The 121,896-nt window shown below is 44.8% G+C and overlaps 4 protein-coding genes and 2 long non-coding RNA genes across 8 annotated transcripts; 4 read left to right on the top strand and 2 right to left on the bottom strand.

Annotated features, from left to right (window-relative positions):
• Positions 1-333: 333 nt before the first annotated feature.
• Positions 334-19,652, bottom strand: PIGA (phosphatidylinositol glycan anchor biosynthesis class A). 2 transcript variants are annotated; one of them, XM_081010960.1, is made up of 7 exons: positions 19,513-19,652; positions 10,806-11,586; positions 8,855-8,987; positions 6,615-6,747; positions 2,820-3,026; positions 1,782-2,041; positions 334-1,166 (listed from the first exon to the last, which is right to left on the bottom strand). In XM_081010960.1, the coding sequence occupies exons 2-6, from the start codon at positions 11,521-11,523 to the stop codon at positions 1,784-1,786; spliced, it is 1,449 nt and encodes a 482-aa protein (XP_080867086.1). In that variant the 5' UTR covers positions 11,524-11,586; positions 19,513-19,652; the 3' UTR covers positions 334-1,166; positions 1,782-1,783. The 2 variants fall into 2 exon arrangements, with proteins under 2 accessions (XP_080867086.1, XP_080867085.1); XM_081010959.1 differs by having other exon boundaries at positions 334-2,041.
• Positions 19,318-22,429, top strand: LOC308479520 (uncharacterized protein; the record flags this gene model as incomplete). Its single annotated transcript, XM_081010229.1, has 3 exons — positions 19,318-19,368; positions 19,451-20,367; positions 20,894-22,429. 3 exons carry the CDS (start codon positions 19,318-19,320, stop codon positions 21,240-21,242), a joined length of 1,317 nt encoding a protein of 438 aa, XP_080866355.1. The 3' UTR covers positions 21,243-22,429.
• Positions 22,430-23,517: 1,088 nt separating this feature from the next.
• Positions 23,518-26,903, bottom strand: GLRX5 (glutaredoxin 5). The gene is made up of 2 exons (XM_081010965.1): positions 26,567-26,903; positions 23,518-23,947 (listed from the first exon to the last, which is right to left on the bottom strand). The coding sequence occupies exons 1-2, from the start codon at positions 26,886-26,888 to the stop codon at positions 23,769-23,771; spliced, it is 501 nt and encodes a 166-aa protein (XP_080867091.1). The 5' UTR covers positions 26,889-26,903; the 3' UTR covers positions 23,518-23,768.
• Positions 26,904-27,398: 495 nt separating this feature from the next.
• Positions 27,399-43,228, top strand: LOC308479929. The gene is made up of 3 exons (XR_013987898.1): positions 27,399-27,640; positions 41,341-41,503; positions 42,379-43,228. It is a non-coding gene; the product is annotated as an uncharacterized lncRNA (long non-coding RNA).
• LOC308479933 lies at positions 27,725-35,695 on the top strand. Its single transcript, XR_013987903.1, has 2 exons — positions 27,725-28,165; positions 35,522-35,695. It is a non-coding gene; the product is annotated as an uncharacterized lncRNA (long non-coding RNA).
• A 10,011-nt stretch (positions 43,229-53,239) lies between the features above and the next one.
• Positions 53,240-76,583, top strand: PDIA4 (protein disulfide isomerase family A member 4). Of its 2 annotated transcripts, none has more exons than XM_081010957.1 (10): positions 53,240-53,563; positions 56,581-56,758; positions 58,201-58,406; positions 59,805-59,943; positions 61,110-61,315; positions 62,736-62,894; positions 72,210-72,361; positions 73,040-73,196; positions 74,372-74,605; positions 75,852-76,583. In XM_081010957.1, exons 1-10 carry the CDS (start codon positions 53,260-53,262, stop codon positions 76,265-76,267), a joined length of 2,151 nt encoding a protein of 716 aa, XP_080867083.1. In that variant the 5' UTR covers positions 53,240-53,259; the 3' UTR covers positions 76,268-76,583. The 2 variants fall into 2 exon arrangements, with proteins under 2 accessions (XP_080867083.1, XP_080867084.1); XM_081010958.1 differs by lacking the exon at positions 53,240-53,563 and adding an exon at positions 53,746-53,887.
• Positions 76,584-121,896: the final 45,313 nt, after the last annotated feature.

Below are 121,896 nucleotides of genomic sequence, written 5' to 3'. Positions count from 1 at the left end.
GCAGTTCAAAAGCATACCAGTGCAAGTAGATAAATAGGTACCGCTGCGGCATTTCCATGCACTCTGGCTTCCATCACGGTGTTCCGTTGCACCAACCTAGCAGTTTAGTCCTGCTGGCCACATGACCTGGAAAGCTGTCTGTGGACAAACGCCAGCTCCCTCAGCCTGAAAGCGAGATGTGTGTCGTACCCCATAGTCACCTTTGACTGGACTTAACCGTCCAGGGGTCTTTTACCTTTTATTCCCCAATAAGGTTGCACAGGAACGTAGCTTTAAGCTGAAGAAGGTGGCAGAAAAGACGCATGGACAATAAATAGGATCTTAAAATTAATTAATTAATTAATTAATTAATTAAAAACCTCAGCACTTGTACCTTACAACATCCATACAGTCCCCCCCTCCAGAAGCACATATCCAGCACATGCAGTAATCATTATTCATACATGATCTCTTAATTTTGCATTCATACTTTCACAACCAAGAAAAAGAGCCACCCTTAAAAATACTAAGCAACTAGGTTCTAACCTGATTTGCATTTTACTCATATTCAGTCCCTGTGGGGACTTCTTCCAGTGGTGTCTGCCTGCTACCCTTAAAGTAGGAGACAGCTAGGAGCCACAGTGAGACAAATTAAACACCAAGACCCCAAAGCACAGAGAACAGTGTTGATTGTCATATCAATATTGTAATGGGATGTTAAAAATAACAAAATAGCCAAAACATAGGGACAGTTCAGATAAACTGGGAAGCCAGGTGCATGATGAAGAAATTGGAAGGTTCCAATTCTACTTTAAAGCAAACCACAGTTCCCTGTAATTAATGAATTTAGGGAACAAGGGTTTATTTCTGCCATATTTTATAATCCTATGCAAACGGATTTGGGAGTAAACCATTTGGATTTCTCAGAGCTGGATAGAATTGCACTAGTTAACAAACCAGGATCTGAAACCATGGTTGATCCTGGTTTATTTCAACAAACTATGGTTTGAATAACTCAGAATAACAATCCCCCAGGTTTATCCATAAAGGGGAACCATAGGTTTTGGGTTGTTGTTGCTTTTTTTACATAAAAGCAGAAACTTCCAACCTTCTCCTTGTTGCACCCTGGAGATAGGGAGGCTCTCTTGGGCTTATCCGTGCAGCATGAAAGCAGTTTCCAGATGTGTCTGAACAAAACCATAAAAAGTAAATTGTAACACCAGCAAGAAGCAACTTCTTCCAAAGAACACATTTTAAAATGTATATTCAGGAAAGCATGCAAAAAATTAAAATATGCTTATTTTCATACTGTTCATTAGTGCCCAAGAAACCTAAAGAAAGATTCAGTCCAATCTTCTCTATGGGACCTGTGTCTCACATTGGTGTCTGACCCTTAAAAAGCACACCTGACATCTAGAGTTACAATTTTGATCTCCACTTGGTTTGCGCTGGAACAGAAGGTTCATCTTTAAGGCTTGGGGGAAGGTAAGGATATTAAAAATAGGGAAAGCAGTAAAATTCCACCTATTCACCCAAGTCTTTCTTTCAGTAATTGCCACAATGAGATTCTCCATATTTAGACAAAATCATTCAGGTTGAAAGAAATGTGATCAGCTATTGTGGCAGGTCTTGGCAAGCATAACTATCCTAAGCCATTTTAGACTATCCTAATCTGAGGTAGAACATCTTCTTTCCAAAGATCAAGAAAAATTGTCCAGTAATTTATAAAAACATTGCTTGGCAAATGTAAATCTAACAGACAATGCTGGACCATAGGAGAATGCAGTCCTGTTTGTTAGCACCTTTAACAGAACGAAGTCTTCTCTTTTTTGTTTTTATTGGGGAAATACTGTCGAGTCCATGCCCCGTTTTCTCCTGTAGCATTTATTGCAACATCAATAAGGTAATCTGGTGTCAGCCACCTCAAGAGGATCAGGAAAAGAAAGCTGAGCACAGCAAAAAGAGCAAAAATGCAGCCGGTCACTGGGCCACAGTGAGAGATTAGTCTGTCAAGTCGTTTGCCCATTGGTAATACAGTTTCACCTGCCACTCTGTCATACACCTAAGAAAGAAAGGGGGGGGGGGGAATACATGAGGGTTGTCTGCAATGTTTAGATTGCATCATCTAATAGGCAAGACATCTGCTTATAAGGCTGATTATATTCTAAGTCCAATACAGGGTGTACTTCTGCACATGCACAAGCACTTGTGGGGCTTAGGAGAGATCTCAGAAAGAGGTCCATAGGTAGCAGCTCTCTCTCAGCAGCAGGTCCACAGACTGTTTTGCAAAGGGAGGCTCTTGATTCTCAATAACATTGCATCTAGGGGAGGTGGAGAATTTACTCATCTGACTAGGGTTGCTCCAGTACAGAGTACAATGTATGTGAAGGTTTCTGGTGGAAATAAGTTAGGAGTATCTAGTAAAGACTGTTAGTTAGAAGGATTTCCACACCAACAAGCTAAATAGTGAAACAACTAGGAGATGTTATGCAAGGGCCCAAGTGAAGGCAATTTTAATGAAGCTTGCAAATTATGCTACCAGCACAAGGAATTTGAGAACTTATTTCTGTTACGTAATATCACAACAAAGTATGACATAAAAACAACATATTTGTACAGCTGCTCACCCTCCACTCTGAAAAATACTCAAGCCTCCCTGCTGAACCTTTGACCCTTCAGATGCTGCTGGGCTGCTATTGCCACCATCCCTGACCACTGAGCACGCTTTTGGGGGCTGATGGGCATTGCAACACCTGGAGGGCCACAGGTTCCCCCCACACACACACTAAAACAAAGACCAGGAAAATATAATGGGTCTCAGAATATGGAAGTGTACCTACTTTTTCAGTTCTCTTTGCAACATCCTTCCAAGTATAGAAAGTTTTAACGTTGTTGTGTATTATTTCTGAAGACAGAAGCGATCCTGACTTCAGTTGACGAATTGCCTTTTCCAAACCATTACAGAGAGATTTCACGGAAGGTTCACATAAGATTATAAAATTATCTGGCAGCACCTCAGGAATCCCACCAACCCTTGTACTCACCACCTAAAATAGCAGGAAAATTTATATTATACTTATCAGGCAATTTAGGTTTCAAAAATACTATATCAATAATACAACACAGTAATGAATGTTTCACCTCCAAATGATCAGCTGTAAATGTATAAATAAATGTGTTGTCTTGCCCTTCCATCTAGGTGGCATAAATGGCCTTCTCAGCTTCTATCTCAACTTTTATCCTTATAGCAACACTGTGAGGTAAATCAGATGAAGAGTATATGAATGGCCCAAAATTACACAGAGAGACTCATGACTGTGGAAACTCCTCAAGAAAGGAGACACTTTCATTCAGCGCCATTTCTCTCTCCTTTGACCCCCCGCCCCTTTGTCAAAACAGGTCACTTCTTGCCCAAACACCCTCCACCAGTACTAATATCTTACAAATCCATTAGACAAGCTGTTTTAATTTTGCTCTTTTGTATTAGATTGAAGGTGGCGTTTTGACATTATAAATCCATATTTTTATTTTTGCTATCAGCTTCCTTCAGTCTTTTTGAGGATAGACTGGATGTGGGACTTCCAGGAGAAAAGCTGGCTGGCTAGTCATTGACTGCTGACACTACAACAAGATAATTATGCTGTGATTAACAATAGGCAAAACATAAACCTTTGTTATTACTCTCTACCTTTGAAGATAGGGAGATTAAAGGACCACAAGCTTAATGGAAGTCAACCGTGTGATGCAGCAGCATCAACAGATGTATAACGTCCTGATCAAGGGAAGTCGTAATCCCACTCTACTCTGCCTTCGTCTGCCTTGGAATACATTATCCAATTCTGGGTGCCACAATTGAAGGATGTCGACAAGCTGAAACATGTGCAGAGGAGGGCAACCAAGATGACCAAGGGTCTGGAAACCAAGACTTATGAGGAATGGTTGAGGGAATTGGGCATGTTTAGCTTGGAAAAGAGGAGACTGAGAGGGGATATGATAGCCATCATCAAATATCTCAAAGGCCGTCACATGGAAGATGGAGCAAGCTTGTTTTCCCAATGGCTCCAAGTTACAGGAAAGGAGATTTCAACTAAACAGTGCTGACAGTAAGGGCTGTTCAACAATGGGATGGTCTCCCTCAGGAGGTGATAGACTCTCCTTCCTGGGAGGTTTTTAAGCAGAGGTTGGATGGCCATGTGTTATGGATGCTTTAGCTAAGATTCCTACATTGCAAAGGGTTGGACTAGATGAAGTTTTTGGATGGAGGGAACGTGTTGGGAACAAGGAATCACCATTGTGCCTGCATAATAGCCCTGAAGGTTAGTCCTTGGGACATCAGGTCAGCTAAAGCTCCCTTCTTTTAATTACTTCTGAGACTGGGATGAATTACGACGGACGTGAATCTATCCACCACTTAATTTTCACCTAGAACACAAATGGACTGCTGGCGTAAGATGAGACATTACCTAACAGCCAGAAAAATAAAATAAAAAATATCTTAATTATTTGTGATTAAGAAAGATTATAAACGGATAAGGGTGCTTAATAATCTTTATTTTATATTACTTTTAATGCTCTGTCCTTTTTGTGAAGCACTACAAAAGTGAAAATAATTTCTTTAGCATAAGAAAGGAATGCAATTCTCTATTAAAGAGATGAAAGTCATCTTTATTTCTCTTTTTTCTCTCTTTCTTTTTATTTTTTATTACCTTTATTTCCTGCTTTCTCTACTCTGGATTAATGAAGGTATGCACAAAAGGTGTTGGATGGATGCGTGAGAGGCAGGGAAGATCTCCCAAGTGGGAGCTGGGAGGGTCCCCCACCTTCTGTGGGGGACAAGAGCTAAGCTGCACCTCTGAAAGATGGCTTTCTATCCCCCCCCCTTTATGCTTCTTCTTTTCTTCTTTTCTTTTTAATTATTTGGATTAGCTGTTTTTTAATTGTAGTGTATGCTGAAAAGTATACACACACACACAGAGTGCTTTTTTCTTTAAAAATGTTTAGGGGTACTCTCATTTTCATAGAATCATAGAATCATAGAGTTGGAAGAGACCACAAGGGCCATCGAGTCCAACCCCCTGCCAAGCAGGAAACACCATCAGAGCACTCCTGACATATGGTTGTCAAGCCTCTGCTTAAAGACCTCCAAAGAAGGAGACTCCACCACACTCCTTGGCAGCAAATTCCACTGTCAAACAGCTCTTACTGTCAGGACTTTTGACTCAAGAAAATCACCATTCTATAGTTCAAATTGGGAAAAACAAATGGACAAAAGTACAAAATTCACAAAATGTTTAGGTGTATGCGTACCCCTGCATACCCCCAGAAAAAAAGCACTCTGTGTGTGTGTGTGTAAAGGTTGGATGTAAATAAATCAAGCAAATGAAGTTGAATTAATCAAATGAAGTAATCAGTGTACTTTATGACCTCTTAAGCCAATTTTATATGAACATACGTGAAAATATTAAATAGAGTAGAAAAGGCCAGCACAGCAGAATCCTCAAAACTGAGCAGCACAACAGATATGCATAGCAGTTCCTAGAGGCTACATTTTTTATGTCTTCCTGCAATAGCCAGAAGGGGCGGTTTATCAATCACCTGGCAGGACACAATACATAGCTGGTGGATCATAAATTGAGATCTATATGACAAAGGTGGAAATGCACCTTTCAGGGTTCATCATCCCACTGGAGCTGTGAGCAGTCACACCCCGGAGAAACAGAGAGAGGGCTTCTCCCAAAGTTCTGCAGGGCTGAAGGATACCAAAGAGTCCAGAGACCTCAGACTCCAGCCTCCCTGCCGCTTCAGAGAGATGCAAGGAGGAGAAACCAAACTCCTTCCCTTTCTGTAGAAGCACCATCTCAACAACTTGCAGCAGGCAGAACCAATGAATAGATGAGCTGGATTGCTCCTCACCCATTCCTTGGTCTATGCCAGCCAAACATTACTAGAATAAAAAGAGCCAGTTAGGAATCTATAATTCCTCCTGTTCAGTTTCAGCAGTGCTTGCGACTTGCACTCTTTTCTGCCTAGCTTAATCTAGCAGCCACGTCAGAAAACATGGAAGTCTGTAATTACTTGAGAACATTCAGAGACTCAAAATGATTTTTTTAATTTAATCCAAACAGTGAGTGATCTTCTTCCAAATGAACCAAAATAAAATTTGATTTAATTCAATCTTTTACCTCAACATTTTCATTTTATATTGTTTTTCTTTCTCCTATATTGCTAAACTGTAGAATAATCTCTCCTTCACTAGATACACAATGTGGCAATCTAATGTTTAAAGCTGTCAATGAATTTTTTTAAGGATAATGATTGAGTCTTCAGTTGTCCAAATGCTGCTTTCTGAATCAAAGATGAGAATAAGACAAATAATCAAGGTTCAAACACACCTTGCATTCCTGAAATATGCAAGCCAGTTATGTTAAAATTCTACATAATGAATACAGAGAACTGACAATCAAGTTGTAAGTCTCATGCAAACTGATTCTTCATTTCCAAAGAACTTGTAGTTATAAGTGTAGACACTTCTGTCAGATATGTTATTCAAAAGTCTGCTTGTTAATGCGTAGTTGTATATTATGTTATTAAGAAAATGTCCCACTAGTCTCTCTAAACAAGGAAACTGTTTTTACCTGTAAACCACAACTGGCAGCTTCCACAATTGCCATGCAAAATGCTTCGGTGAGAGAAGTGTTGAGAAAAATGTGTCCCTGAACCAAGACATTTCTAACATCCTGATGTTCTAAAGCTCCCAGGAGACGGACTCTGCATGCAATTAGAGAAAACAAGTTTTTTAAAGGTAATATTTGCAAAAGTCTTCATAACCATGTGTATGATCACAGTAAGCACTTGTCAATATCACTAATTTTGTGGCTTATGAACTTTCTTAGCTATTTACACTACTGACACTGATGGGCTGGACTGCATATCAAAACAAACTCCACAATGCTTTTAAATGGCATTGGTTCACACATTCAGATACAATCCATAACGGGCATAATTCAGCCAACATTTAATGACACCACATAGAGAAAACTTTGTGATGGGTATCCATTATGATAACCTCCAAAATGGATTACTGTCATGTACTGTGAGGCTGACTTTTAAAATGGTGCAGACAGTTTAGCAGGCCCAAAACAGAGCAATGCAGTTATCTGCACTAGTTTCCATGTCATTTCTGGGCCTGATTTTAAGTCCTGGCATTAATTTTTAAAGCCCTAAACATATTGGAGCCAGGTTACTTAGAGGATTGCTCTTTGCCAATACAGTCAAACCTCGGTTGTCGAACATAATCTATTCCAGAAGCTCGTTCGGCTTCCAAAATGTTCGAAAACTAAGGCGCAGCTTCCGATTGGTTCCAAGAGTTTTCTGCATTCAGCGGAAGCCGCATCGAAAACGCTCAAAAACCATTCGGGAGCGGAAATGGTTTGGGAGCTGAAACATTCCAAAATGAAGCTGTTCAGGAACAGAGGTTTGACCATATATACATTTTTCCTTTTCCACTTTCACTCGCCTAAAGAGATGGGCAACTAGCTGCCGTTTTATTCATTTAATTTTTTATTTTATTAAATTTGTACCCTGCCTTTCCTCCTAAAGGAGCAATTATGCTTATGGAACACTCTTCCCCAGGGACTCAGGAACACTCTTCCCCAACATTAAGACTTTTGTGCCAAGTAAAGAGCTGACTTTTGATAAAGTCCCTCACCAAAGGCTCACGGGGTAAGAGGAGAAGTCCTCTTGCAGATCAGTATTTCGTTAAGAAACAGGAAGCAGACTGTAGAATTAAAAGGACAGTTCTTTCAAAAGAGTGATGTAGAAAATGGGAGTTCACCAAGGATCAGTGTTATGACATTTGCTTTTTAACTTGCTCATAAAATGATCAAGGGCTAGGAATGAGCAGGGAGGTAGCCAAATTTGCTAATGATACCAAGTTGTTCAAGCTGAACAAAACAAAAAGGGACTGTGAAGAGCTCCAGAAGGATTTCTCCAAACTGGGTGAATGGACAGTAAAATGGCAAAAAAAAAATAAAAAAAAAATCCAAACTTCACATACAGTCAAACCTCGGTTGTCAAACGTAATCCATTCTGGAAGCCCGTTTGGTTTCCAAAATGTTCGACAACTGAGGCATGGCTTCTGATTGGCTGCAAGACCCTCTTGCACTCAAGCAGAAGCCGTGTTGGGTGTTCGGCTTCCGAAAAACATTCAAAAACCCGAACTTTTACTTCTGGGTTTTTGGCTTTTGAGAGCTGAAATGTTCCAAAATGGGGGTGTTTGGGAGCCGAAGTTTGACTGTATATGCTAATGTAATCTGGACTGGTGGTGAATGACTAGGAACAAGACTTTGGGGCTATAGTGGCTAGTTCAGTGAAGAAGCTCAATGTGGACCAACAAGGAATAGAAGAAATACAAGTATCTTAAGAAAGTAACTGGACATCTTATTTAAACTGAGCAAGAAAGCAATCTTGAAAAGATTTTGAAGAACTGAATACTGATTGACCATCAAGCACCTTCCAGATTACAAATTTACATATTTGGGGGGATTATCCACAGCGGATTATCAGACTGCTGTGCCATCCCCCACCCCCATGTGCACTGAGCTGCATACATGGAAAAGAGTGACTCACCTAAACGAATTTTGTAAGTTTATAATATGCCAGAATTGAGAGCACTCTTCCAAAACAAGAATGTTCCAGAAAAATCACAGCACGCTACCAAGTGCTGCTCAGTATCTGGCAGGATGGTGGAAATTATATGCAAATTTCATTAGCCATATGCACCTCCCCCTTGCAACCTTCCTCCCAATGCTCACCCAATTCTTCCTTTGACCCTTCAGTCACCACAACAGTATTAAAACAAGAGCAAGGCAAGTACCTGTCATGCAGCTGGTATCTTTCCCGTACCTCTTCTAATACAATTCTTTTTGGTCCTTCTCCTCCAACTAAGAAATGTAAATCTGGATACTTCTGACAAAGTTCAGGAATTATACCACTAAGCAAATCTATACCTGAAGACATAATATTTAGAGGCAGTTGGTATTTCAGATTTGTTACTTATCTACCTGACAAAGCATTCCATCATACGTCAGCATCAAAAGAAAATGACAAAAAAACTGTGTTAATAAAATTGCAAATAAAAAACTATAGTGTACTGTACTGGATTCCTTGATTTTTTACTGTGACCAGATTTAGAGTTTATTTCTGAAGCTTACAAATTTACTTCAACTCTATCTTACTCCATAAAAATTTCATTACTGCTGCGAGATCTCAGTGGTACCTGATTTTAGAAATCTGCTACACTACAAGCAAAGCTTTGTGCAAAAGCTGCTTTTTGGGAAGTAGACAACAATCATATGTCCTACCCACAGAAGCAGGGAGGATTAATGGAGAATATATAGGGCAGAACAAAACTTAAGAGAAAGAGAAGATAGTGTCTTGAACAATTACTTTCTTCTAGCAGTTGCACTAGAAAACCTGTTTCCTCAAAAGTAAGTCCTCCTGGGTTCAGAAGAACTTACTCCCATGTAACACAAGACTGGAAGCCGTGAGGTTGCATGGCTACTGTCAGGAACAGCAGGGAATAAAGCCCACTAACAGAGAAAAGGTAGCAGGGATGGATTCTCTACTAGTATCTAAACTACTAGCCCAGAGGCAACAGTCCAAAAGGAAAATGCACTAGATATTGTGTAGGTGGATTACCAACATGCCTTGTACTGGTGAATGGAAGGTAGCACACTGCACTTTCACAATCATTCCCCCTAAATTAATTGCAGTCATATCCTGCCTTTCCTCCAAGGAGCTGTGCATGGCTTTCCCTTGCCTCATTTTATACTACGAAAAGCCCCGTGAAACAGTACAGGCTGAGAGATGACGTGACTCAGGGTCATGCTGAGCTTCACGGCAGAGCAAGAACTTCAGCACTGGCTCCCCAATCTTAGTGTGACACTTACACAACAGCAAATTTTTTAAAGGCAAAACATTGTGCCAGTCAGTATTTTTCTTCTAAAAAAAAAAAAAATGGTGCCGGTACAGCGTATCCCTGAGCATCCCAGAAAAAAAACCATTGGTGCCAGTGCTGAAGATAAAAATGTCTGCTAGAAAGAGTTAATGGGCCAATGCCTTTTTTGCTCTTTGCTCTGAATTTGTTGTCTATCCTAGGTTTTTGGTTTAGGCACCCCTATATCTCACAACATTCCTTTTTATTTTATGTATTTGCATGTTTGGAGGAACAGAACAAACTGTATGCATTATGACCGTTCTTCTAGGCCCTCTACCTGCAACAACAATAGCCCTTGCTCAGGTCATCATGATCCTATGATATCACAGCAGTCTCACCTGTAGTTTCACTTGTTAAAACTGGCAGCCCCACGCAGTTCCTGCCAAGCAGCATGTGAATCCACATGCAACTGCATGCGGTCTGCCACAGATCTAAACAGGATTTTATACTTGCCAGGTCTTAAAATATTTAGGTGCCAGGCAGAAACTTTCCTCTATAACCAGGTCTTTGGCCTTTAACTATCTGTGACCTTTTAGAAGTGGGTGGGATGCTTTTAATGTATTTCTCTATTCTCTTTGTTTCAATGCATCTGTGTGGGATTTATTGTCTTTTTGTTTGGCTGTAAGTCACTTTGGGCTTCCCTGGGTAAGATAAAACAACTGACAAATTTAGTAAATAATAAAATAATAATAAAACCAGCCATAATATCATGCAGCAAAACTTACGTAAATTTAAAAGGTAGATACAAACAGAAAGGCAATTTCTGATCAACTCTATAGCATTAGAAAGAAGCCACATTAAGTGCCACGTATATTTTGGATCTCATTACCTTTTCTATATACAAGCCTGCTGACAACAACAACAGTTATTGTGCTTTTGTTCCTTCTAGATACATCTGGAGTGAAGTCAGTAGGATCAACGGCATTGGGAATGACAGAAACTATTTCAGGATTCAGTGCTGCTCTCAGCACAGTATTTTCCTTGCTAGTGTAAGAAACACATATTATGTGGTTTGTATCACATAGCGATACAGTCAAGAGTTTGTTTGTAAGCACCGAACTAACATCAGCAAATCCAAAAAGGGAATGGTCTGTAAAAACTGTCCGTAGTTGCATTGTCTTGGCATGGAACAGGGCATCATGAGCCATAGCAGAAAATGAACTATGGGCATGGACAATGGTGACTCTTTCACGTACAAATATATACCTGAGCAGAGGCAGGCTATGGAAGAGAGTTGTTGCAGTAGACTGGTTGTACATAACTCTTAATGGCAAATAATAGACTTTCAGTCCATTGGTGAGGTAACGAATGCCTTTACGGTCTTCATAAGCATGAGTGACAATGATAACTTTGTGTCCTCTTTCAATTAGGCACTGTGACAATTGGTAGATGTGGCTTTCCACTCCTCCCATGTTTGGATAAAAAAAGTCGGACACCATGCAAATACTATGAATTTTACTTGAACATGATGGAGATTTATGACAGTTCACCGTGGAAGAAGACAAGGGGGATAGGAACTGCATGTGATTTCCTCTTTGACCTGCCATAGTAGTTTAGCAATCAGTCTGAAAAGTAGACATTCAACATGAAGAAAAGGCTCCATCCATTTCCTAAAAGAGCAAAGAAAAAAATACACATTACACATCAAGGCTAAAAAAAAACCTCACCACTTACAGAGGTCTTCATTGTACAGCACAATACTATGCATGCTTCTGTCAGAAATAAACCACATTCTGTTCAATAGCATTTATTCTTGTCCCTAGTAAGTGTGTTCAGGATTGCAGTGACTTTGGGGGAAGCCATTATCATGCAATTTATCTGCGTCCCGCCCAGCGTTCAAAATTAACCAGTCGTCAGTTGCTTTTTGCAACTCAGGAGTGAGTGCCCCCCTTGCGACCGTTGAGATTTCCAGTCACGTGGTTTGCAACCGAAATCTCCTGTGGCTGGGTGAGAGCAGTGTCACTAACTGAAGTGTACCCTTTCCACTTGCTCCTTTTGATGTGCTGAGGAAGAGAAAACCCTTTCATTGTTGTACAAAGCTCTTTCACAGTTAAATGGATTGTTTTTCTCTTGCGAGGGATGGGTGTTACTGTCCCATACATGCCTAAACTTAAGTCCCACTGTGGGGAGACTTCCGGTCAGCGCCATTAGCGAACGGAGGATTCCCTTTGTTACGGAGGGAATCGGCTCCGCGAAAATCGGGTCCTGAGCGCTGCGGCGGAGCGGGGACCCCCAGAAATCGCAGGCGGTGAAGCCTGCAAACGTGGAGACTCGGTGGGCACCCTTCAGCGCCCCCCCAACTCGCGAGGAAGCCTTTTTTTTTTTTGGAGGCTTCGGAGCGGAACGGGGGAGAGGCGCGGTGCTGTGAGTTGACTGCTGCTTTCGCGGAGCGAAGCCGTGTTGCCGTTGCTAGAGAGCGCTGATTTCTTTCCTGGAATATTCGGATTAAAGGACTACCCGTGAGTAGGTGGAATTGGACTTAAAAGATTGCGAATTGGATTTAATTCTTAAAAGGAAAAAAGACTGTGAATTGGAACGAAAATAAGGACTGAATTGGCTACCGCGGCGGGAGGTATATACAGGAAGTCCGCTTCCCGTCTTGTAGATAGTGTAAAGCATAGAGACTTTGAGCTAAAACGTTGAAATTTAACTTGAAAAGAGCTGTTTTCCGACCTGAGAATTCTTTCTGAATCTACCCTTCTGAAAGTAGGTAAGGAAGGGGTTTGCTTTTGGACGGTGCAAAGTTGTTTAAAGAAAAGGGGAACAATCTGCCAGTGAGACGTCTTAGCTGTCAAAAGCTGTCAAAAGAGATCTGCTGATAGTAAGGTGGATACATTGTGGCCAGTTTCGTTGGGAAAAATAACTGGAAGGCAACTTATTTGGAACTGTGTTTTTTCCTCTGAATACAGTTTGTTGGGTTTCTTTGCTACTTTAAAAGGGAAAGTGATTGCTCTGGACTGTTGTAACAGTGTCCACCTAGGGGGACTTTTTGAAATTGCAACAAAGGAATTTTCCACTGGTAAACAGGAACAGCACATCTGAGAGTGTCCTTGGTTCTCACATTGTTATGGCAGATGGCAGAGAGAAATTAGACGCGTCAGTTTTGAGGTCTGGGAAAGCTTGGGGGCATCGAAGGCAATCATCTGCTGGCTTGCCTACGACAGCAACACAAGCTATGTCCAGTGGAATGGCAGAAGAAGTTCTAGCCAGCGCTCTGGCCAGGATTAATGAAACTTTATTACAACTTAGTACAAAGGTTGATGAGACGAATAAAAAGGTTGAAGAAACGAATAAGAAAGTTGATACTGCAAATAAAAAAATTGACTTAAATACAGAAACATTAGATAACTTGGGGGGAAAGGTGAACAGCAACACAGAATCCATTCAGAGACTATTGCAGGAGTCGAAGTCGACACAGGAAAAAACTGCCGCTGTGGAATTTAAAGTAGAGCAGCTGGAAACTGAGAAGGTACCTGGCCTACAGAAGGAAATTGCAGATCACAAGTTGACGCTGTCTATGATTGAACTGAGAGAGAAACAGACCAATCTAAGAATTAGAGCTATTCCTGAGCTGGAGACGGGCACCTTGATAGATTTTCTGACACAAGAATTTGCAGAATTTTGGAAATCGGATTTGAAACAAGAAGATTTCAAGATTGTGAGGGCCTTTAGATTGGGAAAAGGAGGAAAAAAGATTAAAATAAGGGATTGCTTGATTACCCTCCGATCTAAAGAAGAGAGGGACAAAATTCTGGGTTTGCATTACGAGAAACCTTTGACAATTCTGCAATCAAAAGTGGAAATTTTTAAAGACATACCGAAACATCTTTTGGATTTAAGACAAGACTTTGGAGACTTGGTGGCCCTGTTGAGAAAAAGTAAGATCCTTTTCAGGTGGGAATTCCCTCAAGGCCTATCTTTTAGTTTCAAAGGAAGAAAGATAAAGATAAGATCAGTGGAGGAAAAAAATAAGTTCCTGAGTACATACGAAGAAGATCTACAGAAAGGACTGGGAAAAGAGCCTGCCGTACTGGATAAGAGTCTACAAAAAAAAGGGAAATCAACGCCACCGACAGATATAGACAAACTTTTGGGAGCTGCTGGGGGAGAAGGAGAGTAAGTACAATATGACACTGCAAGTATTAAGCTGGAACATTAATGGTTTGAACTCCCGGGAAAAACGGGGGAGAGTATTTCATATACTAAAAAAAGAACATTTGGATTTGATTTGTTTACAAGAAACGCATGTGACAAGGCTACATCGGAAAATTTTGATCAATAAAAGACTAGGAGAAGAATTTATCTCATCAGACAATGTGAAAAAAAGAGGAGTAGTACTCTATGCAAAGGAAAGCCTGTCACCAAAATTTTTATTTAAAGACGACCAAGGAAGATTTATTGCAATTGAAATTCAGCTTCACGGTCAGAAGTTTTTGACATTAGGTATTTATGCGCCAAATGAGGGAAAATCAGAATTTTTTTAAAAATTGCATGAAATCCTATTGGACTATCTGGATTACAATATAATTTTGATGGGAGATATGAATGGAGTAGTGTCCACAAACATGGATAAAGCCCAAAGACAAACGGTGACGAAAGATGGCAGACTACCAAAGACATTTTTTGAAATGACTGATAATATGGACCTTGTAGATATTTGGAGAATAAAGAACCCCTTGGAAAGAGAAGGAACCTTCTTCTCTGAAGCTAAAATGACATGGACAAGAATAGACCAAATTTGGATAACTAGGGGACTGGCCCCGAAGATAAAAAAAGCGGTAATTTGTCCTAAAACCTGCTCTGATCACAACCCAGTAAAGATGGAAATGGCATTAACGCCAATTGGAGCTTTTAGATGGAGGATGAATGACTCCTTGCTTAGGAATGAGGAAATCATCAAAAAGGCCCAGAAAAACTTGAGAGACTACTTTGAGATAAACATGAACACTACGACCGAGAAAAGAGTGATTTGGGATGCAAGCAAAGCAGTGATGAGAGGGTTCTTGATACAACAAAATGCAATTAGGAAAAGAGTTCAAAATGAGAAGAGGGGAAAAATCTTGGAGAAAATAAAGGATGGAGAAAAGAGACTGAGGGCAAAACCGAATTCACAGGAGATTTTAAAAGAGATAAAGTTACATCAAGTACAATATATGAAACTGACGAATCAGGAAATAGAATGGAAGATCAAACAGATGAGACAAAGGACATTTGAATCAGCGAATAAGTGTGGGAAATTGTTGGCATGGCAAATGAAAAAAAGACAAAAGCTTAATACTATTACGAACTTGGTAGTAGAAGGAAAGAGTATACAGAACAATGTGGATATTAGAATGTGTTTTCAGAAGTACTTTAAACAGTTATACACGCAGGAGACTCAGAAAGAAATAGACATTGATCGGTTTTTGAGAACAAATGGATTACAAAAAATCTCTCAAGAGAGTAAATCGATGCTAAACTCTACAATATCTGATCAAGAGGTGGAAGGAGCCATTCAGGACATGAAATTGGGCAAATCTCCAGGGCCAGATGGTCTGACTGCAAAGTATTATAAATCTTTGAAAGAATGGTTAATGCAGCCTTTGAAAGAAGTTTGCAATGAAATATTAGGGGGGGGGGAAGGCACCCGAGTCGTGGAAAGAAGCTTATATTACACTTATACCGAAAACAGAAGCGGAAAAGACACAGCTTAAGAACTACCGTCCCATATCCCTACTTAATGTGGATTACAAAATTTTTGCAGAAATTATGGCTAAAAGATTAAAAAACATATTGGTGAAAGAAATCCATAAGGACCAAGCGGGCTTTCTCCCGGGGAGGCATTTGTCAGATAATACGAGGAATATTATTAACATTTTAGAAAAACTACAAGTTAATATTAATACTAAAGCAGTTCTAATATTTGTGGATGCGGAGAAAGCCTTTGATAATATTTCTTGGAGTTTTATGAAGAAAAATTTACAGGGAATGGGGGTAGGCCAAAGTTTTGAAAACGGTATAGGTGCAATTTATTTGGAACAAAAAGCTAAGTTGATCGTAAATAATGTAGTTACAGAAGAGTTTAAGATTGAGAAAGGAACAAGACAGGGTTGCCCAATCTCCCCATTGCTTTTTATATCGGTCCTGGAGGTCCTGCTTAATATGATCAGGAAAGACCAATTGGTTAAAGGTATACAACTCGGAGCTAAACAGTATAAACTGAAAGCTTTTGCTGATGATTTGGTTTTGACACTACAGGAGCCAGAATCCAGCACAAAAAGAGTATTGCAATTAATCCAAGAATTTGGTCAAGTAGCAGGATTTAAATTGAATAAGGTGAAAACTAAGGTGTTAGAGAAAAATCTTACAGAGATTGAGAAAGAGAGGTTTCAGAAGGAGTCAGGATTAACATTGGTCAAGAAAGTGAAATATCTAGGGGTTCACATGACTGCTAAAAATGTGAATTTATTTAAAGATAATTATGAAAAATGTTGGATAGAAGTGAAGAAGGATTTGGAAATATGGTCAAAATTGAAGTTATCATTGTTGGGCCGAATTGCTGCGATAAAGATGAATGTATTGCCTAGGATGTTGTTTTTGTTTCAAACATTGCAGATTTTGGACAAGATGGACTGTTTCAAGAAATGGCAGAGAGATATTTCGAGATTTGTCTGGCAGGGCAAGAAGCCAAGAATAAAATTTAAGATTTTAACTGATGCTAAAGAAAGAGGTGGATTTGCCCTGCCAGACCTTAAACTTTATTATGAATCAGCCACATTTTGCTGGCTGAAAGATTGGCTGCTTCTTGAAAACACGGACATTTTGGACTTAGAAGGTTTTGACAATGTCTTTGGATGGCATGCATATTTATGGTATGACAAGGTTAAAGCACATAAGGCCTTTAAGAACCATATTGTCAGGAAAGCATTGTTTAATGTCTGGGTGAGATATAAGGATTTGTTGGAAAGTAAAACACCAAGGTGGCTGTCACCAATGGAGGCTAAGGCTCTGAAAAAAACTAATATGGAGACAAATTGGCCAAAATATTGTGAAATTTTAGAACAAGATGGAGATAAACTAAAGCTGCAGAGTTTTGACAAATTAAAAACTAAAGTTCGAGACTGGCTTCATTACTATCAAATAAGGGAGGCTTATAATTTAGATAAAAAGATTGGTTTCCAGGAGGAAAAATCAAAATTGGAAACAGAACTGTTAGATCCTAAAACTAAGAATTTATCAAGAATGTATAACTTGCTGTTGAAATGGAATACACAGGATGAAACGGTTAAATCTGTTATGATTAAGTGGGCACAAGATTTTGGACATAATATTATGTTTGCTGACTGGGAACAGTTATGGACCACAGGTATGAAATTTACGGCTTGTAATGCCTTAAGAGAAAATATAATGAAAATGATTTACAGGTGGTACTTAACCCCAGTCAAGCTAGCAAAAATCTATCATTTGCCAGACAGTAAATGTTGGAAATGTAAAGAGACGGAGGGTACATTTTTTCACCTTTGGTGGACATGCCCAAGGATTAAGGCTTTCTGGGAAATGATATATAATGAACTGAAAAAGGTATTTAAATATACCTTTCTGAAGAAACCAGAGGCCTTTCTTCTGGGCATGGTCGGCCAATTGGTGCGAAGGGAGGATAGAACTTTTTTTATGTATGCTACAACAGCAGCAAGAATACTCATCGGGAAGTACTGGAAGACACAAGAATTGCCCACCCGAGAAGAATGGCAGATGAAAGTGATGGACTACATGGAGCTGGCTGAGATGACCGGCAGAATTTGAGACCAGGGAGAAGGGTCGATGGAAGAAGATTGGAAAAAATTCAAAATATATCTTCAAAAGTATTGCAATATAAAAGAATGTTAGAAGGAGGTTGGAAAAAGAATATTAGGTCGTTTCGGTAGATACGATATAATGGAATAAGCAAAGATGAGTTGATGAATTTGATGAAATAGAGGAGGTTTAATTATATTACTTTAATTTTAAAATACGTAAATGAAAATAAGATTAGAGGGATTTGCTGGAAATACAATTTGAACTAGAATACAAAATTGGGAGGTGAGAGGAGGTCAATGGAAATAAGTAAAGGGAAAAGGATATGTAAAGGTTTAACCTGCTTTTGTTTTATTTTTAACTTAATACATTTTTATATTTTTTGTTAAGTTTTCTTTTTTATTCTATCTTATTGTTCTTTTTACTTGTTTATTTTTTGCTCTGTTATGGTCAAAGATTTCTTTGTACTCTGTATGGCTTTTCTTTTTTTCTGTGATTTTAAATTTGGAATAAATATTATTTAAAAATAAATAAATAAACTTAAGTCCCACTGTGCTTGTTCACTGTACGACCTGTACCCTCCAAGTACCACAAAAAGGACCACATAAATTCTCTATGCAAAGTTTTTTTTTACAAATTTATGAAGATAAAGGTTTCAGTAAGCTACCTGCTCTAATTGCGTAAAAGAGGTTTGGTTTTTACTTTTGCTGGAATGAAACTGCTTTGCAACTTAGAATCATAAAATTGTAGAGTTGGAAATGACCCCAAGTCATCTAGGCCATGCATAGTCAACCTTTTTATACCTACCGCCCACTAATGCATCTTTCTTGATGGTAAAATTTCCTTACCACCCACCAGTGCTTGATGGAACAACCCCTGATCTAGACCAACCCCCTGCAATGCAGGAATCCCAACTAAAGCATCCATAACGAACAGCCATCCGACCTCTGTTTTAAAACCTCCAGTGAAGGAGACTTGATTGATTCTTTCTTTCAAAATAACTTGTCTTTTGTGCACAGCATTTATTCCATCTTTAGCTAAATCCCCCATCTTATCCTCATTTGGTTTAGTAATTGTCTAAAAAAAAGTGCCTGTATGTATTGTTGTGGTGACTGAAACCTAGGTTGAGGGTGCCATTTCTCCTAGCTTTTCTGAATTATTATTATTATTCATTTATATCCCGCCCATCGTGCCGGGTTTCCCCAGCTACTCTGGGCAGAACTCAATAGAATATTAAAAACTTCAACCATTTACAACTTCGCTATACAGGGCTGCCTTCAGATGTCTTCTAAAAGTCAGGTAGCTGTTTATTTCCTCGACATCTGAGGGGAGGCTGCTCCACAGGGCGGGCGCCACTACTGAGGCGGCTCTCTGCCTGGCTCCCTGTAACCTCACTAACACTGGTGCTGCCCCTGGGAGCTGCATTTCTGCAAGACTTTGGACTACAGCACCAGGAAAGCCAAGCTCAGCACAGGGATGCTCCAAGGGCACGAGGCTCTTCGGATCCCCGCAGGCACCGGAGCGGGAGCATTTCAGAGAAACGGGGCCTCATGGGATGACTATTCCTTATGACACCTGCCCAAGGCGACCCAAGGAGGCTTCCAGGCGACCAACAGCAGGCAAAGCCCCGGGGAGGGAGGCGGCCCACTCCTGAGAGGCTGACGGGCAAGAGCGGCGCCTCGAGTCCCCTCGTGGGAGAAGGGGCGCGGGGGGGGGGGGGGAGGCCTCTCGGCGGCGGAGGCCCCGCGGGGCCTGAGGCTCACCTGGCGCCCGCGCGAGCGAGGGACTGGAGCGGCGCTTCTCCCGGCGCCCGGCTGCTCCTTCGGCCGCCGCTCCTCGGGGACCCTCGCGGCGGGAGGCGGCTCTTGCCCTTTTCGGAGCAACAGCAGGCGCCGAGACCCACGCACCGCTTTGCCCACACGCCGCCTTCGGAGCACGAGAGAAAGCGTCCAATGGAAGGGCAGCGCCCAGAGCACGTGGTGCAACGAAAGCCAATGCGGGCGCTCGCGGCGATTTCTCGAGGAAGCGACGCTGGACTGCGCGTTGACGTCTCCTCCGGCGCCTCCCTCCCTCCCGCTCCGCCTCCCTAGGAGGGCCTCGAGGAGACGCCTCCGAGCAGGCCGCCGTTTGTCTGCCTGCCTGCCTGCCTGCCTTCACGTGGCCGCTTCCCAACCTCCCGCCCTCGCCCCTCCTGCGGGGCCTCAGAGGGGCCTTGGACTACAACTCCCATCAGCCCTGACGCCTGCCCTGCTTGCTGAGAGCAGCAGGGGGCAGGTCCTGCCCAGCCGCCCCGCAGCCCAAGCGCCCTCTGCAGGCAGATGGCCAGAGCCAAGCAGGCGGCTGCTGGCAGGGCTGAGGCTGGCAGGCTCACCATCAAGTGGCACCAGCACCCGCGTGCCCCTCCAGCCTGAGGCCGCGCAGCAAGCCGAGTCTCCGTGCTCTTTCACCCCGTGGGGGCGTCTCCCAGGCCCGCTTGCTGGGTGGCACCAGCGGCGCATGCCTGCTTGTGCCTTCCATGCTGATGTTCAGTGTGATCCTGGTGTCAAGCGTCCTGCTCCTGATGATCTAGAAGGGCATTCTGGCAGAGGTGGAACCCCCACTGCTGCACCCTTTCTGAGGTGAGTTCCAGGTGTGGTAAACAAAATCTGCCCTTTTTCCCCTATGGGGTATCCAAGAGCCCGTATAGAGTCCTTACATGGGTTCCCTATTGGTAGGAGAAAATAACAGAGGCCAACCAGAGAATATTGAGAAGCAACGCATCTAGTGAGCCTGATCTTTATTGATCTTTAAATTCCCTGCCCTGGAACTCAAGACCACCCCTCCATACATACATCACAGAAGGAGTGTAACCCAAGACCATCCCCCACAAACATACCTACATCACAGAAAAGGTGGTCCACAACAGAAATTTGAATGTTGTTTTTCCTGTCTGCCAGGTTATCTGATAATGCCTTATCTGATTGCCTTTCCTGGTAGTCTGTCACCCTTTGAAATGGTGATTACTCAATTCCTGAGACAATGGGAGGGCTCCCTGACCGCCTCCCTCCTTGCAGAAAAAACATTTGGTCAGCTTGGGAGTCAAAATGGTTTCAGGTCAGTCTTCCTGTGTTGATCTATATGACCTTAAATTTTATTATTACACAGGCTAGGCGTGGTGGCAGCGCCAGGGTGGAGGACATGGCTGTGCAGGTTCTGCGTGACATCTGCAACCAGACCATCCGTTCTGCGTGCGGTCAAGCAGATGCACCTCGCATGTGGGAGCTCTCGGCAGCAACGGATGGCACTCAAGCACCTCCTGGTGAATGACAAGCACTGCTTCCTGTACTGCTACGTGTCCAAGGTGGCATGCTCCAACTGGAAGCACATTCTCAAGGTGCTGGGCGGCACCCTGGGGAACGTGAATGCAAAGCATAAGCTCTCCCATCATATTGGACTTGAAACCGAACTTATGGGTGATGTTGCACAAGTGCAGACTAGACAGCATCATTTTTAGTCTTGGGTGCCTTGGGTTAGCAAAGCCAACTTTGTCTAACATATTTCCATTCACTTTATTATCGTCTACATCTCTGTCAGTGCTGGAGTATGTGTTCCTACATATCAGGAATGAGGGAACACTTTTCCTCACAGACAAGCTTCTGGGAGTCACATGTCTGCAATGGGTGGGGAGAGAATGAAAAGTACACAGAGAAGTAGAAGTGACATGACTCCAACATGTCACTTTCTCAATGCCCTCCAGCCTTCATGCTCCTTAATATTGTTGATAAGTCCTATTAAATTCTGAGAAGACATGGTTAGGATTGTGCTGTTAAAACTGTTCCTTATATGTTTTCAGAGCTTTCCATCATACTGCTGGCTTTAAAAAATATCAAGAAATCAGTGAAGAGACAGGATTTTAAAATTCATGTTCTAGGCCCTTTACCTCAAAAGGAAACTTGAAATAATCACAGATCAATAATAGACAAATATCTCAGATTATTTACTTGTATCCAATGGTACAAACTGCTCGCCTATTTAAAAATAGTGAGGGCCCTTATTTTACTACTACTGTAGCTGCACAAAACAATGTGTAAGCTTTCAATGAATATATTTTTGTGCCTAGAAACAGAAGCATTAAGGGAGTTTGATATATGGAGTGTTTGTTTTTTTAAAAAATCAACAAATATTATGCTGTCTACATTTTTCAGTCCAACATGAAACAGATTTATTTCCTCATTCAACTGGATAGAAAATATATTTCAGTGAAGCACAAATCACTGCAGATTTGAAAAAACACATGTCCATGCATAACTTTACAAAATATTTCAGAATGTTAAACACCCAATTATTGGTTCCAAGGCTGTATCCCAAGGGGTTTGTGCACTTATATAAAAATGGACACTAGCAATAAACTATGTAAGTGATACCAAAACTGCACATTTTGCATTTGGAGCCACAAAATTAAGTTTATATATATTAAAGCACTGATTATAGACTTTATATTAATTGAGGCAGTCTTTTGGGCAGAGGTAGAAGTTACTTCCTGGCTTTTAATCCAAACTTCTGGCTTTCCCCCCAAACCCATTTATTGACTTTGGAAACAGTAATCATGACTACTGTGGTATTTGTTTTCAAGCTAAGAATTTACTGCACTCTTAATATGTGTCCCTAAATATAGGCTGATTAGGTTCCTAAACTCTACACTTCCTTCATTTTTCACTGAGAAGCAAAGGAAACTCACACTATGCCTAGAACACAATTTGCAAATTATGAAGATGATCCAAGGATGCTTCCAGATGCACAGTTCCTAGACCTACCCAATCACTGCTTTACATAGTGTTAGTTATGAGCAGACTTGCAATAGATTTTCCACACTGCAGGGAATATTGTGCCTTTTCCACATAAACACTCCACTAAGCTATGTTCACACTCACACCAGTGCAGAAGAGTACAATTCACATCCAGGCAACTGTTCATTAATAATTCCTCAATGGGATTTTTTAAAGCAGTTTCAATGCATTATAGTGCTTTTTAAAGAGCAACTGTCTTATTACTTAGATGCCCTTTAAGGAACTTTTAAAAACAACCCTGCTTTTTATTCAACAACCCTAGCAACGGGAGAAGAAACAAACAGTAGCAGCAATGACCTTCTTTCAAATATTTACTCAGAAGGAAATCCCACTGAGTTTAAATGGAGTTTATTCCTGTTGTTAGCATTGTTGGGATTCAGGGGCATATGTGTTGGGATAAATCTTTGTAAGTTTCTGCTGGTGAAAGAAGAGTAGTCAGGTAACAAATGACCTTGAACTTGCCTAATTCAACCTATGCCTGATGTAAATCCCAAAGCAGTCACTTTAAATTTATTTGATTACTTCTTCAAATTGTTTCCTTCTCTCTCATCAGGTGCTTCAGGAAATAGTTACTTATTGCCGCACACCATTCTTAAATGCTTGTCTTTTACTTTCCTTATTGTTTATTTTTAATCTGTTAAATTTCACCACAGTGCATTAGCACCAATTTAAAAATTGCCACTACACATCTCAAAATGGAAGAGAAGTGCTAGGCCATCTGCACCTGTGGAACTAGCATTGTTCTTTCTTCTTTTAAAGTCAGACTTTATGCAGCATGGGGAAATATGAAATAACCACAGTGAAAGCACAGCAAAAACTTAATGATACTGTAAAGTGAGTAAATAAGAGTAACAGTTCTGGAGTATAAACAGCTAGTATGGAAACACCCCAGAAAAAGAAGTTCCACTTTTTGGTGACTCAAGCAAAATGAACACAAAATCATTAAAAATAGAAGTGAACTACTTATTTACTTTGATTGTAAAACATTTGATTTACAGAGCTATGCTTAAAAAAAATTCAAGACAGAATAGCCACATATCAGTCTATTGTACAGTAGAGTGGGTAACATAATGCTTAATGATAAAACCTCATTGTTAGTTCAAAAAGTTGCCTTTCTGAGCTAAATTGCATAAGGCTTTTCTGGTACCAAATTGTCAAAAGTTGTCTTTGTCAAAGTCATAGCAGTCACTTGCTTATTTTTTTCCGTGGTTGTTATCTGAATCCAGAAGTGCAGAGCGAATTCCTAATTTCTTAAGCTCCTCCACTAGGTCCCCGCTTTGATGCATCTGAAGTAGTATATCACAGCCCCCTACAAATTCGCCATTCAGGAAGACCTGGGGAATAGTAGGCCAGTTGGAATAGTTTTTGATTCCTGAATCAAAACAGAAAGACAAATTAAACCAAATACATTAGACAACTTGTAACAGTGTTTTTGAACTGGCAAGGCAGTTAAGACTATACTGGAGAAAAGAAAGGAAGCACACAACCCATAGCCTTTTAGCAAATCTTATTGGCTTTAAGTCTGTATCACCTTCTCTCTTCTCCTCCTCGACTTGGGGCAGGGGACCTGTCCTTTTGCTACTGTGTAAAACACAATTTAAGCTGACAAAACTGACTAATTAAAGACCTGAGGTTTCCAAGCATGGAATTATGGAATAGAATCAGTTCATTCAAATTTAAAAAAATGCTGCAGAGCCAATTATTTCAGATTAGAGACAGAAGTACCAAGGAGAAACACAAAACTATACAAGGGCATTTTGGAGCCCGGCAAGTGGAAAGCAGTAGTATATTGTTTAAGCTATATGGGGAACAGAGCAGCATTTCATTCCAACAACCCCATAGATTAAGCTTGTCCATTGCAATTTGAAATGGGGTTTCCCCACAATCAAATCCAGTACTGTACTTTAGCTACTTACAGAAAACTAGTGTGGTGCTGTAAACAGATAGAATCATAGAGTTGGAAGGGATCCTAAGGGTCATCTAGTCCAGCCCCCTGCACACATAACCCCCTGTACACACAGCAAGTTTCCAAGATTGGTGTTAGGGTACGGAGGATCCAGGATAATCTCATAACATTTGAGAAACACTGGCCTGAGGAATCATCAGTTCAGTTTGATTAATTCCCACAATTTAAAAAAATTGCTATCTAGATTTTTAAAAAAATATTACAATAGAGGCAACAACCATTTTGTGTGTGGGTTATGTTCCTGACCCCTGCGCACATCAGTGGAGTGTGCATCAGCCCACTCTGCCCCCCAGTCCACCCTCTTTTCTGCTGCATATTAATTAGGCGTGTATAAATCAATCACTGCCTGCAAAACACATGTTGCAGTTTATCCTTCCTCCAAAACGTAGAGACCCTGGTTCCAGATTCTATCCAGCCACTTTCCCCCAAAGCAAAAGATTCTGCTCTCACTGCCCCATTTTTCAATTGTCTCTCTATATTCCATGGCTACTTAGCATGTTGAAACAGCACTGCATTCTTATCTTTACTATTACATTTATATCCCACATTTCCTTTCAAGGAGCTCAAGGTAAAGCACATCATTCACCTCCACATTTTATTTTCACAACCAACCTGTGAGGAAGGTTCAGCCAAGCCTGATTCACACAAGGTCACCTTCATGATTGAGTAGAAATGTGAAACCTGGTCTCCCAGGTCCTAGGCTAACACTCAAAACACTGCATTGGCTCTTGTTTCCTCCGTTAAAACTTTTCGTCTTGCAACTCATTCAATATTCAAATTCTAGCCCTGATCCCTGGCCAACAGATTCACAGAAACTACATGAAGACTTTCCTAATGCATGAAACAGAAACTTTTGAACAAAGATATAGCACTTCTTGGACCTAACCTTAAATGTATTTGCATATTTAAAAAAAAGGATATTTTACTGCTTTTCAACACCTATTTGCTCTGTTTGGCAAATACAAATTCTTTATCTCTGTCCAAATTATTTATCTATTCCCGACAGACATTTGGAGTTGAGGGAGTGGTGCAAGCTCTTGTGTATATTCTAGAAGTGCTCTGAAAAATGATACAATCTCATAACTCTTTAGAAGCCAGGCAAAAACGTTCCTCTTCAACCAGGCCTTTGGGTGATTTATATTCTACAGCCTTTTAAATGTGTTTGTGGGAGGGGGTGTTATTGTTTTGCTTTGTTTTTAAGTATTTATTTTGTGCTTTTATCCTGTATTTTTATCTTCTGAACCACCCTGAGATCTTCGGATGAAGGGCAGTATATAAATTTAATAAATAATAAAATATTAAGAACAACTTATGCAAACCCCAAACTGGAAATCTCAATTTGGTCGCAGGGCCCTCCTGAGTTGCAAAAAGAGACTGGCGATCCTACAAGGATCATCCGAGCACTTGCACGGACATCTCCATCCAGCTCCCAAGTTGCGGGGAAGGCAGGACCAAAGAGCAACCGCTTCCCCTCACATTACTCGAGAGCAGGAAAGGCCGGTGGAGAGAAGCGCTGGAGGCTACGGCAGCCTGGATGGGTCCGTGTGTACACGCAACACTTTACACAGCCTTTCGGGAAACATCAGATTGAAGGGGAGAGGGGAGGGTTGTGCTCCTCTGCCGAAAGAGGCTCAGGGCGCCTGCAGGCAGTGGCACCCAGCAGCACCCACTTTCCCCGTTCTTCTCCTTGGGAAAGACTGGGCGAGGGGTGGCGGGGAGCGAGAACTGGACCCCACGCCGGGCCGCAGTCGTAACCCGCAGCCACGCTTCCCACCCGCCAGGCCACGGCACAGAAACTTAATGAGGAAGACTCCGTGGAACCACAGCAGGCCCTTCTAAGGAAAGAGGGGCGGGGGAGGGGACCCACTGCTCAGGCCTTGGCAAATGCAGGCGGGCAGCAGCAGCAACGAGGTTTCCCGGCCGCCCCGCAAGCCCGCCTCAGCCCGCCTTCCTCTCAAGAGGGGCAGCGCAGGCCGCCTCGCGGGGTGTCGCGGGCGCAGAGGCCCCTCCGCCGAGCCCGCCTACCTTGGCGCAGGCCGGGGTCCTGCAGGACGTCGTAGGCGCGATAGTCGCTGACGCCGTGCAGGCGCAGGATCTGCACCACCGCGTTGCTGAAGCCGCACTGGGGCTGCGCGGGGCTGCCCTTCATGAACACCACCACCGGGTGAGCGCGCACCAGGCGCCCCACCGCCTCCTTCGACCCGGCGGCCGAAGCGACGTCCTCGCCGCCCTCCGCTCCGCCGCCTCCGGGGCCGGCCTGGCTCAGCGGCCGCGCCAAGAGTGTCGTGGGCCGCGCGCCGCGCCACCGCCGCAGGGCTGCGGGCAGCCGGCAGAAGGACCCGCTCATGGCTGCGGGCTCGCCGGAGGCTCCCTCAGGCGACCTCGCGGCCTAGCCAAAGGGACGCAGGCCACGGTTCCACTTCTGTCACTCACGCTCAGGCTACCAATAATGTTTAAGCGGGGCTGCCTGCGCTTCCTTAGCCCCGCCCCGTACGCGCCGCGACGGAAAGGCATTCCTGTCAGTCGAACTCAAGCTACCAATGACTATTGAGGCCAGGCCGGCCGGCCGCTTCCTATTCGTCCCCAGTGGCCAATCGTACCGCACGGGGTCCTTTGAATAAAATCTCTCCTGCGGTAGAGGAGCTGTTGCTGCCTCCTACGATTGCGCAAAGGAAGTACCGCGACGCGCTGTGCTGTGATTGATGGGGCTTTCTGTCACTTTCCCATGGGAGGCGGGGAAAGTTGGAGTCTTGAAGAAACGAGATTTGCGGCGGCGGCACTTCCGCTTCCGGCGTGGTGGTGGTGTGTTTGTTTTCTGTTTTCCGGCCTCCGAAGCTAAAGGGCTTCAAGGCTAAGCGTCTAGCCGCCTCAGACCCGCCGCCCGCCCGATCCGGCCCCTCGGCGGTTCTCGGGAAGAGCACAGAGAAGAGCAGCCCCGCCCGCGTCCGTCGCATCCTCCGCGGGATCCGCCTCGCTTAGCCCTTTGCCGGGCGAAGAGGCCTGGGGTCCGTCCGAACCCCTCCGCCCCACCCATTGGAAGTCCCAGCAGCCCGAGGTCGGCCGAGATGGGGCTTGTGGGACCAAGGAGACAGCAAGAAGGTATTTGTGCAGCGCTTTCTGTTTAAGGCGCTTCCCGCCCGTCATCCAACCCCGTATTCCTCTACGGCAGCCCACAAGGTTCGTAGGGACACCAGGAGCTGCCTGCTACCGACTCAGACCTTTGGTCCTTTCACCTTCCTCAGTCTGCAAAAAATGTTAGGAATCAAAGGGTAGTAAATGTGCAGAAATAACTACGCTCATTTCCTACTTACTGGCGATCTGTATTCTAGGGGCAGCCTCAAGGAATTATAAGCTCCTTATAAATGTAACTATCGGCCCTGCATGAGCATTAAAATTTGGGGGTAAAGATGAATGACTATATAGTATGTGGGACTGCTTGGGGACTCGCCCTCCTTCAAAAACTCAGCGAAAATCCAAGAGGTGACATGGAAGGCAATTTTTGGGTGGTGGTGTGCCCATTAGACTTTATCAGAGTGACCCATCTTTGTCTCTGATATGATGGATGGGATGTGGGGAAACGTTTGTCTTTCATATGTGGTGGTGTTGCAGATAAATCGAACACTTGTAGATCCAGGTTTTCACCACGCTTGCTGACATCACAGGTTAATCTCTCCATCCAGAACCAGGTCTTGCTTTACTGTCATATGAACCCCTTGGTACAATTCAACAGCATGTGCTTAATTTGCTCTTTGTCAGAAGTGTGTAGTGCTTTCTGAACATCTAAGGTAAAGGTAAGGTAAACCATTAGGTTCAGTCGTAACCGACTCAGGAGTTGTGGCGCTCATCTCGCTTTATTGGCTAAGGGAGCCGGCGTACAGCTTCCGGGTCATGTGGCCAGCATGACTAAGCTGCTTCTGGCGAACCAGAGCAGCACACGTGTCAGGGGTTCAGGAGCAGAGGCAAGGGCAAGGGAGGAAACAGAGAGCGAGGGAGAGGAGGCAGAAGAAAAGATGAGTGATGACGACGACCCGAGATCTCCGAGTCTTTCCAGTGAATCAGAAGATTCACAGAAAGGAGCACCAGTGGCCAGGGCAAGGGGGGAGCCTAGGGGGACACCCCAGGAAGATAGAGCCAGAGGGGACTCAGAGGGGAGCAGTTGGAAATCAGGACCAGCGTCACCGCCAGAGAGCAGGGAGGAGGAAGGGCGCCAGGGATCAAGCGCTGGCAGCTCACAACAGGGGGGAGGGCACGAGTCAGGAGTGGCCACACCTCCATCGGGGAGCGAAGAAACGGTCAGACGGAAGGTGGAAGGTTGGGCGCGCGTGCCAAGTTCAAATGCACAGGAAGGTGGCGCAGTAGGCAGCCCGGAAAGGGAGCCAGGTCCTAAAGCCCGCCGAAAGGAGGGAGAAGAGTCAGGGGGGTCAGCGTCAGAGGAATCCCGGAAGGAAGAGACCCCGGGGGGCAGAGGGACCCAGAGAAGAACAGTCAGGCGGAAAAGGTGGAGCAAGGCTAGGATATTAAGTTGGTGTACAAGGGGCGGAGACTCAGATGGAGCTTCGCCGATCTAACCATGAGACGTAGAGTTGCACGCAGCAGCTTGAGAATGGAAACTGTAACTCAATAAAGACTTTTATTTAATGATCGCTGGCTAGCGTGATCCTCTGTGAGCTAGGATCTGGAAGCAGCTCTGACAGTAAGATCCATCTCCAGATTGTGGGCATCTACGTCCTCGCGGAGAGGAGAGAAAGCGGGTGCCTACTAGCGAGCTCACGAACGGCAGACAACATGACGGCCGAACAGCAGATAGTGGAACTCAGGGAAGCAGTGACACGACTGAATGCCGAGGCTCTTGCATCCAGGAAGAGAGAGGAGGACGCAGCTGCCGCCTACAGGGATCTCCAGGTCAGGTTGGAAGTGCTTACGAAGCAAGGGCAACTGACACCCAAACCGGAGGGGATTGGGTTGGGGAGACGAACAGGCGGTCTGGTCTCTCACTTCGATGGGAATTTGCAACAGTACCCCAACTTTAGAGCAGATGTAATGTGTGCACTGCAAATGCTGAACAAAGACTTTAGAGATGAGCAAGAGAAGGTGGGATTCATCATGTCCCATTTGCATGGAGATGCTAAAGCATGGCTGCGCAATTTGTGGAGAGATAAGGATCCGGCGCTCCAAAATGCGGATGCCTTTATTAAAGCGATGGATGGGTGCTTTTTATCAAGCATTGACGTGGATCTTGCTCGGCAGGAGATACATGGACTGAAGCAAGGGAGGGCCAGCGTAAGGCAGTACCATGCCCGCTTTTTCGCTTTGGTCAGTGCCCTGGAATGGGACAGAGATTCGGCTCCTGTAAGAGACCTGTTTTGGGAGGGATTGCACGGCTCGGTTAAAGATGAAATTGCGAGGGGGGAGAGACCCTGGACCACGCAGGAGATCGTTCAGAGGGCGCTGGCGGTGGGGGTGCGGCTGGAAGGACGTCCGTGGAGCAGGGACGAAGGGCGTGGAGGGCGCGAACCAGCCAGGGGCTCCTCCTTCCTTCCCAGAGAAGCAGCGCGTGCGCAATCCACGCCTCCGCCAGGAGGAGGAGCGGAACCTATGGAGGTTGGAGGTGCAAGGGCTCAGTCAGCAGCCAGAGCCCTAGCACCGGCAGCAGTGAAAGCGAAGCCTCCTAGAGGGAACAGGAAGTGTTACATCTGCGATGATCCACAGCATATGGCGAAAGAGTGTCCCCAGAGGCTCCACAAGCACACTGCAGCCTCAGCAAGGGTAACTGCAGCAACGCAGCAAGGACAACCACAGCAGGGAAACGAAGGAGTCTGGTTGGAAGAAGAGGCACTGGGGCCCAGCCAGACGTGTCAGTGAAGCAGTCCCCAGAGATTTTACAGCCCATGGACCCCCTCCCGCCCAAACCGGTAGTGAGGCTCACCGCGTCGCTCCAGCTGCCCAATGGAATCACCATGGACGTGCCAATCACCATTGACTCCGGAAGCAATGCGGACTTTATAGGGCAGGACTTTGTCGACCGGCACGCTATACAGTTGCTGCCTGCCACGCTGCCCCTGCAGGTTGTCACGGTGGATGGCAGGGAGCTGCTAGGGGGGCAAGTGGTGAAGCAGACGCCACCAATGGTGATGCGACTTGGGAATCACAGGGAAATCATCAGCTTCAATGTCACTCAACTATCGGACACGCCCATTGTATTGGGCATGAGTTGGCTGGACAAGCACAGCCCGACGCTGGCTTGGTACCAGAGGCAGCTGACCTTCGGCTCTTCCTTTTGCGCTGAACACTGCATCGTGCCCAGGCAGGAAGGAGGGGAAGAGGAGTCACAGCTGCAGCTAGGCACGCTGCAAGCGGTTCCCCACAAGTACGCAGAATTTTTGGAGGTTTTCTGCGAGAAAGAGGCAGACAGGCTACCCCCCCACAGACCATATGACTGCAAAATTGACCTGCTGCCGGGGGCGGCGCTGCCCAAAGGGAAGCTGTATTCCATGTCTGAGGACGAACTGCAGGAACTCAAAGAGTTCATAGATCATAATTTGGAGCGCGGTTTCATCCGAGAGTCCAAGGCAGCGGGGGGCAGTCCGGTATTCTTTGTTAAGAAGCGGGACACGCCCCAAAAAAGACTTGTAGTGGACTTTCGCATCTTGAACAGTATGACCAAGCCATCGGACTTCCCCATGCCCCGAATCGACGACCTCCTCGCAAAGGTACGGAAGGGCAGAGTGTTCACCAAGTTGGACCTGCGAGGGGCATACAACCTCATTCGCATGCGGGAGGGAGATGAGTGGAAGACAGCCATGTTCACGCCCCTGGGCACCTACGAATATAGAGTTATGCCTTTTGGATTGCAAAATGGCTCCCACGTTTTTCAAGCTTTCATGCATCACGTGTTGGCGGGGCTCCTCTACAAGACGTGCGTCTGTTTCTTGGATGACATCCTGATCTTTTCGGAATCGCAGCAGGAGCATGACAGACACGTCAAGGAAGTGCTGAGCAGGCTACAGCAACATAGGCTTTACGCCAAGCTGGAGAAGTGCCAATTCGACGTGACCGAGGTGGATTTCCTGGGCTACAAGTTGTCTGATAAAGGGCTCGCCATGGACAGCGCCAAGGTCCGAGCAGTGTTGGATTGGAAAAGCCCACGCAACCGGAAGGAGGTCCAACGGTTTGTCGGCTTCGCGAACTTCTATCGCAAGTTTATCAAAGGCTTTGCGATGCAGACAGCGGCCATCACGGACACGCTCAGCTCCAAGAAAAAGAAGTTCATCTGGACAGAGCAGGCGGAGCAGTCCTTTCAGGCACTCAAGCGTCTCTTCGCGTCGGAAGAGCAGCTGCTTCATGTCAACCCCAGCAGGCCGATGAGGGTGGAGACAGACGCTTCGGACAGAGCCGTGGGAGCAGTCCTGCTGCAGAAAGACCCGCAGGGGGTTTGGAGGCCGGGAGCGTTTTACTCAAGGAAGCTCAGCAAGTCCGAACAGAACTACACCATCTGGGACAGGGAGTTGCTGGCCATTCATGCAGCGTTCAAAGCGTGGAGGCACTTCCTGATCGGCGCCAAGCACACGGTGCAGGTCTGCACGGACCACAAGAATCTAGAGCACTGGCGCACGGCACAGTTCCTGAACCAGAGGCAGATACGTTGGGCTGAGTTCTTTGCGAATTTCGACTTCCGAATAGAGTATGTCCCGGGGGACACCAACATCATGGCGGATGCTCTCTCCCGTAAGCCACAGTATCTGGAGGAGGCAACGCCAGCGGCCGCCATGCACATCTTCGCACCGACAGTGTGGGCGTGCGCGGCGGCAACAGTTGACCTGGATGCGGTGCGACGAGCGTTGCAGGATGACTCCTTCGCGCAAGCAAAGATGGCAGAGGTGCACAGGGGCACGGCAGCGACCGACGAGTTCCAGCTGCGAGATGGTTTGCTCATCCGTAAAGGGGCCATCTACGTGCCGGGAGACGAACTTCGCGCCAAGGTACTGCAGCAGCTGCACGACGCGCCCACTGCCGGGCACTTTGGCAAGGAGAAGACGGTGGAATTAGTAGCCAGAGACTTCTGGTGGCCCGGAATGAGAGGGGAAGTCGCGGACTACGTGGCGAGGTGTGACACCTGCCAGAGGTCCAAACCAGTGCACAGACCGCCGGCCGGACTGCTGGAACCGCTGCAAACTCCGTTCGAGCCATGGGAGAGAGTGGCCCTGGACTTTGTCACGGATCTGCCCAGCTCGAGGGGCAAGACGGCTGTGCTGGTGGTGGTGGATTTGTTCTCCAAGATGGCACATTTCATTCCGTGTGCGAAGGTGGCCACGGCGGAACAAACCGCCAAACTGTTCATAGACCACGTGTTCAAGGTTCACGGTCTGCCGCGGTCTATTCTGTCCGACCGAGGGCGACAGTTCATCTCAAACTTCTGGCAGAGGCTGATGGGCTTCCTGAACGTCAAGATCAACCTGGCGTCGGCTAGACACCCGCAGACCAACGGGCAAGCGGAGCGGGTCAATGCCATCATGCAGCAGTACCTGAGATGTTATGCGAATCAACAGCCTGCGACGTGGGTGGATTACCTGCCTCTCGCCGAGTTCGCCTACAACAACACGAAGCACGTGTCCACGGGGGTCACGCCGTTCTTCGCCAACAACGGGAGGCACCCTAGAACCTTCCCGGGACTGGAAAGAATGGGGGAGGGGGAGCCGCAGACAGCAGATGCGTTCGCGTCGGAGTTGCAGGAGGTCCACGATCAGCTGCGGCGGCACCTGGAGCTGGCTAAACACGCATACAAGGTACAAGCGGACAAACACAGAAGGGTTGGCGAAGAGATCCATGTGGGAGACTGGGTCTGGTTAGCAGCCCACGCAGTGCCGGCCAGGTCGTTGGCGAAGAAGAAACTAGGGCATAAACAACTGGGGCCCTACCAAGTCGACGAACAGGTCAACCCGGTGGCTTTCAGGCTGGCTCTTCCGGAGGGTTCCAGAATGCATCCGGTGTTCCACAGATCGGTGCTCACTCCCTACAAGGCACCTCACAGGTTTCAGGAACCAGGAACGGCACCGGGTCCGCTCCGAGAGAGAACCGGGCAAGGGGGAGTGGCACAGGAGGAGCGCATCAACGAAGTCACGGAGATTTTGGACTCCAGATGGGGGGAAGAGGGGGTAGAATACCTTCTCGCCAAGGAGGGCACCCCGGCCAGTGCCAACAGCTGGGTGCCGGGCTACGCTTTAGACGAACCTCTGCTCAAAGAAGAGTTTCATGCCCTCTTCCCACATAGGCCAATGCCAGCAGACTTTTTCGACGACTGGCTTTTCACGCCCACGCTTTCAGCCAGCACGTTCCGGGGGTTCGACTCGGACGAGGAACCGACACGAGACGCCCGTTCCCCGGAGGGGTCACCCTCGGGATCTGCTTCAGAACCCTCGTATTGGTGGGATGATCGACCAGAGGAGCAGTTCCGCAGAAGGTGGCTGGAGGGTCCAGGACGAGCAACGTCTCCAGAAGGCAACGAGGGAGAGACGGACATGGACGTTTTCGGGGACGACCCGGGTTTCGAGCACGGCGGCACAGAGATGGAAGCGGAGGTGACCGTCGTCAACGAGAGCAGGGAGGAAGAACCGGAAGACTTCGGATGGCGGCCCGCCACGGGAAGCGAACTGTATCCGACATTCGTCCCCCTGACACGGCAGCACCCAGATCCCGCACCGGAAGGAGGGGAGGGGGGAAGAGGGGGCTTCGAGGGGGGGATGGATGTCAGGGGTTCAGGAGCAGAGGCAAGGGCAAGGGAGGAAACAGAGAGCGAGGGAGAGGAGGCAGAAGAAAAGATGAGTGATGACGACGACCCGAGATCTCCGAGTCTTTCCAGTGAATCAGAAGATTCACAGAAAGGAGCACCAGTGGCCAGGGCAAGGGGGGAGCCTAGGGGGACACCCCAGGAAGATAGAGCCAGAGGGGACTCAGAGGGGAGCAGTTGGAAATCAGGACCAGCGTCACCGCCAGAGAGCAGGGAGGAGGAAGGGCGCCAGGGATCAAGCGCTGGCAGCTCACAACAGGGGGGAGGGCACGAGTCAGGAGTGGCCACACCTCCATCGGGGAGCGAAGAAACGGTCAGACGGAAGGTGGAAGGTTGGGCGCGCGTGCCAAGTTCAAATGCACAGGAAGGTGGCGCAGTAGGCAGCCCGGAAAGGGAGCCAGGTCCTAAAGCCCGCCGAAAGGAGGGAGAAGAGTCAGGGGGGTCAGCGTCAGCGTCAGAGGAATCCCGGAAGGAAGAGACCCCGGGGGGCAGAGGGACCCAGAGAAGAACAGTCAGGCGGAAAAGGTGGAGCAAGGCTAGGATATTAAGTTGGTGTACAAGGGGCGGAGACTCAGATGGAGCTTCGCCGATCTAACCATGAGACGTAGAGTTGCACGCAGCAGCTTGAGAATGGAAACTGTAACTCAATAAAGACTTTTATTTAATGATCGCTGGCTAGCGTGATCCTCTGTGAGCTAGGATCTGGAAGCAGCTCTGACAACACGGAAACGCTGTTTATCTTCCCGCCGGAGCAGTACCTATTTATCTACTTGTACTTTTTGGTGTGCTTTCGAACTGCTAGGTTGGCAGGAGCAGGGACCGAGCAATGGGAACTCACCCCGTCGCGGGGATTCGAACCACCGACCTTCTGATCGGCAAGCCCTAGGCTCTGTGGTTGAACCCACAGCGCCACCCATTTGCCATGCTAGGGTTGTTCAAAGTACCTACAGTATGGTACTCATTCTTATGCTTTGTAAATAAGCAGATGTAAATTTCTCCTCTGGTCACTTACGTTATCTCCCTGGAGAGGACTAATCTTCTCAAGAAATAACATGAGTTAAAACAGTGTGTTTACATATGTATGTACAGTGGTACCTCGGCCTACAGACGCTTCAGGTTACAGACTCCACTAACCCAGAAATAGTACCTCGGGTTAAGAACTTTGCTTCAGGATGAGAACAGAAATCGTGTGGCAGCGGGAGGCCCTGTTAGCTAAAGTGGTATCTCAGGTTAAGAACAGTTTGAGATTAAGAACAGAACGAATTAAGTTCGTAACCTGAGGTACCACTGTATGGGGTATTTTTTTATTTCCTGTGTGTATTTGACTGATAAACCAATAAAAATTACCTAACTGGTAATTAGTTTCAAACAGCCATTTTCCATTGAAGTTCCTTGCTCAAGAGATTACTACATCTAGGTCAATAATATAGTGATCTTCTCAGCTAAAAAGGTAAAGGTATCACTGACCGTTAGCTCCAGTCGCAGACGACTCTGGGGTTGTGCACTCATCTCGCTCTATAGGCCGAGGGAGCCGGCGTTTGTTCGCAGACAGCTTCTAGGTCATGTGGCCAGCATGACTATAAGCCACTTCTGGGGAACCAGAGCAGCGCATGGAAACGCCGTTTACCTTCCACCAGAGCAGTACCTATTTATCTACTTGCACTTGACGTACTTTTGAACTGCTAGGTGGGCAGGAGCTGGGACCGAACAACAGGAGCTCACCCTGTCGTGGGGATTCAAACTGCCAACCTTCCGATCAGCAAGCCCCAGGCTCAGTGGCTATTGACTATTATAGTTTGTCGTTGTCGTTGTTTGTGTTGCTCATGGATGCTCCATGACTGCTGGGAGGAGTACAGAGAGAAGAAATACCATGGTGTATTTGCAGCAGCGCAACCGGACGCCTTCATCTGCCCCAACTGTAACAAAACTTGTCTCTCCCACATCTGACCTTTAAAGCCCTAAACGGCCTCGGTCCACTATACCTGAAGGAGCGTCTCCACCCCCATCATTTTGCCCGGACACTGAGGTCCAGTGCCGAGGGCCTTCTGGCTGTTCCCTCCCTGTGAGAAGTGAGGTTACAGGGAACTCAGGCAGAGGGCCTTCTCGTTTGTGGAGCCCTCCCTGTGGAACTCCCTCCCATCTGATGTCAAATAGAAAAACAACTACCAGACTCTTAGAAGACATCTGAAGACAGCCCTGTTTAGGGAAGCTTTTAATGTTTAATAGACTATTGTATTTTAATATTCTGTTGGAAGCTGCCCAGAGGGGCTGGGGAAACCCAGCCAGATGGACGGGGTATAAATAATATATTATTATTAATATTATTACTATTATTATTATTACTTTTTTATATTATTATTATTATTATTATTGTCATCATCATCATCAGACCCTATAGTCACAGCAGACGCTGCAACCTTCCAACAGTTGACCTCACTCTCAAAGGCACACTCCTCCATTGTCTCCTGAGACAGATGGATGCCCACAACCTGTTGTTATTTGCATTGCGCATGCATAATGCCTTAAATTCAAATTAATCTCTGGCACTGATCAGTTTTGTAGAGCAATATTGGTCGCTAACATTCCACAGCCCCTTTGGTAAATGGAAACTCAAGAATTTGTTGCACCATGCACTCAGGTTATCTTTTCTCTTTGGCAGCCTGCAAGCCTTTTGGATTATATAATAAATCAGAGTTGGAAGGGACCCTAAGGATCATCTACTCCAACCCCCTGCAATGCAGGAATATGCAGCTATCCCACACAGAAATAAAACCTGCAAACCTTGGCATTATCAGCATCACACTTAAACCAACTGAGCTATCCAGGTGTTGCTTTTTCTTTTGTTTTTTTTATTGGGTTTTATAAACAAGAATATCGTTATACAAATAAGTATACCAAGTTTCCTCATGTCATTTGTATATCACAAAAAATAGCATACTCTTGACAGGTCTCTCCAGTGTCTGGCTATCATGTTTCTGGCTGCTGAGAGTAGGTGGGTTATGAGCTGTTTGTGGTATGAGTGGGCATTGTTATATTGGAAGATTTTTAGTAGGGCCAGTTCTGGGGTGACTTCTAATACTTGTTTAGTTATTTTGTATATTTCTTGTGTGACTACTGTCCAGAAGAGTTGGTTAATCTCATAGCCTATGTCATCCTCCCATTGTTTTTTGATTACGTCAAGGGGGTTTGTGGGGTTTTGGAGCAGTATTTTGTATATTGTGGATACCAGCCCTTTGCCATGTCCCTTTGTTGTTAGGAGGAGGTTTTTGAAGGTTGTCAAGGGCCTAGTTGCTGCTGATTTTACAATTGGGTTGCTTAGGAGGGCATGTAATTGGTGGTGTGTTAGCCAGGGCATCTGGGTATGCCCTAGTTTGTCTTTTATTTCTTGTGTTGATATGGATTTGTTGTTTTCGTAGAAGTCTGCTAGGAGGTATAAGCCTTTGGCCTGCCAGGTTTTTATCTGAAGGTTTTGTTCTGCGTGGTGGAATAGTGGGTGGTGTGCCAGGGGTATTAGTGGGGATGGGGTTGGGGACAATTTACCTACTTATTCTTTCCATGCTTTAAGCATGGTCTGTGTAAACCTGTTTAGTGTGGTGGGGATTTCCCTTATTTTGTTTGGGAGGAATGGGCATGCTGTGGTGGGGGTATTTTCAGTTGTGTCTCTCTCCAAGTGTACCCATTGTTTCATCTCGTCTTCTAGAATATATGGGATTATGTAGCATACTTGGTTGGCGGTGTAATATGATTCTATGTTGGGGATTCCCCATCTTCCTTCTGAGGAGGGGAAGTGCAGGTATTTGGGGCTTATTCTTGGTTTATTATGTGAGAATATAAATACCGTATTTTTTGCTCTATAAGACTCACTTTTTCCCTCCTAAAAAGTAAGGGGAAATGTGTGTGCGTCTTATGGAGCGAATGCAGGCTGCGCAGCTATCACAGAAGCCAGAACAGCAAGAGGGATTGCTGCTTTCACTGCTTTCACTCTTACTGTTCTGGCTTCTGAGATTCAGAATATTTTTTTTCTTGTTTTCCTCCTCCAAAAATTAGGTGCATCTTGTGGTCTGGTGAAAAATAGGGCACGTGTATTTTTTTCTGCCATTTGTGAAGTTGGGCTGGGGGAATTCAGATTAGGAGAGTTTGGAACAGGTAGGTTGATTTGGGAGGGTGATCATTTTGATCATGACTTTTGTCTGAGAGAATGAAGCTGGTATTGTTCCATCTCTTCAGGTCTTACTTGATTTGTCGCCACAAGGGGTTGTGGTTGTGGAGGTATAATTTGTTGAGGTTTCTGGTTATTTGTACCCCTAGGTATCTGAACTTGGTGCGGGAAAGTTTTATCTTGGTGATGTTTGTGAATTCTTTTTGGGTATGAGGGGGGTGTTGAAGCACATAGCCTCAGACTTTGCAAAGTTTACCTGTAGGCCTGACACTGTTGCAAATGTGTTGAGTTCCCTGATTATGGATGGGTAGGCAAACTAAGGCCCAGGTGCCATATCCGGCCCAATCCCCTTCTAAATCCGGCCCGTGGACGGTCCGGGAATCAGCATGTTTTTACGTGAGTAGAATGTGTCCTTTTATTTAAAATGCATCTCTGGGTTATTTGTGGGGCCTGCCTGGTGTTTTTACATGAGTAGAATGTGTGCTTTTATTTAAAATGCATCTCTGGGTTATTTGTGGGGCATAGGAATTTATTAATTCCCCCCCCCCTTCAAAACATAGTCTGGACTTCCGGGTTAGCGCCATCGGCGAATGGCGGAGTTCCTCCGACCGGAGGAACTGGCTCCGTGGAAACTGGGTCTTCCCGCCGCGGCGAAGGTGGGGACCCGCTAGAAATCCCAGGCGGAGGAAGCCTGGGAACGTGGGGTTCGGCAGGGCACCAGGAGCACCTCCCCTACTCACGGGGAACCCCATTTCGGGGTTCCGGAGTGAAGTGGGGTGAGCGGTGCGGTGCTGCGAACTGATTGCTACTTTCACGGAGTGAAGCCGCACAGCCATTGCCGGAGAGCGCTGACTTTTTCCTGTGGACAATTGGATTTAAAACAAGTACCCGTGAGTAGAAACGGAAAATTGGATCAAGAAATACCCTAATTTGGCACCGAAGCGGGAAGGTTCAAACAGGAAGTCCGCCTTCCGCTTTTTGTACATAGACTGAAGCAAAAACCTTGTAAGCTAAGTCTGGAAAGTCGTTAAAAAAGTCTAAATTTCCTTCATTTATAACCACTAAAACCCCCTTGGAAGCAGGAGAAAAGGGGGGGGGAATCTTTGTTTAAGCCTGCAGGAGAGGGAGTGAAGAAAGATAAGTTTCCACTGTCTCAAACCTGGGAACGGGGGGTCAGAGACAGAAATTGTTGGAGAGGTTCACTGACTGTGAATGGAATACTTTGACAGATAGCTAAAGAAGAGAAATAAACTGATTCCAATGTTGCCTTTTGCATTCTAAAGAAACAAAATATCTGAAAAATGAAAGTAATTTTCCTTTGTTGGACTTGCCTTAAAAAGATGGATACAAATAGAAATTGTCTCCTCTAGAGGGAGCTTGTTAAATTGTTGCTGCAGTCTATTTGAGGACTCTACAGCTGTGAGATTAAGATCGTGGGACCAGTCCTTTTGACCTTGAATAAAAATGAGCTGGGAGGAAGTTTTGGTGCTTGCTTTATGCAAAACAAGTGCTTTGTTGGAACAGATGCATGAGAAGATGGATCTGATGAATGAGAAAACGGATTTGATGACTGTTGTGGTCAATAACTGTGGACAAACAGGGAATATTGATACAGAAACCATTCAGGGACCAACTCGGGAACCTGTATTGATTGGGCAAGTGCAGAAGATAATGGAGGAGGTTGCGGTTGCACCTCAAATAATACAAATGGAGAGATCTGAGGCCCTGCAGGAGCATAAGCCGCTGTTTTTGAAGATTGAAGTTGGAGTGGGCCAGGGGGAGTCTGGAGCTGAGGAGGTTCTTAACTTCGGAGGGACTTTGAAATATGCTCTTAAATATTTTTTGGATTACATTGATGACTGTGGGGAGTGGGACTGTGGGGAATGGGCTGGTTTGATGAAGGGAGATGGAGATAATCTTGGGCTGGAACCTCCCAGAGACCTACTCCTCAATGAGAAAGGAAAGAAATTAAGAAAGAGACCAACAAAAGACAAGGAAAAGTGCAGGTATAAACAAGAAGAAGAAGATCTGCAGAAGGGACATGGAAGAGACTTAAGAGCCTCGGACATAAGATTACCGGGTTGATGGACGAGATGGAATGGACAGTAAGGACTGACATGACCCGAGACCAGGAAGAAGAGACGCTGGATGAAGATTGGAAGAAAATTTATAAAGAAAAATTTTTATTTAGGGAATTAGTCTAAAATTAATGAATACTAGGGAAAATGTTGGAATGAAACTATATGGCTTTAGTAGAAATGATATAAGGAGTTATGTATAATTCAGTATTAAGTTTCAAGCTCTAAGGTAGTTTATGGTAAGATAAGGTTAAATAAATTAAGGCAATTTGAATAACAGAATATGGGGAAAGATGGAAAGGATTTGTTGCGTTAATTAATAGGTTAAATTGTTAAGATAAATTATTCAATAAAAATTGAGAAAGATGGAAAGAATTTGCTGAAATAACTAATTAAACTAGAATACAAAAAGGGAGGTGTGAGGAGGTCAATGAAACAAGCAAATGGAAGTTAAAGATATGTAACATGGGATTTGTGTCTTTTTCTTTTTTTATCTTTTTGCTGTATTGTTGTATTGGTTTTTATGCTTTTTTCCCTTCTTTTTTATGTATTGTAGTGTTGTTTCCTATTTTTTCTTTTTTTCTGTAATTCTGAATTTTTAAATAAATATTATTTTTTAAAAAAACAAAATATAGTCTGGCCCCCACAAGGTCTGAGGGACAATGGACCGGCCCCCTGCTGAAAAAGTTTTCTGACCCCTGGTTTAGGGGGTCTGGTGTTGTGACCATTAGGTCTTCTGCAAAGAGCCCCAATTTATAGGTTCTGCCTTTTATTTCAGGTGTTGCTTTTGTGATTGAACAAAATTACCTCTTCACTGAGCATATCAATGGCTACATTTGACACTGACCTAGAATTCCTGCCTGAAACCAACTGCAATAAGCTGTCAGTGAGCTGACTCATTGGAATGGAAGTTAGTAAAGAATGGCCAAATTCTCAAAAAGGCAAGTATTTCCCATCTTAGTTAATATTAATGGAAATGTGTTCAATTGAATTTAATAGAACTGGGACATAATATGAAACTAGTCTGGGAAGATCAGTATTGCTGATCATTCCAATTGCTAAATGGAGCCTCCAGGACCAGACGTGGTATTATTTGGCATGCTAATTGCTAGGAGTGGGGAACAAAATTCAGAGAATGGCTGGTTCATATTCGCCTATGGGCTGTGCAGAAGCATATGGCTGTCTGCTGTTGAAAACCATCAGCACTGAACATTGTGTTTTGAATAAATTGTAGAAAGGTACCCATGTTGGCTGACCACAGAGAAAGCAACACTATTGTGCTTCTTTAAAGACTAGTGCATGTGTAGTTTAAACTTGTAGGCACGGGCCTCCTTCAGTAGCATTTGTGCGGGCTCCTACCAAAACATACCACAATCAATTTGTTGGTTTTGAAGGTATCACAAGACTCATTTGCATGGCATGCCAAGCTTATCCATTCATTGCAGTAAATCTGCAGCCCTGGAATTGCCCTTAGTTGCTCTTGTACTCTGGGCATATTGGCTTTGCAGAAAGAGTATCTGAGGAAGCCGAGGCAGGACTGTAAAAAGTAGCATCCGCTCCATGTGCAATGTTCCTCTGACATATGCAGTACTGTTGCCACGGAGATAATGATTGTCCTAGTGTCATTATCCATCTATCAACAGTAAGAGTGAATTTGCTGTATGATATTGTTCAGCAAATGGAGCATTTCTGCTGAACACTAAAAACTGCTACATATTTGAGTAGGTTCTCTAAAACCAATTGGAGCATTATATGTTTCATGTTCTGAAAATACCAAAATCACTAACAATTGCCCTTTGTACATTTTGCTTTTTAGGTTAAGTGACTCAAATCTTTCACTTCCAATCCAGACCTGAAAATTGTATGCCACAAATGCAACTGGTCAGGAACACTGTTAAAATTCTTAAATGTACTACAGCTCGTTGCCATTTCCTGCCTTGAAAATTCAGCACCACGGGGGCCGAGGTGTTCAGTGGGGACTTATTCTAAAGTGTGCAGAGGATGACAGTCTTAAAGTCTCTTGCTAGTGAGAGGGTGTGTGGTAGCTTTACAAACTCAACTACTCATAGATGCTGCATAAACTACAAAGCAGATTTATAAATAACTATGACAGGAGACCACATGGTCATATGTACTAAACACCAGCTTTTCTGTTTAGGCTGTGGGTGCCCAAGCTGTCTTCCCCCCTGCCAAATTTATCTCCCCCCTGCAAAGTTTGCTGAAAGGCAATAGGGTTTTTTTTGTTGTTCTTGTTTTTATTATGTATTTTTATGCTGTGAACCACCCTGAGATCTTCACATGAAGGGTGGTATGTATACAATCTATTTCTATGATGATGATGATGATGATGATGATGATAAGGACACATGTTGAAAGTCGCCATCCTGTGCCTTCCTCCTCATAAAGTCCAAATGCCTCAAGTTGTTTAGCAGGCTGAAAAGACTATGCTCTCCTGTGTGCAAAGTTGCACACACGTGAACTACACCATTGGCACATGGACCCCAACTGCCCCCCCACTGGACTGGATGTAGCCATTGGATGCAAAAAGTTTGCCTACTCTTGCTTTAGCTACTGGTTTATGCATTGTTCCAATTATAAGTTGACCAGTAACCTGATGACTGTGAGTAGTATTATCAAATTGAAAATAGAATTTTATTTGATCATAATCTGTATGCTACTTAATTGTAAAAACTACTACGTTGGGTTTACAGAGAATCTAAAATGTACACAAAAATGAACGCTAAAAGTCAAGTTTACTGTAAGTTTACCTTAAACTCAAAATATAAATAAAATAAGCAGTTTAAAATATACATCATAAAATAAAATTGCACATTAAAATACACACTAACTTTACATATTTGGATAGGTTCATCTAAACACATGTATTTAACTGGTGTTGAAAACAGTTATAGCAAAGGAACCTGATGAATGTAAATGGTATGAAAGTTCCAAATCGATTTCTACATTTCAGGTTCTGGCACCAGCTGTTTTATCCCTATCTACCATTTTAATTAGAGAACATATAGAAAACAGTGCTTTTATAATGCCTGTAACATGCACACTGTTATAGAATGCAAAGCAGGTCATTGCAGGGAGAGGGGGAGTGATGCCTCCTTCCACAAGTAGAGTTTTATGAAACGGCTGTACACAAAAATTATATAAAATTGACGCATCCACTGAAAATATATCTAAAGTAAGGTTGACTTCTTTTTAGAGTAGATTAAGTTTATACCCTGCTTTTCTGTTAAAATTGTCAAAGCAAGCTAACACTGAAAGCACAATATAAAAGCATTAGAAGTACTGTATTTTTCGCCCTATAGGACGCACTTTTTCCCCTCCAAAAATGAAGGGGAAATGTGTGTGCGTCCTATGGGGCGAATGCAGGTTCCTTGGCTTCAGCGATAGCAACGCAAAGCCTAGGAAGCCTGCGCTCCGGAGGCTTCGCGTTGCTTTCGCTGAAGCCAGAAGAGTCTGCTCTTTGAGGCTGGCGGTGGGGGAAAGCAGCGCTTCCTCCCATCGCCAGCCCCAGAGGATCGGGGGGCAGCGGGAAGGCACGCAACGCCTTCCCGCTACTCTCCGACCCAGTTTTGAGGCTGGTGGTGGGGGAAAGCAGCGCTTCCCCCCATCGCCAGCCCCACAAGCTGGGTCGAAAAGCCCGCAGGAGCCGTGCAGCCTTTAAAGAGCGCACGGCTTTTGCCTACTTTTCCCCAAGGAGGGAGAAGGGACTGACTGGCCGATTTGGTCCCTTCTCCCTCCTGTGGGCTTTTGCGGGAGATGGGGGAATTCCCCCACCTCCCGCAAAAGCCGCGCGCTCTTTAAAGGGGCTGTGCGGCTTCTGCTGGCTTTTCTACGAGGTGGGAGAATTCATCCACCTCATAGAAAAGCCCGCAGGAGCCATGCAGCCTTTAAAGAGCGCGCTGCTCTTGGGGGGGGGTTTCCCCGAGGAGGGAGAAGGGACTGACTGGCCGTTTCAGTCCCTTCTCCCTCCTGGTCGAAAAGCCTGCAGGAGTCGCGCGTGGCTCCTGTGGGCTTTTGCGGGAGGTGGGGGAATTCCGCCACCTCCCGCAAAAGCAGGAAGAAGGTCTTGGAGTAGCGCACAGGCTGCATGCAGCCTGTCCGCTGCTCCCAGAGCTGCGGGGGGGGGGGGATAATATTTTTCCTTGATTTCCCCCCTGAAAACTAGGTGTGCCCTATGGGCCGGAAAATACGGTACATATTTAGCATGACAGTATAAAGGATAATATTTTCCAGCTGCTGCTGCTCAATGTTGTTTCCAGAGCAGAATTTCTGGGGGTTGGACTTTGATCTCCAAAACACCATCCTCTTGGGAGCCATCTATGGTTTGTTTTTCTAATTTATATTAGAACCGGATAATGCAAGACACTGGAGAATGCCAAAAAATTATTACTACTACTATCTGAATGAGAAATATGAATATGCAGTCACAACTTATTTAAAAGGCAGAAGATAGTGCAAATTGTACTTAACATTTGTTTACATGCATTTTATATTTGGAAAACAAAAGCACATTTGCTACATTTGTTATCTTTTTATATTCAAACATTGTATATAATAGAAATGTAAGAATCATTGCATTGGAGGATTTGCATTGCCACATTGCAATCCTGGATTTGCATAAAGTCATGGCAGGGGAGGGTGGGAGCACTGAGACATAAAAAGGGGACATTTTAAACAATGGTAGAAGTCTAAGTAGAGCAAGCAGGGGTGACACTGAGGAGAGGAAGTGACTGTTTAAAATAAGTTACAGATAGGTAGCCGTGTTGGTCTGCCATAGTCAAAATAAAAAAAATCCTTCCAGTGGCACCTTTAAGACCAACTAAGTTAGCAGGCTCATCTCAGCTATCTGCCAATCTCCCATTCCCACCACCCTTCTGAGTAATACCCCTCCCCACCTTCTCACTATATAGAAGGATCTGGCAACTTCTGTTTCAGTGTATCTGAAGAAGTGTGCTTGCACACGAAAGCTCATACCAAGAACTAACTTAGTTGGTCTTAAAGGTGCTACTGGAAGGATTTTTTTTATTTTGTTTAAAATAAGGTTTGAGTACAACAAGATGGAAGTTAGGAATGTTAGCTTTTTGGAGTTAGCATCTGTGTTGAACCCATCTCTTTAATTTCTTGTTAGAACTTTTTTAAAATCCCTCAGTGTTCCACCATCCTTGCTTTACTCAAACCTTTACTGCTGTTTAAAACTGCCATTTCTCCTTTCAATGTTACTACATAATTTATGTGGAAATGGTTTAATTTGGTTGCATACTTTTTGATGTTTTATTTGTTTATGACCACTTTTGTTATGTTTGCAATTTATATTTTTTCATGTTGTAAGCCGCCTTAAACATGATTTGAACTAGGAAAAGGTGAAACAAATAAAATTATGTATGGCCATTACTGCTTTATTCAAACTTCTGCCATTGTTTAAAACAACCACTTTCCCCCTCTCACCGTACTACCCTTCTTGCTGTACTCAAACATCTCTCTCTGCCATTGCTCAACTGTCTTGTGTGAGATAAAGGATGCAGAGCCCGCAAATATTCCATAATACCTTCCCACAATGTATTTCACTTCTTGTACAATGTGGTGTGCTCAACATTAAGTGCAAGATTCAATGCAGTAATTTACAGCAGAAGAGATATTTTGTGAGCAGGCAAACCACCCACATGTGTGCAACACCCCCCAACTGATCTTAACTGAAGAAGCTAACTGGGAGGCTTGCTCTTAAGATTCCGTTCATCTTAAAGATGGAATAACATATCATGGGTGCATGCAAAGGGGGATGCAGAATAGGAGAGAAGCTAAGGTGTGGATATGGGGGTGATCTGTGCAAGTATTGTTGGCATCCAACTTGTCTCAAGAAACAATGAAGTGCATCTCTGGGGGTGAAGTCAAACCACTGTGTTAGCAGCATTGAAGTGAGCTCCCTGTGACACAAACCTGGACTGTATATGGAGGTTCTGTGCTGTCCAGACAAGACCCCACCCCTTCGCCTTGCTGATATGGTCCAAAGGAAAGCAGAGCAATACATTTGGCACCAGTTCAGCTGCAGGTGTTATCAGATGCGTATCATTTTCATCTAACCATTTTAGGGACTCCACTCCGGATTCGTGTAGGGTTTACTTCTGAGTCTTTACTTCTCCTGAAGATATCCCACAAGGCAGCGGAGGTTTAGGATCAATTTCCTTCTAGATGGGCTACCTTCCCAGGTGGACAAGCCCCATCTGCCCCTCACATACCTCAACAACACCTGCAGAAACTGCCTTCTTGATCGTTGGACCCCCTCTTGCTCTCATCCACTCAATCTGCTGGAGCCTGCCTTTCCATGCAGGAGAAGTCCCTAACTCGCCAAGGGTTTGAGACCCATTGGCCCCCCTCACCTGGTTTAGCTGGCCAGATAAATCCATTCGGGGGGGGCGTGGCTGCTATCGCATACTGACAGCTTCTAGGAGCCAAAGGTGAGAGCTGAGTGCATGATGGGGACCGAAGGTGGGCAAACTACCCCTGGAGGAACATGACGTGTCCACCAGCAGAGGTGCTACCCCTCTCCAAATACCCCCACTTATCTGTGTGAGTAAGAGGCATCAAAATAGGGGTGAAGATTAAAGCAGGGGCATAAAAGGGTCCACAGAGTAGAAGGGTATGGTGGCTTCATAATTAGAAGGAGAAAAGGATGCGGGAGGAGGAAGGTGCACGTTACCATGGGGTAGTTTTGTGTGCAAGGGGGTGTTGCACACAAGGCAGGTTCATCCACAGGTCAGAAGGAAAACTTGAAGTGCGATCAGCTTTTTAATTCAGAAAAGTCAAGGTGAATACATTGCTGAGACTTGTCTGGCCCCTCCTTCCCTTTCTAGTCCTCTTCCTCTGGACTCCTCCTAAGCAGCCATAAACTACGAGGAGGAGCCCCTCTGGGCTTCCTCTTCTGTGTCATCCGGGGAGGGGGGGGACATTATTGGGTGGTTAATGTGCACAACTCTTCCTCATCCAGCAAGGCCCTGACATTGGGGTGCACAAAAGGAAGGGGAGGAGGTGGCATGGGCATAAATGTTAAAAAGGGTGGAAAGCAGGTATGCAGAACAGAAGAGAGAAGTGTCTTCAGAAGTGGGGTTAGGAAGATGAAAGTGAGCTTAGTAGTTGTAAAGTGTAATGGTTGAGTGTTGATGTGGTTGGAGGATGGGTGGCGGCTAACAGATTGAGGCTGAATCCGGACAAGACAGAAGTACTGTTTTTGGGGGACAGGAAATGGGCAGGTGTGGAGGACTCCCTGATCCTGAATGGGATAACTGCCCCTGAAGGACCTGGCGCGCAGCCTGGGAGTCATTTTGGACTCGTAGCTGTCCATGGAGGTGCAGGTCAATTCTATGTCCAGGGCAGCTGTTTACCATCTAGTACGCAGGCTGAGACCCTACCTGCCCGCAGTCTGTCTCGCCATAGTAGTGCATGCTCTAGTTATCTGTCGCTTGGGTTACTGCAATGCGCTCTACGTGGGGCTACCTTTGAAGGTGACCCGGAAACTACAACTAATCCAGAATGCGGCAGCTAGACTGGTGACTGGGAGAGACCGCCAGTACCACAACACCGGTCTTGAAAGACCTACATTGGCTCCCAGTATGTTTCCAAGCACAATTCAAAGTGTTGGTGCTGACTTTTAAAACCCCAAACGGCCTCTGTCCAGTATACCTACCCCCATCGTTCTGCCCGGACACTGAGGTCCAGCTCTGGGGGCCTGTGGCAGTTCCCTCACTACAAGTAGCGAAGTTACAGGGAACCAAGCAGAGGGCCTTCTCAGTAGTGGCGCCAGCCCTGTGAAACACCCTCCCACCAAAGGAAAAAACAAACTACCAGACTTCAGACATCTGAAGGCAGCCCTGTTTAGGGAAACTTTTAATATCTGAAGGATTGTATTTTAATATTGTTTTGGAAGCCGCACAGAGTAGCTGGGGAAACCCAGCCAGATGGGCGGGATATAAATAATAAATTATTTATTCATTATTATTATTATTATTATTAATTTGTGGATCCTGCTGGCCCACATTCTTAACACTTCTGGATTCACTCAAAACAGGGAAACTAGAGAGAAATGTCATGATTAAATCTGATATATGTAATTCTAGTGTTTCACTTTTACCTGCAAGATAAAAAATAGATGGGCGGGGTATAAATAATAAATTATTATTATTATTATTATTATTGTTGTTGTTATGGGGAAGCCCATGGGGGTTGACATGGGGGGAATGGCAAGGTGTTGGTGAGTGGAGTAAGGGGGTGCAGCCTCCCATAAACCTAAACCTAAAGACCAATTGTTCTAAGAGCTCATTGGTTCCCACAGTCAGTCTGCTCTGGAGGAAAATACAGTGGCACCTCAGGTTACATACGCTTCAGGTTACAGACTCTGCTAACCCAGAAATATTACCTCGGGTTAAGAACTTTAAGAACTTAGATCATGGCCACTGGGCCCATCACCTCCTGGCAAATAGAAGGGGAAGAAATGGAGGCAGTGAGAGATTTTACCTTCTTGGGGTCCATGATCACTGCAGATGGTGACAGCAGTCACGAAATTAAAAGACGCCTGCTCCTTGGGAGAAAGGCGATGGAAAACCTAGACAGCATCTTAAAAAGCAGAGACATCACCTTGCCAACAAAGGTCCGTATAGTGAAAGTCATGGTTTTCCCAGTAGTGATGTATGGAAGTGAGAGCTGGACCATAAAGAAGGCTGATCGCCGAAGAATGGATGCTTTTGAATTATGGTGCTGGAGGAGACTCTTGAGAGTCCCATGGACTGCAAGAAGATCAAACGCATCCATTCTTAAGGAAATCAGCCCTGGGTGCTCACTGGAAGGACAGATCATGAAGCTGAGGCTCCAATACTTTGGCCACGTCATGAGAAGAGAAGACTCCCTGGAAAAGCCCCTGATGTTGGGAAAGATGGAGGGCACAAGAAAAAGGGGACGACAGAGGACGAGATGGTTGGACAGTGTTCTCGAGGCTACAAACATGAGTCTGACCAAACTGCGGGAGGCAGTGGAAGACAGGAGTGCCTGGCGTGCTCTGGTCCATGGGGTCACGAAGAGTCGGACACGACTAAACGACTAAACAACAACAAAGAACTTTGCTTTAGGATGAGAACAGAAATTGCATGTCGTCGGCACAGCAGCAGGAGGCCCCATTAGCTAAAGTGGTGTTTCAGGTTAAGAACAGACCTCCGGAACGAATTAAGTTCTTAACCCGAGGTACCACTGTACCTGTGCCAACAACCACCTTGCTATGTTGTTGTACATCTGAGTCTTCTGAAGAGGCAAAGGATGGACATAACCATGGACCCATTTGACCAGTTAGACTCCTGTACCTGTGATGCTGGATGGTCCGTGCATATTGTGGATTTCCTGTCTGCTGGCACCAACCACATATCCAGCACGAGTGCTCTATCTTTTTTTAAAAAAATTTTTTTAACTTTTATTTTGCTTTAAACAGGTACAAATAAACAGGTACATATAAATATAGACAACCAAAATTACAAAGGAAAATTCCTTAATAGTAATGAAAAAAAACTTTTAAAACTACAAAAAATATCGAAGTACATGACACAGAACATAAGCAACTATGGGAAAGATAAAAGAAAAAAAAAGAAAAAGAAGCCATAAACTACGAGGAGGAGCCCCTCTGGGCTTCCTCTTCTGTGTCATCCGGGGAGGGGGGGGACATTATTGGGTGGTTAATGCGCACAACTCTTCCTCATCCAGCGAGGCCCTGACATTGGGGTGCACAAAAGGAAGGGGAGGAGGTGGCATGGGCATAAATGTTAAAAAGGGTGGAAAGCAGGTATGCAGAACAGAAGAGAGAAGTGTCTTCAGAAGTGGGGTTAGGAAGATGAAAGTGAGCTTAGTAGTTGTAAAGTGTAATGGTTGAGTGTTGATGTGGTTGGAGGATGGGTGGCGGCTAACAGAAGGAAGATGAGCCAAAGCAGGAAAGCTCATCTATTGTACACTTCCGTCAAGCTCACAACAGATCATTATTCTTATCAATTAACTCTACCTGCATTCCAAAGGAATCCCTCATCTTGGTATAAGGGAACATTTCTCTCTCTTATTGCCCTTCTTCCTAGGAGTAAGAGCTGTTCTGAGGGTTACTTTATGCCCTAGCCCTCCAGGGTCATGGTGCTTGACCATCAGCCATAGCCATTCTGATGGCCAGGTCTTGTAGAGGTCTGCAGTTTGTCAAGCATTGCCACCAATAGGGTCTCCTACCTGTTGAGGTGACCCTATGCTATCATCATCCTGGAGCTCATCCTGATTTCTAAAACACGGGTCCATCTACCCATGTGAATGCACAAGGCAGGGACCATTTCAGCTGCCACTGCTAATCTCATCATCCTTTTCCCTACACTACAGCTTTCTTTTTAATACCCACTTTAATGGAATATTCCTTTTCATTCAACCAGAGTAAAGAAGGGAGAGGCCACACAGCTTCTGCAGCACCCCATGACAGGTGCAAGAGGTGTTCCAGGACCTTATAAGAAACAAAAGGAGAAAAGAGGATTGGGGTCATTGCCAGGTCATACCAGTAAACCTAGCCAGGACCTCTGAGCCACTGTGAGACCAAGCCAGCCTAGGGAAGGCCAGCAGCCCCTCCTGACAGCAGCTGTCACCATTTGGGAAAGGAGTGGGGTGCTAATGCTGGCAGTAAGAAGGCTTTTTCCTGGATATAAAATCTGCAGAGAAGATGGGAAAGGTTGTACTGATGCTTTCCATTCTCTTGCTAAATTAGAGATCTGCCTGAAGACTTCTAATTCATTGTGCTCAACGTCCTCTATGACACTCTGTTATGATAAAGGGAAATATTCATAAACCAGAAAAGAACTTGTAGCGTCTTTTGACACTCTCCTGTGGACTTGTAAGGGGCCAGTCTTTAACAAAGAAACCTTTTTTTAAAAAAAGGGTGACATCAGCATGAAGCCATAGAATCTCATCTATAATTTCTGGATTGAATAGTAATTTTGGGATGTTTGAGTTATCAAATCCTACTGTTGCAAATTACTGTGTTTATTTTGCAATCGTGTAAATTTTAACAAATTTGCCCAACTGTATTTTTTCCCCATTTCATCTCTAATCCTGTATCAGGAAGTTTTTTTATGTTTGATGTTTTATTATGTTTTATATATGCTGTAAGCCGCCCAGAGTAGCTGGGGAAACCCAGCCAGCTGGGTAGGGTATAAATAAATATTATTATTATTATTCCATTTGAACTCATTATTTACATTCCCCCCTCCACAAACATGTATACAGACACCTACCAATTGAATATAACACTTCATGGAACTGATGAAATAGCTTCTAGTCAGTTAGGTCAGTAAGGCAGAAAAACTTTTCCCAGAAGGAGCCTCTGAGGAATAAATTCAAGAATGTGAATTGGTGGTTCAGTGGTAGAATTCTCGCCTGCCACACGGGAGGCCCGGGTTCGATTCCTGGCCAATCCAACTTATTTTTTTTACATTACAAATTCATAATATATTGTAACAAGTGTTTTCTTACAATCTAGAAAATCCGCAAGAACTGTGTTACTTAAAATGAGGAAGAAAACTCACATATAAGCCTGTATTTTCAATGTTCTAAGTAATGAATTTCAAACTGTCTTAGAAACACATAAACTCAATAGACAAAAGTATGCATGTTTTATATGTACTGGCAGACAGAGGGGATTGAAATTGGAAAATTTGCACAAGAGAATAAAAAACACTGGAGATGCCGGGGATTGAACCCGGGACCTCACACATGCGAAGCGCGCGCTCTACCACTGAGCTACATCCCCCAGCTCCCAGTGTCTGCTCAGTGAAGTATATGCATTCTACACTTATCCTTCAGAAAAATGTTAACCCTTTAATAATGGTTGTGTACTTGTCTCAGCATGAAAGGACAAGCAAAGGAACAGAGTCAAGCCACAACAACCACAATGCTACACAAAAGGATACAAAAGATCGCTCGCTGAAAGTTCCCTCAAGTGTCAAATTGCATTTTGCACAACTCCTCCTCTGACAAGCTGGCAGGCTAGTCTGAGAGTAGGATTATCTCATTGTGCTGATATGAAGCTAGAGACCCTGACCCCTGCCTATCTTGTCACAAAAACACACAAAGGAAAAAGCTACCCAAGGTGCTTAGGTAGAGAGTTACAATTGCTGTTTTCCTTTACTATTTTATCAGTTGACATATTGAAGAATACCGAGTTTACCTTTCAAACCCATGTGAAAGCCATAAATGAGCAGCAGACCTTGGAAGCTCCCCAGTTCCTCACACCCGCCTGACTAATTGTCCTAACTGGGCTCTGCTTCCTCTTTGGGGGGCGAGAGGCCCGCGGAGGTGATGCGCAAGCAACGTCCTCGCGCTGGCGGGCTTCCCGGGGGCGGCGGGGGGCCTTGGTCGCGGCGAGGCCGAGAGGGAGGCCCGCCCGCCCATCCCGCCCCGCCTGCCCGGCTGACGTGGAGGCGCCTCAGCGGCTCCCGCCTTCCCGGCGACCCGTCCCAGCTCGAGGGCCTCCCTCGTGACGTCGCCACCCTCGAGCCAATCGCGGCGCGAGAAGTGGCTCCTCGTTGCCACGCCACGCCCTTCAGGATTTGCCGGCGCTTCCCCCCAGTGGCAGGCCGCGATTGGTGGTCTTCCAGGCTTGTCCAATCCGAGAGAGGCACCTCAGGGCATGCTTGCAGTGTGCGTGCGCCTGTCAAAGGGGCAGGCCTCGCCCGCTGCGCGCGCACCCGCCCCGCCCCCTCTCGGCGGAACGGCGGCTGCGCGCGAGGCGAGCGCGCCAGGCGGCTATAAGGGCTGCGCTGCTCCTGCCGAGTCCGCGGAGCGCCTGGTCCGAGGGCGCCTGGCGAGGAGTCGGAGCCGGGGAGAGAGCGAGATGGGCGCGGCCAAGGTGCTCGTGCTGGCGCTGCTGCTGGCCGTGGCGAGCCTCGCCTCGCTCGCCAGCGCCCAGGCGGAGCGCGAGGGCCCCGCGGACGGTGAGCGCGGAGCGGGGTCGCGGGGAAGGGCGGGCGGGCGGATGGACGGGCTTGCGGGCCCCGCGGCGCCTTCAGAGCCTCTTTCCCGGCCAAGCGCCCCTCTCGCCTGCCTCTTACAAGACTTGCGGAAGCGAGCAGCCGCTTTCAGAATACGAGTTCCCGGGGCTGACTGGAGAACGGCCCCAATGTCTCCTTTAGCGTTTGGTCCGTCCACTGGTTGCCGCTTTCTCTGCCTCGGGCTGCAGGGCAGCTGCAGCAACAGGCCAGAGCTGCAACTTCTGGCGTCGGAGGAAGGGGTCTGCCCTCTAGGGAAGCTCATGCGTGGCAAATTGGTTAGTCTCTTAAGGTGCCACAAATACTACGTCTGGGGTGGTGGTTCTTCCTGCAGGAAGATGTAGAAAAGAGTGCTGAACCCCTTTGTCTCATCTGGAAAGATGATTCTTGCCTCCTTATGTACGTAAATCTAGGCACAAGGAGCACCAAAAGGCAGTAAATGAAATATTTGAATGCAAGTTTCTATTAATTGCCAGATCTGTTTCTGACTTGAGTGACCTTCGGGGAGGGAGGTCTTTAACACAGTGGCAGAGCACATGCTTCAAATGCAAATGGTCCCAGGTTCCCTTCATGGCATCTCCTGGTAGGACTGGGAAGATGCCTTCCAGAAACCCTGGAAAGCTGCAGCTGCTATTTAGTATTGAAGACAAAGCAAAAACTATGGTCTGACATTGTGAGACAGCTTCCTGTGCGCACAACTTTGTCTGTTTTTTTTTTTTACTTGCATCCTCTTTTGCAGAAAATGGAACCAGAGTTGTGTTGTGTACTGCTCCGAGGCACTGTGTTTTCACAGTAGATGTTCATACTGGATTGTGCCAGTTGTTTGCGTTGTTATACAAATGAGTTCTCTGGAGACACTTGTTTGCAATTTTAACCATACTGATTTAAACACATGTAATTAAATCTGCCTAAACCCTATTATCAGTTCAGCTTGCATGTGTAAATTGGGGTTAATGGCAACATTCAGGATAAAAGCTCTTCATTTATATACTGGGCATGAAACAATCATTTCTCCCTCACACAATTTGCTGTTATCCCAGCATTCTTTTTCATTTCATCTTGTTGGAAGAAACTTATTCCAAAGTCCGTGTTTTAGGGACCTTTAGAATTAAATATTCTAATTTTAGAAAAGGTACTTAACAGTTTTTAATGACTGGTGTTTTAATGTATTTTTAATCTTTTGTTGGAAGCCGCCCAGAGTGGCTGGGGAAATTCCCAGCCAGATGAGCAGGGTATAAATAATAAATTATTATTATCCAAGTACCTTTCAACATGGGTTCTGTTGTAAGAATCTTCTATAAATGATTGTAGATCAGGGCTGTGAAAGCTAGAAAATAAATGTCCTTCATGGCTTACCTTCTTCTTTTCTCTGTTTATTAGCCACTGAGACCTTTCTATTCTAACACAAGCTGGATAGCAAGCTTGAATTTAGGTTTGTTGATGTTGGAGAAGCTGTACAGGTGGCATGATAATAGTAGTGAATGTTATGCCTATTTTTTTGTGACCAAATATTATAGCAGCATGTTTCTTGTTCAGAGAATGACTTATCTTTTCCACATTGATGTTTGTTGCTTGATGAACTGGGCTTGTTTGATTCCCAACGCACCACACTAACAGCATACTCCACCGTAAGGCCTGTTCATTAACAATTGTTACTTTTGTTTCTTTCTAAAGCTAGCCTACCAAGCCAAATGAAACCCACTATTCTTTGGGAGGTTGGTGGGATTAGGGTGGGCCTGTAATAGAAGCACAATAAATGGAAGAGAGAGGGACTCTCCTGATTCTGGGTAAAAGACACTGGGCTGCGAAGGCCCAAGAACCAATAGGCAGGGCGGCTGAATTGTCTGTTCTGGTTTCTTTTATTTATCTCTTTTGCTACCGCTCTACCCCGCCAAACACCTGATTGGCGCAGCAGCAAAAAAAGGTGCATCGTTTGCTGCCACGCTGCTGGGGGGATAGCGCTTCAAAAAAAGACATGTATTGATAGATTTAACGTGGCTTGCAATGACAAACCAAGTGCAATGTGCTATGCATCAGGCTGCCCTTTGAACAACTTGGGAACTGTGGCTGATGCAGAATTCAGTGGCCAGGATTGCTTACTAGATTGCTGACTGGAGTACGATGGTCTGAGTATAAATCTTGGCATGACTGCATTGGCTACAAACTAGGTTTGGGGCTCAGTTCAAAGTGGTGCTTTGGACTTATAAAGCCTTGCGCCGCTCAAGGATGCAGGTGGCGCTGTGGTCTAAACCACTGAGCCTCTTGGGCTTGCCAATCAGAAGGTTGGCAGTTCGAATCTGCACAATGGAGTGAGCTCCTGTTGCTCTGTCCCAGCTCCTGCCTACATAGCAGTTCAGAAGCATGCCAGTGCAAGTAGATAAATAGGTACCGCTGTGGCAGGAAGGTAAACGATGTTTCCATGCGCTCTGGTTTCCGTCACAGTGTTCCGTTGCATCAGAAGCGGTTTAGTCATGCTGGCCACATGACCTGGAAAGCTGTCTGTGGACAAACGCCAGCTCCCTCAGCCTGAAAACAGACGAGTGCCGCACCCCATAGTCGCCTTTGACTGGACTTAGCCACCCAGGGGTCCTTTGCCTTTTTTACCTACGCAGCTCAGCACCCCAACATCTCAAGTGAACCAACCCGAACCCTGTGCTCTTCATTTGAAGGCCTTCTCAGTGGTGGCTCCCCATTTGCCCAGGGAGGGGCAGCTGACACCACCTCTGTTTTTAGACACCAGATTTTGGGTCATGAATTAAGAGGGTACTTGGGTACGTTTGTGGTCTCTTGCTGTGCTCATCTTTTTGGGGGTGGTTTAGATCTGTCATTTAATATATTTCTATGTTATGTGCATTTTAGGTTCTTATTTTATTCTTGTTCTTATAGCTGATTTTAATGTTATGGGGTTTTTTTACATTATGAAAAAAGTGACAATAATATATTTTTCCCTCCCCCTTAATTAGACTTTGTTGCCCCAGGGGAGACCAGTGTTGATGATGATGACGAGGACATTGATGATTATGATGAAGATGATAGTTCAGAAATCAAAGAGGAAAATGGTGTTGTCATATTGAATGATGCAAACTTTGATACTTTTGTTGAAGGAAAGGACACTGTGCTTCTGGAGTTCTATGCCCCTTGGTAAGTCTGGTTCCAGTGTTTCCATCCTCCTCCTTGAAGTTAATTCATATTTCATGTCTGCCATGCTACAGTAGGATGTTTCTTCTTCCCGCTGTGAGTTCCCATAAAACAGGACGAAAGCTACTTAGTGCTCTTTGTATTTATTTTAAATCAGTGTGCTATATATTAAATACCCTTTTCTGTACTTAAGCACAATTGTTGATGGAGGGGATTTAAAGTGTTCAGAAGAAAAAAATATGGTTGGTGCTGTTAAAATGTGCATGCTGGAGTGGGAGTGCACAATCTCGTGGTCCACTTGCATCCAATTGCAAAAAGTGTGTGTTATGTCTGCACTGATGATGGTGATAATGATAATGATAACGATAACGATAACAATAATAATTTATATGCTGCCCATCTGACTGGGTTCCCCCAGCCACTCTGGGCAGCTCCCAACAAATATCACATCAAACATCAAAAACTTCATTGAACATGGCTGCCCTTAGATGTCTTCCAAAAGTCATATAATTGTTTATTTCCTTGACATCTGATGGGAGGGTGTTCCACAGTGGGGGCTCAACTACCAAGAAGGCCCTCTGCCTGGTTCCCTGTAACCTCACTTCTTCCAGTGAGGGAACCAGCAGAAGACGCTTGGAGGAGGACCTCACTGTCTGGGCTGGATGATGGGGGTGGAGACACTCCTTCAGGTATATTGGGCTGAGGCCATTTAGGGCTTTAAAAGACAGCACCAGCAGTGAATTGTGTGCGGAAACATCCCAGGAGCCAATATAGGTCCTTTAAGACCACTGTTCTGTGATCCTGGCAGCTGCTCCCTTCCACTGAGCCCTCACAGGAACATCTGACAAGTAAGGAGCTTTCACATCTGTTGTCGGAAGTGGCACAGTCTTGGGAATTCTGCACCCTATGACTTTTCTGAACGTGTGGGTCAATTCTAAATCTTCTGTGCTCAGGCTTGACTTACTCGGTACTGCTTTTAAAAAGTAATGGAGAGTTTCCATGATTACGCTGTGCTGTTTCCTGCAGCCACAGGGATGGCTTACAGCTCTGCGCTTGCACAGTGTAGTCCATAGTCATTTTGAAGAACACCTAAAATCTGCTAGTCAAACTGCTTTCTTAACACGACTGTATGGCTGCATACATGGCTGTATGGAGCAGTGTGAGCAGACCAGAAGCACTTGGCTGGACACAGCTTCAGTCATGCCTGCAGCCAGCAAAGCCCCAGTGTTTAAGTGACCCTGGAATTTATTTCCTGGTGGGCTTTGGCCTTCTGGGCAGTGACTTTGTTTCTTTCCAGAATTTGAGCCAACCTATTCAAGCTACCCAGACATGTGACATACCTGACCGCTGTGTTGTAAAATCAGCCCTATCGTTTCTCAAAAGTTGTGCTGTAGAAACTGAGTGCTGAAGTTAAACTCTTGCAGAATTAATTTGTTTTTCTTCAGGTGTGGGCATTGCAAGCAGTTTGCACCAGAATATGAAAAAATAGCCCAAGCATTGAAAGAAAATGATCCTCCCATCCCAGTTGCCAAAATAGATGCTACAGCAGCCTCCACGGTGTCAGGGCGTTTTGACGTGAGTGGCTACCCAACCATCAAAATTCTGAAGAAGGGGCAGCCTGTGGATTATGAGGGCTCAAGAACAGAAGCAGGTGAGCAGCAGCACACTTCTGATCCTGCAGGCTTTTCTTAGGCTGTTTAATACACCCTTTCATTCACTCAAAATCTGAGTGGTGTCTTCTAAAATACAGGAAGGCTTAAGGCAGGTAAGAATCCTTTTTCCGCCCGGGGCCCCCATGCCTGTGGTAGCGGAAGGGCCAGAGGGAAAAGTGAGCAGAACAAGGCCCATACCTTTTGTCTTTGTGCAGTAAACTAGCTTCTACACCCACACCTAGACACCCCTCTGTCCTCCATCCAGGCAAGGCAGCAGCATTTTCAGAGGTCAGGGGCACCACCCAAGTTGTGAAGTAGAGCCAGTGAGGTCTGAGGGTCCTATCTGTGGTTCTAAGGGCATGTTACAAGCTTGCATTGATAGAGGATGTACAATTGACTTCCCATAATACTCGTGTATACCATAATTGACATCCATGTTTCTGGATATCATGCAAAGGAATTGTGTAATTCCCTCCACAGGGAGTTGTGCTAGCTGTCCCCACACCAGGGGCCTCTTCATCTCCACTTGGGGCAGAAGCTCCGGAAAAGGGATGCATGGGATGCTTAACACAGCACTGTAATATGAAAATAATCCTAATGCAGAGTATTTTGCATTAAAAGCTTTTAAAATGGCTTAAACACATTGCAGTATCACCAGAAAAATAAGCTGTGTTAACTGAAGGATTTTCTAGGAGCCATGCCTCCTGCCCCCAGCTCCAAGCTAGGTGAGCTAGCAGCAAATCTGTAGGTGATTTTTGTAATCAGCAGTACTGTGGTAGCAAATTCCTTTTTCTGTGCAATTGTAGAACTGCAACATAGAATTTCAGAGCAAAGTCTGTTAAGAAGGGCTTGTTTTTGTGCATTTCAACTCCTGTGGGATGTGAAGTAGAATCAGAGCTGGAAGGGACCATGAGGGTAATCTAGTCCAACCCCCTGCAGTGCAGGAATCTTTTGCCAAATGTGGGGCTCAAAGCCACAACCCTGAGATTAAGTGTCTTGAGCTTTTTGGATAGCTCAGCCAGAAGAGCCTAGGACCAACCTGCCAGTTCTCCATCATTCTAAATGGGTGGCTGGAAGACTGATAGTGCCATGTACAAACAGATTAGGTTTCTATGTGATTAACATTTAGTATAATGGATTTTAAAAAAAAAATTATCTGTGTGCTGACATGCTGTAACATGACTTAGAATTCAAGGTGAGTGTATGTAGATAAGAATAGGCAGGTAATAGAATTAGTCGGCAGGCAGTATTCTGCCAAGGTTCTTTCCGCATAAAGGGATAGTTGTTGTCAAGGCGAAGGCGACCTGGTTCCCTCTCCACATGCAAGGTCTTTGCAGTAGACAAGCTGCCCCTTCCACCTGTCATTGCTCATTTTTCTCTTCATATTCTTTTTGTAGAAATTTTGGCTAAAGTGAAAGAAGTTTCGCAGCCTGATTGGGTCCCACCACCTGAAGTCACATTAGTGTTGACCAGCGAAAACTTTGATTTAGTCGTGAACGAGGCTGACATAATCCTGGTTGAATTCTATGCTCCATGGTAAAGGGAAAGAGAGTTTTTTGCCTTTTAGCTTTCACAGTGTTTATATATTCCTTCATTTGATATAGGAACCGCAAGCAGACTTTGTGTGCCCTGCCCCTGGTACAAAATTATAGGGCATGTTCAGTTTGGCTTTATGGAGTCAATATTCCTGCTGCATTTAGAGCTTTGGAAATATTTGGAGCTAGTGGGAGGGGACTGACTGTATCTTCGTAATCTCCAGTGCACACTTTTATCTGGTATGTGCAAAAACATTACACCATGGTTTATCTTTTCAAAGAGTTTGATTTGTTTAAAAGGCTGGGTAACAAAAATTATAACTGTATGTATGGTGTATTCAGTTTTTGATGTGGGTTGCTTCTAGGTAGTACTTGGAGTAGACCTGTAATCTTATTAGTTTTGTGGCATGCCTTCAGATGAAATGAAAACGTGTAATGTCTTGAGATGAGGATTGGCAAGATCATTTTCTATTTCTGCCTTCCTGTTTGCTGCATTTGAATACAGTGGTACCTCGGTTTACAAACTTAATCTGTTCCTGAAGTCCGTTCTTAAACCGAATTCTTTCTTAAACTGAGGCGCGCTTTCCCTAATGAGGGCTCCCGCCACTGGTGCCCTCCCACCGTTTGGATTCCATTCTTAGACCAAGGTAAAGTTTGCAAACCGGGATACTGTTTCCAGTTTTGCGGAGTTCATAAACCGAATTGTTCTTAAACAGGACTGTTCTTAAACCGAGGTACCACTGTATTGACAAGTATTCAGTCTGTTGAACCTCTATGCAAATGTGCAATTTTCACTGCTTATGTAAGTTATTAAGCAGCCACTGGATAACCAAGGTCCTGTGTGTGTGTGTGTGTGTGTGTGTGTGTGTGTGCGTGTGTGCCTGTTATCTGCAATTTGCATAGGAACTTGAGGATCCAGCTCAAAACATTGACAGTATTTTCAAACCAGCTGCATCTCTGGGGCACTTGCCTACAAAATGGATACAGATGTATGCTGTGATATTTTATCTTACCCAATCAAAGTATTGGCACTTCAGAAAAGACAGGAAGTTTAAGTACTAGGGGAAGGGGAACAGAGCTATCTTTTCAAGCAGTGAGAATAGATTTCTCTCCATTATCTTTGAGAGCTTTTGGCTACCAAGTTACCCATTCTTGTTCCCTATTGAGGTGTGGGCACTGCAAGCGGTTGGCTCCAGAATATGAGAAGGCAGCCAAGGAGTTGAGCAAGAGAACGCCTCCAATTCCCCTTGCTAAAGTTGATGCTACTGCTGAAACCGATCTTGCTAAGAGATTTGACATTTCTGGATATCCATTACTTAAGATCTTCCGCAAAGGCAAACCTTTTGATTACAATGGTCCAAGAGAAAAATACGGTATGGTTTGTAAAGCACCTTCTTTTTCTTCACAGTAAATACATGAGTTTGGACCTGTTTGTGTTTCATAGACACTGAGCTAAGAATTACCGTATTTTTTGCACCATAACACTCACTTTTTTCCTCCTAGAAAGTAAGGGGAAATGTCTGTGCGTGTTATGGAGGGAATGCCTACGGGTGGCATGCCTACGGATTTTCCTCCTCTAAAAACTACATGCGTGTTATGGTCGGGTGCGTGTTATAGAGCGAAAAATACAGTACATTTTATATGTATGTAAGATGATGTTGAAACTGCCCTGGACTTAGGCAGCATTTCTTGTTTCTATTAATGCTATTTGTATAATTGGTCTGTGATTGGTAATTGCCTGCACCTTATTTTGAAATGTTATAGAAAGTTTTTGTTAATGTATAAGGGTTTATGCATGCAGAGAAAAAGGACAAAATGGTTAATTTCAGTGTTTTGTTTAATTTGGGTGTGTTTTGTCTTGCACCTGCATCTAGTCAAGCAAGTGGGAATGACTCACCACAATCTATAGTATAAATACTGTTGTGTTTAAGGCAAGTTTGCTCTTGGCCAGAGCCTAGTCAGTCTGTGCTGGATCTACAATTGTATGTAACTGAAAATGCATTATGCTGTCAGTAAAGCAACTGACTCTTCCTAGATCTGCTTGATGTTTCTCTGTTGCTTTGGCACATTCCATGGGCATTAGGATGGGACATGCCCAACATTTTTCATGCCTAAGGCATAAACGTATGAATGGAGGGAGAGAGTGGAATCTTGTTTCTTCTGTGGATTTAAGCTTCCAGCCTGAGAGCTCATTCCACACCAACTGAGGAACTCCTGAAGATGTGACACAAAACCTCAATGTATTCTGAAGATTGCTAGGATTTTTGAGCTTCACTATTTTCTCACTGGCATTAGCAAAGCACCAGGGAACCATAATCAGACAAGCAGTAACTATAGCACAAGGATATCATTTTGAACCAGGATAAACTCCGTACTGTATGATGACAGCACTTTTAAAATTGTTTTGAATCTTGGCACTGCTTGTTGTGTTTGGTCATATATAAACTTTATTTATTTTTTAATATGTATTACTGCTTTCAGTTTGAAAACTTGCAACATGGTTCATCTGATGTTTTATTTGCTACTGTAATTTAACACTAATAAGGCAATAGTTAGCAGCTACATAATAGAATAAAATTACTAGCAATAATAAAACTATCAACAGGTTTTTTTTTTATTTAAAAAAAGCCCTGGGGAAAACAAGTCTTTGGAACATGTTAATTTTTAGTGGCCACCTAGTGCCTCTTTCAGAGAATAGAGCACTTGCAAAACATAACCAGTTTTCACTTTAAAAAATAAAATGCTTTTTGTCAAGCAATAACACAAGTTTGTCTTTTTCTTTTTGTTAACCAGGCATTGTTGATTACATGATAGAACAGGCTGGCCCTCCATCCAAACAGATACAGGCTGTCAAACAGGTACAAGAATTTGTGAAAGATGGAGACGATGTCATTATTATTGGGGTTTTCAAAGGAGACCAGGACCCAGCCTACCAACTGTATCAAGATGCTGGTAAGCCCTTCCTCTCTTGTCCATAGTATATCAACATTTGCTCAATTCCTACACTTGGAAAGTGCTTTGTAGACATTTCTGATAGTGCAGACTAGGAGACAAACTTGCATCTTAGAAATATTAGTCTATTTTCTTGTAGCTACAGTGGCTTGTCAGTTCTCTCTTTTTTTATAATATTTTTTATTGATTTTCATCATGAAAAATACATATCACACCACATTACAACTTTAACAAATTTTCTTGTTTTTTTGGACTTCCTTCAGCCTCTCTGACAATCATCCGAATTAAACGTTTTGATTACACATTTCCTAAATTAGCTATTGCCTTCTAACAAACCCTTCCACACCTATTTTTCTTTTTTACAATATTTCTTAGGTTTTTACAGAGCTTCTTTAAATGCCACTAACGTTATTTCATTGTCACTTATGCATTCCCAATATTCCACTAACTTTCCCCAGTCCTCGATGAACTTTTGATCTCGTAGATATCTGATCTTCCCTGTTGGTTTATCAAGCTCTGCATAGTCCATCAGCTTCATTCTCCACTCCTCCAATGTTGGTACCTGTTCTTGTTTCCAGTTCTGGGCCAGTAATATTCTTGCCGCTGTTACTGCATATTGGAAAAGTTTACAATCCTTTCTATTTATTTCATTTCCTATAATCCCTAAAAGAAAGGCCTCTGGTTTCTTAACAAATGTATATTTCAACATTTTTTTCAATTCATTATATATCAATTCCCAGAAGCTCTTCACTTTCTTACATTCCCACCACATATGGTAAAAAGTACCATCCTTTTCTTTACATTTCCAACATTTCTTGCATGTTTTATACATTTTTGCAAGTTTTACCGGTGTAATATACCATCTGTAAATCATTTTCATAACATATTCCTTTAACGCAGTACATGCGGTAAATTTGATATTTTCGTTCCATAATTTAATCCAATCATTAAATTGTATATTATATCCAAAATCTCTGGCCCAATGTATCATAACAGATTTAACTTTTTCATCCTTTATATGCCATTCCAGCAATATCTTATACATTTTAGATAAAATTTTATATTCATTATTTATTATTTCCATTTGGAATTTTGAATCCTTCTCTGCAAATCCATACAGTGGTGCCCCGCAAGACGAATGCCTCGCAAGACGAAAAACCCGCTAGACGAAAGGGTTTTCCGTTTTTCGATGCGCTTCGCAGGACGAATTTCCCTATGGGCTTGCTTCGCAAGACGAAAATGTCTTGCGAGTCTTGAGATTTTTTTCGCTTCCCCCCCCCCTTTTTCTAAGCCGCTAAGCCGCTAATAGCCTTTTAGCCGCTAAGCATTTAATAGCCGCTAAACCGCTAATAGCGCTAAGCCGCTAATAGGGTTGCTTCGCAAGACGAAAAAACCGCTAGACGAAGAGACTCGCGGAACGGATTAATTTCGTCTTGCGAGGCACCACTGTATTCCTTAAGATCTTTTTTAAACATTTCATTTATTTGAAAATAATGCAACCAATCATATACATACTCTTTTACTTCTTCATAGGGTTTCATTTTCCATTTCCCCCCTTCCTTAACAATCAAATTTCCATATGTAATCCAATTTCTTCTCATATTGATTTTTTTGACACTCATAACCTCTAATGGGGATAACCAGTGCGGAGTTTTTGGTTCGAGTAGGCTTTTATACCTATCCCATATTTCTATCAATGATCTTCGGAAAATGTGGTTCTCAAAACCTTTATGGATTTTCTTCTTTTCAGACCATAGATACGCGTGCCACCCAAATCTGTTGTCAAATCCTTCTCTGTCTAACAACTCTGTGTTTTCTAATTTTACCCATTCCTTTAACCAACAGAGACATGAAGCTTGATAATATAATTTCAGGTCTGGCAGGGCGAAGCCTCCTCTCTCTTTAGCATCTGTTAGTAACTTGAATTGAATTATTGGCTTCTTACCCTGCCAGATATACCTTGAAATTACTCTTTGCCATTCTTTAAAGGTCATAGTCCCTTTGATTATTGGAATTGTCTGAAACAAAAATAACAGTTTTGGCAGCACGCTCATCTTTATCGTTGAAATCCTTCCCCACAACGATAACTTCATTCGTCCCCACACCTCCAGATCTTTCTTTATTCTATTCCACACTAGTATATAATTATTCTGATACAAATCAATATTCTTAGGGGTTATCCAAATACTCAAATATTTCACCTTCTTCACCACTTCTATACCTATTTGTTGTTGCATTATTCCTATCGTCTCTTGATCATGTTCTTAGCAATTATTTTACTCGTTTTCTTATTCAATATGAATCTTGCCACTTGACCAAATCTTTCCACCTCTATAAGTATGTTTTTAACACTTTCCAAAGGTTCCTCCACCGTTAGAACCAGATCATCGGCAAAGGCTTTAGCCTTATATTCATTCAGGCCTACTGCAACCCCTTTTATTACCTCATTTTCCCTTATAGATTTTAGAAAGACTTCCAAGACCATGATGAATAACAGTGGTGAAAGTGGACACCCTTGTCGTGTACCCTTGGTTATCCCTATTTCTTCCGTAATCACATTATTAACAATTAATTTAGCTTTCTGTTCGGTATATATTGCCTTTATTCCATTGAGGAATTCCTTCCCCACCTCCATATATTCTAAATTTTTTAACATAAAATCCCAAGATATATTATCAAAGGCCTTTTCAAATATTAACATAGCTTGTTTCTCATTCCTGGCAGTCAGATATTCCAAAATATTGATTATATTCCTTACATTGTCTTTCATCTGTCTGCCGGGTAGGAAACCCGCTTGATCCTTATGAATAACTTCTTGTAATATTTTTTTAATCCTCTTTGCTAAAATACTTGCAAAGATTTTGTAATCTGTATTTAACAACGAAATAGGCCTATAGTTTTTAACTTGTGTCAAATCAGAGTCTTGTTTTGGAATAAAAGTAATAAATGCTTCTTTCCATGTTTCTGGGATTTCTCTTTCCTTAAGAATATTATCCATAACTTCTTTCAAGGGTATTGACAGGATGTGTTTCATTTCTTTATAGTAACTTGCTGTAAATCCATCTGGTCCCAGAGCTTTCCCTTTTTTGAGTTTTTAATGTAATTAATGTAATGTAATTAATGTAATTAATGTAATTAATGTAATGTAATTTTAATGTAATGTAATGTAATTAAATTTATTGTCATTGTCCGTATATACACAGTATACACAACAACGAAAATCAAACACCCACCCAAAGACCGGGTTCACATACACATTTGCACGTATCTCCAACACTCTCATCCTATTCAGACATAATCTATAAAAACATATCATACTCCAGAATGTAACATAACCTATTAAAGGCATAACATAACCTAAAAACCTGTCTCATTCCTTCCTACTCCCTGCTTGCTATTTCTTGCAACTGGCCCTGAGATCATTATTTAGTGCAATCAGAGCTCTTGGATAGAAACTATTCAGAAGGCGTGTGGTTCGTGTTTTCATTGTCCTATATCTTCTGCCCGAAGGCAACAGTTCAAAGAAGTTGTGAGCAGGATGGGTGGGATCTCTCAGGATATTGTGTGACTTCTTCAAAGTGCGAGACGTGAAGATCTCATCCAGGGTTGGTAGTTCTTTTATAGTCTCTTTTATTTCATCAATTTTTATTGGGGCGTTCAGCTTATCTTTTTTTTCTGTCGGGATCTTCTGCACCTTTTTTTCATTTAGATATCTTTCTGTCTTCCTCATATTGTTCTTCTCTGTTCTTTTATATAGATGTCTGTAAAAGTCCAAGAATCCTTTTTAAATACCTTTTAGATTGTCTATTTCTTCTCCCTCCACGATGATTTTGTTGATTGTATTCTGTTCTTTTCTTTTCTTAATCTGCCATGCCAGCCATTTGCCTGATTTGTTAGCCGATTCAAAGTTCCTTTGTCTCATTCTTTTTATATTCCATTCTACTTCTTTGTTGATTATCATCGCAAATTGAGTTTGCAGAGCCTTTATATTGTGTTTTGCTTTATCATTATTCGGTTTCTTAACTAATTTTTGTTCGTTTTCCATTATTTGTCTTAAAATTTCCTTCTTTCCTTTTTCTCTGCTTTTATTTTTGATTGCATTCTGCTGGATGAAAAATCCTCTCATAACCGCCTTGCTGGCATCCCATACTGTATTCATTTTCGTACCCTTGTTAGAATTATTTACAAAATAGTCCATCAGATTCTTTTGGGCTTTCTCAACAATTTTTTGATCATCTAGGAGATAAGCATTCATTCTCCACCTGAACGATCTTTCTTCGTATCCTTGTAATTCAAGTTTTATTGGACTATGATCTGAAATTACTCTAGGTTGAATTTCTATTTGCCTGAGTTAATTCATTAGAGACCCATATTTGGTCAATTCTCGACATTGACTGATTTGGGTCTGAATAGAATGTAAATTGTTTTTCCAGTGGGTGTCTCAATCTCCAAATATCAATTAAATTGCAGTTTTTTATCATCAAAAAAAATGTCTTTGGTAATTTCCCTTCTTTGCTAAGCCCTGCTGCTCTTAGTCTATCCATTTCCATTGACACCACACCGTTCATGTCTCCCATTATTATAATCTTTTGGTCTATATATTCGAACAGCTTTTCTTGCAAATTTTTTTAAAAGTCAGTTTTGTTTCCATTTGGTGCATAGATCCCGACAATTATTATTTTTTCCCCTTGCCACTGGATCTGGACTGCGATGACTCTTCCTTCTTCATCTTTAAAAATTTGTTGAGCTTCAATTTTATTCCTTACATATAATACAACCCCTCTCTTCTTACTCTTGTCGGAAGAAATAAATTCGTTTCCCAATCTTTTGTTGATCAAAACTTTCCTATGTTTTCTCGCCACATGAGTTTCTTGTAGGCAAATTATATCCAAATTTTTCCTTTTTAAACATTGTTCAATTTTGTTCCTTTTATTCCTATCATTCATTCCATTAATGTTCCAATTCAAAAATTTTAGTGCCATTATGACCTCTTAATTAAATAAGGGATTTTGTTACTATTTATAGTCCATCTGTTTTTCCATCTTCTTCTTCTTGTTCCTCTTCCACTTCTTCTGTCTCTTTTCCATTCTCCTCTTCATCATCTTTAAGATCCCCTGCTCCTACTCCTCCCACAGCTCCTTTTTCTTCATCTTCTTCTGCTCTTAATTCCTTATATTTTCTCAGGAACTTACTTGTCTCTTCTGGGCTTGTCAGTCTATGTTTCTTACTTTTATAGAAGAAGGAAATTCCTTCAGGGAATTCCCATCTGAATTCTATGTTATTTCTCTTAAGAATTTGGACGAAAGCTTTGTATGGGTCTCTTCGTTTCAGTAGTCTTATTGGAATGTCTTTAAAGATAATAATGTAACTTCCTTCAATATTTAATATTTTTTCTCTGTTCCTTTGTAGTATCAGATTTCTCATGTCTCTGTCCTTAAATGTTATTAAACAATCTCCTGGAAATTTCCGTGTTTTCGCTGATCTTACTCTCATTCTGAATGCATTTTGAATTGTTTTTGCAACCTCTTCTGGTTCCGTCTCTAACCATTGAGCCAACTCTTTTATCAGTTTCTCCTTAATATTCTCTCCCTGTGTCTCCGGAATGGCTCTCAGCCTCAAATTGCATTCTCTCTGTCTCAGTTCGTTCATTGTGATCGCATCCAGAACTTCCTCCTGGGTTTTATTCATCTCTGACATACCTGTTTTCATTTTCTCTTCCTCTCTTTTCATCTCCTTCATTTCCATTTTCGTTTTCTTCCACCCTTCCTCTAATTTTTGTGTTCTTTTAGATACATCTTTTATTTGATCTTCAAGTTCATTAACTGTTTCATCTATTTTTTTATCCATTTTACCAATTCTATTGTCCACATGTTCTAATTTAGTTTCTAAATTCTTTTCACTTTGTTTAATTTCTGCAAACATTCTCAAAATTTCCGCTTTAAACTCTGACTCCTGTTTCAACCCTTTCCTGTCCGCTGGTGTTCCTTCACTCACTTTTTTCATTTTTCCAATGTATCTATTTACAGCCAACAATAAATTTCAGATTATAACAACCAACCTTCTCATAATATCAAATCACAGCAGATAGCAAAAGTATATTAACTCCCTCTCCAGACCAGGAAGGGTAGAGCCAGCAGATCTAACCAAAGGAGGGTAGAAGTCACTAAACAGTTTCAAATTCAAAATTTTTGACAGTTCCTAATTCAGAATTCTTAATTCCACTGGGAGATGATAGTGAGGGAAAGATGGTATGGCCTGTATGGCTTCTTGCCACCAATTAGGCTAATCCTTAATGGTATCTTCTGCCACCAATTAGGCTATTTCCAATTAATTGAGGATAGCAAAAAGCCAAAGTCCAAAATAATCCAGAACAGATGAATCACAATAAATAAAAAGAATTATAGCCAATTATAAGATTGTAATCCATTCATGAGAATTATAATCCACTGTATCCAATTATAGTAATTGTGTTTGAATTATGTCTCACGAAGACTCCCACCTGAATCAATCCAAAAATGTAAAATAAAACTTCCAAAACCTGCGATAGGAGCAGGCCACACATAAAAATTTGGGTGGAAAGATATTAGTCCATTACTGTATTGACCATATGTAAATTCTTGCAGAAATAAATCCAAAGTTGTAAGGAGTATAAGAAAGAAAAATAGAAGAAATTCCAATTGCAAATAAAAATGATTTTAAAGCCGAATAAAAATACTTTAGACAGTTTTTATATTTGGGGAAAATATAATTCACAAAAACCTTCCATAAGTCCAAAATTTTAATTTAGATATTCTGTATCTAGCCAATTAAATTTATTGTATCCAATCAGTCCATAAATTTACATTAAAAAAGAAAGGAAAAGCCACCCACGTTTAGAAGCAGTTCCAGCCACTGTAAAATCAGCCACCAGTAAAGCAGCCTGGCAAGAAAAAAAAAAATAGAAGGAAAAAAAACAAGCCAGAACAGAAAAACAAGTTGTAATTCCCTGTTTGACCACAGGGTTCTAAGTCTCATATATTATGTTGTAATATAAAAAGTTTTGATGATTTTATAGTTTAAATTTCCCCTATTCCAAATAATAAAAATATTACCAATTACCTAATTTCAGTCCTTCCAAGACAAAAAACAGAAAAGAATCCAGCCGAAGTGGCATCCAAATATTACCTTCTCTCCTTTTATTTCCCAACAAGAAACACAGCTCTATAAATAGTAACAATGGAGTCTGGAGCTCCGTTGCGCAGATATTCCAAAAGTAAAGCTTGGATTATTCACAGACTCCTTCCTATTCAACTCTTTGTATCTTCGAGGACTTTCAAAATTCCAGCCCTCCTCCCCCTTTTAACTTTGTTATTTTACCACTGCTACTTCTCAGAGAGTTACTTTTAAAAGTTTCGAAAGGAGGAGAAAGATCAAAGCCGCTAGCGGCAACTCACTTCCCGTTTCCAGCTCTGCTTACAGTTCTGCGTCTGAGCTGATTTCAGAAGACGGCTGACCTCCATAGTTTTAGCTTTTTAATCCGGATCCTTCCTTTAGCCAAATCAATCCTTTTTTACAAATTAGGTCCGAATTTCTTACGATTTTTGAGAATTGAGCACTTTCCCTGCAAGCTCGGGGCTTCGCTCTCCGAAGGCAGCAATGGCTTCCCTTCAGCCCGCTTCCCTGCCCACCGTTCTCTTCGCTCCAAACAGGAGTTACCTGACGGCCAGACGGTCAGCGTTCCGGCATCCGCGGGAACCAGAACTCCTGGACATCCACCGGAGAGTATTTTCGGGGGCTACTGCCCGGGATTCTCCAAGCGGAAAAATCCCCGCTTGCTCTGGGATCGGGCTCAACTGGAAGTCGAAGTGGCTTGTCAGTTCTCAAAATGTTGCCCACATCCATTTTCTGGCTTTTCCCCTTGAAGTTTTCTGGGGTGACTGCCTCAAGAATGGAGGCAAAAAAAATTTGAAATTTATAGGGAACATGAAACATAGGTATAAAAACACAAACACATGAACACATGAAAATGAAATTTAAGCAAGTGGAAGCAGCATCTGTGTCTCTTGATGTAATTGAGCATGTGCAGAGCAACAGAAAAGAGCTAAAGCAGGAAAGAATGGTTTTATTATCTGGGACTTGAAGACTTCAGTCCTGTTCTAGTCATCCCAGCTCAGAAAGGGCATTCTCCAAACAGAGTACTAGAAAGAAGTACTAAATTGTTTAGGTGTTTAGCACTCTTTCCCTATAAAGAGAGGCAAATGCAATTGAGACTGTTTGAGAGGCGGATGACTACGGGGAATACATGAAAGGTTCTTAAAATTATGAATAATATGGAGAAATTAACAAGTGTAACTTTCTTGGTCATCCACTGAAATAGATTTGTAGTAGCTTCAGGACAGAAAATATTAGGTTCTACTGTACACATTGGTTTGGTTCCGATGTAATGTTACAAGAACAAACCCAGCAAGACTCCATCCTTCATGCAAGACAGAAGGACATTTGAAAACTCCCACACCCAGTTTTGAATTAGTTGCAGTTCACCATCCCTTGGAAGAGCAAGGGAGCCCATGAGCCTCATACTTTCCCCAACTAAGTCTCATGATGGCAAATACTGATGTCCAAACCATGCCAATGTGTAATTAATTTACAGAATGCAAAACCACAAGAATGGGGGTGAGGCCACTAGTAAACAGGCCTTTTTTAAAAAAAGGATTAGACACGTTCATGGAAGAGGTCTGACAACAGTCATTAGCCTTCATAGCTACATGGAAGCATTTGATCAAGAGAGAGTGTGCCTCTTAATTCTCATTGCTGGGGACAAACTAGAGATGAGCATTGCCTTCATGCCCTTTTGTGAGCTTCCAGATCCATGTGGAGGTTGGTAGTGGTTCATTATTGGATTTGTGTGTACTGTTTGAAGCTTTGTCATGTAAATTGTTCCAAAACTAAAGGATAGTAATGCTATGCAAAATAATTCAGATCGTTCTGCATTTATTTGAGTTTTCAAGCTCAACATAAAATGCATAAAACAAATACAGAAGGAAAAAAGGAAAAACAACAACCGGGTGTATATCCATTCAGTCTCTGTAAGAAATCATATCATTACATAAGATCCCTAATAGCAACAGAACTTTAGACCAGAGTTGTCTGGGCAGTAAATCCTTCCAAGAGGAGATATGGGAACTCAGCAGTACCATAGACCCAGATGGTCTGTTTACAAACCCTCACTCCAGGTGTCAATACTTTTGCATTTCTGACCCAGCAATTTCCTTTCTCCTCTTTGGTATTCCTCCAAACCTATGTATATATATATATAATATTATTTTTATTTTTCAGCTAATAACCTAAGAGAAGAATTCAAGTTCCATCATACCTTCAGCAATGAAATTTCAACCTTTTTGAAAGTGGACCCAGGAAAACTGGTGGTGATGCAACCTGAAAAATTTCACTCAAAATATGAACCTAAAATGCATGTTTTAGACATTAAAGTGAGTACTTCTATCAAGGCTATACTGGGTACAAACAAGTTGGTTTTCTTTCATTCATTTTATTTCTTGGTGCTCCAGCTTGCATCTTAAATCTAATGCTCAAGACCCAATATAGCTAGAGCTGTGGCTACTGAAATGAACATATGAGAATTCTGAGTGTGCCCAGTTGAAGCAAACCCCACCAAGTTCCAAAGTGATAGATGTGCAAAATCTGAACAGTCACTTGCAGGAGAGACTAAGCTAAGAGAATATGGAAACAGGCTCTTAGGGAGACTTCAGAAATGAAAAATCTTGGTGGAGAGTAGAGCACAAAAATCTAGGCTTGGCGGGGGCGTGTATAGTGGTGGCAGGGGTGGAGAGAAAGAAATCTACCCAGCCAACCTGGCATGGAATAAGCTGTTTCACTTAGCAGACACTTGGAAGTAAGCTACACATCGCCAGAGCCTGTCACCCAATCTGTCTTGTAATCATGGTAGCCAGGCTTTCTGTGAGATAGCAGGAAATCCTGAATTCTGTAGCTAATCCTATTTTCTGAGTCTGAAAACTGAAATATTTTCAACACACCTGTTGTTTCTTCTGGGTGGTGGTTTTTTAAGAAAAGGTTTTTTAAGAAGAGGCCTTCTGTAATGTAAACTCCTCCAGTGGTCACATCCCACTGATCTTTGTTTCTGTAAACAGGATTCCACTGATGCCACTGAAGTGAAAGACCACGTGGTGAAGCATGCCTTGCCTCTTGTGGGTCATCGCAAATCTGCCAATGATGCTAAGAGATACACCAAGAAGCCTCTGGTAGTTGTTTATTATACAGTGGACTTCAGCTTTGATTATCGTGTTGGTAGGTATTACTTTTAGTTAGTGTTGTACCCAATGTCATACTTGGAGTGGCCCCAATGAAGTCATACAAACATAGAAATGTAGAGTTGGAAGGGACCCCGAGGGTCTTCCAGTCCAACTGCCTGCGATGCAGTAATCTCAGCTAAAGCATCCATGTGAGAGAGCCATCCAATATCTGCTTAAAAGCCTCCAAGGAAGGAGAAGCCGCAACCTCCCAAGGGAGACCGTTCCACTGTAACAGCTCTTACTGTCAAAGTTAACTGGAGGAGAGCTCAGTCAGCAGAGCATGAGATTCTTAATTTTAGGTTTATGGGTTCAAGCTCCATGTTGGGCAAAGGATCCCTGCATTGCAAGGAGGTTGGACTAGATGACCCTCGTGGTCCATTCCAATTCTATTATTCTGAATCCATTGGTTTGAGTCCTACTCTCTAGAGCAGGAGAAAACAAGCTTGCTCCATCTTCCATGTGACACCCCTTGAAATATTTTTAAATGGCTATCATATTTCCTCTTAGTCTCTTCTCCAGGCTAAACATACTCAACTCCCTTAACTGTTCCTCATACGGCTTGGCTTCCAGACCCTTGATTATCTTGGTTGCCCTTCTCTGCACACGTTCCAGCTTGTCAATATCCTTCTTAAATTGTGGCATCCAGAATTGGACAGAGTATTCCAGTTGTGGTCTGACAAAGGCAGAATAGAGTGGTAATATTACTTCCCTTAATCTGGACACTTGGCTTCTGTGGATGCAGCCTAGAAGAGCATTAGCTTTTTTGCTGCAGCATCACACTGTGGACTCGTGACGCTTGTAGTCCACCAAGACCAAGGTCCTTTTCACATGTGCTACTGGCAAGCCAGGTGTCCCCCATCTTATATTGGTGCAGCTGGTTATTCCTGCCTAAGTGCAGAACCTTACATTTGTCCCTGTTGAACTTCATTTTGTTAATTTGGGCCCAGTTTTCTGATCAAACAGTTCAGACAAGCAACCAGTCTTAATCCAAAAGAGACACGCTCACCCGCTTTCAGTCTCCTCCACCAATCTCTCACAAACGCCCCTATTTCCAAGTCCTGGTCATGAGCTCCCAGAATCGGCAACCAGGTAAGTATAACTGGGTTGAATATAACCTGCTCCAGAATAAACCAGATGTCTCTAACTTCATTGTGTGTTTGTTGTCTTCAGCTACTCAGTACTGGCGAAACAAAGTCTTGGAAGTGGCTAAGGACTTCCCAGAATATACTTTTGCAATTGCGGATGAAGAAGACTATTCTTCTGAGATAAAGGATCTGGGACTTGTTGACAGTGGAGAGGATGTCAACGCTGCTATCTTTGATGAAGGCGGTAAAAAGTATGCCATGGAACCAGAAGAGTTTGATTCTGATGTGCTGAGGGAATTTGTTGTCTCATTCAAAAAAGGTAAACTGTAGTTGGATTGTGGACAATCCATGCTTCCTGAAGGCAGCCCTGTTTAGGGAAGTTTTTAATGTTTAAAGTTTTATTCTGTTTAATATTCTGTTGGGAGCCACCCAGAGTGGCTGGGGAAACCCAGCCAGATGGGCGGGCTATAAATATTATTATTATTATTAATTATTATTATTATTTACAGTATTATGCTTCCTTAAATTTGTGTGTAGGTTCACTAGCCCCCTGTGTAATTCATGAGCTTAGTTCTCTCACACTTTCCCAGAAGCTGGATAAACCTGGATGTAGCACCATTTAAAGAGAATACTGAGCCTTTCCCCCTTCAAATGGCAGCAAAAATAGTTTGAAATATCTAGTCCTACCCTCTGCATACTTGATATTACTATTTTATCATAGGGAAATAGTCTTAAGATGAACCACCCGAAATGTCACAAATAGTGAGCTAGCTTTTCAGCTCTTCACCAGGTTATTATTATTATTTATTAAATTGGTTAGTGGCTTTAGCTTGCACAGGGCAACACAAGGGAACAAACCCCCCACATAAATACAGTAAAACCAGAGGTGTGGGGGGATACATTAAAATCATCCCACACACTTCTAAAAGGCCACAGACTGCTTAATTAGCCAAAGGCCTGGTTATAGAGGAAAGTATTTGCCTTGCCTTTAAAGAGATGTAACAAAGGTTCCAGGCAAGCCTCCCTGGTGGGCAGCCACTTCAAAAAACATCCATTCTCATGTTGCCACCCTCTGGACCTCCCTTGGAGGGAAGGGAGCACACAAAGGGCCCAAGATGATGACCGCAGAGAGGGTCCGTTCATATGCAGAGAGGTATTTTGGTCCTGAGCCGTTTAAGACTTTATAGGTAAAAACCCAGCACTTTAAATTGGGCCCTGAAACTGATTTGCAGTCAGGCCCGTCTTTCCTCAGTGAGCAACCTGACTGCTGAATTCTGTATCTTAAATTGCAAAAAAGGAAATATTTTAGTTTTGTTCTTCCCTATGGGCCAATATGCCGTATGTCCCAAATGCTGTGAAAGGCAATTTTCGTCAAACTGTACTTTGTGATCTAAACTTTTCACAAGTGATCATTCAAGGAGCTATTTACAGAAAAATTGGAGCTGTGGGATGGGGGGGGCGGGTTGGCAGTAACTCATCTATGTTAGTAGTGTTGTTGCCAACTTCTGTGAGCTAACTGCAAGGGACATGGTCTTTTATGACAGTTTTCCTGTTTCCTTTCCTAGGTAAACTGAAACCCATTGTGAAGTCCCAACCAGTACCAAAAAATAACAAGGGTCCTGTGAAGATTGTAGTTGGCAAAACGTTTGAATCTATAGTGATGGATCCAAAGACTGATGTTCTCATAGAGTTCTATGCTCCCTGGTGTGGACACTGTAAGAAGCTTGAGCCCATTTATACTGAGCTGGGTAAAAAATACAAAACTCAGAAAAACCTGGTCATTGCCAAAATGGATGCTACTGCCAATGATGTCACCAATGAAAATTACAAAGTAGAAGGATTCCCCACCATCTATTTTGCTCCTAGCAATAAGAAAAAGGATCCTATTAAATTTGGAAGTGGAGAAAGAGATCTGGAAAGCTTGAGCAAATTTGTAGAAGAATATGCCACCAAACTAAGTAGGACAAAAGAAGAACTTTAGGTGGAACAACAATCATTGGTGAAGAGTTAATGCAAACTTACTGAAATATTGATTGGGGAAAACAACTTAGCACCTGGAGCAAAGAGAATTTGGGGGTGGCATAACAATGCTGTATGAGATTTTTGTATTACAAAAGAAATCTGAACACTGAACTTTTTGATGTAAATGGTTTTTATTAGTTTCAACAGTTTTGATCTAAGAAAAATACATTATTTTTTGTTACTAACTTGAGCTCCCCCCCCCCCCGAAAGCAAAGCTATAATACTTTTTCCAGACCCTTGTAATAAAATCACTTCTAGAGCTGTTGTCCCTTCAATATTGCCTCTTTCTCCTCCTTCCCCCTCAACAAGAGAAACACACACACCAGGCCTGGGACTCAGTGCTGCTGCTGTGGCCGCCCCAGAGCACCAACTGGGTGCTGAAGTTGGGAGCTTGAATCTCACCGCCAGCTGCTGCGTAATCCTGGTCATGTGGTTGCTCTTGCCTTTCCCCGCAAGACATCCTGCTTTTCCTGTGTGCTCAAATTATGCAATGTCCAAAATAATAAAAGGAAACCTCCAAAGGAACAAAAGGTTCCAAAGCTTGGCAGAGGAGCGGCCACAGTGAGCGCAAAGCAGGTGGGGAGGGAGGCTGCCATGAGCGTCACCAGAATTTATGTTGCAGGTACAGGACATCCTTTCGTCATCCTCTTTATCTGGCTCAGTCTAGCAGATTTGGAATGAAATGCCTCAACAACAGTTGTTTTAAATTGCTTTTGACCTCAGCAAGCAGTTCAATTCCAAAATTTTCTGATTATTTCTACCTTTAAATATTTTTATTTATTTACGTGTTTTAGGGGATCAGCTGTCCCCTGCCTACACCCATGGATGCTGCTGCTACAAGCCCCCCGGAATAGCATGCTGCAAGGTTGCTGGTACTCTGTGAAAGGCAGCCCCACGGCTCATGGGTGAGGTTAGAGGCCACAGGCAGGAGGGCTGGCCCAGTTGGCCTCACAGGGAGGATGGAGACTGAGCAAGTGCCTTCACTGTTGGCTTTCATGCATGCCCAAATGTTGCAGAGGGCCACAGAAAACGCCTCAAGGGCCGTGTGATCACCCACCCTGACCTAAGGCCACAGGGGATGCTGCTGCTGGAGAGTGCCAGGGGGGTGTTATGCCAGGCAGTCTGTCCTGCACTTCCTAAGAGAGGCCACTGCGCCCAAATTCAGGGCAGAATGCTTGTCCCTCATCCTTGTTGGAAGTAAAATTCAGCTGCCCAGCCAATCGGCTTTTTGTACTTTGAATGGTAATACAACTTGGTACTGTACTCTGAACTGCACCATTATATTGTAAACTGCCCCGTCTTTGGATGAAGGACAGTATATAAATTTAATAAATAAATAAAATTAAATCTTGTCCTTCGCCTTAGGTAGGAGGATGTTAGGCTGGGCCTTACTAAGAAGCTACTTAAATGTTAGGAGAAAGCATGTGATAAGGTGCAAATAACGGGGGAGAGGAAGCCAACCTCCTGAAGCAGATTCCAAAGCCAGCGCACGAGAACTGGAAGCCCCCCTTGTAGAAAGGACTCTACAAACAGAAAGAGGTGCTGCATGTACTTTTGTTACCCAAGAAAATCTTAATAAAAACATTTTTTAAACCAAAAAACCCGCTCCTTATTTCCCCCAACAGACAGACAGGAGTCGGTGATGCTATTGACCTCCTCATTCAAACCATTTAGGCCAGGCCAAGGGGAACGATCTGACCTTCCAGCCAATGGTCAGGGGGGATGGACATCTTCTTGAGCAATTGCCTTTATAGTGGGCCTATAGATCTCTTATAACTTTTTATGATTTTACTGCATGGTTTTCAAGTTCAAGTTTATTGCGGCCAAAGCCAGTGACACTAAACACCACAAGATCAGACAACAAGAAATCAGCAACAACTTCAGAAAAGAAAAAAGGTTACACAAGGGAACTTCGCAGTGTGCCATTCAACAGAAGAGATTTACGCTTCTTAATTACTAAAGTGCAAAATTTAGCCACCTCATATGATATTGAGCTTGAGGAATCTTCCAGGAGGTATTTTCGAAGAATTTCAGGGGAGGATTCCAAATAATATTGAAGGGGTATAAATTTTGATAGAAGCGGTAAAATAAGTTGAACTCGTTCTTCACTATAGAATTCGCAAGATAGAAGAATGTGTGTGACAGATTCTACCTTATTAGACATACAAGGGCAGAGACGCGCATGCATTGGAACCCGCGTGAATTTGCCGTACAGCACTGCTGAGGGCATTGTCTCAAAGCGGGCTCTAGAGAAAGCCCATCTATAGGCTTCGTTAGTGATGTTAGTTAAGTAAGGGGCAGCTGCAAAATTAGGCCAAGCTTTTAAACATCTATACGTCTCTGGGAGTAGGGCGCCTTCTTGTTGTAATTCGATATCATAAAGTCTCCGAGTGATAGTAGCTTTTGCCTTGTTCAGAGTTCCAATAAAAAGATTTTCAGGGTTTAGGCCAATTTGTTTGATCTTGTTAGTTATTTGCATAAGCCAAGGAGGATAGGGAACTGCGGCCAGGAAGCAAGGTAATAGACCCTTAGGATTGTAATGGATTTTCAGCCAGAGGGATATTGCTTGTTCCCAGACTTTTAATTCCACTCTGGGCAGTCCTGCCTCTTGCCTTAAGACTGCATTAGGTGTACACTTAGGGGTAGCAAATAATGATCTTAAGAATTTAGATTGTACTGTTTCAAGGGTCTTAAGGTTGGCAGAGGGGCTAATTTGAGAGCCATATAGAAGTTGGGCTAAAGATTTTGCCTGAAAGACTGTTAGGGCCATCGGGAGGAAGCCAGCTCCTTTCCGTCTGAATAATCTAAGGATAGCATTTGCACTTCTTTCTGCTGATATAGCTGATGTGGTCAAGTGTGTTGAGAATTTGGCATTATAAGAAAAAGTAATGCCTAAGTATTGGAAGGTCTTAGTCTGTTCAATGGCGTTTCCCTTTACGCTCCAATTATCCTTCCTGAAGGAGCGGTTAAAATGTACAATTTTGGTTTTGGCAAAGTTAATTGTTAACAGTTCAGTGTTACATTGGTCACTAAACTTTCCTAAGGCACGTTTCAGACCCACTTTGGTTTGAGAGAGAAGAACAGCGTCATCCGCATACATTAAAATTGGTACTTTTCTGCCATTAGAGAACACAGGGGGGTGGGTTTCAATTTCACGGCAGCATGTGACCAGGGAGTTAACATAGATGTTAAATAGGAATGGGGCTAATAGGCATCCTTGTCTAACTCCTCTTTGGACTGGGATTTCTCTAGAGAGTCTGCCGTCCTGTGCAAGTCTTATCTGGAGGGTATTGTTCTCATGAAGCTTAATCATCAGAAGTAATAACCTTCTGTTAATACCCATATTGGCCAATTTGGCCCAGAGCCTGCTCCTGGATACAGAATCAAATGCTGCCTTTAGGTCCACAAAGGCCGCATATAATGACTTTTTCCAATATTTCGCATACTTATAGACAAAGTAATCTAACACTAAGCAGTGATCAATGGTGGAACGTCCGGATGTAAACCCTGCTTGTTCAATTTCTAGCAAGTTATTATGATCTAACCATTCCCATAATTTTAGGCATAGATGTTTTGTATAAAGTTTACAGATCACATTCAGGCGACTAATTGGTCTATAATTAGATGGATCAGAGGGGTTGCCCTTTTTAAATATGGGAACAATTATAGCTAGTCCCCAATCTTTAGGGATTTCAGTTGTCTTATCTATATATGAAAATAGATTTGCAAGGACCGGGGCCCACCAGTTTATTTGCGCTTTCAGAAGTTCAGCGACAATGAAATCACTTCCTGGGGCTTTGCCAGATTTCATTTGTAGAATTAGCGAAGTGATTTCAGTTTCAGATGTTGGGGGCCATGGTGTATCATTATCTAAGGGGATGTTAAGCGGCGCAGAAGGACGATGTTCCCTAAACAGCACTTTATAGTGCTCTTCCCATGAATTTGCAGGGATTATTGTGCCCTCATTAGGAGCTTTGGTTTGACTGGAGATAATTTTCCAGAAGTTGGAATTGTCTTTTTCTATTGACGCTTTTATGAGGGCCTGCCAGATGAGAGAGTCTGCGGTTCTTTTTTTGGTTTTTAATAACTCTTTGTAGTTCTTTTTTTTAAGTTGTAACTCCAATTTAGTGATAGGGTTAGGATTTTGCTGGAAGACCTTAAAGCATTCCCTGAGTATAAGTTTTGCCTGAGTGCATTCGTGGTCAAACCATTTTTTGTTGGTAGGGGAGTCATTTTGGTTAGATCTTCTGGGTCTTGACAATAACGGTTGGAGTTTTCGGATTAATGTGTTATAATGGTCAATTGGGGAGGTCTCTTCAGTGTCGTTGGAAGTCAGATCAGCCCAGAGGAGTTGACCTTCCATTGATTGTGTCCAAATACCAAAATTGTTATTAACATAAGGGGACCATTTAATTCTGGATCTGCCTATTTGTTGTAAAGCGCTAGGATCAGGAGTCTGCGGGGCAAGCCCACATCTAGAGGGTTCCCAAAATTCAGTCCTTTTAAGATTTAGGGGTAAATGGTCACTTTCGGTTCTTATATCTACAGTAAATTCAATATATTCATCGAAGAGTTCTTGGGAGACAAGGATGTAGTCAATAACAGAATGCCTTAAGCCTGACCAGTAAGTAAATTGGCCAGGGCAGTCCCCCGAGGAGAGGCCGTTTAAAATAACAAGGTTTAATCTAAGTGCCATTAAAAAAAGACATGTACCAGCAAAATTGGTAACTGGGTCAAGTGAGTGACGCCTGAATAGGGGCCAATGTTCATCATTAGCATTTAGGGGACCCATTCCACTTTCCTTGATTAACTGTTCGTCTGAGTGGCCTAGCCTTGCATTAAAATCCCCACCAATAATTAAGGAGGCAGAGGGAAACTTATTTGAGACAAGGAGAATGCAGTCTTCCAGTTCGTTCCAGATGTTTTTAAGATCAGTTTGTTTCATAAGTGGGTGAATATAAACATTGATGCATATGATCTTAAAATGGGTGGAGAATATTTTAACAGCCAAAATCCATTTTTTATCGATTTTCAATTGGAGAGGGGAGGCTCCTAGATCTGTCGATACGAAGGTGCTCAAACCTCCCGCCGGTCTTCCGCCTTTTGGGCCGATTGAGGCAGGGGAATGGAAAGCAAAGTAATTGTGTAGTTCGAAAGGATTTTGCATCCAGGTTTCTTGGAGCAGGATGATCTTGAACTGTGATACGTAGGTTAAAACGTCTTTGTCCCTTGTTTTCGATTGCCATCCAGCAACGTTCCAGGATAGTAGTAGGGGTGAGAGTCATTTTGTCTCTTCAATAGCATCTAGGGCTTTCCCGGGGTCGTGGAAGATGCAACCATTGGATGGTTGAGTCTCCGGTAATGTGATTAGGGGCGCCACAGAGATTTCGGCGTGGATTTCAGTTGGGCAGAGTAGGGGTGTGTGTTCTGCCGTGACCTGAGGAGATTCATGACCCATTTTTCGCTCCAAGTTAGGTGGAATATTTGCCTCTTTTGTGGGCGCTAGATCTTCAAAGTTGCGGAGATAGAGTAATAACTCATCTAGTCTGTCCGTTATCTCTGTTTGTTCGGCTTTTGGCAGATGGGAGAAGGAGACAAGTAATTCCTGCTCCATCGAATTCTCAAGATGAGTAGCCTTTGATAGGAGAGGCATGGGGGTCTCTGTCCAACTAATTAAGTCTGAGGGTGGAGAGGTAGAGCTCGTAGTAGATGGAATGCCCTCATTTTTAATTGCTTTCCTTTTAACTGGAGAGTAGGGAATAAGAGGGCAAATCTTAGTGTTGATAAAAACTCTTGTGATAAAAATTCTATAATTAGTCAGGTAGCTTCGTAGGGACATCATATAAGTTGGAAGCTTTTTAGAATCAAAGGTGAGCAGTATCCTCTGCATGTGTGGCTTGCTGTAAATGTGGACAGTGGATTTCAGATCGATGGAAAGAGGATCTACGCCCAGAAGCTCAGCTAGATGCCTTCTTGCGACATGTGTAGACGACCAGTTAACAACCTGACCTTTGAAGGGGAGGATAATTAAACAAAGTCTAGTGGCTTGTAACGAAAGATTATAGGAAGATATGGTGTGTAAATCTTCCATAGATTGTTCGTTTTCAGATTTGCAGCCAGTCTGCGGGGTTGAGCGTAATAGGGCAGGTACTCTGGGTGTTGGTTCAGCCCTATCCTCCGGTGAAACGTCTACAGGGCTGACATTAACTTTTGGGGATACAAAGGATGTAATCTTCTCTAAGGAGCCTTTGATGTCTCTTATGTATTTAAAGATACAGTCCACGGTTTTAGCCACTAGGTCTAACGTGGTAGAGTGTTCAAGCAGTAATTCAGAGAGATGGTTTGCTTGTTCTCCGATGCAGTCTTCCGCCTGAATGGGCATAGTTGGAACTTTTTTGGGGCCTTTTGGTCTCGTGATGGTGTTGTTTAAGGAGTTAATGGGTTGTTTAGTGGGTGGTTCCTTCGGTGTAATTTCCTTATCTATTATCTCTGCTAATGGCGGGAAGCTGTTCGAGGTCGGAATATTAAAAGTGTCCTTTGTTTTTCCATAGAAGAATTCGCTGATTTTGGTTTGCTTGGTAAGGGGCAAACATGCCATTTCCTCTAAGTCCTCAGATTCTCTGCAGCGTTTACCAACCCCCCTCCTCGCATCAGCAGGGCTGTCTAATTGCTGAGTCATCTCTCCCTTTGCCTCGCTCTTTTATCTTCCCTAAATTTTTCAAAGAGTCGAGGGAGTATTTTCCTTGAAAGTATCCTATTCAAGGAGGAGGAGTGTGCCAAAGGTTATTGGCATAACACTAAATTATGCTCCGTCTGTGCCTCCAGACTTGTGGTGGGAACAGCCCATGAATCTTCCTGTAAGCTCTTCGTAGTGTGATAAGATAGTCAATGCGGCTTTAAAGCTCCAAGAAGAGTCAGGAAAGCGGAACGTGGGATAGAATGGGGTGAGGTGCTTAAATTTATCTGAGCTCAATATTCATTAAAATAGTCTTTAAAAGGAGTAAAAGAAAATAAAAAGATAAAATCAATGGGCTCACATTAGTAGAGTGCTGTCCGCCATCATACCGGAAGAGCAATGTCACTTCTTCTGCTCCTCCTGCCGGTAGTGGCACCAGGAGGAGAAGGAGGAGTTGTCACCCATTGAAGCCATGTGACCACAACTTGCAGCTCTGCCCCTGGTTTCTCCCACTGTCCTGATGTCACACGTGACATCACACACACAACGTTGTCCCCTATCACCCTGGCAAGCTGGCGCCTCTGTGCTGAAACATCTGACACCCAGAAAGATACTGACAACACAATCTTATGTACCATATATTTCGCTCTATAGGACACACCCGACCATAGGAGGCACCTTGTTTTAGAGGGGGAGAACAAGAAAAAAAATTCTCCCCCTCTCTGCCCAGCGCCCCTTCAGCGAAGCGGCAGGAGGCGCTGCACAGAGAGGGGGAGAATTTTTTCCCTTGTTCTCCCCCTCTAAAACAAGGTGCCATTCAAGGTGCGTTCAGTCGCCTTCAAGCGGCTACCTTGGAAGCCTGGAGAGAGAGAGAGGGGGGTCAGTGCGCACTGACCCCTCTTGCTCTCCAGGCTTCAGTGAAGGCAACCCGAAGCCTCCGGAGTGCGCTCCGGAGGCTTCGGGTTCCTTTTGACCTGCTCTTTGGGGCTGGCGGGGGGATGCCCACCGCCAGCCCCAAAGAGCAGGTCAGGGAGCAGCGGAAAGGCATGCAGCCTTCCGCTGCTCCCCGAGCTTGTGGGGCTGGCGGTGGGGGGAAGCGCTGCTTACCCCCACCGCCAGCCCCAAAGAGCAAAGAAGCCAAGACAGCGAGTGGAACGCATCCCGCTCGCTGTTTTGGCTTCTGCCATAGCCCTCCACAGCCCCTCCAGCCAGGAGAGGCTGAGCAGGGCTATGGCTTCTTTAGCCCCGCACAACCTCTCCGGCAGGGAGAGGCTGTGCGCGGCTATGGCAATACCCCCACCTCCCGCAAAAGCTCACAGGAGCCACGCACCCATTAAGGAGCGCGCGGCTCTTGTGGGCTTTTCTACCAGGAGAGAGAAGGGACTGAGGAAAAGCCTGCAAGAGCCGTGCGGAGCTTGTGTGCGGCTTTTGGGGGCTTTTCCTGCCTGCCTCCCCCCTGCATTCGCTCCATAGGACGCACACACATTTCCCCTTCATTTTTGGAGGGGAAAAAGTGTGTCCTATAGAGCAAAAAATACGGTATAGTTACTAGGTCCCATCCAGTACAATCAGGCTTACTGCCAAGAAAGTGTTCACACAATTGCACCTTTACTACTGTTTCTCTTTCCCAATAGTATCTTTGCAGGCATAAAGACTAGGAGCCCACCTTAACAGTGGCTGCTTTTGCTATTTTGTGATTTTTTTAAAAAAGTGTCTTCTTTTTATATCATTTACATTTTCTTCTGCTGCTTTACAAGTTTTATGTAGTCTGCCTTGGATTTTGGAAAGGTGGGATGAAATGTTTTGAACGAACTAACGAATGAATAATTCAGCTCGCCCTACTCAGATTCAATATGAATTAAACACTAGCTATTAAAAGGTTCTGCACATGCTCAGACCTTGCTTTTTAACATTAGTAAAAAGCCAACCTTTGTTAGTCCAAGTCCCAGGCGCTAATTTCAGCTCAAACAGGGCTAGGCATTCATACCTAAGGGGAATTTTAAGGCTCCAGGGACAGATGGGCAAGCATCAAAACATTTCTGAGACTTGAGAAAAATGAAACTACATAGCCTCTGAATTTGTCTTACGATGTTCTAAGAAGCTCCTCAATCAGAGCAGACAGCTGCATCTGTAAAAGGTTTCTGTCAGCTCTGCTACAAATGTACCTCCACCCCACTGAAACTGTATTATGCATTTTGCTTCCAGGTCTGTAACTATCATCTCTGGGAATGCCGACATCAGGAAGTGATCTACAGTTTTGTTTTCCAGATATGCCACCAATGAAGGAACAGCTAATTTATCAATTGTAGCTAGTTCCTGGTAGCTTCGAATTCATCGCAACGCTGCCGGAGCATTTTATTTTCAAAGGCTTACTATCTGGTTGGAGTGAAGGTATCACCTTGCATAGACAAGGGTGAATGGGAGTCAGAAGGACTGCTTGGGTCATGTTCTGTTCCAATGCCAGATCCCAAAGTGGATGGCATGGCAAGTTAAGAAAGAAGGGAAAGTCGGGGTGATGCTGTGTTTAGTAAATGAGCAATTAAATGCTGAAGCAAGCAGCATATAAGGATCAGGTCAAATATCATGAATGGAGAAGGGGTGCTCCTCTCAGCCTGCCACCCAGAAATATAACGCCCCATCAACAGCAGATCAAGAAATATTTTAGCATGGACAGGGATAGATAGATAGATAGATAGATAGATAGATAGATAGATGAAAGATAGATAGATAGATAGATGATAGATAGATGATAGATAGATAGATAGATAGATAGATAGATAGATAGATAGATAGATGATAGATATAGATAGATGATAGATAGATAGATAGATAGATAGATAGATGATAGATAGATAGATATAGATAGATATAGATAGATAGATGATAGATAGATAGATAGATAGATGATAGATAGATATAGATATAGATATAGATATAGATATAGATATAGATATAGATATAGATATAGATATAGATATAGATATAGATAGATGATAGAGAGATAGATGATAGATGATAGATGATAGATATAGATAGGTGATAGATAGGTGATAGATAGATAGATATAGTTTCTGCTCGCACATGTTCCTGGAATCTTTGACTGTATCTTGGTTTACAAAAGCAACCGATCAAAGTTTTAACACCGAAGCAAATCCAAGACAGACTCGATTTAGCTACAGGATAGAGAAAGCCTGCTTATGCAAGGCTTTGACTGAGATTGCACTCCAGTGAGATGTCTTGGCTGAGAATCAGCCAGTTGCATATCTTTGCCTCATTCCCACCCGAAAATAATACAGTAGAAGTTCATGCAGTCAGACATGTTGTCTTTCAAAGGCTTTATCCAGAGGGGTAGCACATAAACTATCCATGGTTTTAATGTTTTGTAAATGACTGTGATGTGTGGCATATCACAGTGGCATATAAATAACCCAATAACCCCCCCCCAAGAAAACCCCCCACATTTTAAAAGGGCATAGGATGTCAATCAAATCAACCAAGGGTCTGGTTAAAAAGGAACATTTTTGCCTGGCACCTGAAGGTGTATAATAAAGGTACCAGCTGAAACTCCCTGGGGAGAGCATTCCACAGATGGGGAGCCACTGCAGAGAAGGCCCGTTCTCGTGTTGCCACCTTCCGGACCTCTCAAGGAGGAGGCACACAAAGAAAGGCCTCAGAAGATGATCTCTGAGTCCAGTTAGATTGCTATGGAAAGAGGTGGTCCTGAGCAACTTAAAGCTTTATAGGTCAAAACCAGCACTTTGAATTGGGCCTGGAAACTAATTGGTAGCCAGTGCAGTCGGACCAGGATCAGTGTAATATGCTCAAACTGTCTTGCTCCAGTGAGCTACCTGGCCGCTCAATTATGCACTAGCTGAAGTTTCCGAACCATCTTCAGAGGCAGCCCTATGTATAGCACATTGCAGTAATCTAACCTTGAGGTTACCAGAGCATAGACAACAGTAGTTAGGTTATTCCTGTCCAGAGAGGGGCGTAGCTAGGTCACCAGCCAAAGCTGATGGAAGGCGCTCCGGGCCACTGAGGCAAAGGATCCAGGAGTAGCCCCAAGCTACGAACCTGCTCCTTCAGGGGAAGTGTAACCCCATCAAGAGCAGGCGACCTCCCACCCATCTGGTCTAGGGAACCACCCACTAACAGTCTTATCTGGATTGAGCTTCAGTCTGTTGGCTGTCATCCAGTCCATTACTGAGGCAAGACACTGGTCCAGCACTTCCACTGCCTCACCTACAGATGTAAAGGAGAAATAAGAGCTAAGTGTCATCAGCATACTGCTGACAACATACTCCGAACCTCCGGATAACCCCACCCAGCAGTTTCATGTAGATGTTAAACAACATGAGTGATAGGACTGAGCCCTGTGGAACCCCATACTGAAGGTTCCACGGCAGAAAAGCATTCCCCAAGGAACACTCTCTGGGAACAACCATCCAAGTAGGACTGGAACCACTGCAAAGCAGTGCCACCCACTCCTAGTTTGGAGAGTCGCTCCAGAAGGATACCATGGTCGATGGTATTGAAAGCCACTGAGAGGTTGTGAAGAATTAACAGGGACATGTTTCCCTTGTCTCTCTCTCAACAGAGGTCATCATACAGGGCGACCAAAGCAGTTTCTGTGCCAAAACCCCGATTGAAATGGTTCCATAAAATCAGTTTCTTCCCAAAGCGCCTGGATCTGGTCTATTTATTTTTATAAATAAGGCGAATAAATTAATAATATTACTAACGGACTATCAGACATGTTGCTGTTCCTTTGGACCATTTTTTCCAGGACTGCTGTATGCAAATGGAGGAGCGAGCAGGGAGCAAAAGCCTTTGCTGAAGCCTGTGTGTGCATGACCATGGAGCTGTTGGTTCTGCCTTGCATTTGCCCAGTGGCAGACTTTGGGTTCTCAAATTTCAGTGGTGCCATGTGCAATTGTCAGGGGTTCAGGGACAGAGGCACAGGGTAGGCAGGAGATGGAGAGCGATGGGGATGAATCCCAGGACAGCGAGGAAGAGGATGACAATGGCTCAAGAGATTCCATGAGTCTTTCCAGCGAATCAGAGGATTCCCAGAAGGGGGCGCCGGTGGTCAAGGCCAGGGGAGTCCCAGGGGGGACGTGTCAGGAGCAGGGGGCCAGCGGGGGATCCCAAAGTGGCAGCTGGGCGTCAGGACCACCCTCCCCGCCAGAGTGCAGCGAAGGGGGTGGAGGTTTCAGTGTATCAGGGGAAGCGGCTCCGGCAGCAGGGAAAGGAGGGAGGTCGGAGCAAGCCACCCTCCCGGAAGGGGAGGGGAGTAGTGAAGGGAGTAGTGTAGCTGTTAAAAGGAAGGTTAGAGGTTGGGCGCGCGCGCCAAGTTCAAATGTAGAGGCGCGCGGAAGTACAGGGAGCCCGGAGGAGGGGCCAGGTCCCAAAGCCCGCAGGAGGGGGCAAGAGCAGTCTGATTCCGCGTCAGAGGAATCCAGGAGGGGCGAAACCCCAGCGGGCAGAAAGACCCTGCGGAAAAGGAAAGAGAGAAAGAGGTGGAGCAGCGCAAGCCTCTTAAACTGGTGCAGGGGAGGGACGGATTCAGAGGGGACTTCAGCGGTCTAAGCCTAGCAGACGTAGGGCTGCGCGCCTCGGATGTGAAGCAAACAATGAACTGCAATAAACACTTTTGTATATAAGAAGAGATAGGCGTTGGTCTTTTGTGAGCTGAGACTTGAGGCAGCCTTGACAGCAATGCTAAAATTCAGCACCGCTCCCTCTCATGCTCCACTCTGCAGCATTGTTTTGGCGCCCCCTGAAGTGACCATCCATCCTATGCACTATATGTGGGAGATTTTGCAGTCAGTCTAACAATGCATATTCTTGCTTGTTAGCACATGAAAGTGTTAAGACCATAAAGCTTTATAGATGATTGGTAGAGAAGGCTCTGTTCAACATAATTTCCCCTCCTCTCCTAAGAGGAAAGGAGCATACAGTGGAACCTCAAGTTGCAGACATAATTCTTCCTGGAGGCACGTCTGCAACTCAAAGCGTTCACATCCAGAAGCGCCGCGTCTGCACATGCACGCAGCGCAATTTACCGCTTCTGCGCATACGCAAGCGGCGAAACCCAGAAGTAACCCAGTCCAGTACTTCCTGGTTACCACGGGACGTAATGCGAAAAGACGCAACATGAAGCGGACGCAACACAAGGTATGACACGATAGTATTTCCTGTTCCTTTTCTCTTTCTCTCTTCAGCCAACGATGGAGGAAGACAGGCTTCCTCTTGTTCTATCATGAGTCACATGCCTGAAGCTGTTTTGCTGCAAATACAAGTATTTTCCCTGCAATTATTTTAATGCTATTGCTGCTAAGGATTAATGCTTGGCTGTGATTAAACTATGTTTTTCAGTTTACTTTTCAATCTCTAGTTTGTTTCTTTGAAAAATAGGTAACAAAGGGGGAGATCAGCCTAATGGCTAATTCCTATGCTTTCAATTAAACTGCCTAAAATGAGGTTGAAACTCTGCTTAGCCCTATTATTTAAAACACAAGCGATAAGCTGATTTTGTCTGTTAACTCACACATGTCTGTCTAGATGGATAAAATACAGTTAATCTATTCCCTTGTCACCTACCTAATAAAACATTTCACTTTACACCAGCATTTCCCAAACTTGGTGTTAAGTTGTGGGTGAACATATCAGACGACACAGCGATTCTTCAAACAGCTCTTGTTTATTCACAGGCCAGGACATAACTGAATACTGTAACAACTTTCTAAAACTATCCAATCACTGAACGTCACTTTCGATCCTTCATTTGCATAACTATCTACAGTATCCCCCTGCTGGCCCAGGGTGAGAACTTCAGTACATAACACCCCTCCCCACCGAGATAAGGCGTCAGTTACAATCGTAATGGTTTCCTTATATACAGCACTACACGTAATGGTTCAATTAGGCACAAAAGCATATCGGTTACATTTCACATACTTCCACATACTTAGACCAACAGTGTTACATGTCCAACAACATAGTCCTTTAAATAAGTTGAGCGCTTGGAAACTCTGCCAGACTGCCGGGGCGCGGTACCCAGGTCCGGTGGGCTGCCCGATTCTTGCTGAGGCTGTGGCACGACCCTAGGTGGCGTTGAAACCAAGTCCCCTGGATCCGCTGCTGTGGGTGGAACATCCGCAAATGGAGTTGGCGGAATGACAGGGATGGCAGTGGTTCGGCTCCATGCCAGCAGTTTGCGAGAGAGGTGTAGGTGGAGCCTCACCATCTGTAAGTGTCTGTTCCGGAGCCACGAGCACAGTTGGGGGCACCACGGTAGTGTCCAAGTCCCCAACCCTGCGCCTAAGCTGTAGACCAGCGCCACAAACCTCCATTTTCGAGTGCCACCTGGTACGAGCGAGGTCCAGTGACTCCCACTACTGTGGCTGGCACCCAAGGAATGTCCCCCACAAAGTTCCGGGCAAATACCTGGTTTCCTGGAACAAATGACCGTGGTGCGTTGGCACAGCCTGGGGGTTCAGCCACGGCAAAGTCCGGGTGCAGCCGGTCGAGCGGGGACCTGAGGCGGCAGCCCATAAGCAGTTCGGCAGGACTCCGCCCTGTGGCCGCATGAGGGGTGATGTGTTCCACGAACAAGTATTTGGCGACCCGCTTGTGCCAGTCTCCCCGGTCCAGGCATCCCAGTGCCTCTTTTGCCGAGCGCACCATTCTCTCCGCTTGCCCGTTGCTGGATGGATGAAATGGTGCTGTTAGGGCATGGCGGATGCCCAGTCCCAAAAGGTACCGCTCAAAAGTGCCTGACGTGAACTGTGGTCCGTTGTCGGAGACAAGGACATCAGGACACCTATGCGTTGCAAAGAGGCCTCGCAGCACCCAGATGACGGCCTCGGTAGTGATGGAGGGCATCAGGGCCACCTCCAGCCATTTGGAATAGGCGTCCACCACTACCATAAAGGTCCGGCCGCGAAAGGGGCTGTCCAGATCGATGTGCACCCTCGACCAGGGTGTCTTGGGCATCTCCCAGGTGTGTCCCTTAGCTGTCGGTGGCCTCAATACTTGGCACGCTTGACAGGTGGAAACCCAGGCAGTGATGGCATCGTCCATGTTGGGCCAAAAGACGTAACACCGAGCCAACACCTTCATTTTGACAATTCCTGGGTGGCCAACGTGCAGAGCCTGAAGGACGCGTTGACGGAGTCTTTGGGGAATCACAACGCGGTCTCCCCACAGCAGACAGCTGCGATGACGCAAGAGCTCATGTTGTCTGGTTGCGAAGGACTGGAACTCCGATGCAAAAGGTCCTCCTTCTATTGAGATGGAACCAAAACACCTATGCTTGATTTGGGCTGATAAACATTTCACTCTGCGATTTTTGGTTGAACACCCAAAAAACACCATGCGAATTGAAATAATCCCAATCGAAGCTTAGAATCATAGAATCATAGAATCATAGAGTTGGAAGAGACCACAAGGGCCATCGAGTCCAACCCCCTGCCAAGCAGGAAACACCATCAGAGCACTCCTGACATATGGTTGTCAAGCCTCTGCTTAAAGACCTCCAAAGAAGGAGACTCCACCACACTCCTTGGCAGCAAATTCCACTGTCGAACAGCTCTTACTGTCAGGAAGTTCTTCCTAATGTTTAGGTGGAATCTTCTTTCTTGTAGTTTGGATCCATTGCTCCGTGTCCGCTTCTGTGGAGCAGCAGAAAACAACCTTTCTCCCTCCTCTATGTGACATCCTTTTATATATTTGAACATGGCTATCATATCACCCCTTAGCCTCCTCTTCTCCAGGCTAAACATGCCCAGCTCTCTTAGCCGTTCCTCATAGGGCATCGTTTCCAGGCCTTTGACCATTTTGGTTGCCCTCCTCTGGAAACGTTCCAGTTTGTCAATGTCCTTCTTGAACTGTGGTGCCCAGAACTGGACACAGTATTCCAGGTGAGGTCTGACCAGAGCAGAATACAGTGGCACTATTACTTCCCTTGATCTAGCTTTCTTCTTTCTTCTTTCTACTCTATGGAAGCGGAAAGATGGTGTTTTGTTATTTTGGTCTCATTAAATACACTTTGCGATTTCTGGGTCAATGTGCATTAACACCAAAGAACACGACTTTCAAATAAGCGAAATCCAAGATGCCTCTTTCTATGTAGATGGAACCCGAAATAACCTGTTTCGCTTTGTTTAGGCTTATGACCGCTTTGATATCTGTGGGTAAATGAACACCAAAAGTGCAATCCAAGCTTATTGGTCCTCTTTCTATTGAGATGGAACCAAAACACCTATGCTTGATTTGTGCTGATAACAAATATCCCTCTGCGATTTTTGGGTGCGTGCATTCTAACCCCAAAAACATCAATTTGAAATAAGTCCAATCAGAGCGTTATCAACTTCTTTTTATGTAGATAAAAGCCAAAACACCTTTTTGCTTCGGTTGGGGTGTTTCTGGTGCACACATAAAAAACACCATGCGAATTGAAATGAGCCCAATCGAAGCTTATTCTTCTTCTTTCTATGCTATGGAAGCGGAAAGATGGTGTTTTGTTATTTTGGTCTCATTAAATACACTTTGCGATTTCTGGGTAAATGTGCATTAAAACCAAAGCACACGACTTTGAAATAAGTGAAATCCAAGATTCTTCTTTCTATGTAGATGGAACCCAAAATAATCTGTTTTGCTTTGTTTAGGCTTATGACACTTCACTTTGTTATTTCTGGGTGAATAAAAACTGAAAGTGCAATCCAAGCTTATACGTTCTCCTTCTACTGAGATGGAACCAAAACACCTATGCTTGATTTGGGCTGAAAAACATTTCACTCTGCGATTTTTGGTTGAATGTGCATTCTAACCCCAAAAACATCAATTTGAAATAAGCCCAAACAGAGCGTTATCATCTTCTTTTTATGCAGATGCATGCAAAAACACCTTTTTGCTTTGGTTGGGGTGATTCTGCTGCACACCCAAAAAACACCATGCGAATTGAAATGAGCCCAATCGAAGCTTATTCTTCTTCTTTCTACGCTATGGAAGCAGAAAGATGGTGATTTGTTATTTTGGTCTCATTAAATACAATTTGCGATTTCTGGGTAAATGTGCATTAAAACCAAAGAACACGACTTTGAAATAAGTGAAATCCAAGATTCTTCTTTCTATGTAGATGGAACCCAAAATAATCTGTTTTGTTTTGTTTTTTTAATATTTATTCAAATTTTAAGATTACAGAAAAAGAAAAAAGTAAAAAAAAGAAAAACAAATCACGTACATCCTACAAGAAAAACACACAATACAAAGAAAAATACACAAGACAGAAAATCACAGTAAAAAATAACAAAAGAAAAATTCAACTTAAACCATTAAAACCGTTTTCCCATTTACTTATTGTCAGGGCTGCCTCAAGTCTCAGCTCACAAAAGACCAACGCCTGTCTCTTCTTATATACAAAAGTGTTTATTGCAGTTCATTGTTTGCTTCACATCCGAGGCGCGCAGCCCTACGTCTGCTAGGCTTAGACCGCTGAAGTCCCCTCTGAATCCGTCCCTCCCTTGCACCAGTTTAAGAGGCTTGCGCTGCTCCACCTCTTTCTCTCTTTCCTTTTCCGCAGGGTCTTTCTGCCCGCTGGGGTTTCGCCCCTCCTGGATTCCTCTGACGCGGAATCAGACTGCTCTTGCCCCCTCCTGCGGGCTTTGGGACCTGGCCCCTCCTCCGGGCTCCCTGTACTTCCGCGCGCCTCTACATTTGAACTTGGCGCGCACGCCCAACCTCTAACCTTCCTTTTGACAGCTACACTACTCCCTTCACTACTCCCCTCCCCTTCCGGGAGGGTGGCTTGCTCCGACCTCCCTCCTTTCTCTGCTGCCGGAGCCGCTTCCCCTGATACACTGAAACCTCCACCCCCTTCGCTGCACTCTGGCGGGGAGGGTGGTCCTGACGCCCAGCTGCCACTTTGGGAATTCCCGCTGGCCCCCTGCTCCTGACACGTCCCCCCTGGGGCTCCCCTGGCCTTGACTACCGGCGCCCCCTTCTGGGAATCCTCTGATTCGCTGGAAAGACTCATGGAATCTCTAGAGTCATTGTCATCCTCTTCCTCGCTGTCCTGGGATTCATCCCCATCGCTCTCCATCTCCTGCCTACCCTGTGCCTCTGTCCCTGAACCCCTGACACTTATTTCCGTGACTTCCTCTCACTTCTCTGCTTTGTATTCTAATTCAAATCGTATCTCCAGCAAATCCTTCTAACCTTCTTTTCATTTGCTTATTTTAACATTCAAAAATATTTAATTCTCCTCTATCTTTTATTTTACACTTCATATTTACTTATTCCATTATACTCTGTCTGCCAATACGGTCTAATATTCTTCTCCAACCTTTTCTAACATTCTTTTATATTACAGTATTTCTGAAGATATGTTTTAAATTTTTTCCAATCTTCTTCCATCGACCCTTCTTCTTGATCTCGAATTCTGCCGGTCATCTCAGCCAGTTCCATATAGTCTATCACTTTTCTCTGCCATTCTTCTCGGGTAGGCAATTCTTGTGTCTTCCAGTATTTCCCAATGAGTATTCTTGCTGCTGCTGTCGCATACATAAAAAAATTCCTGTCTTCCCTTCGCACCAATTGACCGACCATGCCCAAGAGGAAGGCCTCTGGTTTCTTCAAGAAAGTATATTTCAATACCTTTTTTAATTCATTATATATCATTTCCCAGAAGGCCTTGATCTTTGGGCACGTCCACCAAAGGTGGAAGAAAGTACCTTCATTTTCTTTACATTTCCAACATTTATTATCAGGCAGATGATAAATTTTTGCTAGCTTGACTGGGGTTAAGTACCACCTGTAAATCATTTTCATTATATTTTCTCTTAAGGCGTTACAGGCCGTAAATTTCATACCTGTGGTCCATAACCGTTCCCAGTCAGCAAACATAATGTTATGCCCAACATCTTGCGCCCATTTAATCACAGCAGATTTGACTATTTCATCCTGTGTATTCCATTTCAACAGCAAATTATACATTCTTGACAGATTTTTAGTTTTAGGCTCTAACAATTCCGTTTCCAGTTTAGATTTTTCCTCCTGGAAACCAATCTTTTTGTCTAAATTAAAAACCTCCTGTCAGGGGTTCAGGGACAGAGGCACAGGGTAGGCAGGAGATGGAGAGCGATGGGGATGAATCCCAGGACAGCGAGGAAGAGGATGACAATGACTCTAGAGATTCCATGAGTCTTTCCAGCGAATCAGAGGATTCCCAGAAGGGGGCGCCGGTGGTCAAGGCCAGGGGAGCCCCAGGGGGGACGTGTCAGGAGCAGGGGGCCAGCGGGGGATCCCAAAGTGGCAGCTGGGCGTCAGGACCAGCCTCCCCGCCAGAGTGCAGCGAAGGGGGTGGAGGTTCCAGTGTATCAGGGGAGGCGGCTCCGGCAGTAGAGAAAGGAGGGAGGTCGGAGCAAGCCACCCTCCCGGACGAGGAGGGGAGTAGTGAAGGGAGTAGTCTAGCTGTCAAAAGGAAAGTTAGAGGTTGCGCGCGCGCGCGCCAAGTTCAAATGTAGAGGCGCGCGGAAGTACAGGGAGCCCGGAGGAGGGGCCAGGTCCCAAAGCCCGCAGGAGGGGGCAAGAGCAGTCTGATTCCGCGTCAGAGGAATCCAGGAGGGGCGAAACCCCAGCGGGCAGAAAGACCCTGCGGAAAAGGAAAGAGAGAAAGAGGTGGAGCAGCGCAAGCCTCTTAAACTGGTGCAGGGGAGGGACGGATTCAGAAGGGACTTCAGCGGTCTAAGCCTAGCAGACGTAGGGCTGCGCGCCTCGGATCTGAAGCAAACAATGAACTGCAATAAACACTTTTGTATATAAGAAAAGAAAGGCGTTGGTCTTTTGTGAGCTGAGACTTGAGGCAGCCCTGACAGTAAGTCCCTTCTCCTGAACTGCAAAAAAATTTTTTTTGCAAAGCTCACGAAGTTTGGCAGACATGGCTACTGAGGAGCAGATAACGACCCTGCAAAACGCAGTCGCTGAACTCTCCGTTGCAGTACGGGTCTCTCAGAAGACAGTTGCCGAAGCAGAAGCGCGATGCCAGGATCTGCAAGCCAGGTGGGATCAGGCGTGCAAACAGGGGTTCCCGGGGTCCAGATCAGAGGGAATCGCTCTCGGACGGAGGGGGGGCAATTTAGTAGCCCACTTCGATGGGAACCTGAAGCATTATCCCAATTTCAGTGCAGACGTCCTATACGCGCTGCATTTGCTTCGAAAAGACTTCAAAGATGAGGAGGAGAAAGTAGGCTTTATTGTGTCCCATTTGCATGGGGAAGCTAGAACCTGGTTACGCAATTTGTGGCGCGAAGATGGTCTTGCCCGCAGGGACTCTGACGAATTTATCAAAGCCATGGACGCTTGCTTCCAATCTACCGTTGACGTGGCGCGCCAGGAGATGCATGGATTGCGGCAGGGCAAGGCTACAGTGCGTCAGTACCATTCTCGCTTTTTTGCATTGCTGAATGTGTTGGGCTGGGAAAAGGACTCCCTGGCAGTGAGAGACTTGTTTTGGGAGGGGCTTCATGGCTCAGTAAAAGATGAGCTGGCTAGGGGAGACAGACCTCAAACCCTAGCAGACGTCGTGCAGAGGGCACTCACGATAGGGGTGCGCCACGAAGAACGCCCTTGGCACAGTGAGGAGGGGCGTCACGTCCGCCCACCAGCTAGAGCGCCTCCTTTTCTTCTTCCCAGGGACCTGGGACGTACAAATCCCTCGCCTATGCTGAAGGGAGGGGAGGAAGCAATGGAGCTGGGTCGTGCAAAGGCTCAGTCAGCTGCCGGAGCCTCAGCGTCCGGAGCAGTCAAGGCGAAGCCTCCTAGAGGGACCAGGAGGTGTTACATCTGTGACAGTGCACAACACATGGCTAAAGAGTGTCCCCAGAGGCTCCAGAAGCACACTGCAGCCTTAGCAACAGTAACAGGGGAAGCGTTCCAAGGAGAACAGTTTCAGGGAAACGAGAATGCCTGGCTGGAAGCAGAGATGCTGGGGCTCCGCCAGGCAAGTCAGTGAAGCAGTCCCCAGCGCTTTTGCAGCCTACAGACCCCTTACCACCCAAGCCAGTGGTGCAGCTCACTGCTACTCTCCAGCTACCTAATGGACTCACCCTGGAAGTCCCCATTACGATTGACTCAGGGAGCAACGCAGACTTCGTGGGGATGCAGTTCATCAAGCAGCATCGCATAGCGCTACTACCAGCCACGCTGCCTCTGAACGTCGTCACGGTAGATGGCAGAAAGTTGCTGGGTGGGCAAGTGGTACAACAGACGCCACCCATGCTGCTGAAAATTGGGAATCATCGCGAGGTCATCAGTTTCAATGTCACCCAACTGTCAGACACACCTATAGTGTTAGGCATGAGTTGGCTGGATAGACACAGCCCATCATTAGCGTGGTACCAGCGGCAGCTCACCTTTGGCTCGTCCTACTGCGCACAACATTGCATCCAGACCGGCCAGGAGGAGGAGGGCCAGGAGGAAGGGCAACAGTTGCATCTAGGCATGGTGCAGGCAGTGCCCCACAAGTACAAGGGGTTTTTGGAGGTCTTCTGCGAAAAGGAAGCTGACCAATTACCACCCCACCGGCCCTACGACTGTGCAATTGACCTCTTACCAGGGGCGACGCTGCCGACTGCGAAGCTGTATTCCATGTCTGAAGATGAGATGCAGGAACTCCGGGAGTTCATAGATCACAATTTGAAGCGGGGATTCATCCGAGAATCCAAGGCCGTGGGGGGCAGTCCTGTGTTTTTCGTGAAGAAGAAGGACACGCCCCAAAAAAGGCTCATTGTGGACTATAGGGCCATCAACTCGATGACAAAGCCCAAGGCCTTCCCCATGCCCAAGATTGACGACCTGCTCGCGACGGTGAGGAAGGGGAGGATCTTCACCAAGTTGGATCTACGCGGAGCATACAATCTAATACGCATGAGGGAAGGTGACGAGTGGAAGACGGCCATGTTCACGCCGCTGGGCACCTATGAATACAGAGTTATGCCGTTTGGTCTCCAAAATGGCTCCCACTGTTTCCAAGCCTTCATGCACCACGTGCTAGCAGGACTCCTCTACAAGAAGTGCGTATGCTTCCTCGACAACATTCTGATCTTCTCAGAATCGCAGGAGACTCACGAGAGAGACGTAAAGGAGGTCCTGCAGAGGCTACGGGAGCACAGGCTCTACGCCAAACTGGAGAAGTGCCAGTTCGACGTGACGGAGGTGGATTTCCTGGGCTACCGGCTGTCCGACAAGGGACTAGCCATGGACAGCGCCAAAGTCCGCGCAGTGTTGGACTGGAATAGCCCACGCAATCGGAAGGAGGTCCAGAGGTTCGTCGGTTTCGCCAACTTTTACCGCAAGTTCATCAGGGGTTTCGCGAAAGAGACGGCAGCTATCACGGACACCCTCAGTTCCAAGAAGAAAAAGTTCACCTGGACGGACCAGGCGGAGCAGTCCTTCAGGAGACTTAAGAGTCTCTTCGCGTCCGAAGACCAGCTGCTACACGTGAATCCCGGCAGGCCCATGCGGGTTGAGACTGACGCATCTGACAGAGCAGTGGGGGCCGTCCTCTTGCAGGAAGATCCGCAAGGGAACTGGAGGCCCTGCGCTTTCTATTCCCGGAAGCTCAGCAAGTCGGAACAGAACTACACCATCTGGGACAGGGAGTTGTTGGCCATCCACGCGGCTTTCAAGGCGTGGCGGCACTTCCTTATCGGAGCCAAGCACACCGTGCAGGTCCGCACGGACCACAAGAACCTAGAGTATTGGCGCACGGCGAAGCTCCAGAGCCAGAGGCACATGAGATGGGCGGAGTTCTTTGCGGATTTCGATTTCCGGATAGAGTATATCCCGGGAGACAACAACGTCATAGCGGATGCGCTCTCCAGGAAACCGCAGTATCTCGAGGAAGCGGCACCAGTGGCAGCCAGGCACATTTTCGCACCGTGGGCGTGCGCTTCCGCTGCCGTGGACCTGGACGCGGTACGACGCGCGCTACAGACGGATCCATTCGCACAATCCAAGATGGAGGAGGTGCGAAGAGGGACAGCAAAGGACGGCGAATTCCAGATACGCGACGGCCTGCTGACCCACAAAGGTGCTCTCTACGTGCCGGGAGACGATCTCCGCGCGAAGGTTTTACAGCAGTTACACGACGCACCCAGCGTGGGTCACTTCGGCAAAGAAAAGACGGCGGACTTAGTAGCCAGAACGTCGACGAACTGTATCCAGCATCTACCCCCGCTACAACGGAGCTCCCGGAACCTGCGCCCGAGCAGTGGGAGGGGGGAAGGGGGGGCTTCGAGGGGGGGATGGATGTCAGGGGTTCAGGGACAGAGGCACAGGGTAGGCAGGAGATGGAGAGCGATGGGGATGAATCCCAGGACAGCGAGGAAGAGGATGACAATGACTCTAGAGATTCCATGAGTCTTTCCAGCGAATCAGAGGATTCCCAGAAGGGGGCGCCGGTGGTCAAGGCCAGGGGAGCCCCAGGGGGGACGTGTCAGGAGCAGGGGGCCAGCGGGGGATCCCAAAGTGGCAGCTGGGCGTCAGGACCAGCCTCCCCGCCAGAGTGCAGCGAAGGGGGTGGAGGTTCCAGTGTATCAGGGGAGGCGGCTCCGGCAGTAGAGAAAGGAGGGAGGTCGGAGCAAGCCACCCTCCCGGAAGGGGAGGGGAGTAGTGAAGGGAGTAGTGTAGCTGTCAAAAGGAAAGTTAGAGGTTGGGCGCGCGCGCCAAGTTCAAATGTAGAGGCGCGCGGAAGTACAGGGAGCCCGGAGGAGGGGCCAGGTCCCAAAGCCCGCAGGAGGGGGCAAGAGCAGTCTGATTCCGCGTCGGAGGAATCCAGGAGGGGCGAAACCCCAGCGGGCAGAAAGACCCTGCGGAAAAGGAAAGAGAGAAAGAGGTGGAGCAGCGCAAGCCTCTTAAACTGGTGCAGGGGAGGGACGGATTCAGAAGGTACTTCAGCGGTCTAAGCCTAGCAGACGTAGGGCTGCGCGCCTCGGATCTGAAGCAAACAATGAACTGCAATAAACACTTTTGTATATAAGAAAAGAAAGGCGTTGGTCTTTTGTGAGCTGAGACTTGAGGCAGCCCTGACACCTCCCTTATTTGATAATAATGCAGCCAATCTCGAACTTTAGTTTTTAATTTGTCGAAGCTCTGCAATTTTAGTTTATCTCCAACTTGTTCTAAAATTTCACAATATTTTGGCCAGTTTATCTCCATATTAGTTTTTTTCAATGCCTTTGCCTCCATTGGTGACAGCCACCTTGGTGTTTTACTTTCCAACAAATCCTTATATCTCACCCAGACATTAAACAATGCTTTCCTGACAATATGATTCTTAAAGGCCTTATGCGCTTTAACTTTGTCATACCATAGATATGCATGCCATCCAAAGACATTATCAAAACCTTCTAGATCCAAAATGTCCACATTTTCAAGAAGTAGCCAATCTTTCAGCCAGCAAAATGCGGCTGATTCATAGTAAAGTTTAAGATCTGGCAGGGCAAATCCCCCTCTTTCCTTCGCGTCTGTTAATATCTTAAATTTTATTCTAGGTTTTTTGCCCTGCCAGATAAATTTGGAAATGTCTCTTTGCCACCTCTTGAAACAGTCCATTTTGTCCACAATTTGTAATGTTTGAAACAAAAACAACATTCTAGGCAATACATTCATCTTTATCGCTGCAATTCGGCCTAACAATGATAACTTCAATTTTGACCATATTTCTAAATCCTTCTTCACCTCTGACCAACATTTTTCATAATTATCTTTAAACAGATTCACATTTTTGGCAGTCATATTTACCCCTAAATATTTCACTTTATTAACAATTGTTAATCCTGTCTCTTTCTGAAACCTCTCCTTCTCTATCTCTGTAAGATTTTTCTCTAATACCTTGGTTTTCATCTTGTTTAATTTAAAACCTGCTACTTGACCAAATTCTTGGATTGATTGTAACACTCTTTTTGTACTAGCTTCTGGCTCCTGTAATGTCAAAACTAAATCATCGGCAAAAGCTTTCAATTTGTACTGTTTAGCTCCGAGTTGTATACCTTTAACCAATTGGTCTTTTCTAATCATATTGAGCAAAACCTCGAGGACCGATATAAAAAGCAATGGGGAGATTGGGCAACCCTGTCTTGTTCCTTTCTCTATCTTAAATTCTTCTGTAACTACATTGTTCACAATAAGCTTAGCTTTTTGTTCCGAATAAATTGCACTTATACCATTTTCGAAACTTTGACCTACCCCCATCCCCTGCAAGTTTTTCTTCATAAAACTCCAAGAAATATTGTCAAACGCTTTCTCTGCATCTACAAATATTAAAACAGCTTTAGTATTGATATTAACTTGCAATTTTTCCAAAATATCAATGATGTTCCTAGTATTGTCTGACAAATGTCTCCCAGGGAGAAAGCCCGCCTGGTCTTTATGAATCTCTTTTACCAATACATTTTTTAATCTTTTAGCCATAATTTCAGCAAAAATTTTGTAATCCACATTTAGTAGGGATATGGGACGGTAGTTCTTCATCTGTGTCTTCTCCCCTTCGGTTTTTGGTATAAGTGTAATATATGCTTCTTTCCACGACTCGGGTGCTTTTCCTCCCCGTAGTATTTCATTGCAAAGTTCTTTCAACGGTTGCAGTAGCCATTTTTTCAGAGTTTTATAGTACTTTGCAGTTAGTCCATCCGGCCCTGGAGATTTGCCCAATTTCATATTCTGAATGGCTCCTTCCACTTCTTGGTCAGATATTGTAGAGTTCAATATTGATTTACTATCTTGAGATATTTTTTGTAATCCATTATTTTCCAGAAATCGGTCAATGTCTAGTTCTTTCTGAGTCTCCTGCGTATATAACTGTTTAAAGTACTTCTGAAAGCACTTCCGAATCTCTCCAGGATTCTGTATATTCTTCCCTTCTACAACCAAGTTCGTAATCGTATTCAGCTTTTGTCTTTTTTTCATTTGCCAGGCCAATAACTTCCCACATTTATTTGCCGATTCAAAAGTCTTTTGTTTCATCTGTTTGATCTTCCATTCTATCTCCTGATTCATCAATTTCATATATTGTACTTGATATAGCTTTATCTCTTTTAAAATCTCCTGTGAGTTCGGTTTCGCTCTCAGTCTTTTTTCTCCATCTTTAATTTTTTCCAAGATTTTTTCTCTCTTCTCATTTTGATATCTTTTCCTAATTGCATTTTGTTGTATCAAAAATCCTCTCATGACCGCTTTGCTGGCATCCCAAATCACTCTTTTTTCTGTCATAGTATTCAAATTTATCTCAAAATAGTCTCTCAAATTCTTCTGAGCCTTTTTAATAATTTCCTCATTCCTAAATAAGGAGTCATTCATCCTAAAAAATAATCTGTTTTGCTTTGTTTAGGCTTATGACACTTCGCTTTGTTATTTCTGGGTGAATGAACACTGAAAGTGCAATCCAAGCTTATACGTTCTCCTTCTACTGAGATGGAACCAAAACACCTATGCTTGATTTGGGCTGAAAAACATTTCACTCTGCGATTTTTGGTTGAATGTGCATTCTAACCCCAAAAACATCAATTTGAAATAAGCCCAAACAGAGCGTTATCATCTTCTTTTTATGCAGATGCATGCAAAAACACCTTTTTGCTTTGGTTGGGGTGATTCTGCTGCACACCCAAAAAAACACCATGCGATTTGAAATAAGCCCAATTGAAGCTTATTCGTCTTCTTTCTACACTATGGAAGCGGAAAGTTGGTGTTTTGTTATTTTGGTCTCATTACATACACTTTGCGATTTCTTTTTTTTTTTTAATATTTATTGGGGTTTACAATAAAAATAAATATAATAAACAGTATTACATATATCTTAACATAATTTCACATTTTCTTTGGACTTCCTCACATCTCCCGCTCCCACTTTCATCGTTGTAACTTTTTGCCAGCAATTTATTATCTTATTTGCATTCTTATGTCCCATCTGTATATTTATAATCTTATAATTCTCAAAAAGGTTTATATTTTCTCAATCTCACTTATTATCTTAAATCATCTAATTTAGTGGTGCTCAATTATTTATGATCTAGCATCCTGCTTAACATTCACTCAAATTACAATGTTTTTGTAAATAATTCTTAAATTTCTTCCAGTCCTCCTCCATCTTCTCTTCTCCCAGGTCACGAATTCTGCCGGTCATCTCGGCCAGTTCCATATAGTCCATCAGTTGCATCTGCCATTCTTCCAGTGTGGGTAGATCTTGAGCTTTCCAGTGCTTTGCAAGTAGTATCCTTGCTGCTGTTGTTGCATACATAAAAAATGTCCAGTCCTTCTTTACCACCCCTTGGCCGACAATACCCAAAAGAAAGGCCTCTGGTTTCTTTGTGAAGGTATACTTAAATACCTTTTTCAGTTCATTATAAATCATTTCCCAGAACGCCTTCACTTTAGGGCAGGTCCACCAGAGGTGGGAGAATGTTCCTTCACTCTCTTTACATTTCCAGCACTTATTATCAGGCAGGTGGTATATTTTTGCAAGTTTGACTGGGGTCATATACCATCTATATATCATTTTCATTACATTTTCTTTCAAAGCATTGCATGCAGTAAAGTTCAACCCAGTACTCCACAACCTTTCCCAGTCCTCAAACATGATATTGTACCCAATGTCCTGCGTCCACCTTATCATAGCCGATTTAACCATTTCATCTTGTGTATTCCATTTTAACAGCAAGTTATACATCCTTGAAAGTACCTTAGACTTTGGTTCTAACAGTTCTGTTTCTAGTTTCGATTTCTCCACCTGGAACCCTAGTTTCTTGTCATTTTTAAAGACTTCTTTAATCTGAGCGTAATGTAACCAGTCTCGCACTTTATCCTTCATTTTCTCCAAACTCTGCAATTTCCAGTTGTCTCCATCTTTTTCTAGTATTTCCCAATATTTTGGCCATTCAGCCTCCATATTGGGTCTTTTTCGGGCCTTAGCTTCCAAAGGTGAAAGCCACCTTGGAGTTTTATTTTCCAACAAGTCTTTATATTTTGTCCAGACATTAAACAGTGATTTTCTGACAATATGGTTCTTAAAGGCCTTATTTGCTTTAACCTTGTCATACCATAAATATGCATGCCATCCAAAAGTATTGTTAAACCCTTCCAGATCCAACACGTCAGTGTCCTCAAGAAGTAGCCAGTCTTTTAGCCAGCAGAACGCTGCGGCCTCATAGTACAACTTTAAATCTGGCAGGGCAAAGCCCCCTCTTTCTTTCGCATCAGTTAATATCTTAAACTTAATTCTGGGCTTTTTGCCCTGCCAGACAAATTTAGAAATATCTCTCTGCCACTTCTGAAAGCACTCCGTCCTGTCCAAAACCTGAAGTGTTTGAAACAAAAACAACATCTTTGGCAATACATTCATCTTGATAGCAGCAATTCGACCTAACAAAGAAAGTTTCAATTTTGTCCAACTATCTAAGTCTCTCTTGATTTCTGCCCAACTGTCAGGGGTTCAGGAGCAGAGGCAAGGGCAAGGGAGGAAACAGAGAGCGAGGGGGAGGAGGCAGAAGAAAAGATGAGTGATGACGACGACCCGAGATCTCCGAGTCTTTCCAGTGAATCAGAAGATTCACAGAAAGGAGCACCAGTGGCCAGGGCAAGGGGGGAGCCTAGGGGGACACCCCAGGAAGATAGAGCCAGAGGGGACTCAGAGGGGAGCAGTTGGAAATCGGGACCGGCGTCACCGCCAGAGAGCAGGGAAGAGGAAGGGCGCCAGGGATCAAGCGCTGGCAGCTCACAACAGGGGGAAGGGCACGAGTCAGGAGTGGCCACACCTCCATCGGGGAGCGAAGAAACGGTCAGACGGAAGGTGGAAGGTTGGGCGCGCGCGCCAAGTTCAAATGCACAGGAAGGTGGCGCAGTAGGCAGCCCGGAAAGGGAGCCAGGTCCTAAAGCCCGCCGAAAGGAGGGAGAAGAGTCAGGGGGGTCAGCGTCAGCGTCAGAGGAATCCCGGAAGGAAGAGACCCCGGGGGGCAGAGGGACCCAGAGAAGAACAGTCAGGCGGAAAAGGTGGAGCAGGGCTAGGATATTAAGTTGGTGTACAAGGGGCGGAGACTCAGACGGAGCTTCGCCGATCTAACCATTAGACGTAGGGTTGCACGCAGCAGCTTGAGAATGGAAACTGTAACTCAATAAAGACTTTTATTTAATGATCGCTGGCTAGCGTGATCCTCTGTGAGCTAGGATCTGGAAGCAACTCTGACACCAACACTTTTCATAATTGTCCTTAAATAGACTTAGATTTTTTGCTGTTATGTTTACCCCTAGGTATTTTACTTTTTTAACCACATTAAGTTCTGTCTCTTTCTGAAACCGTTCTGACTCTGTATCTGTCAGGTTTTTCCCCAAAACCTTAGTTTTCTGTTTATTTAATTTGAATCCCGCCACCCGACCAAAGTCATGAATCAGTTGTAATACTCTTTTCGTACTAGACTCTGGCTCCTGCAGGGTCAAAACCAGGTCATCTGCAAAAGCTTTTAATTTATATTGTTTCTGTCCGACCTGAATTCCTTCCACCAACCGGTCCCCTCTAATCCTATTCAATAGCACTTCCAGAACCGAAATAAATAACAAAGGGGAAATAGGGCAACCTTGTCGTGTTCCTTTTTCAATTTTAAACTCCTCTGTAACCACATTGTTAACTATCAGTTTAGCTTTCTGCTCTGAATATATCGCCTCAATCCCATTCTCAAAGCCCCGTCCCACTCCCATTTCTTTTAAGTTTCCCATCATAAATTTCCAGGAAATGTTGTCAAAGGCCTTCTCCGCGTCTATAAAAATTAAAACTGCTTTTGTATTTATGTCTGTTTGCAAAAGTTCCAAAATATCAATAATGTTCCTTGTGTTAGCAAACAAATGTCTGCCTGGGAGAAAGCCTGCCTGGTCCTTGTGAATTACTTCATTTAAAACTTTTTTAAGTCTACTTGCCAAAATGTCTGCAAATATTTTGTAATCCACATTTAAAAGAGAGATGGGACGATAGTTCTTAAGTTGTGTCTTTTCAGCTTCCGTCTTTGGTATCAATGTGATAAACGCTTCCTTCCACGACTCCGGTGCCCTCTTCCCCTCCATAATTTCATTGCTGACCTCCATCAAAGGTTGTATCAAGTAATCTTTTAATGTCTTATAGTACTTGGAGGTCAGCCCATCTGGCCCTGGAGATTTGCCCAATTGCATGCTCTGAATGCCTGTTCAATCTCTTGTCGTGTTATTTTACAGTTCAGGATTGTTTTATTTTTCTTGTGACAATTTTGGTAATCCATTTTTTGCCAAAAATTGTTTAATCTCAGCCTCGTCTTGCGGCCCTTGGGTGTATAATTTTTTGAAATATCTCTGGAAACACTTTCTAATGTCCACTGGATTCTGAATGTTTTTTCCATCAGCCTCTAAGTTTGTAACAGTATTTAATCTTTGTCTTCTCTTCAACTGCCAAGCTAGCAGTTTTCCACATTTATTCGCCGACTCAAACGTTTTTTGTTTCATTAATTTAACCTTCCATTCAATTTCCTGATTTATCAATTTAGAATATTGTGTTTGATAAAGTTTAATTTCTCTCAGAGTTGGCTGTGACTTCGGATTCACTCTTAATTTCTTCTCTAATTCTTTTATTTTATCCAAGATCTTATCTTTTTTCTCATTTTGTGTTCTTTTCTTTACTGCATTCTGTTGTATCAAGAATCCCCTCATTACAGCTTTACTTGCGTCCCAGACTATTCTTTTTTCCACCATATTATTCATATTTATCTCAAAATAATCCTTCAAAACTTTTTGGGCCTTCTTGGTAATTTCCTGATCTCTGAACAAATTGTCATTCATCTTCCATCTAAAGGATCCAGTTGGTAATAGTGTCATATCCATCTTTACTGCATTATGGTCGGAACAGGTCTTTGGGCAGATTTCCACTTTTCTGACCTTAGGTGCCAGGCCTCTAGAAATCCATATTTGGTCGATTCTTGTCCAGGTCAGTTGGGCTTCAGAAAAGAATGTTCCCTCTCTTCCTAGTGGGTTCTTTGTCCTCCAAATGTCAATCAAATCCATATTGTCAGTCATTTCAAAAAAGGTTTTAGGTAGTCTGCCGTCTTTTGTAACATTTTGACTTTGTGACTTGTCCATGTTAGTTGATACGACCCCATTCATATCTCCCATCATTATGATGTTGTTGTAATCCAGATAGTCCAGCATTGTCTCCTGCAGCTTCTTGTAAAATTCCGATTTCCCTTCATTAGGTGCATAGATTCCTAATATCAACAGTTTCTCTCCTTGATATTGTATCTCAATAGCCAAAATTCTTCCATGTTCATCTTTAAATAGGAATTTAGGTGACAGGCTCTCTTTTGCATATATCACCACGCCTCTCTTCTTAACTTTGTCCGACGATACAAATTCCTGGCCCAATCTTTTATTTATTAACACTTTTCTGTGGAGCCTCGTCACATGTGTTTCTTGTAAACAGATAATGTCCAATTGTTCTTTTTTTAATATGTGAAATATTTTCTTCCTTTTTTCCGGAATGTTACAACCATTAATATTCCAACTCAGCAGTTGCAGAGACATCCTGGATCAATCTGGTTATTTCTCCAGGGGTGGTATCTTCTCTGAATCTTCAGGTTCCCCAGGTGCTGGTGTTGATGCTGGCGTTGCCCCAGGCCCAGAAGGTAGTTCAATTCCTTTTTGAAGATCCTCTCCGTATGTAGCCAAAAATTTGTCTCTCTCTTCCAATGTTCTAACTTTGACCTTTCTCCCTCTAAAGGTAAAAGATATTCCTTGGGGAAATTCCCACCTGAATGGAGTTGCGTTGCTCCTTAGTAGTTTAGCAAGTTCAGAATAGGCGGCTCTAAGATCCAGCAGTTGTCTTGGGATATCTTTATAAATTTCAATTCTTCTATCCAAAACCTCCAGTGACTTTCCGTAGTGTAGGCCCAAAATCTTATCCCTTTCCTCCTTTGATCTCAATGTTATCAAAGAGTCTCTGGGCCTCTCCTTCTTTATGAATCTTCCAAGTCTGAAAGCTGACACAATTTTAAAGTCCTTTTCTTCCAAATTCCAGAACTTGGAGAATTCTTTGGTCAAAAACCCCTTCCCCCCTCCCCTCCTTCAGGTGTGGGTACTGGGTGCTCCGTCGTTGTGGGGGTGAGTGCCGGATACAGTTCGTCCCCCGTGGCGTGCATCCAGCCGGATAAGTCCGGCTCGTCCTCCGTGCTCTCGCCGACCTCAATTTCCTCTGCTTCCATCTCTTTGCCGCCGTGCTCGAACCCAAGGTCCTCCCCCAACACGTCCATGTCCGTCTCTCCCCCGGTCTCCTCCGGGGACGTTGCCTGCCAAGGACCCCCCAGCCACTTCCTGCGCCACTGCTCCTCTGGTCGATTGTCCCACCAATAGGAACGGTCTGAGGCAGACCCCGAGGGTGATCCCTCCGGGGAACGTGTTTCTAGTGCCGGTTCCTCGTCCGAGGTGAAGCCCTGGAATGTGCTAGCTGAAAATGTGGGTGTGAAAAGCCAGTCGTCGAAATACTCGGCTGGCATGGGCCTGTGTGGGAAAAGGGCATGAAACTCGTCCTTGAGAAGAGGTTCGTCCAAGGCATAGTCTGGCACCCAACTGTTGGCGCTGGCCGGGGTACCTTCTCTGGCGAGAAGATATTCTACTCCCTCTTCCCCCCATCTCGAGTCTAAAATCTCTGTGACTTCGTTGACGGGTTCCCGCCTTGGCGACCCCCCCCTTGTGGGCGTTTCCCTGAACGGGTCTGGTGCCGTGTCTGGCTCCTGAAATCTATGAGGTGCTTTGTAGGGCGTGAGCACTGATCTATGGAAAACTGTATGCATTCTGGATCCCTCCGGCAGTGTCAACCGGAAGGCCACTGGATTGACCTGTGCCTCGACTTGGTAGGGTCCTAGCTGCTTATGCCCTAGCTTCTTCTTCGCTAACGATCTGGCCGGCACTGCCTGGGCTGCTAACCAAACCCAGTCTCCCACCTGTATGTCTTCCCCAACCCTTCTGTGCTTGTCAGCCTGCAGTTTGTATGCGTGCTTTGCTAGTTCTAACTGCCTCCGAAGCTGTTCGTGAACCTCCTGCAACTCTGATGCTAAGGCTTCCGCTGCCTGTGGCTCCCCCTCCCCCGCTCTCGCTAATCCCGGGAAGGTTCTGGGATGCCTCCCGTTGTTGGCGAAGAACGGTGTCACCCCCGTGGACACGTGCTTCGTGTTGTTGTAGGCGAACTCAGCGAGCGGCAGGTAGTCCACCCATGTTGCCGGCTGCTGATTTGCGTAGTGTAAGGCAGTACCATTCCCGCTTTTTTGCGTTAGTCCATGCGCTGGGATGGGAGAAGGATTCTGCCCCAGCCAGAGACCTTTTTTGGGAAGGCTTGAATGCAAATGTGAAAGATGAGATTGCAAGGGGGGAGAGACCAAAGAGCACTCAGGAGGTTGTCCGGCGGGCGCTGCAAATTGGGGTGCGTCTGGAAGAACGTCCATGGAACAGAGAAGGACGTTGGGGACGTACGCCAGTGAGAGCACCTCCCCTCTTTCCCAAGGATGCAGCGCGTGCGCAATCCACACCTCCGCAGGGAGGGGGAGAGGAACCGATGGAGATTGGAAGCGCCAGGGCTCAGTCAGCAACCAGAGCCCTAACACCGGGAGCAGTCAAAGCGAAGCCTCCTAGAGGGAACAGGAAGTGCTACATCTGCGACAGTGCTCAGCACATGGCGAAAGAGTGTCCCCAGAGGCTCCACAAGCACACTGCAGCCTCAGCAACAGTAACAGACGCAACTCAGCAGAGAGAACCACAGCAGGGAAACGACAGAGTCTGGTTGGAGGAAGAGGCACTGGGGCCCAGCCAGACAAGTCAATGAAGCCGTCCCCAGAGATTTTGCAGCCCACAGACCCCCTCCCGCCCAAACCAGTGGTGCAGCTCACAGCATCGCTCCAACTACCCAATGGACTCACTATGGAAGTGCCGATTACCATTGACTCTGGTAGTAACGCAGACTTCATAGGACTGGATTTCATTCAAGAGCACAACATAGCACTCCTGCCAGCCACGCTGCCTCTGAAGGTTGTCACGGTGGATGGCAGGGAATTGCTGGGGGGGGCAGGTGGTGCAGCAAACGCCTCCGATGGTGATGCAAATTGGGAATCACCGAGAAGTCATCAGCTTCAATGTCACCCAACTGTCGGACACGCCTATAGTATTAGGCATGAGTTGGCTGCACAGGCACAGCCCAGCATTGGCGTGGTACCAGCGACAACTGACCTTCGGCTCCTCATACTGTGCGGAACATTGCATTCTGCCTAGCCCGGAAGGGGAAGAGGATGACCCGCAGCTACAATTAGGCACGCTGCAAGCAGTGCCACTCAAGTACGCAGCGTTTTTGGAGGTTTTCTGCGAGAAGGAAGCGGACAAGCTGCCTCCCCACAGGTCCTATGACTGCAAGATTGACCTCCTGCCAGGGGCGACGCTGCCAACCGGGAAACTGTATTCCATGTCTGAAGACGAGCTGCAGGAACTCAGGGAGTTCATAGACCTCAACTTGAAGCGCGGTTTCATCCAGGAGTCGAAGGCAGTGGGGGGCAGTCCTGTATTCTTTGTGAAGAAGAAGGACACGCCCCAAAAAAGGCTTGTGGTGGACTATAGAATTTTGAACTCGAAAACCAAGCCCACAGCCTTTCCCATGCCCAAGATAGATGACCTGCTCGCAACGGTGAGGAAAGGACGCGTTTTCACAAAGTTGGATCTGCGAGGGGCGTACAACCTGATTCGCATACGGGAGGGCGACGAATGGAAGACTGCCATGTTCACGCCCCTGGGCACCTATGAATACAGAGTTATGCCCTTTGGATTACAAAATGGCTCCCACTGTTTTCAAGCCTTCATGCATCACGTATTGGCGGGTCTCCTCTACAAGAAATGCGTCTGCTTCCTGGACGACATCCTGATATTTTCAGAATCAGAGGAGACCCACGAGGGAGACGTCAAGGAAGTTCTGCAGAGACTGCAGGAGCACAGGCTGTACGCCAAGCTGGAGAAGTGCCAGTTCGACATGAAGGAGGTAGATTTCCTGGGCTACAAGTTGTCGGACAAGGGGCTCGCCATGGACAGCGCCAAGGTTCGCTCAGTGTTGGACTGGAAGAGCCCGCGCAATCGGAAGGAGGTCCAGCGGTTTGTCGGTTTCGCCAACTTTTACCGCAAGTTCATCAAGGGGTTCGCGATGCAGACGGCGGCCATTACCGACACGCTCAGCTCCAAGAAGAAGAAGAAGTTCATCTGGACGGAGCAAGCGGAGCAGTCCTTTCAGAAACTCAAGCGTCTCTTCTCGTCCGAAGAGCAGCTACTGCATGTGAATCCCAGCAGACCGATGAGGGTTGAAACGGACGCCTCAGACAGAGCCGTGGGGGCAGTACTGTTGCAGCAAGACCCGCATGGGGACTGGAGACCGTGTGCCTTCTACTCCAGGAAGCTCAGCAAGTCAGAGCAGAACTACGCCATCTGGGACAGGGAGTTGCTGGCCATTCATGCAGCATTCAAGGCGTGGCGGCACTTCCTCATTGGAGCCAAACACACAGTGCAGGTCCGCACGGACCATAAAAACCTGGAGTACTGGCGCACGGCAAGGTTCCTGAACCAGAGGCACATACGATGGGCGGAGTTCTATGCGGATTTCGACTTCAGGATAGAGTACATCCCAGGCGACAACAACATCATGGCGGATGCACTGTCCAGAAAGCCACAATACCTCGAGGAGGCGGCACCAGCAGCGGCCAAGCACATTTTTGCACCGAAAGCGTGGGCGTGCGCTTCAGCAACCGTGGACCTGGATGCTGTACGTCGAGCACTGCAGAAGGACCCCTTCGCACAAGCCAAGATGGAGGAGGTGCAAAGGGGCACGGCGGAGGACGACGAGTTCCAGATACGCGACGGATTGCTCATCCGCAGAGGGGCCCTCTACGTACCGGGAGACGACCTCCGCGCGAAAGTACTGCAGCAGTTGCACGACGCACCCACCGCCGGGCACTTTGGCAAAGAGAAGACGGTAGAATTAGTAGCCAGAGATTTTTGGTGGCCCAAGATGCGGGGGGAAGTCGCGGATTACGTCTCGAGGTGCGACACCTGCCAAAGGGCCAAGTCAGTGCACAAACCGCCGGCGGGACTGCTCGAACCGCTGCAGACACCGCTCGAACCGTGGGAGAGGGTGGCCCTGGACTTTGTCACGGACCTACCCAGCTCGAGGGGCAAGACGGCAGTGCTAGTGGTGGTGGACATGTTCACCAAAATGGCCCACTTCATTCCGTGCGCGAAGGTGGCCACGGCGGAACAGACCGCCAAACTGTTCATAGACCACGTGTTCAGGGTTCACGGTCTGCCACGGTCTATCCTGTCCGACCGGGGGCGACAGTTCATCTCGAACTTCTGGCAGAAGCTGATGGGTTTCCTGAACGTCAAGATCAACCTAGCGTCGGCGAGACACCCGCAGACGAACGGACAAGCGGAGCGAGTCAACGCCATCATGCAGCAGTACCTGCGATGCTACGCAAATCAGCAGCCGGCAACATGGGTGGACTACCTGCCGCTCGCTGAGTTCGCCTACAACAACACGAAGCACGTGTCCACGGGGGTGACACCGTTCTTCGCCAACAACGGGAGGCATCCCAGAACCTTCCCGGGATTAGCGAGAGCGGGGGAGGGGGAGCCACAGGCAGCGGAAGCCTTAGCATCAGAGTTGCAGGAGGTTCACGAACAGCTTCGGAGGCAGTTAGAACTAGCAAAGCACGCATACAAACTGCAGGCTGACAAGCACAGAAGGGTTGGGGAAGACATACAGGTGGGAGACTGGGTTTGGTTAGCAGCCCAGGCAGTGCCGGCCAGATCGTTAGCGAAGAAGAAGCTAGGGCATAAGCAGCTAGGACCCTACCAAGTCGAGGCACAGGTCAATCCAGTGGCCTTCCGGTTGACACTGCCGGAGGGATCCAGAATGCACACAGTTTTCCATAGATCAGTGCTCACGCCCTACAAAGCACCTCATAGATTTCAGGAGCCAGACACGGCACCAGACCCGTTCAGGGAAACGCCCACAAGGGGGGGGTCGCCAAGGCGGGAACCCGTCAACGAAGTCACAGAGATTTTAGACTCGAGATGGGGGGAAGAGGGAGTAGAATATCTTCTCGCCAGAGAAGGTACCCCGGCCAGCGCCAACAGTTGGGTGCCAGACTATGCCTTGGACGAACCTCTTCTCAAGGACGAGTTTCATGCCCTTTTCCCACACAGGCCCATGCCAGCCGAGTATTTCGACGACTGGCTTTTCACACCCACATTTTCAGCTAGCACATTCCAGGGCTTCACCTCGGACGAGGAACCGGCACTAGAAACACGTTCCCCGGAGGGATCACCCTCGGGGTCTGCCTCAGACCGTTCCTATTGGTGGGACAATCGACCAGAGGAGCAGTGGCGCAGGAAGTGGCTGGGGGGTCCTTGGCAGGCAACGTCCCCGGAGGAGACCGGGGGAGAGACGGACATGGACGTGTTGGGGGAGGACCTTGGGTTCGAGCACGGCGGCAAAGAGATGGAAGCAGAGGAAATTGAGGTCGGCGAGAGCACGGAGGACGAGCCGGACTTATCCGGCTGGATGCACGCCACGGGGGACGAACTGTATCCGGCACTCACCCCCACAACGACGGAGCACCCAGTACCCACACCTGAAGGAGGGGAGGGGGGAAGGGGTTTTTGACCAAAGAATTCTCCAAGTTCTGGAATTTGGAAGAAAAGGACTTTAAAATTGTGTCAGCTTTCAGACTTGGAAGATTCATAAAGAAGGAGAGGCCCAGAGACTCTTTGATAACATTGAGATCAAAGGAGGAAAGGGATAAGATTTTGGGCCTACACTACGGAAAGTCACTGGAGGTTTTGGATAGAAGAATTGAAATTTATAAAGATATCCCAAGACAACTGCTGGATCTTAGAGCCGCCTATTCTGAACTTGCTAAACTACTAAGGAGCAACGCAACTCCATTCAGGTGGGAATTTCCCCAAGGAATATCTTTTACCTTTAGAGGGAGAAAGGTCAAAGTTAGAACATTGGAAGAGAGAGACAAATTTTTGGCTACATACGGAGAGGATCTTCAAAAAGGAATTGAACTACCTTCTGGGCCTGGGGCAACGCCAGCATCAACACCAGCACCTGGGGAACCTGAAGATTCAGAGAAGATACCACCCCTGGAGAAATAACCAGATTGATCCAGGATGTCTCTGCAACTGCTGAGTTGGAATATTAATGGTTGTAACATTCCGGAAAAAAGGAAGAAAATATTTCACATATTAAAAAAAGAACAATTGGACATTATCTGTTTACAAGAAACACATGTGACGAGGCTCCACAGAAAAGTGTTAATAAATAAAAGATTGGGCCAGGAATTTGTATCGTCGGACAAAGTTAAGAAGAGAGGCGTGGTGATATATGCAAAAGAGAGCCTGTCACCTAAATTCCTATTTAAAGATGAACATGGAAGAATTTTGGCTATTGAGATACAATATCAAGGAGAGAAACTGTTGATATTAGGAATCTATGCACCTAATGAAGGGAAATCGGAATTTTACAAGAAGCTGCAGGAGACAATGCTGGACTATCTGGATTACAACAACATCATAATGATGGGAGATATGAATGGGGTCGTATCAACTAACATGGACAAGTCACAAAGTCAAAATGTTACAAAAGACGGCAGACTACCTAAAACCTTTTTTGAAATGACTGACAATATGGATTTGATTGACATTTGGAGGACAAAGAACCCACTAGGAAGAGAGGGAACATTCTTTTCTGAAGCCCAACTGACCTGGACAAGAATCGACCAAATATGGATTTCTAGAGGCCTGGCACCTAAGGTCAGAAAAGTGGAAATCTGCCCAAAGACCTGTTCCGACCATAATGCAGTAAAGATGGATATGACACTATTACCAACTGGATCCTTTAGATGGAAGATGAATGACAATTTGTTCAGAGATCAGGAAATTACCAAGAAGGCCCAAAAAGTTTTGAAGGATTATTTTGAGATAAATATGAATAATATGGTGGAAAAAAGAATAGTCTGGGACGCAAGTAAAGCTGTAATGAGGGGATTCTTGATACAACAGAATGCAGTAAAGAAAAGAACACAAAATGAGAAAAAAGATAAGATCTTGGATAAAATAAAAGAATTAGAGAAGAAATTAAGAGTGAATCCGAAGTCACAGCCAACTCTGAGAGAAATTAAACTTTATCAAACACAATATTCTAAATTGATAAATCAGGAAATTGAATGGAAGGTTAAATTAATGAAACAAAAAACGTTTGAGTCGGCGAATAAATGTGGAAAACTGCTAGCTTGGCAGTTGAAGAGAAGACAAAGATTAAATACTGTTACAAACTTAGAGGCTGATGGAAAAAACATTCAGAATCCAGTGGACATTAGAAAGTGTTTCCAGAGATATTTCAAAAAATTATACACCCAAGGGCCGCAAGACGATGTTGAGATTAAACAATTTTTGGCAAAAAATGGACTATCTAAATTGTCACAAGAAAATAGAACAATCCTGAACTCTAAAATAACACGACAGGAGATTGAACAAGCCATCCAGAACATGCAACTCGGCAAATCTCCAGGACCAGATGGGCTGACCTCCAAGTACTATAAGACATTAAAAGACTATTTGATACAACCCTTGATGGAGGTCAGCAATGAAATTATGGAGGGGAAGAGGGCACCGGAGTCGTGGAAGGAAGCGTTCATCACATTAATACCAAAGTCGGAAGCTGAAAAGACACAACTTAAGAACTACCGTCCCATCTCTCTTTTAAATGTGGATTACAAAATATTTGCAGACATTTTGGCAAATAGATTTTAAAAAGTTTTAAATGAAGTAATTCATAAGGACCAGGCCGGCTTTCTCCCAGGTAGACATCTGTTTGCTAATACAAGGAACATTATTGACATTTTGGAACTTTTGCAAACAGATATAAATACAAAAGCAGTCTTAATTTTTATAGACGCGGAGAAGGCCTTTGACAATATCTCCTGGAAATTTATGATGGGAAATTTAAAAGAGATGGGAGTGGGACGGGGTTTTGAGAATGGGATTGAGGCGATATATTCAGAACAGAAAGCTAAATTGATAGTTAATAATGTGGTTACAGAAGAGTTCAAAATTGAAAAAGGGACACGACAAGGTTGCCCTATTTCCCCTTTGTTATTCATTTCGGTTCTGGAAGTGCTATTGAACATGATTAGAGGGGATCGGTTGGTGGAAGGAATTCAGGTCGGTCAGAAACAATATAAATTAAAAGCTTTCGCAGATGACCTGGTTTTGACCTTGCAGAAGCCAGAGCCCAGTACGAAAAGAGTATTACAACTGATTAATGACTTTGGTCGGGTGGCTGGATTTAAACTAAATAAACAGAAAACTAAGGTTTTGGGGAAAAATTTGACTGATACAGAGTCAGAACGGTTTCAGAATGAGACGGAACTTAATGTGGTTAAAAAAGTAAAATACCTAGGGGTAAACATAACAGTAAAAAATCTAAGTCTATTTAAGGACAATTATGAAAAATGCTGGACAGAAATTAAGAGAGACTTAGATAGTTGGTCAAAATTGAAACTTTCTTTGTTAGGCCGAATTGCTGCTATCAAGATGAATGTATTGCCAAGGATGTTGTTTTTATTTCAAACACTTCAGGTTTTGGACAAAACCGAGTGCTTTCAGAAGTGGCAGAGAGACATTTCTAAGTTTGTCTGGCAGGGCAAAAAGCCCAGAATTAAGTTTAAGATATTAACCGATGCAAAACAAAGAGGGGGCTTTGCCCTGCCAGACTTAAAGTTGTATTATGAAGCCGCAGCGTTCTGCTGGCTAAAAGACTGGCTACTTCTTGAAGACACTGATGTGTTAGATTTGGAAGGGTTTAACAACGCTTTTGGATGGCATGCATATTTATGGTATGACAAGGTTAAAGCAAATAAGGCCTTTAAGAACCATATTGTCAGAAAATCACTGTTTAATGTCTGGACAAAATATAAAGACTTGCTGGAAAATAAAACACCAAGGTGGCTTTCACCTCTGGAAGCTAAGGCCCGAAAAAGACCCAATATGGAGGCTAAATGGCCAAAATATTGGGAAATACTAGAAAAGGATGGAGACAATTGGAAATTGCAGAGTTTGGAGAAAATGAAAGACAAAGTGCGAGATTGGTTACATTACGCTCAGATTAAAGAAGTTTTTAAAAATGATAAGAAACTAGGGTTCCAGGTGGAGAAATCGAAATTAGAAACAGAATTGTTAGAACCAAAGATTAAGGTACTTTCAAGGATGTATAACTTGCTGTTGAAATGGAATACACAAGATGAAACGGTTAAATCGGCTATGATAAGGTGGGCACAGGACATTGGGCATAATATCATGTTTGAGGACTGGGAGAGGTTGTGGAGTAATGGATTGAAATTTACTGCATGTAACGCTCTGAAAGAAAATGTAATGAAAATGATTTATAGATGGTATATGACCCCAGTCAAACTTGCCAAAATTTACCACCTGTCTGATAATAAGTGTTGGAAATGTAAAGAGTGTGAGGGAACGTTCTTCCACCTCTGGTGGACTTGCCCTAAAGTGAAGGCGTTCTGGGAAATGATTTATAATGAATTGAAAAAGGTATTTAAATATACCTTCACTAAGAAACCAGAGGCTTTCCTTTTGGGTATTGTCGGCCAAGGGGTGGCAAAGAAGGACCAGACATTTTTTATGTATGCAACAACAGTAGCAAGGATACTTCTCGCAAAACACTGGAAAACTCAAGATCTACCCACACTGGAAGAATGGCAGATGCAACTGATAGACTACATGGAACTGGCTGAAATGACCGGCGGAATTCGTGACCTGGGAGAAGAGAGGATTGAGGAGGATTGGAAGAAATTTAAGAATTATTTACAAAAGCATTGTAATTTGAGTGAATGCTAAATAAGATGCTAGACTAAAATAACTGAGCACCACTAAATTTAGAAGTTTTTAAGAAAATAAGTAAGACTGTGAAAATTTAGCTCCTTTCGAGAATTATAAGATTATGAAATATAGAAGGGATATAAGAATTTAAATAAGATGATAAATTGCTGACAAAATGTTACAACGATGAAAGTGGGAGCGGGAGATGTGAGGAAGTCCAAAGAAAATGTGAAACTATGTTAAGACAAATGTTATATTGTTTATTATGTTTACTTTTATTGTAAAACCCAATAAATTGCTTTAAAAAAAAGAAAAAAAGAAAATGGAAACTGTACTTCAATAAAGACTTTTGTACATTACTGCCGGCTAGCGTTGGTCCTCTGTGAGCTGGGACCTGGAGCCAGCTCTGACAACACCTGTCAGAGCTGCTTCCAGATCCTAGCTCACAGAGGATCACGCTAGCCAGCGATCATTAAATAAAAGTCTTTATTGAGTTACAGTTTCCATTCTCAAGCTGCTGCGTGCAACTCTACGTCTCATGGTTAGATCGGCGAAGCTCCATCTGAGTCTCCGCCCCTTGTACACCAACTTAATATCCTAGCCTTGCTCCACCTTTTCCGCCTGACTGTTCTTCTCTGGGTCCCTCTGCCCCCCGGGGTCTCTTCCTTCCGGGATTCCTCTGACGCTGACGCTGACCCCCCTGACTCTTCTCCCTCCTTTCGGCGGGCTTTAGGACCTGGCTCCCTTTCCGGGCTGCCTACTGCGCCACCTTCCTGTGCATTTGAACTTGGCACGCGCGCCCAACCTTCCACCTTCCGTCTGACCGTTTCTTCGCTCCCCGATGGAGGTGTGGCCACTCCTGACTCGTGCCCTCCCCCCTGTTGTGAGCTGCCAGCGCTTGATCCCTGGCGCCCTTCCTCTTCCCTGCTCTCTGGCGGTGACGCTGGTCCTGATTTCCAACTGCTCCCCTCTGAGTCCCCTCTGGCTCTATCTTCCTGGGGTGTCCCCCTAGGCTCCCCCCTTGCCCTGGCCACTGGTGCTCCTTTCTGTGAATCTTCTGATTCACTGGAAAGACTCGGAGATCTCGGGTCGTCGTCATCACTCATCTTTTCTTCTGCCTCCTCTCCCTCACTCTCTGTTTCCTCCCTTGCCCTTGCCTCTGCTCCTGAACCCCTGACAACACCAATTTGAAATAAGCCCAATCAGAGCGTTATCAACTTCTTTTTATGTAGATAGAAGCCAAAACACCTTTTTGCTTTGGTTGGGGTGATTCTGGTGCACACCCAAAAAACACCATGCGAACAGAAATAAGCCCAATCGAAGCTTATTCTTCTTCTTTCTAGGCTATTGAAGCGGAAAGATGGTGTTTTGTTATTTTGGTCTCATTAAATACAATTTGCGATTTCTGGGTAAATGTGCATTAACACCAAAGAACACGACTTTGAAATAAGTGAAATAAAAGATTCTTCTTTCTATGTAGATGGAACCCAAAATAATCTGTTTTGCTTTGCTTAGGCTTATAACACTTCGCTTTTTCATATGTGGTTGAATGAACACTGAAAGTGCAATCCAAGCTTATTCGTCCTGCTTCTATTGAGATGGAACCAAAACACCCATGCTTGATTTGGGCTGATAAACATTTCACTGCGATTTTTGTTGAATGTGCATTCTAACTCCAAAAAAACCAACTTGAAATAAGCGCAATGAGAGCGTTATCATCTTCCTTTTATGTAGATGGATGCCAAAACACCTTTTTGCTTTGGTTGGGGTGATTCTGGTGCACACCCAAAAAACACCATGTGTCAGAGCTGCTTCCAGATCCTAGCTCACAGAGGATCACGCTAGCCAGCGATCATTAAACAAAAGTCTTTATTGAGTTACAGTTTCCATTCTCAAGCTGCTGCGTGCAACTCTACGTCTCATGGTTAGATCGGCGAAGCTCCATCTGAGTCTCCGCCCCCTGTACACCAGTTTAAGATTCTAGCCTTACTCCACCTCTTCCGTCTCTCCTTTCTCCTCTGGGTCCTGCTACCCCCCGGGGTCCCTTCCTTCCTGGATTCTTCTGACGCTGACGTTGACCCCCTGACTCCTCCCCGTCTTTTCGGCGGGCTTTGGGACCTGGCTCCCTATCCGGGCTGCCAACTGCACCGCCCTCCTGTACATTTGAACTTGGCGCGCGTGCCCAGCCTTCAACCTTCCTCTCGACCGTTTCCTCGCTCCCCGATGGAGGCGTGGCCAATCCTGACTCATGTCCTCCCACTGGCAGTGCGCCGCCTGATCCCGATGCCTGGGACTCCTCCCCCCTACTGCACTCTGGTGTGGACGCTGGTCCTGATTTCCAACTGCTTCTCTCTGAGTCCCCTCTGGCCCCTTCTTCCTGGGGTGTCCCCCTCGGCACCCCCCTTGCTCTGACCATGGGAGCCCCTTTCTGGGAATCTTCCGATTCGCTGGAAAGACTCAGAGACCTCGGACCGCTGTCATCGCTAACATTACCTTCGGACTACCCCCCCTCGCTCTCTATTTCCTCCCTTTCCTGTGCCTCTGCTCCTGAACCCCTGACATCCATCCCCCCCTCGAAGCCCCCCCTTCCCCCCTCCCCTCCTTCAGGTGTGGGTACTGGGTGCTCCGTCGTTGTGGGGGTGAGTGCCGGATACAGTTCGTCCCCCGTGGCGTGCATCCAGCCGGATAAGTCCGGCTCGTCCTCCGTGCTCTCGCCGACCTCGATTTCCTCTGCTTCCATCTCTTTGCCGCCGTGCTCGAACCCAAGGTCCTCCCCCAACACGTCCATGTCCGTCTCTCCCCCGGTCTCCTCCGGGGACGTTGCCTGCCAAGGACCCCCCAGCCACTTCCTGCGCCACTGCTCCTCTGGTCGATCGTCCCACCAATAGGAACGGTCTGAGGCCGACCCCGAGGGTGATCCCTCCGGGGAACGTGTTTCTAGTGCCGGTTCCTCGTCCGAGGTGAACCCCTGGAATGTGCTAGCTGAAAATGTGGGTGTGAAAAGCCAGTCGTCGAAATACTCGGCTGGCATGGGCCTGTGTGGGAAAAGGGCATGAAACTCGTCCTTGAGAAGAGGCTCGTCCAAGGCATAGTCCGGCACCCAACTGTTGGCGCTGGCCGGGGTACCTTCTCTGGCGAGAAAATATTCTACACCCTCTTCCCCCCATCTCGAGTCTAAAATCTCTGTGACCTCGTTGATGGGTTCCCCCCTTGGCGACCCCCTCCTTGGGGGCGTCTCCCTGAGCGGGTCTGGTGCCGTGCCCGGCTCCTGAAATCTGTGAGGTGCTTTGTAGGGCGTGAGCACTGATCTATGGAACACTGGGTGCATTCTGGATCCCTCCGGAAGTGTCAACCGGAAGGCCACTGGATTGACCTGTGCCTCGACTTGGTAAGGGCCTAGCTGCTTATGTCCGAGCTTCTTCTTCGCTAACGATCTGGCCGGCACCGCCTGGGCTGCTAACCAAACCCAGTCTCCCACCTGTATGTCTTCCCCAACCCTTCTGTGCTTGTCAGCCTGCAGTTTGTATGCGTGCTTTGCTAGTTCTAACTGCCTCCGAAGCTGTTCGTGAACCTCCTGCAACTCTGACGCTAAGGCTTCCGCTGCCTGTGGCTCCCCCTCCCCCAGTCTCTCTAATCCCGGGAACGTTCTGGGATGCCTCCCGTTGTTGGCGAAGAACGGTGTCACCCCCGTGGACACGTGCTTCGTGTTGTTGTAGGCGAACTCAGCGAGCGGCAGGTAGTCCACCCATGTTGCCGGCTGCTGATTTGCGTAGCATCTCAGGTACTGCTGCATGATGGCGTTGACTCGCTCCGCTTGTCCGTTGGTCTGCGGGTGTCTTGCCGACGCTAGGTTGATCTTGACGTTCAGGAAACCCATCAGCTTCTGCCAGAAGTTCGAGATGAACTGTCGCCCCCGGTCGGACAGGATG

Source organism: Podarcis pityusensis (genome assembly GCF_964106645.2).
Source record: "Podarcis pityusensis genome assembly, chromosome: 6".
NCBI lineage: Eukaryota > Metazoa > Chordata > Lepidosauria > Squamata > Lacertidae > Podarcis > Podarcis pityusensis.
The sequence above is the reverse complement of the archived record's forward strand: the minus strand, read 5'-3'. Positions and strand labels throughout refer to the sequence as shown.

Excerpts from the sequence above, each read along its gene's own strand:
- GLRX5 (XM_081010965.1), bottom strand. The coding sequence starts at position 26,888 with ATGAGCGGGTCCTTCTGCCGGCTGCCCGCAGCCCTGCGGCGGTGGCGC. Across the intron at positions 23,948-26,566 it reads GGACCCCGGCCTGCGCCAAG|GAATCAAAAACTATTCCAAC; the intron begins GTAGGCGGGCTC and ends GTTTTGATTCAG.
- PDIA4 (XM_081010957.1), top strand. The coding sequence starts at position 53,260 with ATGCTTGCAGTGTGCGTGCGCCTGTCAAAGGGGCAGGCCTCGCCCGCT. Across the intron at positions 59,944-61,109 it reads GTTGAATTCTATGCTCCATG|GTGTGGGCACTGCAAGCGGT; the intron begins GTAAAGGGAAAG and ends TTCCCTATTGAG. Across the intron at positions 62,895-72,209 it reads CCAACTGTATCAAGATGCTG|CTAATAACCTAAGAGAAGAA; the intron begins GTAAGCCCTTCC and ends TTTATTTTTCAG.
- PIGA (XM_081010959.1), bottom strand. The coding sequence starts at position 11,523 with ATGGCAGGTCAAAGAGGAAATCACATGCAGTTCCTATCCCCCTTGTCT. Across the intron at positions 3,027-6,614 it reads CTGCCAGTTGTGGTTTACAG|GTGGTGAGTACAAGGGTTGG; the intron begins GTAAAAACAGTT and ends CTGCTATTTTAG. Across the intron at positions 2,042-2,819 it reads TTGCAAAGAGAACTGAAAAA|GTGTATGACAGAGTGGCAGG; the intron begins GTAGGTACACTT and ends TTTCTTTCTTAG.